This window comes from Oryza sativa, chromosome 11, assembly GCF_034140825.1.
Source record: "Oryza sativa Japonica Group chromosome 11, ASM3414082v1".
NCBI classification, from domain to species: Eukaryota; Viridiplantae; Streptophyta; class Magnoliopsida; order Poales; family Poaceae; genus Oryza; species Oryza sativa.
Genome location: NC_089045.1, coordinates 6,264,243 through 6,385,506, shown reverse-complemented (window position 1 = coordinate 6,385,506; position 121,264 = coordinate 6,264,243). Strand labels below are relative to the sequence as shown.

General features: G+C 44.0%; 7 protein-coding genes, 1 long non-coding RNA gene, 1 other non-coding gene and 1 pseudogene across 11 annotated transcripts; 3 read left to right on the top strand and 7 right to left on the bottom strand.

Annotated features, from left to right (window-relative positions):
* Positions 1-11,208: 11,208 nt before the first annotated feature.
* On the bottom strand, positions 11,209-13,885 carry LOC4350098 (60S ribosomal protein L10-1-like). Its single transcript, NM_001404458.1, has 4 exons — positions 13,806-13,885; positions 12,009-12,510; positions 11,836-11,917; positions 11,209-11,591 (listed from the first exon to the last, which is right to left on the bottom strand). The coding sequence occupies exons 1-4, from the start codon at positions 13,813-13,815 to the stop codon at positions 11,511-11,513; spliced, it is 675 nt and encodes a 224-aa protein (NP_001391387.1). The 5' UTR covers positions 13,816-13,885; the 3' UTR covers positions 11,209-11,510.
* A 10,541-nt stretch (positions 13,886-24,426) lies between these two features.
* Positions 24,427-26,637, bottom strand: LOC4350097 (uncharacterized). Its single transcript, XM_015761612.3, has 2 exons — positions 26,329-26,637; positions 24,427-24,971 (listed from the first exon to the last, which is right to left on the bottom strand). The coding sequence occupies exons 1-2, from the start codon at positions 26,581-26,583 to the stop codon at positions 24,627-24,629; spliced, it is 600 nt and encodes a 199-aa protein (XP_015617098.1). The 5' UTR covers positions 26,584-26,637; the 3' UTR covers positions 24,427-24,626.
* Positions 26,638-34,223: 7,586 nt separating this feature from the next.
* LOC107276019 (uncharacterized) lies at positions 34,224-38,816 on the top strand. Its single transcript, XM_015760679.3, has 2 exons — positions 34,224-35,351; positions 37,211-38,816. Exons 1-2 carry the CDS (start codon positions 34,264-34,266, stop codon positions 38,652-38,654), a joined length of 2,532 nt encoding a protein of 843 aa, XP_015616165.2. The 5' UTR covers positions 34,224-34,263; the 3' UTR covers positions 38,655-38,816.
* A 1,167-nt stretch (positions 38,817-39,983) lies between these two features.
* On the bottom strand, positions 39,984-46,297 carry LOC4350096 (calmodulin-interacting protein 111). Its single transcript, XM_015761610.3, has 10 exons — positions 45,917-46,297; positions 45,200-45,361; positions 44,282-45,093; positions 43,988-44,195; positions 43,019-43,226; positions 42,177-42,631; positions 41,372-41,798; positions 40,912-40,992; positions 40,622-40,812; positions 39,984-40,528 (listed from the first exon to the last, which is right to left on the bottom strand). Exons 1-10 carry the CDS (start codon positions 46,232-46,234, stop codon positions 40,385-40,387), a joined length of 3,006 nt encoding a protein of 1,001 aa, XP_015617096.1. The 5' UTR covers positions 46,235-46,297; the 3' UTR covers positions 39,984-40,384.
* An 881-nt stretch (positions 46,298-47,178) lies between these two features.
* Positions 47,179-48,200, top strand: LOC4350095 (uncharacterized). The gene is made up of 2 exons (XM_066305147.1): positions 47,179-47,451; positions 47,552-48,200. The coding sequence occupies exons 1-2, from the start codon at positions 47,256-47,258 to the stop codon at positions 48,088-48,090; spliced, it is 735 nt and encodes a 244-aa protein (XP_066161244.1). The 5' UTR covers positions 47,179-47,255; the 3' UTR covers positions 48,091-48,200.
* Positions 48,201-57,336: 9,136 nt separating this feature from the next.
* LOC112937243 (small nucleolar RNA Z247) lies at positions 57,337-57,475 on the bottom strand. Its single transcript, XR_003239758.1, has one exon. It is a non-coding gene; the product is annotated as a small nucleolar RNA Z247 (small nucleolar RNA).
* A 541-nt stretch (positions 57,476-58,016) lies between these two features.
* Positions 58,017-62,801, bottom strand: LOC4350093 (uncharacterized). Its single transcript, XR_001541287.3, has 7 exons — positions 61,996-62,801; positions 61,812-61,922; positions 61,443-61,667; positions 60,832-60,887; positions 60,222-60,315; positions 60,014-60,117; positions 58,017-59,900 (listed from the first exon to the last, which is right to left on the bottom strand). It is a non-coding gene; the product is annotated as an uncharacterized lncRNA (long non-coding RNA).
* Positions 62,802-96,740: 33,939 nt separating this feature from the next.
* LOC107279425 (uncharacterized) lies at positions 96,741-100,411 on the bottom strand. The gene is made up of 4 exons (XM_015760990.3): positions 100,221-100,411; positions 98,592-99,797; positions 97,178-97,675; positions 96,741-97,010 (listed from the first exon to the last, which is right to left on the bottom strand). The coding sequence occupies exons 2-4, from the start codon at positions 99,793-99,795 to the stop codon at positions 96,925-96,927; spliced, it is 1,788 nt and encodes a 595-aa protein (XP_015616476.1). The 5' UTR covers positions 99,796-99,797; positions 100,221-100,411; the 3' UTR covers positions 96,741-96,924.
* A 988-nt stretch (positions 100,412-101,399) lies between these two features.
* On the bottom strand, positions 101,400-109,569 carry LOC4350092 (uncharacterized). 3 transcript variants are annotated; one of them, XM_026021146.2, is made up of 8 exons: positions 109,202-109,569; positions 107,943-108,425; positions 107,230-107,610; positions 103,303-103,400; positions 103,141-103,187; positions 102,643-102,683; positions 101,735-102,071; positions 101,400-101,634 (listed from the first exon to the last, which is right to left on the bottom strand). In XM_026021146.2, exons 1-7 carry the CDS (start codon positions 109,355-109,357, stop codon positions 101,748-101,750), a joined length of 1,530 nt encoding a protein of 509 aa, XP_025876931.1. In that variant the 5' UTR covers positions 109,358-109,569; the 3' UTR covers positions 101,400-101,634; positions 101,735-101,747. The 3 variants fall into 3 exon arrangements, with proteins under 3 accessions (XP_025876931.1, XP_015616009.1, XP_025876932.1); XM_015760523.3 differs by having other exon boundaries at positions 101,752-102,071; XM_026021147.2 differs by lacking the exons at positions 101,400-101,634; positions 101,735-102,071; positions 102,643-102,683; positions 103,141-103,187; positions 103,303-103,400 and adding an exon at positions 103,406-103,833.
* A 1,613-nt stretch (positions 109,570-111,182) lies between these two features.
* On the top strand, positions 111,183-120,624 carry LOC107279349 (protein FAR1-RELATED SEQUENCE 5-like; annotated as a pseudogene).
* Positions 120,625-121,264: the final 640 nt, after the last annotated feature.

The following is a 121,264-nucleotide window of genomic DNA, read 5'->3' as shown; positions in this document are numbered from 1 at the left end:
TTGTCCATTCCCCTTTAATTATTGCTTGCAACCCCAACTTTGCACCGGGAATTTCCAAATGGGAGAGCTCCAATACATATGCACAGATATGATATGATCATACTACACATATACCTGCATATATATGTGCATGCATGCACTCACTACTAGCTATATATAGTCTACTGTAGATGTTCAATTCTCCAACAAGATTTCATATATCTTTTACAAAAAGAGATGATCTGGAAAATAGTATTTTAATGGTTTGGTTCTTGATTCCTGAACTTTGTTTATGGCCATATATATATATAATCGTGTGATGGACGTTGCATGCTAATCTGATCTTGTAATTCTATATGTATGGAAAATATATGTTGTTCTAGGTTCTTGAAGACCTTTGTTGTCCTTTGTGATCCTTTAGTTAGGATACGGTGTGGTGATTATTGCACGTGTTTGTAATGAGTGTGTGTAGCTACAAATTAATTAACATATATAAGCCGGCAATTGTTAATGATTAGTCCCCTAGATGAGAGATGAGAGTCTAGAGATGGGATGAGAATGGGATATATATGGCCGGCGCATATATATATATATATATATATATATATATATATATATATATATATATATATATATATATATATATATATATATATATATATATATATATATATATATATATATATATATATATATATATATATATATATATATATATATATATATATAATATATATATATATATATATATATATATATATATATATATATATATATATATATATATATATTAAATTTGTTTGGTGCTCCATGGTGCCCGGGCACCATTGTTGAAATTGAGTATATACCCAATTCAAATGAGTATGAAACTTTTTCAATTACTTAGGTATTAACATTAACTACTTTACTAACTAGTTTAAAGCAAGTTTGAACTGAATTTGAACTTGTTTTTGTTAGATTTTGATTCTAGGTATATAGCATCCATACATATAATTAGTTAGGTATGTAATCATGGATTGTGAAATAAAGTTAAATTTGAGTTGTTTTGTTGATAAGTATAGGTATGAATCAAATTATTATAACTAGGTATATACTCACAATTTGAAAATTTTGAAAAATTTGAGTAATTTTGTGCATTAGATACCATGGTGCCTGGGCACCATGGTGCCCTATATGAGTGTCATATATATATATATATATATCAATTAACCAATCTCATGGAGGAATAAGTTTTCTGTATATGTGGAAAAATGCACTTAATTAATTGCCGATGGTGATAGTTCTTTGCGCTGGCCTTTTCTTTTGATAATGGAAGCATATTCCCAGCCTACTCACCAACTTTTTTTAATGAGATATTGATGTTCTCACAGTACATCATGAGATCTACTACATTTGTTCCATAAAAAAACAAGCATACATAGAACGGGATGTGACACACTTTTCAAATTTGCAGTACTAGAAATATATGTCACGTCCCATACTAGATTTGGTTTTTATGGAATAGAGGGGATATGTATGTTGATCTACTATCTAGTTATATATTCGGTGTTCTACTCTTCTCTTGTAATTAAAGCAAGTGACAATGTTTCTCTCTAAAACCCAAATTTTGGATTTTTCCCCTGTCGATCGTCCCTTCTAATTCAGTTGTCTCTTACATCGTGAATAAATAATGTTGTAAGGTTTCATAAAATAAATGTTACAACTTACAAGTTTCCAAGATCTAGAAGGAACATATTTGAAATTGTACTGTTATAGATATTTATTATTACTAGCTAGCTAAATGCCCTTCTTTGCTACATATGAAATGAAAAGTATTACAATATTACCTAAACAACTTAAAGCATATTTTTAATGAAATATGTTGCCCACCTTTTGGCTATAGAGAATACTATAAACTCACCTTAATTTAATTTTATATGTGGCTACCATTTAGATTTAGTTGTTTTACAATATTAAGAATTTCAAGAGGTAATATTTAAAAATGACAATTAGAGTAAGTGAAGTGACATATTCACTACAACCACCATTGAGGTCTTTTTAAAGGAGTATAGATATCTACTATGAAAAATAATGGCATTTATGTTGTATAAAAATAGGAAAAATATAAATGGTCTAGACATACAAAAACAATGAAGCTGGTTACCATTATATAATATGGCATTATACACATATCCAATGGCAACAAGAAATCTTATATGATGTTGTTTGTCTGACTAGATAGATGTAGATAAATGCAGCGGCAGAGCCAACTCCGAGCATGTTCAATGGCAGGCCAGGCTACACAACTATATCTACACTATCAAGTGCTATGCCGAATGCTGCCAATATCAAGAAAAAAAATGGTTTCATGCCTCTTATAACACTAGTAGGAAAATGATTTTTATTGGCCCTAGCCTTAATTTCATAGGTGGACTAAAATGCAAACTATCTACTTTAAGTTTATCATTCTAGAGGGATCAAGAACCGTCTGTGTAAACAAAATAACACGTGAGGCTGGCTAAGACGGCTGCCTGCATAGATAGAAAAATTTTCACGGTCGGCTATCTTAAACGGACGCCCGTGTTAATGCAATTTTTGTTGGCAGTAGTCCTAAGACTCTGCCTACAAAATCGGTTTATTCACATGTGCGGCGCAGTTAAGATGCCCACCCATATCTATGAGAGTTTCTAGGCAGTGCTCTTAAAAGCCCGCTTATGCCTTATATTTTTGTCTTTCTCACGCCACTGCTTCAACTACATCCTCTACCATCGGTTATCACGTGAACTCCTCAAAAGATGAACTACCGGACCTCGGTCATGTCCTCCACTACCACGCTGCATCTCCTTACCTCCTACTCTGCTTCCATTTTCCAATAAATAGAGGGGAATAGGGGTTTTCTGGACTTGCTCTCACTCTCCACAATCTTCATGTTTCTCCATTCTCTCTAACAATAGCGGACTCGTCATGCTAGCCCTAGTATATCACCACCAGCAAGGAGGATGAGGAGGAGGAGAACAATGGCGGGACACCACCAATGATTTCTTGTCATCGTTATCGCTGCCAGCATTGCTAGGCGAAATGCGTAAAGATGAATGGAATAGTGACCTCTATCCCTAGTACAATAGGTCCTCACAAAAGGACTCCGACAAGGAACCATCGTCTGAGGAGGAGGATGATGACGAGACCCATGATGAGGACGAGAGCAGCGGAGGAGGTTGTGGAGGCAGAGGTAACCAAGGTGGGTGCAGAAGCGAAGGCCGAGGAGAGGGCCTCGATTGCCATGGTCATGGCGGCTATGGCGGCTAGCACGAGTGACACTGTTGAGGAGGAGGGTATGGCTGGAGCCAGAGCAGGTGCCAAAGGAGGCCCATGTGCAGTCGAGGTGCCGGAGAGGGCCCGATGCGCCGTGGTGTCAGAGTCAGCCACAAGCACGCAGCCGAGACACATGAGGGCGGCGCTAATGCAGCCGTCTTGCTGATGGACAAGGCGAAGGCCGAGCCTAGTGATAACAAACCATGTAACTATAAACCAAGTTAAACAGACCTAGTGATGACATACAGTCTAGCTAGAGTTAGCTCAATGTATATTGATGCGACGAAACAACTAAAGAGGAATATAGGGATCAAAGCATGCAATCACTTCAATCGATTCGAAACGATGATCCACTATGCTCGCCACTCGAGTGAGAGTCCATATTTGTGAATTTGGTCAGCTTAGATCGTGTGGAAATGATGCGGCGTTGCACACTTGGGTCATGATATGTCGGATCATCACCCAACGGAATGATCAAGAGAGGGCATCATATATAGAACAATTGCACTAGCTACTTAGCTAGGGCATCAACGTACATTTGCATGTGTATTACACCTGCTCTCTATGATGAGCCTTACATATTGAGTAGAACAATTAATATTCCTTTCAGAAGAACTTATGTGTACTAGCTTCTAAATTATGTAGAGTAGTAAATTTCGTAAAACTACAAATTTAATCATAAATGAAAACTTCTATATTTCTTTGCAACCAAAAAGGAATAAAAAGAACGAAGGAACAAAAATACTTTATGAGTAGAGTTTTTTTTTATATATAGATGTTCTTAGTGATTTAAAAGCCAATGCTAAAAACAAAACTATGATGAAAAACCTTAAAATCAACTTCAAAAGTAAGCTTCAAAATCTACATTTTTGTTACAGCTGATAAGCTAATTAGCTATGGGGCTATCATAACACACCAAACTACGTATGTTTGAGGTAATTCTGGCAAGCATAAAAAGAATCTCGAGGTACAACTGGATTTATGGTAAAATTATGCACAAGCTACAAAGTTTCAATCAACTGCATCGTTTTTGCCTTTTCTAACTCGTTTGATCATTTGTCTTTTCTAGAGATATTTGTGCAAATAGAAAACATACAAGGCACGCTGAAAGGAATTTTTATAATATATCTAGTGGTACTTTTTCACTCTACTTAACTAATTAAGTAATTGAATAAAAATTGTTGGTCCAAGTTTGAGAAAAAAATCAATGATGCCATATAGTATTTGAAACCAAAGGAAGAACTATTGAACAACTCACACATATTATGTACCCCTCCGTATTTTAATGTATGACGCCATTGACTTTTTAACCAACGTTTGACCATTCGTCTTATTCAAATTTTTTATGCAAATACAAAAATACTTATGTCATGCTTAAAGAACATTTGATGATAAATCAAGTCACAATAAAATAAATGATAATTACATAAATTTTTTGAATAAGACGAAAGGTCAAACGTTTGTTAAAAAGACAACGGCGTCATACATTAAAATACGAAGAGAGAAGAGATATGCAAATTCGAAGACAACGTTTCTCAAGAAGCTGAATTGGATTTTATCTGGACATGTCCACCTTACTTGTGAAGGTTGTCTCCGGATGTCTCTCTGTATCAACTTTATGATATATTCCTCCATGCGTATTTGATCATCAAACGTGAATAGAGTCTATTCAATAGACAGAACAATCCAAGCATTCTCTTTGTGTAGCATCATGAAAAAAAAATTAATTGAATTATTGTCATTCTCATATCATGTATGTTTATCCAATCCAGCCGTGCATGTGCTCCAAAACTTAAGGAGCTCTGATTATTTTATATATAGCATGCATGCTTGCACCCTTTGTACTTGTCAAAAATAAAATAAATGAATCGCCCACCAAAGATTTAGTGAAACATAAGTTGGATTAATTATATATATATTGACCACAAGTAATTTCATAATTCAGTCCCCAAATATCACTTCCCTATTTCACTGGGTTTTTTTAAAAAATTTGTGAAACCCCTAATTCTGATCAAGAAACTCAATATTTTATATATCTTGAGGCACATGGAAAGAGGTGCAGTCTATACTTACATACACATATAATTATTGTCATGAGCATGCACTAATTGCAACTGGGAACCCCTAATCAGCTGCTGATAACGATGATTATACGGTATCTTTTAGCTATCATGAAAGACATCACATAAGAACTCGTTAAAGCTTGTGAGACAAGCTCTACAATATAATGAGATACCCAGAACCAATTTCCAAGTGAAAAACAAATAATTCAGCTTAGCTAGAAAAGGGCCACACTAAAAATAAGATAGTACATATTAAGCATGTACCAGCTGGCTGTCTGGCCACTTTTAAGCTAAGCTGGAGGCAGTCAAGAGAGAGATTAATTAGTGAGAGGCTATATTCACGAGGCGACATGCGTACAAGAACAAGATGATGGCGATGATCCACTTTGTTTTCTTTTCTGGCCATCTTTTGCAAACTTTTTTTCCCCTACTTTTTCTTCCTTTTCTTTTATCCGGGCCGGCCCTCTTTCTTGCCTGCATTACCTTTCGTAATGTGTTACAGATCCTAAGGACAAAAGCTGAGCAATTGAGCCGTGCATTAGGGTAAGAAAAAAAGGCTTAAAGCAGGGAAATTATGCCAGCCGAGGTTAGCTTTTGTGTGTAAATCTGTGTGTTTATATGTAGTAATTGCACATGCATGCTAACTCTGCTCTGCATGTTTGGTTATACTCCACGTACATAGGAATATGGGACTGACTGGGTTAGGTCAATTCTATATGTGTGCTCCTATGTAACAAATTATTACTAGATCACATTGTTGACTTTTTGTCACAAGTATGATCATTCGTCTTATATATTCAAAAATTTTACGCAAGTTGTGAGTTGTTTTATCAATTAAAATACTTTAAATATGATTTATATCTTATACATTTGCACAATTTTTTTAATAAGACGATTAGTTAAACATGTATTTAAAGGTCAACGTCATCCTCTATTAAAAAACGGAGGGAGTATAAGCACTTCAGGGTTTTTTATTGGTATTAAGAAGAGGTGAAACTAAATAGAGGATAATTGTGTGATTGGTTGAAATGATAAAGTGGATGAAGGAATTAAATGAGAGATGGTTATAATTAGTTGAGATGAGACACAGATAGAAAAATTGTATATTTTTGGATAAATTTTGAACGTCGGTAACTATATTATAATATTGAGGGGTACCACTAAAGTACTCTAGTTGTACTTAAAACGCATTTTTTACACTATGAATAAAAAAATAAAGAAAAATGCTCAATTGAGAAAACACAAGATTGTCGTGCGGCTCACAAACACACCATGTTTGACAAACGCCAAGTTTATGTAACACATTTCTTTGCACCTTAAAATAAAGTGAATGACTCACTTAAACAATTTACTACAAAAACAAGCAACTAAATTATACTCATCTTACAAGTTACAGTACAATGGTACATTCACTATGGAGAAACCATCTTTACTGGATTGGCCAAAAACCACAATAGTCTTAGTTTGAATAGAAACCGAGACTAAAGATGGTTTTTGTCCCGGTTTAAAACTCTATCAGCACTGGATGATCTTTAGTCCCGATTCATTTACTATCAGAGGCTGTCAGGGGGGCGGTGATCTTTAGTCCCGGTTGGTGTTACCAATCGGGACTAAAGATTTTAGTCCCACCAACCAGTACTAAAAATCAATGTACCGTATATAATCCCTTGGACTTATCCTCCCAAACTCCTCATCTTCCTATTCCTGCTCTCTCTCTCTCTCTCTCTTATCCTTTTCTTTAATTTTTCTCTTCTCTCTCTTGTGCCGATCTTATCCTCTCCTTCTTCCTTTTGCTGCAGATCAAGGAGCAAGCGAGGCCGGTGGAGGGCCACGGCGGCCTGCGCACATCGGAGTCGGGAAGGCAGGCGGCCGGGCTAGGGAGGCAGTGGCCTCGCCCTCCCCTCCGCCAGATTCGGCGGGAGGGGCGGCGGCGGAGGAGCAACGGTGGCCAGACAGGAGGAAGATTTTTTTTTAAGGATTTGTGATGTATTTGATCTGTGTGTGATGTGAATATGTGATTTTTTTTTTAGAATTTGTGATGTAATTTTTTTAAGAATTTGTGATGTATTTAGATATGATCGATTTGGGGATTTGGAGATGATTCCTTTTGTTCTGTGATGATCAATTTGGGGATTTCATGATTTGGAGATAATTTGGGGATGTAGTGAAATCAATATTCAAAGTTAAAAACAATGAAAAAAAGAAAAAAAAACTACCAATCGGACCTACCCTGGCTTCATTTGTAGTCCCGATTTGTAACACCAACCGGGACTTAAAAATAGATTTTTAATCCCGGTTATTTCACTAGGGGTTATGAACCGGCATTAAAGATGGGTTGTGCAGTAGTGATTTTACTCTTACTTTAATTATTTGAACAATATATGGATCAATTGGTAGCTAATGATCCATTTCATCCCTGGTTGTACCATATATGCCGAGGACTATGCTCTGCCTCTTCTTTTGAATCGAGCACATGTTTGGCGTCCTAATTCACTAATTTAGGCACAAGACAGGTACTCATAAACATGCTCAATAAGAACTCAGAGTAATGAAAATACTCCTTGTGCAATTTCGTTGTGCATTGAACATTTGAACATATGCAGTGTACGTAGATCTCCATCAATCTTGAATCCTATTTATCATTGAGTGGTACTGGTGCATTTCTTCTTAATTAAGAGAAAAAAATACTTAATTTCTTGTGGCTATTACAAAATGAAGCTCAAAGTTTTATCAAGAACAATTGCTATATACAATATAGCCGAAAAGATGGCATCAAAAACTCAAATAGGAGCAACACACATGCAGCCAAGAAGTTATAAATCCAGCTACAAATTCTAAGGTTGATACACCCATACACAGGAGGACCTGCAAGGCTGCACCTCAGCAACAGTGCATATAATAAACTTCTGAATTTCTAACTGAACGATTCAATTCCATCAGAATCCACTGCAGCTTAGCAGCTAGCTCCGGCATGTGAGAGCTAAGCAGAATTGAACCTGTGATGTGTCTTGAGGCATCAAGGTATGGAACAGCCAAGGGGGACCCACCAGACATACAGGGGAAAAGAGAAAGATTAAAGGCAATGTTGGCATCATGAGGTTGTTTAAATCCAGTGTAGAGGGTAGCCCAGGGGCAGCCCCATGCAGACAGAAAAGGCATTCTAGGGCCAGCACCATCCTCACAAGGTTTTCTATTGCACAGTCAAATAGTTTCACCGAACATTGCGAGTATTTATTTTCATGGCTTGAGAAGGCTCGAGTTATTTAAATTCCATACTATCTCCGTTCCAAAGTATAATAACTTATGGATCTATAGTTGAATATAAATATGTTCAGACTTATAGCCAAAATATTATAGGAGGGAGGTAGTACAATGCAAGGTTAGCTTAGAAAAAAAATCATAAGCATGAAAAATCAGGCTAGTACTTATGAGCACGTATCAGTTATAAAATCATCGACGTTTTGTTCGTTAATCCATTCATAACAGAATTACATCATATTAAACCATAATCATATTTCACAACTTGGACGCACCATATATTCTATTCTAGACAACAACCTTACGGTGGCCAATATTGTAGCCATTACCAATTTACCACCACCACCACCACGATCACGACCGCCCGCGACCATCATCGCCTTCGCAACCCCACCCATGGCTGCCAAAGAACCCCGAGGGAGGGGGGGGGAGCTTTTGCCCCGTGCAAATCTACTGTCCCTCTTTCCCCAAAGGCGCACCTCTGCTCCCTCTCGTTTGCCCGGGGATGGAAGAAGAGAAAAATGAAGGTCACCTCACCTCACCAAGCTAACCGATCATGGCCGGCTTGACTCACTGACCCCATCCATGGCAATTCTTTCCCTGTTTCATGGCAGCCTTGCACTGCAGTCTGCACACTCTTGCCCCCACAAACCTATCCTCTCCCCTTTTCTTTCTCTAGATCAGATCAGATTTCAAGATCCGTGTTGGTGATGGCATTATGCCATTATGCATGGGCACAAATCAAGGCTGCAATGATAGCCGGGAAAACATGGGATGGGGAATTTAAAGCAGGCAGCAGCCAGCAGGGGATTGAATTCAGTAGAGCGAAAAATGCAGGCTTGCAGAGAGCATCAGTGCAGGAATTCGGAAGTGAAGTGAAGTGAAGTTCAGAGTTGAAGGAATGAATGAATGGATGGACAGACAGGCTGGATGTATGTATATTGTATGCATGCTTACTGCAAACCTGAATGATGATGATGATGGCATTGCAAGAACGCTTGGAGAACGGTCAGGTTTGCTTCGATTATCCCATCACATTGCTTCAAAAGAAAAATCAGGAGTGAAGCAAAACAGAGTAAGCTTCAGCCTCCAGAGAGAGCAAGAAAGCTGGGTCACCAGGAATTTTTCAGAGATGTGTAATGTGCTTCAGATTCAGAGATTGTTGTAACATCTCAAATTATTTATGCAATTCAGGGAAAATAGAAGAGGAAGTAGAGTAAATAAATACTGTAGTTCTTTCAAACAGATTTGAATAAGTATGTCTTGAAATGAGAGTGGCTGGCAACATTTCAGAAGGAACTTTGCCTGGACTTGTGAACCTGAGGAGGTGAAATGCAAGTCCTGGTTCCAATGAAAGCACTCATGGACCCCCTCACATATCGGGCCTGTTCACTTTAATGTCATTTTCAACCTTATCAAATTTTGGTAAAGTTGCCAAAAAAAGTGGCTACATTTAGTTTGCTGTCAAATTTTAGTAATTATATAAGAAATCCTGCCAAAATTTTGTCAAGTTGCCAAAATTTTGGCAACTATATGAGCAGGGTAAAATTGAATGAAAAAAAAAACGAATATTTCCATTTTCTCTACAGGGAAAGAGCTGATAATTTATCTTATATGGAGCTAAATTGAAGCAACCAACAAACTAATTTAAGAAGTATAATCATGAGCATAACTAAGGGCAGGCAGACAATTTGTTTCTGTAAGGAAGACATCAGGGGAAAAAACAAAGGTCACATTAACGACTGGTGAGTGGTGACAGTTCTTGGCTTCTTGCCATATGCAAATATAGCAGTAAAATGTTTTTTTTCTAAAGAGAACACCTCAATATATAGAGGATTGTTAAACTCAATTGAAGCTTTGGTCTGCACGCATGGCACATGCCTAACATATATAGAGGATTGTTAAACTCAATTGAAGTTTTGGTCTGCACACATGGCACATGCCTAACAGGACCTTGGTATGCAATACATGCCTACAATCGGAACTAGCATTACTAGTCATGAAAGTTTGTATAAAGAAACATCACGAAATATATTAGTCAAATCAAGGTGCCATTTCTCTGAGTTAAGAAAACATCTGGATAAAAATTTTAACTAAGGATAGACAATTTGTTTGTGTAAAGGAAACATCAACAATGCACATGCCTAATTTTACTTCCAAGCAGCAAATTAACGTATCCATAATGGCAAATTTTACTTCCAGGCAGCATATTAATGTATCCATAATGGCAGGCAGCAAATTAATGTATCCATAATATGGCTAATTTTACTGCAGCAAATTAATGTATCCATAATGGCATGCACACGACGGCAACTCGCGACTAAGTTTGCAATGGCATGCACGACGGCAACTCGCGCGACTAAGTTTGCAAACCTTTTAACAGGCAGGTTACAGGCAAGTTGCTCTTCTCGCCGTACAAATTGCAATACTCACTCAGACTCAGGTAGTAATTTTTTGTACTACTAATCGACTAGACAAAGGATGAATGGAATTAAGAATCAGTATTCAAGCAACGGTATATCCAATAAGTTCTACGAGTATGTACGTATGTGAAAATGCAAATCAACTTGAATGTAAGACATAAAATAATCAATAGAAAATGCACAATTAATAAACGAGACAAACGAACCAAAATGGGCATATCACTACATTATGAGATGTAAAGACGCAGGCGAGTTTATGAATTAATAAAGCTTCACAATCCAACTGAGATATAGCTTTGGGATAACGATATGTAGCAAAAATTCAAACAAGGTACTGATGATATGCAAAACCTCCATATCAAGCTGGCCTACAGAAGGAACTATTACAGAAAAATAGATCATCCTGAAGACAACCAATTCTTAAAACATGAGTTCTAGCATGCAAAATTAGACTAGCTAAAGCAAAATCTCTCAAGTTCCATTCAGCAAGAGGCATCTAGGCGGAAGCTTGAATGGTCTCAGCCAGAAACGCCTTCCCAGGGGCACGCTTCGCAAGACGACCATGAGAACCAAGCAGCTGGACAAAAGCCGAAAGAAACAATATTAGGACGTGATATCTATTGACATTATCAACTGACAATAAGATATAAAAAAACAATTGAATCATTGACCATCATAGGAAGGTAGTCCAAATTCTACTGTATATTGTGGCTGGCACAGAATGGTACAAAACTAATGAGGGAACTGATATAAACAGCAGTAACATGTAACTAAACCAACAACCAAAGTACAAATGAATCCACTCATAAATATTTTTTTACCTGAGCATTGACACCATCAGACATAATTCTGCCCTCAGCCTTCAACTTGACGTACTCCTCACGGGTGAACTTGGTGAAGCCCCTGCAAAGAGTCCAAAAAAAATGCCTCAACAAAAATCTTAATCCAGAATTTCAAAAAGGCAATTAACATCAGGTTCAACAGCTGCACATACCACTTCCTGCTGTGGATGATCTTTTGCCGGCCAGGGAACTTGAACTTGGCACGGCGGAGTGCCTCTTCAGCATGTTTAGCATTGCTCTCCTTGCAACGAACAGAAAGAAGAACCTGACCAATGTCCACGCGAGCACAGGTACCCTGAGGCTTCCCAAAAGCACCCCTCATTCCAGTTTGGAGCCTATCAGCCCCAGCACACGAGAGCATCTTGTTGATACGAAGGACATGGAACGGGTGGACCCTGACCCTTAGGTGGAAGGCATCCTTTCCTGCATTCTTGGTCATGTACTTGTTGCAAGCAATGCGGGCAGCCTCAAGAGCTTCACTGGAGACATTCTCCTTCTCCCAACTCACCAAGTGCACACAGTAGGGGAACTCATCCACGCCCTTCTTCTTCATGCCAACATCATAGATCCTGATCTTGGGGTCAGGGACACCACGGCAGTACCTTGACTTGGGGTACGGCTTGTTCTTGATCTGGCGGTAGCACCTAGCAGGCCCTGGTAAGAGAACAGCAGTGCACAAGTTAGAATAACACAACTCACATGTGGTTCATTCAAGTATACAAACTCTAATTAACAAGATAATAGGTCTAAACTAGTGACCAGCATCCAAAGATGAAAATGAAAGATATTAAGTATCTCAGTATAATCTGAACAAGGCAATGTTTCTAGCTGAGGAAATCATGAGTACAGAATCAAAAAGAAAAGTGAAATTCAACAAATTGGCCAAAAAAGCTCAAGTAAAATGTGTATCTGCATCATACATCATAACCAGGCATATATGCATACATGACAATGATTGCATTATAATTTGAAATACATACAAAGGTAGCAAAGACAACAAAACAATCTTGACAATAGCAAAAACAAGAAAGAAACATGTGATGTTCGAGACAGATTCTCAGCAGATTACATTAAGTATGGAGTCAATGATGCAAATTAAGCTTCAAAGATAGTACCAAAAAGATTAAACCCTAAATAGCACATATGTGTATCACTAATAGATAATAAAAATCCTAGTTAGTCCATATCTCATCATAATTTTGAGATTGAGGGTGATTCACAACATGAAACATTCTTAGGAATGGGAATACACCGTAAATGAAAAGTATACACATGATGTACCGTAATATAAGCCACAGAATGACAATCAAACTACATGAACGTATGCCATAAACAAAATTCAACAGAAACCATTTATATCTAGTTTGTCAGATGTAAATCTACAATACTAGGACATGTAGCACCACAACAGATTGCCAAAATTACAAGATACTGTGGCATCCCAACAACGACCAATACTAACCTAACAAGTTTATGCATTACATGGCGCAACAAATCACACGCCACCAAACATATCTTCTAAGAAAGCAATCCTATACATGTATATTGCTGATCCTGCAGCTCTTACACGCCCTACATAACCGATTATAGACCAAATTTAACATGCTAAACTGAACAAACCCGGAGATTTCCCGATTACTCGCCTTATAACATTCACGAAAACAAGAAAAGTCAAACCGCCCACCGAGTCAACACCACCACGAGAAACAAATCCTACAATCCGCTCGATTACCCCGACCGAATTTCGCAAATCTCGCACCGAGGAGGCGCGCGCGCCACGGGATCTAAGACACGGACCTAGTTCACCGGAGCGAAACCCTAGCGCAGAGCCGAGCCAAGACACCGCGCAGCCGATCGAAGAGAGAGCAACCGTACGAGCGAGCGAGCGAGAGAGGGAGAGGGAGAGATGATGAAGGGATGTGAGAGATCGAGCGAGCGAGCGAGCTTACTTCTCCCCATGGCGGCGGCGGCGGAGGCGGAGCCCGGAGGGCGATGGAGGCGTCGGCGAGGGGAAACCTGAGGAATGGGGGCGCTAGGGTTGGAGGGGGTGAAGCTTAAATACTGCGGAGGGGGAGCAATAGGTGTGGCTGCCTGCGAAATGGGCCTGGGCTTCGGGCCGTATGGCCGCGTGGATATTGGGCCCAGTTCATAAGGCCCATAACCATAACAACGGTTCCTCAAAAAGGGCAATTCCGTAAAAGAGTGAGCTGGTAGTCCTCTTTCGCGAATGTCTAAAACTTGTTTTTTCGATGGTTTCTATCATGACGCAAGAGACGGTGAAATAAATTTTCTTGTATTGTGTACCAGTTAGTCAAATTTTCGTTGAAATGATTTTTATTGTTTTAAAAAAAGGGGGGGCATTCCTACTTTCAATATTTTCAGGGTGTTGCGCATTTGCATCAGGAATTTTGCTATGCTTCTTGCCTCCTTTCCCACCACCGTTACCAGTTGGATCCAAGACACATAAGCGATAAGCAGTAATAATACATTTTTTTAAGAGAATGGTTTTTTTTTAACTTAGAGACATACGGTGAAAAAGATAAACATCAATAACACATTTTTACCTTGTTTTAGAGAAGGGGTTTTTTTTTAACCTAACACATACGGTGAAAAAGATAAGTAGCAAATCACTTTTTTTAAGAGAAGGGTTTTTTATTTATTTTACCCGGTCTCTATATCCAACCGAATTTTTTTAAAGAAGGGGTTTTTTGTTTTACCCAGAGACATACGGTGAAAAAGATAAGCAGCAATAATACTTTTTCTGGAGAAGGGTATTTTTTTACCCGGCCTCTACATCCAACCGGATTTTTTAGAGAAGGTTTTTTTTTTACTCAGAGACATACGGTGAAAATGATAAGCAGCGATAACACTTTTTTAAGAGAAGTTTTTTTTTTTACCCAGAGACATACGGTGAAAAAGATAAGCAGTAATAACTTTTTTTTTTACCCGGCCTCTACATCCAACCGGATATATGTTTGCTCTCTAGCCTCCACTTCAAAAAATACATTTTCTTAACAGAAATTTTACTGCTTGCTTAGGTCATTTGTTGTAAGCTATTTGTTAAGATTATCTCTTAAAATACTTAATATATCCCAATATTCAAGTAAATGGTCCATTCAATAATCTAAATCAAATGGGATCTCGACTAGAGGTGGGAGTGAGATGGACATATGGGTGCGTACCGATTAACCCAATAGTTTTTTTTAAAGAAGACTTCATGTTTCCATTAACCCATGGACGCGGCAGAATCACTGGCGACCAAACCCTCAACACCCGGAGGTGCACTGTCCCAAAGGAGATCGGTGTTTTGGGGACTGTTACATCCGATCGATGCTATAGCATCAGCTAGCTTATTACTGTTGGAATTAATATTGGAATTAATAGATGGGCTAAGGCCTATTCGAAAATTAATTCTTTGAAATATCACAAAAACCCACCTCATGGGATAGCATGCATGTGGAGTTTAGTACTACCTTACTTATTCTAGGAGAGGGGGACCTCCTTAAAAGAGAAGATGCTCTCCTAGCCACTTAAAGCATGTGTGGTGGAGAGAAGAGGGGAAACACGCGCGCGCTCGCTCGCCTCGCCTGGCAGGCGGCGCGCGTGCACGACATACGCGTCGAATGGTCCGCAAAATTGGCTCCTCACCCTTGCGCAGTTGCAGCCTCCTTTTGCAGTTTTGGTTTGCTGCAGGAAATTCGGATTTGTTTTGTTTTGGAAACACTCCGAAAAATCCGGTGCGTGCAAACGGCGTGAAGTCCGGATAGGTTACGCCCGACTTATCCGGTTCGGTTTACGCGGGCGCCCTAATCAGGCGACCTATCTCTATATAAACCGAGCCGCCACCTTCACGCAACACACGCGAAATCAATCTAGGGTTTGCCTCCTACTCTGTACTGCGCCGTCGCTCGTAGACTACTCCATCCCGCTCGCCGGCGTGCACCAGTGATCGGGAGAGCAGGTCTCTGGAACCTCTGCCTTCGACGTCCTGCACCGGGAGAAGGCGGCAATAAGGTTTTTAGGAAGCGCTTCGCGCGACTGCTCCCTATTCGTCCGCGACGGCTCGCCTTCCTCTCCGCTCGCGTGCTTCACGCCTTCGTCGACGCTCGCAACCGCAAGTAGTTCATGCTGAGCAACCGGTCTTTCTACCACCTCGGTACGTGTTCGACATGTTGCGCATATTTGATCTGTTCATGTTTTACTGCTTAGTTTACATGTGTAGATCTAATGGTGCGTTTAATATAGTTTACATCTGCAATGTCATGATTTATTTATGGAATAAATTAAATCATTATGTGCTTATAATTTCAACAATCCAAAAACCTTATTATAGGCGCTGTGATTTTACTATGGCTGGTTTTGCCGATGCACTGAGGCTGGATAAATTCACCGGTGTGTAGTTTAAGAGATGGCAGATCAGGGTCACTCTGTGGCTGACGGCTATGAAATGCTTCTGGGTGAATACTGGCAAACCTGAAGGAATTCTTACTACTGATCAGCAGAAGCAATTCGAGTAAGCCACTACTCTCTTTGTGGAATGTATTCTTAGCGTTCTTGGCGATCGTCTGGTCGAGGTGTATATGCATATGACCGACGCTAAGGAGTTGTGGAATGCATTGAATACTAAATTCGGTTGTACTGATGCTAGCAATGATCTGTATATCATGGAGCAGTTTCATGACTACAAGATGGCTGACAACCGTTCTGTAGTCGAACAGGCTCATGAGATACAAACCATGGCTAAGGAACTCGAACTCCTTAAGTGTGTCTTACCCGATAAATTTGTAGCCGGGTGTATTATTGCGAAACTACCTCCATCATGGAGAAGTTTTAGTACTGCACTCAAACACAAGAGACAGGAATACTCCGTTGAGGGGTTGATAGCGTCTCTTGATGTTGAGGAGAAAGCTCGGGAAAAACACGCCGCGTCTAAGGGCGATGGTGGGCAGTCCAGTGCCAATATTTTGCACAGGCCCAGAACAAGAGCAAGGGGAAATACAAAGCTCAACAGACCACCAACTTCAAGAAGCAGAAGAAGAACAACAACAATCCTAACCAGGATGAGAGAACTTGCTTTGTGTGTAGGCAACCTGGTCATCTGGCTAGGAAGTGTCCACAGCGCAAGGGGATGAAGGCACCTGTAGGGCAGACTTCTAAGTCTGCTAATGTGACTATTGGCAACACTGGAGATAGAAGCGTGTATGGTAATTTACCTACTATTTTTTCAGTTAATCAGTCTACTAATTGGTGGGTTGATACTGGGGCCAATGTACATGTTTGTGCTGGCATCTCATTGTTTTCTTCTTATCAGGTCGCACGGGGTTCCACCGTCCTAATGGGGAATGGGTCACATGCTTCTTTTCATGGTGTTGGCACGGTAGATCTGAAGTTTACTTCGGAAAAGATCGTGCAGCTGAAGAACGTGCATCATGTCCCTTCAATCGACAGGAATCTTGTTAGTGGCTCTCGTCTGACTAGAGACGGATTTAAGTTGGTTTTTGAGTCTAATAAAGTAGTCGTGTCTAAACATGGATATTTTATTGGTAAAGGTTATGAGTGCGGAGGCATGTTCCGCTTTTCCCTTTCTGATTTATGCAATAAGTCTGTGAACCATATTTGTGGCAGTGTGGATGATGAGGCTAATGTTTGGCACTCATGTTTATGTCATATTAATTTTGGCTTGATGTCTCGGCTTTCCAGCATGTGTTTAATTCCTAAGTTTTCTATTGTCAAAGGTTCTAAGTGCCATAGTTGTGTGCAATCAAAGCAACCTCGCAAGCCTCACAAGGCTGTCGAGGAGAGAAACTTGGCACCACTAGAACTCCTACATTCAGATCTTTGTGAAATAAATGGGGTGTTGACGAAGGGTGGAAAACGATATTTCATGACGTTAATTGATGATGCTACTAGATTTTGCTATGTGTACTTGTTGAAAACGAAAGACGAGGCTCTAGATTATTTTAAAATTTAGATAGCAGAAGTTGAAAATCAACTTGACAGAAAGATAAAAAGGCTTAGGTCTGATCGTGGTGGAGAGTTTTTCTCAAACGAGTTTGACTTATTCTGTGAGGAACATGGCATCATACATGAGAGGACGCCTCCCTATTCTCCCGAGTCTAATGGGATTGCTGAAAGGAAGAACCGCACACTGACTGACTTGGTGAATGCCATATTGGACACCGCGGGACTACCTAAGGCATGGTGGGGGGAGTCATTGTTGACCTCGAATCATGTGTTAAACAGAGTTCCTAACAGAAATAAGGACAAAACACCATATGAGATATGGATTGGGAGAAAACCATCACTTTCTTATTTGCGCACATGGGGGTGCTTGGCGAAAGTCAATGTACCAATAACGAAGAAGCGCAAACTGGGACATAAGACTGTGGACTGTGTCTTTCTAGGGTATGCTCATTACATCACTGCCTATAGATTTTTAATACTTAAATCTGAGGTACCTGACATGCATGTTGGTACAATTATAGAGTCTCGTGATGCTACCTTCTTTAAGAGCTTTTTCCCAATGAAGGATACACATAGTAGTTCGAGCCAACCCTCTGAAGTAATTCCCAGTTCAATCACACCACCAGAACAAACTGAACATACACATGAACATGTCACTGAGGAGGATGTCAGTGAAGCTCCTCGAAGGAGTAAGAGACAAAGGACGGCTAAGTCCTTTGGTGATGATTTCACTGTGTACCTCGTGGATGACACTCCTAAGTCAATTTCAGAAGCATATGCATCTCCTGATGCAGACTACTGGAAGAAGGCTGTCCGTAATGAAATGGATTCCATTATCGCTAATGGTACTTGGGAGGTGACAGAGCGACCCTATGGGTGTAAACCTGTGGGGTGCAAATGGGTGTTCAAGAAGAAGCTTAGGCCTGACGATACTATTGAAAAGTACAAGGCTCGGCTTGTTGCTAAAGGCTATACTCAGAAAGAAGACGGAGATTTCTTTGACACTTACTCACCTGTTGCTAGATTGACCACAATTCATGTGCTACTTTCCCTAGCAGCCTCACATGGTCTTCTCGTTCATCAAATGGACATTAAGACAGCTTTTCTTAATGGAGAGCTGGATGAGGAGATCTATATGGATCAACCTGATGGGTTTGTAGTTGAAGGTCAAGAAGGCAAAGTGTGCAAATTGTTGAAGTCTTTGTATGGTCTGAAACAAGCTCCTAAGCAATGGCATGAGAAATTTGACAAAACATTGACATCTGCAGGCTTTGCAGTCAATGAGGCAGATAAATGTGTGTACTATCGCCATGGTGGGGGTGAGGGTGTTATTCTGTGCTTGTATGTTGATGACATACTGATATTTGGGACAAACCTTGAGGTGATAAATGAGGTTAAATCATTCTTGTCTCAAAATTTTGATATGAAGGATTTGGGAGTAGCTGATGTTATCTTAAACATTAAGCTAATTAGAGGTGAAAATGGGATTACACTCTTGCAGTCCCATTATGTGGAGAAGATGTTGAATCGCTTTGGCTACATTGATAGTAAGCCTTCTCCAACACCTTATGATCCTAGCTTGTTGCTTCGCAAGAACAAGAGAATTGCTAGGAATCAACTGGAATACTCCCAAATCATTGGCTCGCTGATGTACCTGGCTAGTGCAACTAGGCCTGATATCTCCTTTGCTGTGAGCAAGTTGAGCCGATTTACCTCTAATCCGGGAGATGATCATTGGCGTGCGCTTGAGCGAGTAATGCGCTATCTGAAAGGTACTATAGAATTGGGGCTTCACTATACTGGGTATCCTGCGGTATTGGAGGGTTATAGTGATTCTAACTGGATCTCTGATGTGGATGAGATCAAAGCCACTAGTGGATATGTCTTTACACTGGGTGGTGGTGCTGTTTCGTGGAGGTCTTGCAAACAGACCATTTTGACGAGGTCAACCATGGAAGCAGAACTGACGGCATTGGATACTGCTACTGATGAGGCAGAATGGCTGCGTGATCTATTAATGGATCTGCCTATTGTTGAAAAACCGGTGCTGGCTATCCTTATGAACTGTGACAATCAAACGGTAATTGTCAAAGTGAATAGTTCTAAGGATAATATAAAATCGTCTAGACATGTGAAAAGACGATTAAAGACTGTCAGGAAATTGAGAAAACTCCAGAGTTATAACGTTGGATTACATCCAAACAGCTAGAAACCTGGCAGATCCCTTCACGAAGGGACTATCACGAAATGTGATAGACAATGCATCGAAGGAGATGGGTTTAAGACCCATGTGAGTTATACTATGGTGGTAACCCAGTATATGTGATCGGAGATCCCGTGAATTAGAACCTGGGAAGAACAAACCATTAGTAAACTAGAGGAGAGTACCAATCTATACCCTCTCTAAGTGAAGATGCATGTACTCTCGTGAGCTGCAAGGCAGGTTAGCTATGCCTTAATGAGTTATATTGGCTTTAATTAGCGAAGATGCTGTCCTGCAGAGTATTCTTGAAAGAACTCACCTTTGTAAGCTTGATTGTTGGTCGCAGTCTATGGAGATTTTGGGTGAATCTTCTAGGAAGCTTACTAAAGACCTAGGAGTATGACTTATATGCTCCACCCGAGGGGTAGTCTACAGACGGTCTAGTACCAGATAAGACTCTGAGTGAAACTTGCTTGCACAAGACTTGCAATTCAAGGCGTAGTCCATTGTTCAAGTTGTGAGTAAGTGTAGCTTGGAGTTCTAGGTGGATGTTCAACCTTAATCGGTCTCCATCGAACCGCTGGTATATAAACAGTACATTGGAAAAGGCAAATCTCAGTGGGATTTTGAGATTTGGTGGGGGATTGTTGGAATTAATAGATGGGCTAAGGCCCATTCGAAGATTAATTCTTTGGGAAATCACAAAAGCCCACCTCATGGGATGGCATGCATGTGGAGTTTAGTACTACCTTGTTTATTCTAGGAGAGGGGGACCTCCTTAAAAGGGAGGATGCCCTCCTAGCCACTTGAAGCATGTGTGGTGGAGAGAAGAGGGGAAACACACGTGCGCGCTCGCTCGCCTGGCCTGACCTGGCAGGGCAGGCGGCGCGCGTGCATGACGTACGCGTCGAATGGTCCACAAAATTGGCTCATCACCCTTGCGCAGATGCAGCCTCCTTTTGCAGCTTTGTTTTGCTGCAGGAAATTCGGATTTGTTTTATTTTGGAAACACTCCGAAAAATCCGGTGCGTGCAAACGGCGTGGAGTCCGGATAGGTTACGCGCGACTTATCCGGTTCGGTTTACGCGGGCGCCCTGATCAGGCGACCTATCTCTATATAAACCGAGCAGCCACCTTCACGCAACACACGCGAAATCAATCTAGGGTTTGCCTCCTACTCTGTACTACACCGTCGCTCGTAGACTACTCCATCCCGCTCGCCGGCGTGCACCGGCGATCGGGAGAGCAGGTCTCCGGAACCTCTGCCTTCGACGTCCTGCACCGGGAGAAGGCGGCAATAAGGTTTTTGGGAAGCGCTTCGCGCGACTGCTCCCTGTTCGTCCGCGACGGCTCGCCTTCCTCTCCGCTCGTGTGCTTCGCGCCTTCGTCGACGCTCGCAACCGCGAGTAGTTCCTACCGAGCAACCGGTCTTTCCGCTATCTCGGTACTTGTTCGACATGTTGCGCATATTTGATATGTTCATGTTTTACTGCTTAGTTTACATGTGTAGATCTAATGGTGTGTTCAATTTAGTTTACATCTGTAATGTCATGATTTATTTATGAAATAAATTAAATCATTATGTGCCTATAATTTCAACAATTACAATCACGCGGGCAAAAAACTAAACTTGCAAGTACGAAAAGACGAGGCGATGATGTTCTTCACTTCAAACAGCAGAGTCCCCAACGGCGCCAACTGAAGATCTACTCCCTTCAGGGCCTGAATAAGCATCATAAATCAGACTCCAAATGAATGTGAGCCATGCCCAAACTAGCAGCAGCTTTTAGCCCCTTAACTCCCGCTAGCACTTCCGCGTGAAAGGCATCCTGGAGCCGTGACGAAAAACCTGCTCCTGCCTGTATTACTTGCGCTTCAGAATCCCTGATCACAAAACCCCAACCTCCCTTTTGTTCCTGTGGCTTGAAGGCTCCATCCACATTAATTTTCAGGACATTTCCTGTAGGTCTAGCCCATTTTCTATTTGATCTATCTGCTTGACCACTCCCCCATTGAGGCGCCAAATCCTTGAATTCATCTGCTTGTTTCTGTACGGAGAAAGCCAGGATACTAGCTCCCCTTCTTCCTTCACCCTCCCTGCGTCCGTTTCTCTCATTCCAACATGAGTACAGCAGAACAATGGCATGTATCCTTTGTTTTTCTTCCAGCTCCAGTATAGCCTGTAAAACTGCCAAAGCTGACTGCACCACTGCTAACTTGCATCTTACTTCTTCAAGGTTAAGGTCTCCCCATATGTGTTTGACCTCTTTGCATTTAAAAAAGAAATGGCTCCCGTCTTCATCCATCCGGTTACTGATCAAACATTTGGTATCAATATCCATTCCCCTTCTCTTGAGAGTCATCCGTAGGGCAATTGCGTCATGCCCCAATCGCCACATGAAGTGTTTCATCTTGTTCGGACAGTTAAGCTTCCAAAGTCTTTTCCATACTTGATCACTTTGTGCACCCCGCGACGAAGATGCAGGTGTCCTTCTACTGTTTCTTCTCTCCATTTCTTTCTGCACTTTGTAGGCAGATTTCACAGAAAAAAGAGGCCCCTTTTATCATAATGCCACCCCACTGCATCATCCCTGTCCACTTGAACCGGAATTGACAAAATGGCCTTGACATTTTCTTCACAGAAAGTTTGCCTAACCAGCATCTCATCCCAATCGCCCGTATAAGGATCTATCAATTCATTTACTCTTGTTAGCAGGTTCGTGCCCTTATTTGAAACAGTTTTCCTCGTCCAGTCTCTAGGGATCCAGGGATCATCCCAAATGCCGATGGAATTGCCATTGCCCACTCGCCAAATCATGACAGTCTTCAGAGTCTGCAGCCCTTTTAGTATGCTGCTCCATGTATATGACATGCCCGATCTTGGTTTAGCTTGCAGAATTGATCCAGATGGATAGTACTTGGCCTTCGGAATCTGAGCACACAGAGAATCAGGCTCCTGAAGCAGCCGCCAACATTGCTTTGCTAGCATAGCCATATTAAAAACATTTATATCTCTAAAACCAAGTCATCCCTCTCCTTTTGGTTTCGTTAGCTTCTCCCAACTTAGCCAGTGCATCTTGTTCTCCTTCTCCTGATTGTTCCACCGGAATTTTCCTATCATTGAACTAATTTGATCAGCAATACTTTTTGTGATATCAAAGCAGGCCATAGCAAAAGTTGGGATAGCCTGCGCAACGGCTTTAATCAGTATTTCCTTCCCTGCTCTTGATAACATCTTCTCCTTCCACCCTTGAATCCTTTTCCAGATTCTATCCTTCAGATATGCAAACACCTTCGTTTTATCTCTTCCCACAAACACCGGGAGACCAAGATATCTCTCATTCATTGTTTGCTTATTTATTTGTAAAGTCTGCATAACTTCCCTTCTCTTCTCACTTCCTGTGTTTGAACTAAACATGATCGCGAACTTCTCCTTGTTTAGCATTTGCCCCGAAAACTCCTCATACAAAGTTAAAATATTTTGCAGATTCTGTGCATCCCCTCTGTTTGCGCGACACGGGATGAGAGAGTCGTCGGCAAACAGCAGGTGAGAAACACTTGTAGCATTGTGGCAAACTTTTATACCTTGCAGCCTTCCTTCCTCCTCTGTTTTCCTCAACAGAGCAGAGAATCCTTCAGCACATAACAAGAACAGATAAGCAGAGAATCCTACCGGGAGAGAAAACCTCCGACAAATCACCATTCACCTTAATTTTATACGACACCGAAGTAACACAGTGCATGACTAGGTTTATCCATTCCGCATTGAAGCCCAGCCACAGCATCATATCCCGCAGAAAGCTCCACTCAACCCGGTCATATGCTTTACTCATATCTAATTTGATTGCTGCGTAGCCCATCTTTCCCCTCTTTTTACTTCTCATGTAGTGAGTCATCTCATATGCTACCAAAATATTGTCTGAAATAAGTCTCCCTGGAACAAATGCACTTTGGGTTGGAGAGATCACCTCTGGCAGGATCGTCTTTAGCCGGTTAGCCAGCACCTTCGATACAATTTTATACAACACATTGCATAGACTTATTGGTCTTAAGTCCTTGATATTCTCCGGCTTCGGAACTTTAGGGATCAACACTATGATTGTTTCATTCCACTCTGGTGGCATGGGTGCTCCCCTGAGAACAGCTAGAGTGATTTAATGGCCACACATTCCCATCCGTCGCAATCGATGAATTCTAAAATCCTTGATCTTATCGCAGGTTTTTCGATCTGATTCAGAATCTGCAATTGGTACAAATGAATATCTTCATATTGATGAAGATATCACTAGAATCTTAAAATGTTTGTAGAAGTTATTGAACTTTTCGGAAATGAATACATGCGATCCAATAATTATATAACGAATTATGATAGTGCTAGATTACTTGCAACTGAACAACAGAGGTTTTTCCAAAATGGTAGAAAGCATGCGTTAGAAGTAGAAAATTTGCACTCAGGCTTAGTTCATACATCACAAATATGTCCATGCATCACAGGAGTTCATGCAATAAATAGGTCATATAACAAATAGTTCACACAGCAAGTAGCTCATACGACAGATAGTTCATACGATAAGCAGGCCATCAACACAACAAGTAGTGCAGCTCAACCTGATCGTCGAGCCATGATCTCACCCTGCAACCTCAAGTAGTATTCTCTTAGTTGCCCAGTCATATCACTAAGGTCCATGTTCATAATTCTCTCATCCCGCTGGTTTCTCTTGAATTCCAATAAATTCCTCTCGTATTCTAACTTCTGTCTTTCTAGTGCCAATCTCTCTTTTTGTAATGACAATAACTTTTCATGGCGCTCATCTTTCCCGGCCTCCTTTATAGCATCAAGCTCTCTCTTCTTAGACCACATACTATCCAATACTGCAATGAAAGGATTACTTTCATTCGTAGAGGAAGTGTTTTCACTTGTAGTTTCACCTGTAAAAGCCTGAGTAATCTGCACAAAGAATAATGTTTTATTAAACTTGCACGTAACAAATAAAGCTACAAGAACACATTTTTTTTCTCTATCGTCCCGCTTTGCATTCTATAGTAAAATCCATTCATAAGTCGTAATAACTGCAAAATCTATTAAACTGTACTTGAATAGTTTTCCAACTGTTGGCTAGAAAATTTTGATTATGCACTGATGGAAAGTTCTTGTTATCATGGAAGTACCGATGAATCCTCGCCCGGTAAGAATCACTGGTTTGCTCGTTCCCTAATTGTATTCAGCCAAGCCAACACCAACAAATTGTCTTCTTTCTCAGAGAAATTCTTTGATCTTTTGTTGTTTGGCCTCATGGATATAGTAGCTTCTTCCAGTAGCTGTGGTTACTGGTTCCTCTCTCGGTGCCACCCCGGCCACCGCCTCCGCCACATCCACCTCTCCACCTCCTTGCCATTGATGCGCATGGCTGCTCGGCCTAGTCCACCTCCCCATGCCCGTCCCCGCTGTTGAGCTGGAAGAGGAACAAGAACGGAAGGACAGCGCCACAACTTCCCCTCCACTGCGACTAGAGTTCTGAGATGGATACGCTCCTGGAGCGAACAGAATTCACGCATGGAGACAGCCATTACTGGCTACGGTGCACTAGCTTGCAGTTAACAGCTCATTGGAGCTTACTCGCAGTAGCAACAGGCGTCTCTGCAACTGCAAGAGCTTCTATAACTACAGAACAGCTGAACCACCTAAACTGTGCAAATGGCATCAATTGGTAATCCTATGAATTTGGCCGCAATTGATTATGCGTGTCTCATAAATCTACTTGGCGCATATCAAACGATTCAACATTCTGCAACCGCAAGAGCTTCTATAACTACAGTACAGCTGAACCACCTAAACTGTGCAATTGGCATCAATAAAATTAAGGAAATGGGACCATGTATAATCATATGGATTTGGCTGCAATTGACTCTGCGGATCTCATAAATCTACTTGGTGCACATCAAAGGATAACATTCTGCAACTGCAAGAGCTTGCATAACCACAGAACAGCTAAAACCACCCATACCGTGCAAATGGCATCAATAAAACTAAAGCAAGTGTGTGTGTGTGTGTGTGTGTGGGGGGGGGGGGCATGTATAGCCCTATGAAATTTAGCCGCAATCGATTCTTTTTGCACATCTCATCAATCAATAGGTTGGCGCATCTCTAACGATTCATTTAACATTGTAAGAAACCACAAGCTGAGATCCAGCCCAACCAAATTTCTAGGGCTTGAACGAACGAACATACCACTTCTCGATCTATATCTGGAAGCGGAAACCGCAGACCCAAACGTGGAGAAAGCAAAGCGAGGCGAAGCACGCACCTCGTCGTCGGAGGCGATGCGGCGGCGGCGGGTGGGCCTCGACGCGGAGCCGTCAGCGTCGAAGAGCTGCCGCTTCGCCGTGGGTGTACCGGACCCGGACCCGGGCCCTTCCCCGTCGCCCTCCTCCACGGAGTTTTCGCCGCCGCCGCCGCCGCTCCCAGTCCCATCCGACGATGAGGCCGGCGGCGAGGGCTCCTCGGGGTCGGCGGGGCTGAGGCGGCGCTCGCCGGGAAGGGGCCCGCCTGCGTCGCCCATGGGGGAGGAGCGATTTGCGATGCGTGAGGTTTTTTTTTTTTCTTTTTGGGATTCCTTTGCGATTCGTGAGTTGCGCGAGTTTGTTGCGAGTGGTAGAGAGCGGAAGCGAGACTTTCCGCGGGATTCTCGCCTAATTTTGGTCTCCAAATTTTGGTTTCGAGGCGGGAAGAAAAAAATGATTCCGAATGAAATTTCAAACGGTTTTCAAGAATATAAATTTAAAACAGTAAGATTTGATTGTAATTTGGACAAATTCGGCGAATAATATAATACTGCCGGGGTCATAATGTAACACTAAAAAAAAAAGTGAACCCTGCCTGCCCTGAGTCATGATTTACTTTGTACCAGATAGGATACACTCTATGTTGTTTTGCACCCCATTTTTTCACTGTGATACATTGTCAAGCCTATATAAATTTCCATGTAAGTTCATAATCTAAATGAAACTTGGTGAAACGTAGCGTAAGTTCATGAAGTCTTATAAGTTCCATTCATATTTTATTATGTATCCTTTCAGTTATACGACTGCAACATAGTGTAAGTAAAACTTATATAGATATTATATTATTAAAGGAATAGAAAAAGGAGCCTCCACGTTCGTTCTCACGGCTTAGAAATTCTCATATTAATCAGAAAAAAAGAAAAATAGAGTCAATATAGAAATACAATTTACAAATAGTTGAAATTCGGAATTAAAAAAATAAGGAATATTAGAAAAGGAGACTAGAGTCCATATAGAAATATAATTAAGAAATAATAGAAATTCGGAATTAAAAATAAGGAATATTAGAAGTAGAGTATAGAGTCCATATAGAAATACAATTAAGAAATAATAGATAAGTACCCTAGCCGCTACAGGGCATTCTTCTACTGCAATGCAGCAAGCTTCATGGCATCCGTGGCTCTGATCGTCCTTCTTATGAACAAGAATTTGTATCGGCCAGGCATCCGGAGCTATGCCCTCATTATCTGCATGGTAGCAGGCATGTTCGGGGTCATGGGTGCCTACGCTACTGGAAGCTCCATGTATTTACGTACCTTCATCATTGTATTGGTATTGGTTCTTGTGGCTTTTGTAGGTGTAGTCTTTCTAGCCATCAACCATTTCAACAAACTTCATAAGAAGAAGATGGAGAAGAACAAACGACAACCAGCACAACAACAACAACCACCGAGCCCCAAAAAGTCCTCCTTAACAACGTTTGCGATGCAAAAAGACATGCTCAAGTACTTGATGCTGGTAGGGATATTAGCAGCAACCGCCACCTACCTGACGGGCCTGAAACCCCCTGGCGGCCTGTGGAAGGACAACGATGATGGACACTCCGCCGGCAATCCGGTCCTCTATGATATCGACAAGAAGCGGTACAACATTTTCTTCTATAGCAGCTCCACTTACTTCATGGCTTCCATCACCGTCATTGTGTTGCTGCTCCAAAGGATGGTGTTGCCTGAGAGGAGCGGCGGAAAGGTTTTTTGGTCGATGCACACGGTCATGCTGCTAGACATGCTCGCTCTTATGGTAGCCTATGCGGCAGGCAGCGTTCTGGACTGGGAGACGTCGAAGAATGTCTTCCTACTGCTCCTCCCCGTACATATCTTTGTTGGGGGTTTGCTCTTCATATGCAAGCAAATACAACCTTCACCACAAGATGAGGCCGGCCCAAATGCTGGGGCTAACACCCAGGAGATTTCAAATCCTACCCCTTCAAGTTAGAAGATATTTGATAGAAGTTGTGTTATGGTCATTTGTTTGTTTAAGTTTTTTTTCCAAGTTGGAGTCGACGATGTGTGTGCGTCGACATATCAAGTTGTTTGTTCTACGATGTATTCTTTAGTGCCCGCGCATTTGCATGGTTGGTATCAATAATGTAACTTTGCATGTACCATTGTATATTTCAACTTTATTATTAATAATTTGTAATTTATCTTACCACCACTCTACTTTTGTAATAGACCCAAAATTTTTAAAACTTAAAGTTCGAATTATGGGCAATAAAATGGGTGTCTGTAGCGCCCGCTCCGTCGTGGCGCCTAGCGGGAAAATTATCTCTTAAAAACCCTAATTGCGAAATTTGTTTCTTTGCTTGTTGTCTAGTGTCCGTGCCATCTCAGATCTCAATCCCCGATCTATCGTCGAGTCCAATTCCGAATCCAAATCCTTCCAAATCAAATCCCTCCGCAAAAGTCTATTTTGCCTCCCCCGGGGTCGATGGGCCGAATCCCTCTCGGCCCATCTCCCCCTCCCTCCCGGCGTTCTCTCTCTCTCTCTCTCCTCCCTCCCCCTCCGCTCTGCCCGCGCGCGTGCGCGTGAGCCGCCCGCGCCGAGCCGAGTCCTCCCTCTCCGCTCCCTCGCTGCCGCTTCCCGCGCGCCGTGTTCGCGTGCGCACGCCCGCATGGTCGCCGCCCTTGCCGCGCCTGCGCCGTCTGTGCCGCCTGGCTCCGCTGCCCTGCCGCGCAGCCACCCGGCCCCGCTAGCCAGCGCGCGTGCCCGAGCCGCGCCGCTCAAACCGCCGCGCCGCCCGTTGCTTCCCGCGCGCGCGTGCCGCGGTGGCCGACCGCCTGGTCGCCGCCGTCGTCAGCGCCTGTCGCTCGTGTCGCTGCTCCGCTCCACACCGCCCCGCCGTCATCGCCGTCGTCATCGCCCGGCCCCCGCCACTCCGCGCGCTAGCCTCCAAGGGGCGGAGGCAGAGCGCCCTCCTCCCTCTGCCGCGACGCCCCCGCCCCCCTCTTCCTTTTCCCAAAGAGGCAAGGGGCAAGCCCCCCTTTTCTCTCCCTCTTTTCCCCTTTTTCCTCCCGCCGGCGTCATCCTCCTCCCTCCTCCCTGTCGCCGCTTTGGCCGCGACCGCCGAGCGCTAGCCCTCTCCTTTGACCGCCTTAGGTCGGTTCCCAAACCGATATTGCCGCCCTTAAAACCCAGCTTCCCCCCTTTCCCTTCCTCTCCCATTCGCCTCCACGCCATTGCCGCCGCCTCCCGTGCTCTGTTCGCCGTCGCCGTTCGTCGTTGCGCGTGTCGGAGGAGCCGGCACGAGCAAGGACGCGGAAGGGGACTCCGGGCGCGCCCTCTTCTTCCTCTTCCCCGGCCCGAGGCCGGAGAGATTACTCCCGCGCCGTCGGCCTCTCGTCACAGCGCCCCTCCTCATCTCGGTAGTGCTCCCTCCGTTCTTCCTCCTCGCTCCACCTCTCCCCCTTAGTTTTCCGTAGTAGCACGAGTAGCCTCCCCGTAGCTAGCCGGTGCCGCCCCGGCCGTTGCCGCCGCTCGCCGGGTGCTCGCCGCCGTCGCCGCCCGAGCTCGGAAGCGCCGCTCGTCGCCGGCCTCGCTCGGCGTAGCTCCGCCCAATCCGACGCTAGCATCGGATTCCCGTGGCCGCGTAGATGCTCTCGCCGCCGGGTATTGGCCCCTCGTGACCTCGTCGCCGTTTTCCCCTTTTCTCTCCGCCGGTTGCCGCCACCGCAATCCGCCGCCGACGGACTCCCTCCGGTGAATCCAAGCCGTTGGCTCGTCTCCCCTTGTCCTGAGCAACCACCCGGTGTACTCGCTTTCGCCTGTATCGCCGTGGTTCGCTCCGCTGCTCGCCGCTGTCGTCCGCCGTCCGTTCCGGCCGGCGTCATCGTCTACCTCCCACCGGCCCGCGTGGCAGCCACGTAGGCGCCACGTCGGCGCCAGCTCGGCCGAGATCGGATCGGGCCGATCCCGGTCAGCCCCTCCCCGTGCGCGCGGTCCACAGCGAGCCGAGAGGCTGCGCGTGGGCCCGCCGCATCCGCGTCCACCGCGAACCGCGCGCATGCACCGCGTCCCTCCCAGACCCTAGCGCCGCACCGCGTGCTCCCTCCGCACGGTGCGCCGAGCCGCTGACAAGCGGGTCCCACCCGGGACCACGCGTGGTGAGCCCGGTCCATCGGCCCTCTCTCTCCTCCCCTCCCGCGCGCGCGCTTGGGCCGCCTTGGGCCGGCCGGCCCATTTAGCTCGGCCGGACCGCCCCATCTCTCTCGGGCCGCGCCCTAGCCGCCCGAGGAAAAGTCTATTTTCCCTCCCTCTTTTCTTTTCTTTTCTTTTTCAAAAAGGATTTAATTTAATCCTTTTCCTTTAGACCAAAAATCCAATAATCTTAGAAATTCAATATCTTCCCAACCGTAAATCCGTTTGACTCCGTTCAACTTCCAAAATTCCTCAAAATCTCGAGATCTATCTAATGGCACGCTTAGAGGTCATTAATAGGGCTTTATTTTCGCTGTTTGTTGAGTTGTCCCGTTTCGCGTATAGTTTCGGAGTCCGAAGATCCGCAGCGCGAGGATTTCGAGGATCAAGCTCCAGATCTCGAGCAAGGCAAGCCACCTTTGAACATCTTGAGCCTATATTTGAAATTTAATTATGTTGCTTGAAAAATATTATGCATTGATAGGATCACACTTAATCTGTTGTCCCGTCTGCAAGGCAGATTGGCGGACCTACCTAACTTGCTGCATTTGATCCTTCCATTGTTAATCGCTATACCATGTCCCCTTGTAACCATCTAGTTGCGTCTCGATATTCGTGCACCCTGCGCGAGTATCGACGGACGCCTTCAAACTTAAAATCTGAGTAACAACTTGGGTAAAACTGAAGTTTTACAAAAGACTTGGAAAACCCGACACCTGGGTCGGTGCTTGCAAACTAAATGAATTTCCAAAACCGCGGACCGGGGAACGTACCGGGGGTACGGTTCTCCGCTCTTGCACTTAAGGACCGTTTCCTTGAAATTTCATCCGAACATAAGACAAGTACAACCACATGGGTGGAATGGGACACCCCTGGCTGAGTAACTAGCTTATCAGGGGAGCCTTGATGCCGAGAGACATGTGGATTCGCCGGGGTGGTGTCGGGGAGGACCCCTGGGCTTCCTGGCACAGTATGGTCTGGGACCTAACCTGTTATTGGTCTAGGACCCCTCTCGTCGGCATATGGTAAACCTGTGTTGGCTTTGGAAATGCCTTGTCATGAATGCTTGGAGGTCTCCCGACGTGGCTGATCCCCACGGGCTGGGTGATCCGGGTTAGTAATGTCGTGTGGGTAAAGTGTACCCCCTCTGCAGAGGTTAACAAACTGTTCGAACAGCCGTGCCCACGGTCATGGGCGGATGTGAGGTGATTCCTAGCGTAGTTTTGTTTGACTACTGCTTGTGAAATTGCTGTTGTGGAAAGGGGTTCGCTGTTTGAAAAATCTGCAGCTGATGGGATCAGCTAGGCCCGGGTGGCCGTTTGAAAGTTGTTGGCCCGGGTGGCCGTTTGAAAAGCCGTTGGCCGGGTGCCAACCTTGTTTTCAATTTTAAAGACTGATACATTGCACATACTCCGACCGGACGAGACGCACTGTCTCAACCGTGTCGTTTGAGAAGCACTCACTTAGTTGTTTTTAGAAAAGAGTTCAAATAAAAATCAACTGCAAAAACAACAGCCTTTCCTTGAAGCCTGCAATAAACACTTATTTCCCTTGGCTTGCTGAGTACTCCCGTACTCACCCTTGCTCTATATAAATAATTCCCCCCCAGTTGCTGAAGAAGATGAAGCGGATCCTGCTGATGAGGAGTTCTTTCAGGAGCAAGCCGGCTACGATGAGTTTTAGGGTTTCGGCCTAGTTCCCAAGTCGCGCTTGTGTTGTTTGGTCCAAGTCCTGCTTCCGTTTCCCTTTTGTAATGCAGTTGTGAGCTCGGGATCTGTCCGCAGCCCAACATGACTGTATCTCTACTCTATAATAAAGAGACCGCTGTTGCTGTGATATTCTGTCTCCCTATGATACCAGCACTGTTTCCTGGGACTGGTATCGATCAACAGGTTAATTTGGAGCGTCACGGGCTAGTTCCGGTCGGGATTAGTTCGGGGCGTGACAGTGTCCCTCTGTCTTTTGATTTATTTGGCTTGTTTTTGGTTTTCCATACATAAATATGAATTAACATGGCATAGTTGAATTTTCATAATTAATATGTGTGTCAAAATTCTAGGAAAAATATAAAAAAAATATCATCGTTAATCATTATAAATAGCTCTCTAAAAAACTGGCATAATTTTATTAATTCATCTGATGCCTCAATTAAACTGGCATACCTAGCTCCCTTGTGAATTTCACCACGTTAAAACCCTACCTCCCATGATTGCAGAACTTGGGCAAAGTGTTTATCATAATCCGTTCCACTCAAAGTAAAAAGATCAAAATTGTTAGCAGCCAAGCTAGGTGACATTGAGTTGTCAACCACGCCAAGTAAGGAGGGGCTTCTGGAGAGTGCGAGAGGAGACCACAAGCAATGCAGTAAAATCCCCTTCTCTAACCACCCCCCCCCCCCCCCCCTTTTTCTCCTCTGCTACGGGCAGTATAGCTGAGTCGAGTCTCTAGTTTTTACTCGGATTTTCCTGTGTGTAGGGCTAGTCCTGTTTTGAGGGAAGTTTTGTCAATGTCATCAGAAGTTTTGTTGGTGTCATCAGCATGGAGTGCGCTGGAGGCACGGTAGCGCTAGTGGAGCCGGAGACGGTGGGTGGAGGAGTGCGTTATTGTCTGAGTTACTATATATGGAGCCATGGAGGGCTAGAGCAGCCGTCTTGGCATGGTTGGCAATGGTGGCACGATCGAAGAAAAATAGTATAGGGATGCAAAATAGACTTAAATAACAATATAAGGCAAGGCCCAAAGAGAAGGGGAATACAAAATAGACTTATTTTCCAGCCATATGAACACAGCCCATAGAGTTGAGGATGAAAAATAGTTATTCTGTGAAGAAGCACGATGGGCTATCGTGCCTTCGGGCTGGCTCGTCACGGCCCGAGTCGTATTGGGCCATGCCTGGGCCGTGTATGCAACCCGTGAGGTGGCACGACACGGCTCGGCGTGTCGGTCAGGCCACGCCGGCCTAACTAACCTCGGCCCAGGCACAACCGGGCTTGGGCCATGCCGTACCGGGCGGCCCATTTGGCCAACTATAGTGCTAGATAGTGGCGAAGCCAGGATTTATAATTGAGGGGGCCAACTTAAGCTAAGTAGTAAATGACAATAATCTATTAAAAAATGAAATCACAATACATGTAAATTTCAAGCATTTTTTTACATGGATAGGAAATCATATAAGCATATTTAGACCATACAAAAGAATATTTATTTGCATACGGTATATAATTAGCTACATGCATCAGTATTAAAGATTTTAGTATTTTAAATTAAAGTGACATAAGACAGACATATCAGTAGGACGACATAAGACAGGCACATAACCTACATACCACAATTTCTCCTAATTGGCTGTAACTTCTTCGAAGCAAAGGCTGAAATCAATTTAATTATCTAGAAATTTGAGCTTTGCTCATATATGAAAAAGGAAAAGAAAACATCTTGCAGAATGAGCAAGTGTAGTACCTGCATAATCAGCTCAAAACAAGTATATGCATGACACATGGGGTATAGGAACCTGGCGTGCAGACAACGGTCACTTGTGTGAGACGTACAAAGTGCAGAGAACAAAATTAAAGACCATCGATCGATCTGGCCCGGAATAAAGCGCCAAAAAAATATGACTGCTTGATCAAGTAATGCACTAATGCCAAGATTATTGCGACACACGCTATCATCATCATCAACTCTATAAATACACGGAGCTCGATCCTGCCTCTGCTCATCAGTCACCCAATTAATCAAGTTTAATTTAATTTAGCTACGTAATGGCGAGCGGCGGCGGCGGCGACGGCGAAGGGAAGCCGCCGGCGAAGGAGGAGTCGACGGAGTACCGGCTGAGGAAGTACCTGCTGCTGCTGGCGACGCTGGTGGCGACGGTGACGTACGCGGCGGGGCTGAACCTGCCGGGCGGGTCCTGGGAGGAGGACGCGCCGGCGCCGGCCGGGCTGCGGGTGGTCGCCGGCGACCCCATCCTCCGGGAGACGCGGTACACGCGGTACGTCGTGTTCTACGCCTGCAACGCGGTGGCGTTCGCGGCGTCGCTGGTGGTGAGCCTCATCGTGCTCGTCCTCCCCAAGGAAGGCGGCGGCCGGCTGCTCGGCGCCATGCGCGCGGTGATGGTGGTCGACCTGCTCGGCCTCATGGGCGCCTACGCCGCCGGCAGCAGCCGAGACGGGTTCACCACCGCCGCCGCCTCCGCCCTCCTCCTCCTCGTCTTCGCCTACGTCGCCGGCGCCTTCCTCGCCTCCCTCAATCTCATCACCGTCAGATGGCAGCTGCCGTGTCAAGAACGAGCATCGCCGCCAGCGGCGGCGCCGCGGCCGCCGCCGCCAGGAGACCAAGATCCGGCAGCAACCAAGGCGATGAAGTCGGAGCACGAGATCCTGCTGCTGCTGGCCATCTTCGCGGCGACGATCGCGTACGTGGCGGGGATGAACCCGCCGGGGGGATTCTGGCGGGACGCCGCCGTGGGCGGGGAGCACGTCGCCGGCGACCCGGTGCTGCAGGGGCGGGAGCACCCGAACCGGTACAGGGCGTTCTACGTCTGCAACACCGCCGCCTTCGCGGCGTCGCTGCTCGCCGTGATGTTCATCGTCGTCGAGGACAAGAGGCTCCGCCATTGGAGGAGGGCGGTGCCGTACGGGCTCGTCGTGGCGGCGCTGCTGGGGCTCGGCGGCGCGTACGCCGCCGGGAGTTGCCGGGACGGGAAGCACACGGCGTACGTGGCGTGCCTGGTTGCCCCGGTCGTTGCCTACATTGCCATCCTCTATATAGCTTGTCCCAGCCGCAGCCCATCGTCGACGTCGAAATCGCCATCGAATACAAATACTACAACCACAACCATCAGCATCAGGTATATTATATTATATCTTGGAAATTAATATATCCTCACTCACTGCACTGTCATGGCATGCAAAAATAGTTGAGTTCTAGCTAGGTTGAAGTTTTCATTTCTCCACCTACTCGCACATAGGAGCAAATTTTAGATTGAGTTGTTTGCGGGGCTAAGTTCTCTATTTTAATGGTCGAATTTTAGATTGGGTTATTTGTGGGGCTAAGTTCTCTATTTCAATGTTCGTATATATCCAATTGGATGTAGATGCCCGGTAAAAAATACCATTCCCTAAAAAAACATACTCGCATGCAACGTACATTAGCAGTTATATATATATATATATATATATATATATATATATATATATATATATATATATATATATATATATATATATATATATATATATATATATATATTTGTTATTTCTGTAAACAACTTATTTTTGTTATGTCTATTACAACTCACAGAAGTTGAATTTTCACATGTTTGTTTGTAAAGCGATATATTTCATATTAATCTATCTTATCAATATTTTTCTTATTTTTTTTAACTATTATTGGCATGAAAGAAACAAGAGGTTATTCCCTCTAGAGATGAAAACATTTTCCCTATTCGTCAGGCATATTATTCAAGTCTTGCATATATTTTCCCAAATCTACCCAAAGAAAATAAAAGTTGACACTAATTATATGACATCCATGAAACTAAACCTAACAAACAAGTTGATCCATTGACCATGTTGACATTAATCACCAAAATCACAATGACCTAAAGTAAATAGGGTGAACTTCATTAGTGGCAAACACACAGTGGCGGATCCACCATGGGGTCTCTGGGGTCACGAGACCCCACTACCCGTATTGTAACCATGGGAGACCCCACTAAAATTTTCTGTCATTCATGTATAGTTTGTTCAAACCCTCCTGTTAATCTTTCCTGGATCCGCCCCTACGAACACATAACTAAAGTTTATGGGGTGCTTGTTAATTCAAAGTAGCGCAAGATTATCACCGAAATAAAAGGTCTACATATATGTTTTTGCCATAATATTGTTGAGATTTAAAAACATCAAAGACTTTATTGGATAACATATAGCAATATCTATAATACCAATTAGTTTAATTAAATCTGACATTGAATATATGTTTTGCATCAAAAAAGTTTACTTTTTTTGGTTAAAATTAAAGAAGTTTGACTTTTAAAAATAAAAAATTGTATTAAAATATGAAACGGAGGGAGTAGTACATATATAAGCTAGATGTGTTGACCAAAGTACGGTGAAGGCTACCTATTTGCCTAAGCCGGTGCTTGCTTGCCGGCCCCATGGTGAGTCAGTATGGTTGGGCACAGCGACCTATATAGGTAGCGTCGCGATTCCTCCATCGCAAACACCGTGCCATCATGTGGGCTAATTGACTAGATTAGTTGGCTTGATTATCAGAATTAAACCAATCTAGAAATAGTATTAGAGATAACATGTATAATAGATTAGCTATAAGGTTGTCTCTAATTTTTTTCTCCCCTCTTTTGCAAGCTTATAGGTGGTTTGTAGCTTACTACTAAACTTATTCTAATATGCTATTTACGTGGAAGCCCATGAAGCAAGCCCCTAGGATCGATGGAGGCGCATTGGGGTTCCCGTGGCATGCTCTCCTAGGGAGTAGGGGTACGCGAGCCCCCTTTGCCTACCTATTGTGTCCGTCATTAAGTTTTCTTATAGTAGATTATTCTTGTGCTGTAAGAAAAAAACATTTTCATGCCAACTGAGAATTTAAGACCCTAGTTTAATTTGAGCAAATATGCAAGTGCCTTTTTTTATGGTCAAAACAATTACCCTTGGCTGCAATATAATTATCTATTGGTGCAATTACCAGTGACAGCAAACAAGACAAAGAGGTGGATAAGATTTGTGAGTACATTCAGTTGCTTGCTACTCTAGCAGCGACCATTGCTTACCAAGCAGGAATAGATCCACCTGGTGGTGTCTGGGGAGAGAGCGGGAAGGGTCATAGGGTTGGAGATCCAATACTCCTCACAACGCATCCCAGGCGGTTCAAGGTCTTCTTCTATTTTAACTCTGCAGCTTTTGTGGCGTCCCTGGTCATCATGGCACTGTCGCAGAATAAAAGATTGGTGAGGAGATACCATGCTGTACTGGAGGCGACCATGATACTGGACCTGTTCGGCCTCATAGGAGCGTACGCTGTCGGGTGTTGCAGGGACACGAGCACCTCCATTTACATCATCGCCATGGCTGGTGCTGTCCTTGTCTATGTAGTGATTCACATTGTCTTCTTCACATTGGAGACTAAAAATGGCGGTGATGATCAGTTGGAGGAGCATCGTGAGGTGCTGCTTCTTCTTACGGTCTTGGCTGCGACACTCACCTACCAAGCTGGCCTAACCCCGCCAGGTGGTTTCTGGGAGAACGATGAGAAGTTTGGCTACCATGCGGGCTTCCCCGTGCTCCTAAACAAGGACCCTTGCCGCTACAAGGCATTCTTCTACTGCAACGCGGCAAGCTTCATGGCGTCTGTGGCTCTAATTGTTCTTCTTATGAACAAAAATCTATATCGGCCAGGCATTCGGAGCTATGCCCTCATTATCTGCATGGTAGCAGGCATGTTTGGGGTTCTGGGTGCCTACGCTGCTGGAAGCTCCATATATCTACGGACCTTCATCATTGTACTGGTATTGGTTCTTGTGGTTTTTGTAGGTGTAATCTGTCTGGCAATCAACCATTTCAGAGAATTAAAGAAGAATACACAACAACAACAACAACAACAACCACCACCACCACCAACGGGAACCAATGGGTTCTCCTCGCCAAAGCTTTCGATGCAAGAAGAAGATGTGATCAAGTACCTGATGCTGGTAGGGATACTAGCCGCGTCTATCACCTACCTGACAGGCCTAAAACCACCCGGCGGCCTATGGAGGGACGAAGGCGATGGACACTCTGCGGGCAATCCGGTCCTCTATGACATTAACATGCGACGATACAATACTTTCTTCTACAGCAACTCCACTTCCTCCATGGCTTCTATCACTGTCATCGTGCTGCTACTCCAAAGGATGTTGTCGCCCAAAACGGGTGGCGAAAAGGTCTTTTGGCCGATGCACACGGTCATAGTGTTGGACATGCTTGCCCTCCTGGTAGCCTACGCAGCAGGCAGCGTTCGGGATTGGGAAACATCCAAGAATGTCTTCCTCCTGCTCATCCCCATACAACTCTTCGTTGGGGGTTTGTTCTTCATATGCAAGAAAAAACAAACTTCACCACAAGATGATGGTTCAGCTGCTGGGACTAACATGTAGCCGAAGTCAAATTCTGCCTAAGATATTTGATAAAAGTTGAGTTTTTTTTTTCAGGTTGGAGCCCGAAGTGTGTGTCAAGATATCAAATTGTTTGCTCTACTATGTATTCTTTAGTGCCTGCACATTTGCACGTCTGGTATCAATAATTTAACTTTGCATGTACCATTGTTTATTTTTAACTTTTATTATTAATTTTTAATTTATCTTACCATCGATCTTCTTTGGTAATAGACCCAAAATTTGTAAAACTCAAAGTTTGAATTATGGGCAATGAAATGTGTGTCCCTCTGTCTTTTGAATTTATGTGGCTTGTTTTTGGTTCTTAAATACATTCATATGCATTAACATGGATTAGATGAATTTTCATTCCGCTCCGCCCGCCGGCCTTCCTGACTGAAGAAGAGGAGAGAAGAGAGAAAAGAGAAAAGGAGGAGAAGAAAAGAGAAGAAAAAAAGATGTGCAGCTGACATGTGGATCTCATGTACTTCTTTTAATTCTTTTTTTTGCTAAGTAGAATGCCACGTCAGTGAAACCGCCCATATATATTACCATAGGACCTTGAGTGCACAGTTTGTGTGAGTTTAGGGGTACATATTTTTGGTTTTGTGGTTAAGCGACCTCAAAAAATCTCGCTGTTAAGTTGAGTGACCTCCGGTGAACTTATTCCTCGTATGATTGGTGATGCACATTGAATTGTGAGTGATATATTCTTTTTGGGGCTATTGCCTTCCTGAATATATGAATATATATTATGTTGCATGTAGTGTATATGAAAGGTCATGCAAATTTTTATTAGGTTACTTACAATTTTTCATAGACTACACCTCACCTCACTATTTTTTTTCAAGGTTTCTCTACTAGTATTTTGTAATTTTCAGCAAACAAAAAGTATCACCGGGTTTCACGCTCACATAGGTCAGTTTCCCAGTAAACATTCATTTCGCACGTCTTTCCCCGTTGAAATTCTGGTGATTTCGATCGAAAAATCCAAAAAGCTGATCAGTTTCCACTACTAAACTCAAGTACTTGAAATTTTGGTTTTCCATTGAATTGTCAATTTTTGCAACCCCCCCCTCCCCCAACCCCCCACCAGGTACTACGGTTTGTAGGGCTATCGGAAATGTAAACCCAACAACAAATCACTCGGATTGCAGCTCAACATCATAGAAAACAAATTCGGTACAAAATGTAAATGATTCTGTACTGTACTTGATAAGCGTGCAACTTCTGAAATTCCTATAGCAATTTCCAATACCGTTCATCGAAAGTTCTGGCACTAGCAACTTTCCTACTGCTCTAAAAACAAATCTAGACTTGTTGGATTATCACTGTCAGTTCAATTGAAACCGGCAGTGACCGAGTCATCACTGCCGGTTCAGAGTCCCATTGGACAACTGGACATGAATTTCATGGACTTACAGAAGTAGCCTCCTCTGAGAAAATTTTCCAGCTACACAAAATGCTGGACAAGAATGCAGTTGGGAAAGGGAAAGAAAAAGAAAAAAAAAAGAAAACAACTCAATTGCTAGCACTGGCCAAGTTTCTCAAGAGTAAAAATGCTACAAACAGTATAGGTGCTCTGAAGCAATGGGGAAATGTGATGTTGCCTAATTCTTTTTTCTGCGTAACTGGTAACTAACAAAAGCTTAGCTTCTCTATTTACACACAAATATCTAATGGGCTACAAAGTGGCAGGTTCAAATATGTGCCTTACCGTCCACTGCCAAGTATCATTGTTTACTCTGCGACATAGGATCAACGAATCTGCTGTACTGTGCCGCCAGTTCTTGGTAAAATTTAACATCAGATGGCTTTATTCTGCTAATTGCAGACTTGAAATGTCTAATTTCTACTTCTGGAATATCAATGTTCTCCTGGAGAAAATAATTGTTTATCAGTGAATCACAAACATCTAAGTACAATCCAATAGTCATGTGCAACAATGGGGGAAAGAACAAATAGCTTACATCTAAGGCGGCAATAGCAGCTTCCCTGCAGACAAGCTTTATGTCAGCGCCAGTGTAACCTTCTGTAAGTCTAGCAAGCTCATTTAGATTGACGTCATGACTACATGGCATGTTGCGTGTATGGATCCGGAAAATATCCACACGATCAGCCTCATCTGGTGGTTGCACATCAAGCAGCCTATCGAAACGACCTAGCGCATACATTGTTCATAAAGTCAGACCAAGTACTATATAAGTAACCCAACCAATGTATGTAAGCCAGACAAAATGTGAATAACCGGACAAATAACCTGGTCTCAGAAGTGCACAATCAATTTTGTCAGGGCGATTTGTGGCTGCAATAACAGTAACACCAATTCTTTGCTCCAAACCTGTAGCAACCATAATAAGTTATGCATGCTCTAACCAAAACATCAATAGGATCTTTTAGAGGTTGTACATGACAAAAACATGAATACGAAGAGAAGCTAATGACATTGACAGGAATAGCCAAAGAGAGGATTTTTGGCATGCAATTGTTAGCCAATGTTCATATTCAGAAGCAGTCCTTTTTTTTTTTTTGCAGGGAACAACCATGATATTCTTCAAATGAATACAGTTACCAATTAAAATTATTCATAATCCACAATCACAAGCTTAAAACACCAAATTGTATTGTACTCTTAACAACGAAATAATCCAATTAAAATAACTGCTGAGCTAATTGCAGGACTAAAATAATGGATAACACAATGAGGTATTAAAACTCACCATCCATTTCCACTAGCAATTGACTGAGAACCCTATCACCAACTGATACGCTATCATTTTCACGGCCTCGAGTTACTGCAAGCCCATCTATTTCATCGAAAAATAATATTGCTGGTGCATTATCTCTGGCTTTTGCAAATAGTGATCTCACTGCCTTCTCGGAGTCCCCAACCCATTTGCTGAAAAGTTCAGGACCCTTAACTGCAAGGAAGTTTAGTTTTGCCTCGGAAGCTACAGCCCGGGCCATCAATGTCTTACTGCAACCAGGTGGTCCAATCATTAGCAATCCTCTAGGGGGGCTGACCCCCATGTTTTCGAATGCTTTCGGGTTTTTCTGTGGCAACTCGATGGCTTCTATTAACTGCTCCTTGATTCTCACTTGGCCGCCAACATCTTCCCATCGTATCTTTGGAAGTTCAAGTGATACCTGTAAAGGAAATCATAGATATCAAAATATGACGATCAGCTACAGATTAAAAAAAAAAACACTAGTTTTTTATTTCCCATAGGATAATAATGCATTTATGAAGCACATTGAGTAATGAAACACAAAAGGAACATACAATCAACTGAACTATTTGACAAAGCTTTGTATCAATTTTCAACGAATATGCAACTTCTAGACTAAATTGGAGTTCATGAATGAAAAGATTGACACAAACAAAAAAAAAGAGAAGAAAAGATGAGAGAGAACAACAACATTGCTTAAGCAGCAAACTGTTATGAGAAAGGAAAAATAGCAAATTATTATAGAAGAGATTGTCATCAGACTAAATTGGGTAGATCGGGAGGGTGAATATGATACCTCACGCATTGCACTCGGCCTCACTTTAATTTTAGCCTTCTCAAAGTCCTCAGTGGTCACTAACAAGAGCAAGTCATCTTTCTTGCCACTAGATCCATTGTTTTCTGTGTCATTGCTCCTACTGGTGCACAGGACATCATCCACTGACATTGTTAACTTTGAGAGAGAGGATGCTATTGAGTTTACTTGATACCCCAAAGGATCATTAATCTCTCTAATATCAGGCTTTTCTGCATTATTGTCATAATACCCTAGTTGTTGAGAACTCTTCTTTAGGCTGATATAACGGCGAAGAGCACTTAACGCAGCCTCATTGCAGAGGGCAGCAAGATCAGCACCCACAAAACCATGAGTAGCGGAAGCAAGGGACTCAAGTTGCTCACAACTGAGAGAATGCTGAACTCCAACTAGAAGGTGTTGAAGTATGTCCAGCCTTTGTACTGGAGATGGTACTCCTGCAAGCAAGCCATTTCAGGGGAAAAAAAATCAACAGATGACTTAAGGTAAGCAATTTATCAACTGGACAACCATGCTATTGCACCATTAGAATTGATTGTTCTCATATCACATTTGATATCACCTATAAGCACGTGGAGAAAATGATAAAATAATCTATAGGGTAGGGATGATACCATGTTTCTTCAAAGATAATCCATTGTTTAGAAATTTTTTTTGGTTTAAACGTTATGATTATTCAACATATAATGATCCATCCATGTACTCAACAAATCTCAGAATTTAAATAGTTCTTGGTGTCAATAACTGAACAGACAACAAGCAAGTAAAGTAGATTACACCCATAACATTAACTTGAGTACAAGAATAGCATCAGATATTTGTACCTATCTCAATTTTTCGGTCCAACCTTTCCGGGCGTTTCAATGCCGGATCAATACTATCGGGTCGATTTGTTGCAGCAATCACGAGAACACGGTCTCTAGGGCTCATAGCATCAATCAGTTTTAACAGAGTGACAACAATTCTAATGGATAATTCCTCACTCCCATCCTTCCTTTCTGGAGCAATTGCATCCAATTCATCAATAAATATCTAAAAGAAAAAAATATTATAGGTAATCAATCCTTGATTCTTTTACAATGGTAACATGTAGTTTGAAGAAAACTAATCAGGGCACTCAATACTTGTTATCCATAGTATATGTCTAGTAAACCACTGCCATAATCATATCTAGATGATACCTAGCACATTGATGTGGACATTGATGGGTGCACTGTAAAATATGTTGGACTGGAAGTCATCATTCTCATCGAGAAGTGCCGAATCCAACATAAAGAAAATTATTTGTTTGTATTAGAAAAAATAGGTGATGATCTAAAGTATCAAAGAGCCATCGAACAGTGTGAAAAAATGGTGACAATGTGGCTTTATGTGGTGGCTTGGAGTTTTTACATTATAAACAGAGGAAATATGAAACATAGATTTCAATATATCAATGTAAACTGGCCAGTTTGGCGGCATAAATTTTTAAGAGAACAAAATGTAACTTAAAACATATGAGCTGCAAAGAACATCTTACAACTCAGGAACCTAGAATTCAAAATTTAAATGTATTCAGCAAATTATCAGAAGGTAGTAAAGATGCTTTATATTCAATACCTTGCTAACTATCCGAGTATAGGAGATACCATTGTAAAGATAGATTCCAAAAGTTACCACAAAGAATTATTATATTTTTTCAGTTTCACAACATATAAGTGAAAAACCAAAACTATGAAAGAGGCAAATTTTCTTAATTTTAAAGCATAGTTGACATGATGAAAAAAATGTAGGAAAGCATTAGAGAGTCTAACCACAGCAGGGGCAGCTTGCTTAGCTGAACTGAAAACATCATAAAGTGCCTGCTCACTTTCACCATAATACTGACTAATGATCTCTGGTCCGTTGATTGTAAAAAGATTGACTCCTTCATCATAGGCACAAGAAGTAGCAAGAGAGGTTTTCCCTGTTCCAGGTGGACCAGAAAGAAGGATACCTCTGTACCAGAGGTTATCTTTGACCCTGAAACCAGTCAACATATTAGTGATGGAAATAACTTTCTTTTTTATGGTTAGACGTGAGCGATGAATCAATATTTCACAGTATACCTTTGCAAGCCAATTTGGTCTTTGATTGAAAATGAAATGATTTCTTTTATTTCTTTTGATTCTTTGGATAGCCCACCAAGTCTTGGACCGTGATTGAAATCTCCGTTTCTTGCATCAGTACGAAAGGAATTGTGTGCTGATGGGCCTGGCTTAACAAAGGCAATCTCCTCTGAGCAGACTGGACCAGAAAGATGCACTTTCGTGGTTCTGTCAACAAGGAATGAAACAGGCGCTTCCCCAAATTTACCAGAAATCTCTTCATTAGACGGTAACTTATCTTTATCATGCACCACATCAGGAGCAGAACCATCTACTTCTGCTCCCATAACAATAAACATAGACAATTTCCCACACATCAGGAGGGGAACATAGTTTGCTTTCAGTAGGTGCCTACCACTGAGCCAGCGTGATGCACAAGTCTGCAGCAACTCATTAATTTTCTCATCTGCTAATGATGATCTTGCAGTAGCTGGATCCAAACACAATGAAGGGCCACTGTGGGATGCAATATCATAGGACTCATTCCTGCCTGACAGAACTGAAGAATTTCTCTTAGGTGATTCTATAACCATTCCATTTCTTATAGGATGGTGTACAGACTCAGATTCAATCTCGCTGGAAGATCCAACTTTAGCTGGGACAAAACTAAGGTAAAGATTGCTGCATTTTATCACCCGTAAAATGTCAACACTATCAGTTTCCTTTGGGGCCTGAGATGTATATAGGGGGCTAAAAAACAAGGAACAACCTACTGAAGGATTTCCCAGGGAGCAAGCAAGGTCCCAAGACAGCTTGATACCATTCTTTTGGACCTAAGAAAACAACAAGATTAAAAACTTTTTCGCTGGGACAAGATTAAAAACTTTATCAGTTATTAAGCATTCTAACCATTGCTTTATAAGTACAAGGCACACATACCTCACGTGAGGGGAAAACTTTGGCAATCACAAAGTTTCGACCAGCTTCATTAGGCATGAGATCATTATCCACATCAAGATCAAAGAACTCGTTGCACTCCTCAAATAAACTATCAAGTGGTGAACCATCTGATCGACCCCTATTTGAAGAAATGAGAGATACCTAGAAATAAGGAGATCAGTTTCAGCTTATGTACCAAAAAGGACATTTAGACTAGCATACTAAACGGTTTTTGCATCATTGCATGAAGTATAAACACGGAAGTTTTGTTCTACGATGAGAGTAACATAACTCGACACGATAACACATATCTGGACATGGCTGTTTAGTGACAATGCTCAAGCTGATGGGAAACGAACTGGGATCACTAGTGATTCATTAAAAAGATTTGCTGAAGCTAGTAAACAAAACGATGATTTTCAGCACCAAGAGATAAATTCAACTTCTCAACTGCGACAAGCTATACAGCATCAAAGCAAACATTGCAGCAATAAGCAACAGTGAAATGGACTCACACAAATCAAAGGTAAGCTCAGCAGCTCACCATCGACTAACCTATGCCAAATCGAGCCACATTCCTAAAATCGCAGCATCTTTAGCTACAGAAGGATCACATTTACAGAACAATCATAGCTTCCTTAGCTTAAAAAGCAAGTTGGGCACACGAAGCATTCCAAAAATCTCAAGGAGGAGGAGGAGCATCAAGCATGAGCTTACGGAGACGAGGCACCCAGGCCGCAGCGCGGCGCCGACCATGGCGGGCTCGGAGAGCCAGAGCCTCGCCTCCCCGCCGCGGCTCCTGCCCCTGGGGGCCACTTCCGCGACGGTCCCGGAGAAGCACCCCTCGCCGCCACGGGGCACGAGCGCCGGGTGCCGCGCCGCCGCCGCCGCGGCGACGGACGGGAGGTCGAGAGTTCCTCCTCCGTCGCCGCCGCCCGCGGCGACGCTTCCACCTTCGCGGCCGCGGGATGCAGGGGTGCGAGGGGACGGCTGCGGCGACGCCGCGGACTGCTTCTTCTTGGCCTTCGGTGGCATGGCGGCGGCTGGGGCGGCGCGGCTTCCGGCGAGGTCACGAGGTTTGGTGCTTTGGTAGGGTTTAAGTTTTTTTTAAAAAAAAATAATGTTTTTTTCTAGATGTTGCAGTTGGGCCAAGTATGAAAATGGGCCTGAAAATGGGTTCATTGGGCTCATTTGGTGTTCTGGGCTGGCGTCTGATATGGAATTATGGCCCAATAGGCCTGTGAAGGAGTATTTCATCACTGAACAAAGTTCAGGAGAGAATAAATTGCACCTGACACTGGCTAAAGAGTGACTTATATAATCATATCTCTAAAAAAATCATAATAAATTAATGGAACCTCGTAAAACATGATCTAAATTCAAAAGGTTTCATAAGTTGTGCTCATATTTTATGAGTTTTGTTTTTAATTATGTGATGCAACCTAGTGCAAAGTGGAAATTATAGTATACCCTGGGGTAAAGCGAAAGTATGTACTCCTACTAAACTAAGGTGAGCAAAACAATGTACAATCTACTCTGTCTTCGGTCTTCCTTGAAAAAAAATATAATTCATGTGTACCAATTTTAGATGAATCATTTTTTTGAGAAAAAAAATGTGAATTCTTTTTTAGGGGAAAATTATGTGAATTCACTCGTTCTAGAATGTTATGGCTAACACACTCGTTTTAGATGAATCACCCAAATGTATATACTAGTTGACACCGAAAAAAAAATTATTTGCAAGAATTGTTATGGCTAACACACTTTTGCCTTGTACAAAATGCTGTGTAATTCATATTTTTGTTGCCAGTCCTCATCACTCCGATACCGCAAAAATTACATATATGCATAAAAATTTACACGTATGAACACCCATTTTTTGCAGCTCTTGGGCAATTGGGCCCCAGAGAGCAGAGCCCGCGATAAACAGAGCGAATCAAGCTGCGACACGTGTCATCAAACCCCCTCCATGTCAGCCGCCACCGAAGCAGATAAGGTTCGCGTGCGCGCGACAGCGTAGCCATGAGCCCATGACACCGAGCAGAGAGCGATCACCATGGCGGCGTTCATGGCGAGCGGCAGGTCGACGGTGGCTCCTTCGACCACCCGCAGCTGCCGGCCGGCGGCGGGATTCGTCACCCCGCGCAGCCTCTTCAGCTGGGGCGGCAGAAGCGCGCCGCCGCCGGAGTTCCAGTACCACGACGTCGCGCCGCCGTTCCCCATGTCCCTCGTCGCCAACACCCACCTCAGAGGCAAAACCCAAATCATCTTGTTCTTGATGATGATTTAGTTCTTGCTCGATTACTGATCAGTAACTAATTCCTGGTTAATTAATTCCCGTGTGCAGTGCAGGTCGCGAGCTGAAATGCTGCTACAAGGCCACCGTGGACGGCTTCAGCGCGACGGACTTCCATCGCCGGTGCGACTTCAAGGGCCCCTGCGTAGTCGTCGGCCGCACCGGCGGCGGGGTCAGGTTCGGCGGGTTCAGCCCGGAGGGGTACCGGAGCACAGACGACTACTACGACACGCTCGACGCCTTCCTCTTCTATTGGCCGGAGACGGACACGGACGCAGCGGCGAAGGAGGCGGCGGTGGTGGTGCTGCCGAAGGTGGGCGGGAGCGGGGCGGCGCTGTTCGACTACGCGCGGGGCGGGCCGCAGTTCGGCGCCGACGGGCTGCTCATCGGGCCGCCGCTGACCGCCGTGATGGGGGTGTTCACGGGGCCCGACTCCAGCGCCGGCGCCGGCGACCTCCGCGGCGCGCGGTCGCGGCTCGGGCTGTCGTACGCGAGGCGGCCGGACGGGAAGGAGAGCCTGTTCGGCGACGAGAGCAGGGCGGAGCTCGACGAGGTGCTCGTCTTCTGTAGCTCGCAGATCGCGAGCCTGTACTGATCACCATTTTCTCTATAGTGGAGTAGCTCAGAGCTAGAGTAATTAGCTAACTAGCAATTAATTACTCCCTCTGTTTTTCAAATATAATCATCTGTTCTATAGGACATCAACACAGTATTACTTCTTCATTTTTCATACTTCATACTCCCTCCGTTTCAGGTTATAACACGTTTTGACTTTGGTTAAAATTAAATTACTTTAAATTTAACTAAGTTTATATACAAATATAATAATATTCATAATACCAAATTAGTTTCATTAAATCAATAATTGAATATATTTTCATAATAAATTTGTGTTGAGTTAAAAATGTTATTATTTTTTCTATAAACTTAGTCAAACTTAAAACAGTTTGACTTTGACTAAAGTCAAAATGTCTTATAATCTGAAACGGAGGGAGTACATTATAGAACGGTTAGAATCGTCTCTCTCAAATTCAACGTCCCATATCACTCCCACCTCTCCTGTCTCCAAGCACACACCCGCGCACCTCCCCCAACCCTCCCTAACTCTCTCACGCCACTCCCAACCCTAACCCTAATCATGCCTCCAATCATGCTCCATGCTTCTCCGCTATATCATTTTTTGAACGCCATCGCCCATCGATCCCCTCTCCGGCGACCCCACTCCGTCCTGATGAGGAACTAGGTCCCGATCTTCCGATAGATATCGATAACTCTTGATTTAGCGAAAACTTGACACACATGATCCGGTTTCCGATCAACACGATCCGAACCCTGCAATCGCAATACCACGTCTCCTCTGGTAATCAACAGTACACTGTCCGGTTGACATCACTGAGAAGGCTAATTTCTGCATGCGAATCGAAGAACATAAGCAAGAAGCCAAGAACAAGGTAAACTGCAACTCAATTGCATATGAAAATTTAAGCACTTGAATGGGGTTCCACCAACCAAACTAGCGGCAAACCTGTAGTAGCAGAAATAATCTAAGCAAAATCCAACTCTAAATTATGATGGCTACTGAATAAATATGTTTAGGGACATCTTAGGGTTATCCTAAGGGTGCCACCCTATGTCCACGACACAATTAAAAGGTCCAATGTCTAAATCAGACTTGGATTGGATGAGGTATATGGCTTGTTTTGCAGATTCATGATAGATTGATAGAAATTTTGATGTGGGACCAAAACCATATGGAAGTAAACTCCATAAGCTTTCCAACAAGTACTCATGGACCTTGAGATTCCTTCTCAATCAGAGGCTAGGTCCGTTTGAAGTTTATGCTGTCAGGAGGCCCGAATCCGTATCCAAAACATGTAGAACTTTATTTCTTGCCTTCTATTAACCAAAAGTGACATGGTGAGGTAAGAGTAGACTTGGGTAAGATCTTTGTTTGGTCCCCGATCAATTTCTTTGATTACCCAAACACTTTGTGAGCCCACGATCCTTTCCTTCACCCATGCTAGTATTTTTGCAAACGAGAAGATACAAACTCATCGTGCAGTAATGTTTGTTCAAATATGTAGCACATAAATCTCACATAGAAAGCATGCACCTTTAGTTGATAAATACATAAGGTATGCATGATCATATCTGAGCTAGTGATATCCTCGTCATCCTCCCCTTCTAAATTCGAAACCGTGCTCGGTTTCACCATATCATTGAGCATGTTAAACTTATCTTTATTTATCACAAGTTGTGGTAGACTTGATGACCATATGGTTGAATTCTGAAATTTTGACACTCGAAAAACCACAACACTACCCTTCTTACAAACCAACCTATAACTCATTTAAACAACTAGAGAAACTAGACAGAGAATTATTTATGTGCATGCGGTCCTCTAGACAATACATCGCATCATGAAAATGTGGTATATTCAAATTTGAACAAATATATACCCTATGCACATTATACTCTCCTTTATTATCATGAGTGCCAATAACATGAAAAACTACTTGAGGAGGACATGGCAGTTCAAATCTTGCAAATAATTTCTTCTCTAAACAATTGAGTGGACAAAGATCATCAAATTGAATATAGCCCTCTAGTATTTAAAGAAGATAGCAATCTAAGCTCTTCATTCTCGCTAGCAATGTGAATAACATGTTTAAACTCAATACATAGTCGATCAATTACAGAATTAACATGTTTGTTTACCAGTTGTGGCATAGATATAAGTGAAGCATCACACAACTCTCTCCCTTACAACTCGTCCATTGGTCAAAGGGGATTTCTCTCTCACCTGCCATGAGTGGTGAACCACAGTCGAGTTAGCTCAGATACCACTTTGTCACGCCCAGAAATTTAGCCCAAATTTCCAGACTATTTTGTGTATTAAATCCCTGTCTAGGAATCAGCCAGGGTACACAAAACGACAAGTAATAAACAGTTCCAAACGTAAATAAAGCGTAAAATACTTACAGAAGAGGCGCTTAGTCATCACACCGAAAGAGAATGATAGCAGTGGAAAAGGCGATCCTAGTGGGGTTTCAGCTCCACTCCATAGGCAAAACTCAACAGGGGTCTGAGCCTTGGTCCTCTATCTTCGTCTTCAGATCAGAAGCACTACACTTCTGAAAAGGGGGGAACAATAGCAAGGCTGAGTACAACCACCATACTCAGCAAGCCACACCAATGATGCAGACGTGCAAGGGGATACAAGGATGGCTTGTGGCTATTTGCATAAAGACGGTTACAAATCATTTTATTGAGCAAAACAATAAAACAGTTGCGTAATTAAAGTAACATTAAATCTCCACTGATCAACGCTACACCATGTTGAACAGGCCCAACCATTCCCACCTGAACTAATCAGTGCATTGAGTCGATTCATTAAGTGTGAGACAAATCACGGTGATTCTGGTTGATCACCCATAATCGCAGGCACGACTATTCGAAAAGTTTTACTCTGGCCAGAGGTGCACAACTGTACAGACAAGACACAATCCACCGGCATGTCACCGCGCCTGGCCAGACACGTCACCATGTCGAGTGATTGTGACAAGACCCTTCATATAACCCCCTCTGACCAAGCACACAACACCTCAGGTTTCACCCCCACTCCTCAACAGGCAGCGGGCAGTCCCCTCTCGTTCCTAGGTGAATCCGGAAGTGACAAAGGCTGTCACAGGGCCCATCCCGCTCCATCATGCCCACCCTTGCCTAGATGAGTCAGCCAGAGGAAAGCTATACTTCAAGTCAGGTAGTTACCCATTCCCGCTTGTGGCAAGCGCTGTAAGTCTTCCAGTGCATCCCGCGAACCAGTCCTTAATTGCCATGGGTGCGACTAGCAAAACCATGCACCCATAGCCTACCATTCTGTCGCATTTTAGTTGAATAGTTACGACTAATGAAACATGGCCGGATGTCTCGAGCGCGTAGCTCGTCATGATACTAAGGGGTGTAATAATGTAATTATCCCATCATCAGATGCTTAAGCATGGCTAAGCATATAGTTCCAGCTAGGTCATCATAGAAATACAAGCTAGTCGATTTATCACCCAAGGTTGACAAAGGACAGATATCAAATAATATGGCACTAGCAATCAGATAGGTAAACCCTAATCCCATGTAATCAGCAAAACATGCATATTTATTTGTAAATGGTAAAACATTTGTAAAGTAGGCTCAAAATTCTCAAGGGTAATGTGTGACTTTCCTTGCTTCTTCAAAATAATCTTCCGAACACTGATCCTCGCGAACGCGATCTTCCGAAATAGTGAGATCTACACGCTGGCATGCAAAACGAGAAAAAACACTAATAAAAACCAAGTAAACAGTACATGAAAAGTAAACAAACATGTAGATCTCAATTTTGGATGAATTTTGCAAGTTGAATGGCCCAATTTGGATTTCGTATGAATTAGTTATGTTTTAGAAGTTTTGAGCCATTTAAATGAATTTCTATAATTATTACTCGAATTATTGCACAATTTTAAATGAATTGTGATGTCATCCGAGGGATAGGTGGCGTCGGCAAGCGGGCGCCACCTGTCGGTGACTCAAGGGAGACGGGTGCATGGTGGACCGAGTCCACAAGCACGCTGCTCGCGAGCACGCGGCAGCCACGTGGCGGCCACGGCAGACAACGGGCGGAGGTGGCGCCCACGTGGCGCCGCGCGGGCACCGACGCAAGGCCAAGATGGGATGCCACGCGGATGGCCCGGATGGAGGCTGAGGCCGATCCGACGGCCCAGATCGGCCATGGCCGAGACCAAGGGGAAGCAGCCAGCCGGTGGCGGCGAGGGAGCTATGCGCGGCGGGAGCGATAACGACGGCCCGGCCGGACAACCACCAGCGATGGCGGCGCGATACTGGGCAGCCAGCGAAGGGGAGATAGAGGGAGAGGATGGGGTGGTCAACGAGGGGCGGCAGCCAAGAGGGCACGACGGCGAGCGGTCGGGGGGCGGCGGCGTCCGCGGGACCACGGGACGGCGCGGCGGAGCTCCGGCGATGACCGGCGAACGCGGAGGGGTGGCCGGGCTCGCTCGAGACTTGCCAAAAGTGGAGGAGGGGTTAGGAGGGGGAGATATGGCTTGAGGCGGCGGGAATCGCTAGCCGGGGAGGGGAGAGGCGATGGAACTCACCGGCGCGTGAGGGGAATGGAGCTCCGGCGGGTTTCCAATGGCTTGGAGCGGCAACCGGGGTACAACAGGACGCGGCGACACTGTGAGAGGCGGTTGTGTGGCGAGAGGTGATCGGGAGTAGCGCCAAACCGCGGCCGGAGGCGGCAAAAAGGGCGGCGACCTCGGGTTTGCGGTGGGGAGGTGGTTCCGGTGACGAATGGGAGAAATGAGGCGGCGGCCTGGCTTTCCCTTGCAGCGGGGAAGCCGGTGGAGGTTGTCGCGTGGCGTGCCGACGGCTAGGACGGTGACGAGGTGCGGCTGGAGGCGGTGAAGGTGAGGCGGCTCAGGTGTGGTGGTGGTAGTGGTGCTCCGACAATGGACGGGGGAAAGGAGCGGAGCCCGGGGTGCGGCGAGGCACGGCCAAGCCGGTGGTGGCGACGACGCAGTGTGGCGAGGACAGGGGCGGCGGCGGCACGTGGTTGGAGGACGCCGACGGGCGGCGGAGCTCAGGCTCGCGGCAAGGGAGCGGCTAGAGGGCGCAACAGCTTGGGGAAATTGGGGAAAAAGAGAGAGGGAGGTGTGGGGAATGTTTTTATAGCTCCAGGGGGCGAGAGGGAGCCGAGCCAGGGCGAATTTGGACGACAACGGCTAGCGACGTGGGTGGCATCGTGGGGAGGTTGGCGGTGGCGGTTTTCACGGAGCGGGGTAGGCGACGTGGGCGGTGAGGTGGAGGGGAGGGGCGGCATTGTCCGGGCCACACGGGAGAGGGCGCGTGATGCCGGAGGCGGCGGCGACGTGGGCTGCTCGGGCGGCCATGGCGGTTGCTAGCTCGGGCTGGAGGTTGAAGGAGAGCCCGACAGGTGGGGCCCACCTATCGGCGGCTCGGGGAGAGGAGGGGCAAAGCAGACTTCGCTAGCGGGCTAAGGGAGAGAGAGAAGGGAGGCCGGCCCGATGGGAGGGAAAACTGGGCCGAGCCCAAAAAGGGAGGGGAGGGAGAGTTTTTATTTGGTTTTCTTTTTATTTTAATTGAGTTAATGAACTTTGTGACTTTAAAAATATTACTTGAGCTCCGAAAATTCACGGAAAAATTCAGAGAGGTCATTAGGGCACAAAGAATATTACAAAATATCCTGGCCATGATTTTTAAAATAAATTTTTAATTCCCTTTATAATTTCACTTGGTGAAATTGCTTTAAATTTTAATATAATTTCTAGAAATGATTTGTTGATTGATTTTTATTCCCGAACGAAAATCGGGGAGTTACAGATGGGGAAAGCTCTGATTAAGTTTTCTTATGGGGTATTGAGGATGGAAAATGGAAGGGGATGGAAGGCACTTGTGTGTGATGAGATTTGGAAGCGATTTGGTGGCTGAACAAGTGTGGAGGGCGAACCCTAGCTTCGGTGGCGGCGACTGATGAACAGGTGCACGAAAAGGAATTTTCGAGGAAGATGAAGCGGCGGAGAAGACGATACACTATCTCACGTTATTTTTTTAAAAGGTATCAGTGAGTTTTGAACCGATGCTCATTAGCGTTCACAGCCCGAAGTCCATTAGCGTTCGCAGCCTATATTCGGGTGCGACATGCCATGTGTCTTTAGGGACTTAAGCATATTTGCTTTCACAATATGCTCATGGACAGGGCCCAATACCTTTAAAATCCTCCTTTTCTGTTGTTACACAACCTTTTATTTACGAGAGTTGGTACAATGCGATTTTAAGTTAAGCATTGTTTAGCGCAAATTTTACAATGCAGTCGGCCAAGTGCTATGACATTGTTTTTTATAAATTCGTCGGCAGGTGATACCCATAGACCGTATCTTGATGATTTTGGGGTATGTTGGTACAACATCACCATACCATCACCTGTTGTACTGACCTCTATACCCAGAAAATAATGAAGATCTCCCAAGTCCTTGAGTGCAAATTCTTGCCTCAAGTCTGCCAGCAATGCAGTCACTGCTACAATTATATCATCAACATAGATAAGAACAAATATTGTAACACTTCCTTTGTTATAAAAGAACAGTGGCATATCAGCTTTAGATGCTTGACAACCAAGATTAACTAACTTAGTACTCAGTCTTGAGTACCAAGCTCGAGGAGCTTGCTTTAACCCATAAAGAGCTTTGTCTAGTTTGCAAATATAACGAGGCTTACTCTTATTTTCATAACCAGGGGGTTGTTTCATATACACCTCCTCTTCAAGATATCCATGAAGAAGGCATTTTGCACATCAAGCTGACGAAGACACCATCCCCTAGAAAACAACAATAGACAAAACAGATCTGATAGTAGTTGCTTTAACTACTAGGCTAAAAGTGTCCTCATAGTCAATCACATACCTCTGTTTAAACCCCTTTGCTACTAGACGAGCTTTATATCTGTCCAAACTACCATTTGATTTTCTTTTAATTTTGTATACCCACTTGCAATCTATAACATTCTTGCCATGACTAGGTGGGACTAAATGCCAAGTTTTATTTTCCAACAATGCAGTAAACTCAGCATCCATAGCATTTTTCCAACTTTTGTTAGACAAAGCTTCATCTAGATTTTGGGGTTCTCCTGTAGTTGTCAACAGACCATACCTTAAAAGTTTCCTCAGAGTATACCTTTTGTTTTCTTATACCTCAATGGAGATGAGTAGTTGGCCATGTAGGCTGAGCCACAGTCGGATCCGAAGTAGGCACAAAGGATCCTTCACTGCCATCGCCATGATTGCTAGGAATTGGGGACGTGATAGCCGACGATTGATCCCCCTGCTGTTGAGTAAGCGAACCATTGACATCCTCGTCATTGTTGAATGAGAGCGCAGGCGAGTGCGCAAGTGAGGCAGGGGTATCACCCTCGGGATTTGAGCCATCAGAGATGTTGTCTCCGGGATCTTCTGTGAAATCTGGATCTGCTGCATCTTCTTCAAGATTTTCTGCAGTAACTTGGTTATTCTATCCAGTATTTTCAGCACCTTCTTTGGATTGTTCCTGTTGATCTGTCATATGCTCAGAAGACCCATTAGAATGATCAGGAGCATTAAGCCAGTGATCGTTATATTCAACCCCATTAATTGCAACATTTGGATATAAGGAAGGAGGAAGCAAAAGGATTTCAGATCTCAACCTTGCTCCAACATTTTCATGCAACTTTGCAAAGGTCATCAAAGACAACATCTCTAGAAATATAGACCTTGCCAGTTGATATATCAAGACATTTGAAACCTTTGTGAATATTGCTATACCCGAGGAAAGCACATTGCTTTGAGCAAAATTGAAGCTTATGCTTATTATAGGGACGGAGATTGGGCCGGCAAGCACAACCAAAGGTTCTTAAAGCTGAATAATTAGGCTTTTGATCAAGGAGACGTTCTAGAGGAGTAGTATACTGAATGACGTTGTTGGGTATGCGGTTTATGAGATAAGCGGCAGCTAAGAAAGCCTCATCCCAAAATTTAAGAGGCATAGAGGCATGAGCAAGGAGAGCTAATTAACCCAACCTCTATAATGTGTCTATGTTTGTGTTCTGGAAAACCATTCTGTTGATGTGCATAGGAACATGAAACATGATGAGAGATGCCAATCTTTGTGAAGAAGGAATGCAATTTTTCATACTCTCCTCCCTTGTCAGTTTGCATAGAAATAATCTTACGATTAAAAAGGCACTCAACCCATTGTTGGAACATCTCTTGGAACTTAAGAAAGACTTCAGACTTATTCTTAAGTAAATAAACCCAAGTAAATTTGCTGAAATCATCTATGAAACTGACATAATATTTTCTGCCCCCAACAGACTTAGGAGCAAGTCCCCACACATCTGAAAACACAAAGCTCTAAAGGATAGATGACTTTGGATAGGGTCGGATGACTCTTGGCCTGTTGACAGACATTACATACTCCTGACTCATTAACATCTCCTAAACATGGGAGATTATTATTACTAACAACCTTTTGAACAATAGCTAAAGATGGGTGACCCAAGCGATTATGCCACCTTGAAATTGTGGGCTTGATGGCTCCAAGAACTTGCTTGGATGTAGAGAATGAAGATGTTGGCAACAGGTACAGTCCATTGCGGCATGGCCCTCTAAGAAGAAGATTCTTCGTGACCTGATCCTTAATAGCAATAGAATGAGAGTGAACTTCAACAAAGGCATGGTTATCAACGGCTAAGCAATGAGCAGAGACATGGTTCATTTTAGCTTTAGGAACATGGAGGATATTTCTCAATTGAATATTACACATAGGGGTATGAATAATAGAGTGACCAACATGCTTAATGTCCATACCTGCATAGCTTGCCGTATGAATTTGTTCTTTGCCGTTGTACTTCTCATGCGTCGTCAGCTTGTCCAACTCTCCCGTGATGTGATCGGTAGCTCCGGTGTCCATATACCAATTTGCATCGACACCATAGGAAGCCGCAGCTGCTGTTTTTGAATTTGGAATGAAATTTTCATCATACCTATACCAACAGTCTGCTACAACGTGTCCAATCTTGCTGCGCAGCTAACAAGTCGGGCATGGTTTGTTGGAGAAGTGCGCGCCTCCGTTTCCTCTCCCCCGGCCACCGCGATCACCATAGCCTCCGCTGTTGCCACGAGCGCGGAAGGAGTTGGTGTTGCCGAAGGGGCTGTTGTCGGTGAAGCCGTCTCCCTTACCTCCATGCCTTGCGCTGTTGACGGAGGATCCGTTCGCCTGTTGTCGTAGCTTGGCTCGGCTCTCAAAACTGGGAAGCTGAGTATAGATCTCAACAACTGGAATTGCCTCCGCCTTGCCGACAAGGGAAGAGACGACGGGCTCGTAATCATTGTCCAGCCCAGTGAGGATGTAAGACATCATCTCCTCATCGTCGAGAGGTTTGTCGGCAGATGACATCTTGTCAGCCAGCGTCTTCATCTTGCCAATGTACTCCGTTACACTTAGATTGTCCTTGTGGGTCATGGACAGCGCAAGACGTGTGTTCAACGCACGCGCACGGGATTGTGAGGAGAGCATTGTCATGATTGCACTCCATGTCTCCGCCACCGTCTCCAGATTGACGACCTGAGTGAGGATATCCTTCGATACAGATGCAAGGAGGAACCCAAGCATCTGTTGATTGGCAACAACCCACTCCTCGTAGGCAGGGTTGATCTTTGTGACGACTTTGTCGCCCTCCTTGACGTCGACTTCCGTTGACGGTGCGCGTTTCGCACCGGTGAGGTACCCCTCCATGCATGCGGGCACCACGGATCATAGGAAGGATCTGTGTTTTCCATAGCATGAAATTATTCCTTGTGAGCTTCTCCAGAACAGCTTGGCCAGAGAGCGGATTGGTGGTGGAATTGGAGGAACTCGCCATTGTGGTAGATGTGATCTTATGCGTGGGTGTTTGGCTGTGATACCATATATATGTGAATTGGCAGAAGTGTTCTCACCTCGTTAGAGGTCGCTGTACGTGTTAATATATGTTTGGGAAAAGCTCCCAAAGTGGCGCATACAAAGGAGGAGATAAGACTCAAAAACAGAAATCTATCTCTAATTCTATCTTATTATCTCATGCGCATTATCACATGTAACAAACTCTTTCTAACACTGTGCGCCTATCTCCTGCGATGCACTGGTTGCCTGCCACCTGCTGTTGCTCTGAGCAGCCCGCTCAGAACCTCCTTGAGCCCTTCCCTCTTCCTTGGTCATAGTGAAAAAAGAGAGAAAAGAAAGCTGGAAAGCTGGAACAACAAAAACAAACTACGATGATTAGATTAGTGAATCAAGCAAGATGAATGTGGCCAGATCGGCGCACGCACAGCATAGCAACAATTATGCTGTACTGCCTGAGTGCTTAAAAACAAGAGTAAATTTCAGAAAACTGCAACTTTAGTAACAAAACTATTAGTTTGCTACAACATTAGCGATATGTTTTAGTTTACTGCAACAATAGCGTGAAAAATTATCACAAAACTGCAACTTTTACGTTATACTAGTTGGGTGCCCGTGCGTTGAAAATGGAAAAAAAATTAATACGTTAACATCAAATCGCACCGGCTTATTTCTATTGTATATCGTTGGTTTACAAATACAAATAGCTAAGCCACAGGTATAAGAAGGGATCATATAAAATATATTATCCAGATTGTATGAATTTAGGTAAAAAGAAAGAAAGAAAATACAATTTTCATTTACCATGGGGTGTATGCCATTAAAAAAAAGAAAAAAAGGATTTGAGTACAGAGGACCATGGGTGATGATCCATAAAATCCAGTTCAGTATAGAAAAGCCTGTATCTTTATTTAGTTGTACATGCATTATCTCATAATCTTGCAAGATTATGCTCGATCAATCTTATTGGATAGTTGTACATCCGCATTTGCTGAATCTGATTCTGCTTTAGCTTCAGACTAACAGGTCATGAATATTGATGTAATACAGTTTCTTTGGTTGATCAAGTTCAATGAAAAAACACTTAAGAAATGTCAAAAAATCCCCAACTACATGTTGTGCACCAAAATGCCAGATCTGAACATCAGTTTAAAGCCAAAAGATGGATTCAATTCGGGTTTTAGTTGAGCACCTGCTATCAAAACATCCTACCTCTGCTGCTCGCTGCTCTACAGAGTTCTTCAAGTCAGCGAAAATTTATTGATTAAAAGCGTGCACGTACAAGGCACGCTAACATAAATTGATTGAGGTAAACTGAAGAAAAGTACATCCATTGCTTGAGTCAATTGAGTTAAAGTTTCTAAGTAAAGAATACAATTAAGCAAGAGGGGATTAAAAAACTTAATCAAGCCATTTGTAGCCGCTAACCTTTCAGACCATCGAAGAACACAAGCTTCCTACTCATCTAAAATATGTTCTTTTGAGCCAGGTTTGCACAAAGAAAGAATAAGAATGTAGCATCAATGTGTCAAATCATAATACTCTTATCACTAAATATGATCATCGTGTTGTTTTCAGAAAATGAGAAAAGTACCCGTTGACCTAGAAGAATTACCCTCCACCACCATATAGTAGAATAAATACCTACTTAATTTGATCCTGATATCCAGCAGTGGCAAAGAACACATATTGGTAACCTGTTAAACCTTGGAACCATAGTACCATACACCATGGTCCATGGAAGAGAAAGATAATATGTTTTTAATGCATATATGCTTGATTATGTTTTTAATGCATGTATGCTTGATAATAAGTCAATAGTTAACCTCAATTAATTTTGCAACAGTAACTCCCTAGTATGCACATGACATTCTTACAATTCCTACCTGTTCTGTAACTCCCTAGTACATCTTGTATCAGGTATCTGCAATCGAATGAAGGTTAATAATAAGATTATTTCTGGTTTCCTTCATTTCCTATATATCATTTCTCCAAAAAATTGAAAATACCCATGGAGTAAGAGTAACTATGACTAACCAAAGCAGGCACTTCCAGAGATGTTTTTCCTCATAAAATTAGATTATTCATCCTTATGTTCAGCATTTCAGCAGGGGTTGGAAACAGCATGGTTGCATGAAACTCTGCAAAAATATCATATTAGAATGAATTAATTTTTAGGTAAATAACAAATTAAATGTTAATCAAGCTGAATCATATAATTTTTTTTAAAGGAGCACATGCTTACAAAGTGGATAAGAAAAGCATGGCACATGGACTGTGTGGCTCAGCTCTCATTCTGCAGCATTGCAATTTGCACATCATTGACCATTGCACACAACCTATCATATTAAAAAGGTTAACTCATACTGAACAACAAACATTTTCTTTGTATACAATTCAATTACACAAAAATGCAATGGAAATATATATATATGCATGCTGAAAAAAACTATTGATATATTCAAGCTGCATTTGAATGGATAAAGTATTTACTTGTATTGTAAATTGAAAGTAAGGCACAATATCATATCCCACATCACATGTTGTCAGTTGGAGATGCATACATGAAAGCCTCAAGCAAATAAATATTATATTCTCTGAACCTTCGATTCCCACAGTTCATAAATCAGTTAAATGGTCAAAACTACATTGTACTTGATTGAAATAGCTCTTAAAATACAGATGGACAAAAGTTATAGCAATTGTAAATATAACACCATGCAACAGTTCTGTTATAGAATTGATAAATATATCACCATGTCACTACCGTCCCCTATGGTAGTGGCACCACATACAGTCAAACACACAATAAATTTGTATAGTCTCATATGCAAGGAAATCAAATGATCAATTACCTGAAAGACTGTAGAACTTGCCTAAATGTGACCTTCTCCTGGAGCTTGAACTCTAGCTGCTTGCCAGGAAAGGAAAAAAAATAATTAGCTGTAGCTAAATGTAAAAGAAAATTTTTAAATAGCAGCTGCAAGAGAAAAGCTACAGTTTGGATGCCTATAACTGAGCTTTGATGCAATAAGTATTACTAAAATCTTAGTTAAGACAGTGGCATCCATTTCATGATAGACCATACATATCAGACTTGACTGTTTGCTTTTGTAGCATGGCCAGACATTACCCTGGTACCTTGCCTGCCTAAAATTATTTCAGGGTACCTGTGCATTTCAACACGATAATTTATTATTGTTTTTTAGTGCAATCACAATGCAAATCCTGTTGTAATCAGGATAGTAAACTTATTGCCCACAATTTCCTTGTTGCCCATAATCAGGAGACCTAGGATGCCAATGTGATCCATAGCTACATTTGGTTCATATCACAATTCACAAATGAGAATATAATTCCATGATAGATTTCATTAAAATCGTTTTCATCCAAAAGGGAATATAGACATATATACTGAAAACCATATTATATAAACTAACATAACCAAAAACAAGAATCATCCTACCATGTTTAGTAACAATATTGGTCGAAGCGAAGCGCTTTCAGTTAGAAAAAAATGCCTCTTTCCTGATCACCATCCTTTTTTCAACGCATATGTTGCTAGGCAGAAGATCTCCGAGAGCCGAGAGAGTAGCCACATTACTTCTTCCTAAAAGGAAAGAAATAGCTTGCAGGTAGATTGATCTCATATGGCAGGGATGGGAGGCGGCGTTGGCATCATGAACAGAAACTGTATATGGTCAAGCATTTCATCAAACACATGAAGGTCATAGATAATTTGTGCACAGAGAACACATCAATGAACCGAATTAAACCCTAGTCCTTCAATCTCTCAGAAATAAGCATCAAGAATTTCGTGATAAGACACACAAACCGTGGACTCCTTTTGGGGTTCAGATGTTGAATCTTCTGCCCTGCTTGTCAAGGGCACGCAAGAAGGATGACAGGACGTTGGCACAGAATACTCTAGCCTCTAACAGGGTAGCTGCAACAGGATGATCAGAAATTATTGCCTAAAGAAAAGGATCGTCCAGGAGCATGGGCACAAAGCAATGTACCTGATGGTGCCGTCTACCTTCGGTGCTGCCCCCTGCTCCTGGCCTTGGGAACGGAGGTTGTATTGCAGGTCGGGCGTCGGCGGGGCTCGTGCAGGCGGCGGCAGTGAAGTCGCGCTGTAAGCAGCGGCTTAGGGCATGCGCAGGCAGGGATGGCGAAGTCGCACTGTAGGCGACAGCCTTGGGTGCCCGCCGGCGGAGGCTTGATCGCAGGTTCACAGTAGGGGTGACAGGAGGCGGGGTGGCATGCATAAGCGGCGGCGATGGCCTGGTCACGCCACTCTTGTCAGATCAAGTAGCGTTCCGTCTACCGTGGCTGTCGCCGGGCACCAACGCCGCCAGCCTTGCCACTACGGCACTACCTGCTCCCAATCCATCGCCGCAGAGGGCTCGTGTTTTTGTTCTGTGCCATTCAATTCCGGGGAGGGGCAGCGGGCGGCGGCTAGGATCTGTCGAGGGCGAGCCGGCGTGATGGAGACCGTGAGGCGCGATGGGAGGGCTTCCGGCGGCGGGAATCGGTTGAGGGCGCCGCGGGGATCGGTCGATTGCGTGCCGAGGCAGGGATTCCGGCGGCGGGGATCAGTCGAGGGCGCGCCGACGTGATGGAGAGTTGGAGACCGGGAGTCGGGGAGGAGACGACGACGATGGGGGCGCCGGTGGTGGAGACATGTCGCGGCGAGGAGGGTGTGACGGGAAGGAGACAACGGCGATGGAAGCGCCGGCGGTGGAGGCGTGTCATGACGATAAGGATGGGGCGCGGCGCGAGGTGATGGCGGCGATGGGGGCACCGGTGGTGGAGGCGTGGAGCAGCGGCGGGTGTGGGGTGGAGGGGGGCGAGGTTTTGGATTGGGGTGGCGCTTATTGCGGAATGCGATCCGTAGGAATTGCGCGACGGTGGTGCGGAGGAGGAGCGTGCGCCGTTTTTTTTTTGCTCTGAACGTGTCGAAGTACGTTTGTATATTGGATCGCGTGTCTACGTTGGCTTCACCATCACCACTATGAATTTTTTAAGTAGTAGAGAGTAGAGATGCTGCAACAATACATATAGGTGACAATTGTAGCAGTATATAACGTAAACGTTATAGTTTTGTGATAATTTCCCACGCTTTTGTTGCAGTAAACTGAAACATGCCACTAATGTTGCAGCAAACTGATAGTTTTGTCACTAAAGTTATAGTTTTCTGATATTTACTCTAAAAACAAATATGCATGCTTGTGATGAGTTAATGAGATTGGATTGATGAGGAGAGAGAGTACGACCTGAAGAACTTGCTTGCATGTGGCAGCTGGTGAGAGGACCATATATATCCCACAGTCCAATGATCCGTGAGAGCGAGAATATAGACACCCTAATGATGAGTTTGTTTTCTTAAGGGGTGTTTGAGAGAGAGGGATAAACGACGGTGCAAGTGTTTGCGGAATTGCGGCGCACGGCGGCACCGGAAAAGCTAATACGCGAACAGTTTTTGTTTTTTTCCGGTTTTTTCGTTTTTTCTTTTTTTTTCTTTTTTTCCTGGTTTTTATTTTCGGTTCTTCTATTAGGCATGTATACAAACTATGTATACATATATATATAAACTTTATATACATATGTATACAAACTTTGTATTCATACGTATACAAAGTTCTCTCTCCTCTCTTCCAACTTACTACATGTGCACTCTCAAATTATCAAAAAAGGTAATTCAGCATATTGATCGAACTAGAAGGCATTATCTTTGGAAGAAATCAAATGACCCTAATGCTAAGGTGCATTCATTAGCAGCTTGGGATCTAGTTTGTCAACCAAAGAAAAAAAAGGGGACTAGAAGTCATAAATCTGGAACTACAAAATATTTCAACAAAATGGAGTTGCCCAGGGTAGACCTAATCTGGAACAAATATTATTCACACTCCAACATGCCACCCCATGCACACATAGGAAAGGGTTTTTTCTGGTGGAAGGATGTGTTTAGGCTAATATACCAATTTTCAGAGCCATTACATCTGTTGCTATTGGCCATTGGAGACAGCTCTATTCTGAAAAGACAACTGGAATGGCAGAATCTTGCAAGAAGAATTGATCATTCTGTTCTCACTTGCAAAGAATGAAGATATTTCTTTCGAGGGTTTCAAAGAACTGGTTAATCTGGAGTAAGCTTTTCAACCCCCCCCCCCCCAAAAAAAAAAAAAAAAACTACTCAAGCAGTTCAACAATGGCAGCACCTGAGCAATACTTTACATGAATTGAATTTCGGTAATCTCTTGGATCAGTGGACATATCATTGGAATTCAAATCAATATCAATCAAAAAGAGTTTATGATCTGTTCTTCGCTCATATTCAACCAGAAGTTCCCATCACCCTTATCTGGAAAAGCAGATGCACACTCAAATTGAAAGTTTTGTTTGGTTATTATTAATGGATAGGTTAAACACAAAGGATCTGCTACCAAGAGAACACTTCAACACCCAAGGGGGAATCAGATGTGTTACATGCAACACATTAACCACAGATGATTCTTTGCATCCCTTTTTCACTTGCCCCTGTGCTCAACAGTGCTGGCACTTCGTTGTCATAAACTGGAACATAAGTTTGAACTTCATGAATATGATATCTACAGCAAAAAGTAGCTTCTCCCACCCTTTCTTTATAGAGCATAAGAAATGATCTCATCTTTAACGATGTGTAAGTGCATTTTGGTAAATGGAAATCACACTTCAAGTATGAATTTACTTTGCATTTGCATAGAGTAAAAGAAGCAGATAAACCAATTTGGCAATCATGGATACACAGTTTATTTTAACCCCCTTGTAAATTCCCCTTTGTTGTATTTTTTTCTCCCCTCCCCTTTGTAAATTTGTTCTCTGTTTTGCCTTATTAAAGCACAGTAGTCTCTCTCTCTCTCTCTATATATATGTGTGTGTGTGTGGGGGGGGGGGGGTAAGACTATTCTACACCCGGGGTATAGAATAGTTATTCTATACCCCTCTCCCTCCCTCCCGATCCCCTCCCTTCTCTCTCTCGCTCCCGATCCCCCCCTCTCTCGCTCCCCCTCCCTTCTGTCTCTCTCTCGCTCCCGATCCCCCCCTCTCGCGCTCCCCCTCCTTCCCTCCCGATCCCCTCCCTTCTGTCTCTTTCCCAATCTCTCTTTTTTTATTTCATTTTTTTCTTTTTTTTTCTCCTTGAAACATTTTTTTCTCTTTTCTGGAAAAATAAAAAATAAATTGCCAAATTCAAGACTAACCCATGACCTCATAGTTCAAAGCACATTCTTCTAACCAATTCATCTAATGATACTATTTGTTTTAAAAATTTTATGAGAAAGAAATATGATTATCAATTCTAATATCTTTCACTATCGAAACTCATAACATATTACTATGCTCTAGTAGTAACATTGTTGTAAAAGTACAGTAACATATGACGTTACTGTATAATACATAGGACATTACTGCAATAATGCAGTAACGTCATAGTAAAATTGTAATAGACCAAGAACTAAAACAAAAATATATGGGTTAAAGCTTCACATGCTAACAATATACTTGTTACTGTATGAAAGTAGAAGTGTTACTACATAATAGACGCATATTACCACTTCCAAGTAGCTATGTTACTGCACGATAATTATAGTTTTACTATGTCATTTTTACAAGATGAATATTGAATAGGTGGGCTATAGGTAAAGTCTGTACGTGGCTTTGAGTGAGGTCTGATTGATGTAGGAGTTGTTTGAACAATTTTATACATTTTGTAAAACCATGTTAATGCATGTATATGCCCTTGTTACTACAAGTTACACATTCTGTTACTGCATGTGGAGGGTTAAAGTTCAAAATGCCAATATTTGAAAAGCAATATCTCACAAGATATGTATTATTTTTTAAAATCATTCCCACCATGAAGCTATAGTGTTACTGCATGTGGAGGGTTAAACTTCAAAATGCATCTACGTACTCCCCTCTTCAAGAAACCGTTCTTCCTCCCTCTTCTCAAGAAAATCGGTCTCCTCCCTCGAATATAGTGTTACTGCATGTATATGACGTTACTGCACTTTTGACAGTAATATTGTGGTGAATTACAGTAAATCAGGAATTGAAACAAAAATATATAGGTTAAAAGTCTCAGATGCTAATCATATACTTGTTACTGCACAAAAGTAGAAGTGTTACTGCACGGAAGGTATACGTTACCACGTGTTTATGCAGTAACACTACCCAAAAAATACAGTAAAACGCAGTGTAGTAACATCGTGATGCGATTGTAGTAACGTACAACAGACAAGTAGTAACAAGCAATAGTATAGTATTACTACTTGTGGAGAGACAAATTGCAAAACTGTCAAACTTTGAAGAACAATATCTCCCAAGTGATGTAAGGTTTTTAAAACCGTTTGCACCATGATGCTAGAAAAAAAGAGCTTATCAAAAGTAGATCCGTCATGACTATGTTTCAACTATATTTTAACGCTGTTACTGCACGTAAGACACAGTGTTACTGCATAGTGGTCGTCGAGTTACTGCACCGTCCTGGGACGAGAGCTGAGAAGAGGTGGGTGGTGGGGGGAGTTAGTAGGCGGGTTTGACCGGTGGGAGGGGCCTTTGACCGAGGTGGGAGGTGGGTTTTGGGCCTTTGGTAAGGAGGGTGAGGTGGGTGTGACCCTTGGAAGGAAGGGGGTATAGAATAGCTATTCTATACTCGAGTGTAGAATAGTTATATATATATATATATATATATATATATATATATATATATATATATATATATATATATATATAACAGCTCTACTCTACACCTCCCCCTTAGAATAACTATTCTACACTCCCCTCCCACCTAACCCATCTCCTCCCATAGTCCCAGCTCCCAGCCCCTCCCCCCTCCCTGTCACGTCGTCACGTGTGGCCCGTCCCTCCTCTCCGCTCTCCCACCTAACCCATCTCCTCCCATAGTCCCAGCTCCCAGCCCATCCCCCCTCCCTGTCACGTCGTCACGTGTGGCCCGTCCCTCCTCTCCGCTTTTTTCTGCTCCTCCTCCCCCTCCCGATATCCTCCTCCCAATCTCTCTCTCCCTCCTTGTTTTTTTTTGTTTTTTTACGCCTTCCCCTCCCGATCTCTCTACTCCCGGCGCCCACCTCCTCTACATTTTTTTTTCTTTTTCTTCATTTGTTCTATCCCTCTCATCTCTCTCTCTCCTATCATTTTATTTTTTTATAAAAATTAAAAATAAATTGGTGAAATCAAGAGTTGAACCCATGATCTCATAGTTCATGGCAAGCTCTCCTAACCAATTCATCATGTGACATTATGTGAATAGAAAATATTGTTTGCATGCTTTGTATGTTCAAATTGTGTGAGAACAAATCAGTTATGTTACTACAAGAACCATACCTCGTTATTATGATTCGGCAGTAACATTATCATAAAAGGGGAGTAACATGATTACTGCAAAATTTATAGGTTGTTACTGCACTTTTGGCAGTAACAACATTGCGGAATTTGCAGTAACAGAGAACATGCATAGTAACAGTGGTACTACAGTAGTAATGTTTCTTTAGAGAGCATGGTGGAATTTGCAGTAACAGAGAACATGCATAGTAACAGTGGTACTACAGTAGTAATGTTTTTTTAGAGAGCATGGTGGAATTTGCAGTAACAGAGAACATGCATAGTAACAGTGGTACTATAGTAGTAATGCATAGTAAATCTCAATCTTTAGAGAGCAATATCTCTCACGTTATATATTATTTTTCTAATCCATCTACACCATAATATTCGTAAAAAGTGCTTAACAAAACTAGATCCATCATGACTATTTTTTGATGTCGTTACTGCGAGAAAGTTGTCCTGTTACTGCACGATGACTGTTCTGTTACTGCGGAATTCCTGTGAGACGAGGACAATAAAGTGGTGGGCGAGGGAGGGAGTCAATGGGCGGGTTTGACCAGCGGGAGGGGCTTTGACCAGCCTTTGACTGAGGTGGGAGGGGGGATTTGGGCCCTAGGAAGAGTGTGGGAGGTGGGATTGGCCCATGGGAGGGGGGTATAGAATAGTTATTCTAAGGGAGGGACGTAGAATAGATTTGGTGTATGTGTGTGTGTATATATATATATATATATATATATATATATATATATATATATATATATATATATATATATATATATATATATATATATATATATATAGACACACATATACATACATACATATATACATACTTACTAGAAAAAAAAAATGCCCGTGCGTTGCAACGGGAAGAAAACATGAGAAATTTCCCAAATAAAATATGGCTGGATTTAATTTTTATTAAATTCTCCATGATTAATTACACTATGTGAAATTGTTTTGGAATTATTAGAGCTCCATTGCTAATCTATTATCTATTATATACTAAAAGCCCATAAAACTTTCTACAAATGCTCTCGAACTGCCACGTGGTTTCCTCAAAACGCTCTCAACATGCCACATGGCACAATGAGAACCTACGCATAGGAGTCGAGGACCCACACGTGTAGTACATGTATTTGCCGTGATCATAACATGGAGCGTATTTGTCTCAAGATTAGTTTCCTACTTTGAATCAATAAAGCGGGCAAGATTAGTTACCCTACATCAACGTAATCTCAGATTTTCTCTACATATACATATATACACCGGTCAGCAGATTAGCAAATTTTAAATCGATGAGGCAGGCAAGATTAGTTACTCCTAAGTACAAGAGAATCTCAGATTATTTATCTCCTTCAGGAACACCATGACCAGATGGTATTTTAATCTCCACGATGCACGGCTCGGCGACTCATCTTGGCATAAGAGGTGTGCGACACCTTTGTGACATTAGTCAATTCAGGCTGGTCATCGTCTTTGGCAAAAGAAGGTAATCGTGCACCTACAGAACAACACAATAATGCTATCCTTCATTAATTAATTAGGGCTACACTATATTGCATCTATTAAATAACATAAATGTATACATTATATTGCATATACGCATTTGCAGATAACATGGCGCCTTGCAATTTAATTACTGCGTTAACAAGAAAAATGATAGGTGGACAATTAAAGTAAGAGTGATTAGGCAATGGGATGCGGTTAATCGGCTGATGAGTTCTATGGTATACGCGGATGATTCTACTAATGCAGAGGTATGATTGTTGCGAACATATCATTTAATATATTGTTCTACTATGTAAATACTATTTTCTTCATGATAACTCAATACATGCCTTAATCCTAAAGCAATTGGCAAACCACTTTAGGCCAAAAATTAACATAAACTCATTATACATTTTTAAAAATTTCGAAGTTATGGAACATGATAAGTACTGTGTACTGAAAAATAGTCTCAATCTTTTTTTTATCACGATACAATAATGAAATAGGTCAAAGCAAAAAAAAATGTTTCTCGGACTACTACTTTGAGTTTACAGATAGGAAAACATTATGAGGTAGAAAGAACGAAGATCAGCAATTATCAGGTAAGTGTTTAATATTGCTTCTTTTAATCATTCTTATTATAACTAAACGTACTTTTTACAATTTAGATGTAATTAGCACCAATGTTTAATTCATCAGTTCTGAAAAAAATACAAAACTGACAGGTTACTCCATCTCACTGATAGCTGCTGAATTTTAACGTACAAATATTACAATCCAAAAAAAATTAATCCACCGTAAAAAATTCTCAATTCTTGGATTCCTGTGCCGCATCTCGAACTGCACCAATCATATAAGATTATATAAACCAATGCATTTAGTGGATTACACAATTCATCCATTAATAGAAAACAATAACCTATATCCAATTAAAAAGTCCTAATTTTACTTTAACACTTAATTTAGTAGACATGTTTTATTAAAGAAAATAAGCCTACCATTCTTTATAGTTGATGAATACAAGTATAAATAATAGCTTCTATGTATTACTTAGCTACGATATAGTATAAAGCTAACTACTAGGTTACAAAGTTATAAAAGCAAAGCTGACGAAAAGAATTTAGGGAGAAAACGTGGTTAATATTATCCTTATATAAGTGTCTCAAACAAATCATACGACATATGCCAATTAAACTTCCTCAAAACTCTCTCAAAGTTGCCAAATCCTATAAAATTTCAACAAAATAAACTATAATCTTATCTTTCAACAAAATAAATGCCCGCGCGACGCGCCACCTTCCTAGTTTTAATAATACAAACATCATTTCAACATTTATTTAAATGAAAATCTAAATAAAACCCTACTTTCTCCATGGGCCATTTTAAGCCCATTTTTTTCTTTAGACCACAGCCGAGCTGGCCCATTAAGCTCCCTTCCACCTTGGCCTGCAAGCGCACATCCGGTTGGTGCAACCACAGTCTAATCAGTGTCCCCCTGCTCCTCATCTCACTGTCGCGTGGGTCCAAGTGTTACACTGTCATTCCCTACCTCCATCGAGTCCCACAACTTCCCAACACCATGGGAAACCGCCTCCTCCATAAAATCTGTCCGCATCTATGGAGATAATCTAAAATTAATTGAGGGGTTTTTATCCTTATCTCTTTCTATTTCCGTTTTCCCAAGAATTAGAGAAAAACCACATTCTATCGACCTCAGAATTAAGCCCTATAGCAAGCTTTAGAGTTCCAGTCTTAGAGTCTGTTTCTTGTAAATAAAAATCACCTATACATGCGGATGATGATGATGACGGATGAAAATATTCCCGGCATCCTTACGTATTTTTTAGTTAGGTATATAGGTATAGATATAGATATAAAGATATAAATATAGACGTACCTATCGGCTAAATTTAAATAAGTATTCGCTCATGGTGCATCCACGTCGCCCGGACGGATTGTCCGTATTTTAGCAGAAAAGTATTGATACTTTACAATAATCAGGGTAAGGTAAGCTCATTTAGATCAAGCTTGTTGTTTTTTTTTATTTTGGTCCCTTCAGTTCTTTGGATATACTATACAGAGGAGAAGAAATCACAAAAATTAGACTGTGCTCTAAAATTTTAAAGATGACTGGTGCTTTTGCAAAATTTATGGCCTCACCGGTTGTTTGACTTATTCGATTTTCATGTTTTTCTTTAAAAAAGACCTGTCGGTTTTTTCATAGTAAAAAACCCAGTCCGGATAAGGTCAACCAAATGGATTAGATCGTTCTTTCTTTCTTTCCTATTCTTGTTTCCTCCGTCGTTCTCTCTCTTTCTCACATCTCCCTCCCCCTTCTCGATCCGGCTCTTCCCTCCCAACGACATTCGACGGTCGATCCCTCCCCCTCCCCGCTACGTCCATCCTCCTCCACCTCTCTGTCCGTGCATGTCAGGGTTACGGGTCAGGCATACCCTCTACCCTTCGATATACGTTACGTATCGACATGGCATACCCACGCGTACGCGGATATTTCCTGTATGTTCTAAGGAAACTTTTCACGAAATCTACAGATGGGAAGAGTCCTTCTCGGACAGAACTAGGTCATCTACGTATTGTATTGGGTCTGATATATTCGAGTTCTACTCGGAGAGCTCCAGACTTGCGATATAAAAGGGACCCCCCGGGGAGGGCATAGAACATCGAATCTCAGAGCCAAAACAACCCGCACAGCCTATGAAGCCGGAGTCTGCGAGGAGCCAAGTCATCGAGAGCTAGTCGAATCCACTCGACTACGATCTCGCCGGATCCGACAAGTTCCATCGTTCCTTTTGTAACCTGTGTTTTTCACCATATAATCCCACATCAACTGGATTAGGGCTATTACCTATCAAGGGGCCTAAACCAGTATAATTCTTGTCTTTTGATTGCTCGATGTCGTACTACGTAGATCCTTGTACCAACGTACCCCAATACCCTCTATATCCGGTCTATGGGTATCACCCGTCGACAGTGGCGCGCCAGGTAGGGGAACTTGGTACTCAAGGTTCTACTACTATGTCATCCAGCTTCATCGACAACAACGTCAACACCAGCTTCAGCCAAGCACTCCCTGCTTCAACAATGCTGGTATGGACTCAAGTCGGCGAAATCATCTTCCCGGTTTACACCACGATGCCGATCTCAACCGGTCCTCCAATGACTGGAAACGAGAACGCAGTGGCTACGAACCAAGGCGACTCCATGTCGAAAAATCCACCCGTCGAAACGGAGAACGGATTACCGACTACATCCAAGCTCGGGAAGGATTCTGATACGGCCAAACCTTGTCCTTCCGACATAAATCACGGGCCGACAAAGATGACTTCCGAAGCCACCAGGTCTTGGTGTCCTATCCACAAAACCAAGAAACACACCCTTCAAGATTGCTGGGTTTTTCTCAACGTCCACGTTGAAATTCGCGCCTGCAAAGAACGTGGAATTCAGCGTACTTCTCTAACTCGAGATGTCTATTGTCCTATTCACAAGACAAAGAATCACGACCTCTTGAGTTGCAAAGTCCTCCTCGGCGCCATGAAAACTTCGTCTCCTAAGTCATACGTCCTTGTCAGGGATAACGGCAAGGAACAAGGAGCGGCTCCAGCCTCAGATCGATTTGTTGGGGTAATCGATATCGATCCTCACGAACCATCGGTCTTGCATCTCCTCGAAGACTATGGGTCATCGACAACAAGTGCGCCACGGGAGGTATTGGCTATCGATGATGTTGGCACGTCAGCGCAAGCCAACGCAGAAGCGGCGAATCAATCGACTACTCTAGCCCAGCACATCAGGGCTGTTCAAGTTATACTAAGGGAAACTCCTTACAATCCCGTTCTGAACGACGACCTCGAGCGTTGGACAGAACGACTACGGGAATCGGTGACCAACCTCAGCAACGCGTTTGAAGAAGCCGCTACCGCAGCACACCAAGATTAGCCACCAATTGACGACGCCAATGGTGAAGATCCGGAGCGGAGGGAATTACCTCGATAGGCTACCCCTCCACCTCGTGGCACTGGCGATCTTCGAGACCAAATCAACGGTCGCCGAGAAGCACGACGCACACGAGACGACGCAAATCGTTCTCGGCGTCATGTCTCTTCACGGCGCCATGATCGAGGAAACCGCCCAAACGAGGACCGAGACTACAACGATCGCGAACGACGGGGGCCAGACAATACTGGTCATGGCCGTCGCCGCAACAACGACGACGACGGAGATCGGCGCCGAGACAACAGCGGGAGACAACGACAGGATTCCCGAGATCCAGGTCGTCATCCTCGTAATCGTACGCCGGAACCAAGCGACCCATCGTCATCGTCATGATCCGCATCCTCTTCATCGTCAGACAGACATCCACGAAGGTCACACGACCGCCGACAACCCACCGCCCCCAACGCTGGGTGTAGGGCTTTCGGTCGTTCCCTACGTGATGTCCGATGGCCTGAGAGATTCCGACCCAGAGCTATTGAAAAGTATGATGGGAGCACCGACCCAGAAGAATTCCTTCAAGTCTACTCGACAGTGCTCTATGCTGCCGGAGCAGACGACAATGCGTTAGCTAACTATTTACCAACCGCGTTAAAGGGTTCTGCACGTTCATGGCTGATGCATCTTCCTCCCTACTCAATCTCTTCGTGGGCAGACCTGTGGCAACAATTCGTCACCAATTTCCAAGGAACATACAAGCGCCACGCGATCGAAGATGACTTACACGCGTTAACACAGAACTCGGGGGAATCATTGAGGGAATACGTTCGGCGCTTCAACGAGTGTAGAAACACAATTCCCGAAATCACCGACGCTTCTGTAATTCACGCCTTCAAATCCGGTGTCAGAGATCGCTACACTACCCAGGAGTTGGCGACAAGACGCATCACAACTACTTGGAGGTTATTCGAGATCGTTGAGCGATGCGCCCATGTGGATGATGCGCTAAGACGCAAGAACGACAAGCCGAAGACCGGGGGAGAGAAGAAACCAGCCGCAGATGCATCTGAGTCAAGCAAGAAGAAAAATCGCAAAAATGGGAAAAGGAAAGCTCAAGCGGAAGTCCTCGCAGTAGAATACGCGAACCCTCCCAAGCGCCCAGACCCACAAGGCAGCGACACAAAGAAATTATGGTGCCCCATACACAAAATGGACATACATTCTCTGGAGGATTGCCTTGTTTTCAAAAAGTCACTCGAGAAGCACATGGCGTTTGAAAAAGGCAAGCGAGTACGTGTTGTCGAGAAGAACGAAGAGACGCCTCCTCACGAATCGGATTCTGCGTATCCAGACTCCGACCTCCACGTCTCACACATCTTTGGCGGCTCCACAACGTATTCCTCCAAGCGAGAATACAAGAAAGTGGAACGTGAAGTCTGTTCAACGTGGCAGGGGGCTGCACCCAAGATGAAGTGGTCTGAGCAGAAAATAGAGTTCTCAGAGGAAGACCACCCCAAAACCTCCGTTATCCCAAGACGATATCCGATCGTGGTCGAACCCACTATTCGGAACATCAAGGTAGCGCGAGTTCTCATCGACGGTGGCAGCTCGATCAATCTTCTCTTCGCCAGCACTCTGGACGCAATGGGAATTCCGCAAAGTGAGTTGACACCAACCGATCAACCCGTCCATGGAATTACTCCCCAATCATTGTCCAGACCTTTGGGCAAGATTACGTTGCCTATGACTTTCGGCCAAGCCAACAACTTCCGAACAGAGCAGATCACCTTCGATGTTGCTGAATTCGATACAGCTTACAACGCCATCATCGGGAGAACTGCACTTGCGAAGTTCATGGCCGCATCTCACTACGCGTATCAAGTGCTCAAGATGCCGGGACCGAAGGGAACAATCACTATTCAGGGGAATACAAAGCTGGCGGTGCAGTGCGACAAGCGGAGCCTCGACATGGTCGAGCAAATGCCCAGCCCACCCGCCATGACTGAGCCACCCAAGAAAGTGAGCAAGCCAAATAAGACGCCAAAGCCGGACGGCGCCATCAAGATCATTCCACTCTCTAGTGCTAACCCCAACAAGACTGTCAAAATCGGGGCGACACTAAACGAGAAATAGGAACTCGCGCTCATCACCTTCCTCCGCGATAATGCCGACGTGTTCGCTTGGCAGCCGTCCGACATGCCGGGGGTCCCTAGGGAGGTGATTGAGCACAAACTCATGGTGCGACCCGATGCCAAGCCAGTAAAGCAAAGACCGCGGAGATTTGCACCAGACCGGAAACAAGCCATACGAGAAGAGCTCGACAAACTTCTCAAAGCTGGCTTCATCAGAGAAGTACTTCATCCAGAGTGGCTAGCCAATCCAGTTATGGTGCGGAAGGCCAACGGAAAATGGAGAATGTGTGTCGACTTCACCGACCTCAACAATGTCGAGGGCACACTTAGCAACCAGCTTGGCAACAATGTCGAGGCTTACGTTGACGACATCGTTGTCAAAACCAAGACAAACGACTCATTGATTGACGATCTGCGGGAAACGTTCGACAACCTCCGACGATATCGCCTCATGCTCAATCCTGAGAAGTGCACGTTTGGTGTACCGTCGGGCAAGCTACTCGGATTCCTTGTCTCTGGCAGAGGAATAGAGGCAAATCCCGAGAAGATCAAAGCAATCGAGAACATGAAGTCGCCCACAAGACTCAAGGAGGTACAAAAGCTAACCGGATGCATGGCAGCATTAAGCAGATTCGTCACTAGGATGGGAGAACGAGGACAACCTTTCTTCGCTTTGTTGAAGAAACAAGACAAATTTGTATGGACACAGGAAGCCGAAGAGGCATTTATTGCACTCAAGCGCTACCTATCAAACCCTCCTGTACTTGTTGCTCCCCAACCTAATGAAGAATTATTCCTCTATATTGCCGCCACGCCATATTCCGTTAGCACCGTCATTGTCGTCGAGAGAGAAAGTACAGCGACCAGTTTATTACGTCAGCGAAGCTCTCCATGACGCAAAGACAAGATACCCACAGATCCAAAAACTGCTTTACACAGTCATCATGACATCAAGGAAACTACGCCACTACTTTCAAGCCCACAGAGTCACAGTTGTCTCCTCCTTCCCCCTTGGTGAAGTCGTGAGAAACAAAGACGTTGTCGGCCGCATTGCGAAATGGGTAGTCGAGCTAAGCCAATTTGATGTCCACTTTGTGCCGCGAACAGCCATCAAATCCCAGGTACTCGCCGACTTCGTTGCCGATTGGACTATGCCAGATAACAAATCAGACAACCAAGGCGACAATGAGACATGGACAATGGCGTTCGATGGCGCACTCAACAGCCAAGGAGCAGGGGCAGGATTTATCTTGACATCTCCCTTCGGCGATCAATTCAAGCACGCAATCCACCTCAACTTCAGGGCAACCAATAACACTGCAGAATACGAAGGACTACTCGCCGGGATACGAGCTACAGCCGCACTTGGGGCCAAGCGACTAATCGTCAAAGGGGACTTCGAGCTAGTCGCAAACCAGGTGCACAAAGACTACAAATGCTCTAACCCCGAGTTATCCAAATATCTCGCAGAAGTCAGGAAGCTAGAGAAGAGGTTCGATGGGATCGAGGTCCGACACGTCTATCGCAAGGACAACGTCGAGCCAGACGACCTAGCACGACGCGCGTCCAGACGAGAACCGCTCGAGCCCGGCACCTTTCTCGACATCCTGACAAAACCATCGGTAAAAGAAGTTAGCGGCGAAGTTGGCCCGAACACCCCCGACATCAGCTCGGAGGTCACCGAGGCAGAACGCGCTATTGCTGACATCGAAACCACAAACGACTGGCGCATCCCATTTATCAAATTCATCAGCAGCGAGGAGTTGCCCGAGGACGATACAGAGGCCGAGAAAATAACCTGTAAAGCAAAGATCTACTGTATGGTCGGTAACGATTTATACAAAAAAGCGCCAAACGGGGTACTTCTCAAATGCGTCTCTACCGACGACGGCAGACAACTCCTCCTCGACATACATGAAGGCATATGTGGGTCACACGCCGCCGGTCGGACATTGGTCGGCAAAGCTTTTCGACAAGGCTTTTTCTGGCCAACCGCCCTTAATGATGCATGCGACATGGTCCAGCGATGTGAAGCCTGTCAATTCCACAGTAAACACACAAAGCTACCCGCGCAAGCGCTCTAGACTATCCCTCTGACTTGGCCGTTCTCGTGCTGGGGGCTAGATATACTTGGGCCATTCCCACGAGGACAGGGCGGCTACAGATTCCTACTTGTGGCGATCGACAAATTCACCAAATGGATCGAAGCAGTACCCACTGGGGAAATCAAGGCCAACAACGCCATCAAATTCATCAGAGGGATATTCTGCAGATACGGACTACCGCACCGCATCATAACCGACAACGGCTCTCAATTCATCAGCGCTGACTTCCAAGATTACTGCATCGGTTTGGGAGTCAAAATATGTTTCGCCTCGGTCTCTCACCCTCAAAGCAACGGACAAGTCGAAAGGGCAAACGGCATAGTACTACAAGGGATGAAAACCCGCGTCTACGACAGACTCATGTCACACGACAAAAAGTGGGTTGAAGAACTCCCATCAGTACTATGGGCCGTACGCACCACACCGACAACATCCAATAAGGAAACACCCTTCTTCCTCCTGTACGGCTCTAAGGCCATGCTCCCCGGCGAGCTACGACATCAAAGTACACGAGTACAGAAGTATTCCGACGAGAACCAGGAGGAACAGCGAGACATCGATGTAAACCTTCTCGAGGAGCATCGTGAGCGAGTTGCCGTTCAAGCAGCTAGCTATCAACAAGCCCTTCGCTGTTACCATGAGACGCGCATCCAAGCACGCATACTTTCGATCGGCGACTATGTCCTCCGACGAGTTCAAACCCAAGCAGGGCGAAACAAACTCTCACCAAAATGGGAAGGACCTTACACGATCACACAAGTCTTGCGGCCAAGCGCATTCAAAATCGCAGACGGCGACGGTCGCGAACTAGCAAACTCTTGGAACATTGACCAACTACGTAAATTCTATGTATGAGTCAATACCGCTGTACCTGTAAGCACCCTTACAGTATCAATAAAGCCTATTTCTAGGCCCCATATCACAATCAAGGTGTTTTCGCCCGATGATCCCTCACTCTGATGACACCTAGCGTTGAAACCTGTCCTTATGTCCCTTTACGCCGTCTCAACAAGGCCTCCGAGGAACCTAAGGGATCTTCGGCTGGGGACGCCCAGAGCCGATAAGGCCTTGTCAGATCCTGTAGAGACAAAAGACCATGTAAGATCTGGTTGTGTAAGAGTTCTCGCCGTGCGTATTAACCAAGCCGTGAAATCGGAAATCAACTTTCCAACCTCACGGCTGGTGGCTAGGATCAGAGCTTATTCAACCAAGGCAGGTCAAGGGTCCAAGAGCCTTATCACCCGAGAAAATTCCTCCGATGACAAGGCTGGAGGCTAGGGAGAGTGTACGACTCAAATGGCCAAAGTCGTTAACTGAGAACACACTCTTACACACAACATCCAGAGTAAGATACATTTGTTTAAGGAATATTTCTTTATTCACAAAATAATTCTTACAGTTTTTACATAGATCTCCCACTACATTACATTTTTCCTAAGATACCTATGACAGGGCACGAGTACTACCAAGAGGGCCAATGCCAGTCCATAGACTGGAAGACCTTCTCAGCCAACGGCGACATCGACCTCGCAAGATGGTCTATCTCCGCCGGAGTCCTCCGGGAACGAGCAAAACCTTCGTGGAGGAATTCGAGGTCCAGGCGCGGGCGGTGATCTCGTAGGCAAGCCAGCACATGTCCTCCGGTGTATCGGCTCACTCGATGACACTCTTGCTTCAAGGCCTCGTCGATACACTTGCCGATGCCATCGAGTTGGGCACAAGCCCCGTTGAGCCACCAGATATACCCGGCCGCCGATTCCCCAGGATCGGCGCGGACTACTCGAAGTTCCCTGCATACTCTGGCCATTGAGGTGCAGCAACTTTTTAAGTACGACGCAAACCACACCTCGCGGCCTCGGAGCGTTTCCACGGCCTGCTCCTTCTTCACGACTAGCATGGTTCTCTCGAGTTCCGCCACTTCAAATTTCGTCTTCCAGTATTGGATACGACGATCTTGGGTTGCAAGGGCATCCTCGAGATCTACTAAACGTGACGACCACTAAGACAAGCTGGATACCCCTAAGACAACACAGAGGTAAAAAGGCTACTCACTTGAGGTAGTCGTTGCCATCTCGAGCTCCGCATCAAGAGTTTGATCCTCGACATCAGGTGAGACATGTGGTTCAAACTCGAGTACTGGAATTATCGCCAGTGACTTAGGCTGCCCCCGCTGCTGGACATCCTCGTCATTAGCATCTCTACAATCGACAAAAAAACTCCCGAGATCAACATTGAACAAGGATGGTAATTGTACACACGAAGGTAGCCAGAGTTCAAGATTTACAAATCATGCAACAAATACAAGAAATCCTACTCTTCAAAGAGGGGGAGGACAGACTCCCCCAGGTCACCGACTTCTTCCATCACCTCCTTACGTGTGTCGCTTGCCGCCCCCTGATCCAAGATCTCGTGCAGATCGAGTTCAGGACGCGACAACCTTACACACGCGAGGACGTGACACGCCCCGGTGTAGATGCCGTTCGACGTCTCCTCCGCGATCCTGGCCGCATGCTTGGAGGGGATTTCCCCCATCGCCGTCGCCAGTTCCGCAAGAGAGGAAGTCAACTAGAACTCGTTGGGGTTCGCCGAGATTGTGGACTTGATGCCGCACTCCTCAGCGAGCTGGTGGAGGCCAGTATAGGTGACGCGCAGCGAGCCACGGATCTCGAAGAGATTGTTCCCGAGTTCCGACATTCGGTCCTCGAGCCCCTTGCGTTGACGCTCGTTGCCGGCCACCAGCTCCCTCATCTTCGTGAGGTCCTCGCGGGCCTCAGCCAGTTCGCGAACCAATCTCTCGGCACGCGCGTTCGCCGCCGCCGTTTCCGACCTCGCCTCCGAGATCTCGCGGCCGATGCCACGAGCACCAGCTTCGAGAAGGCGCCCCATCTCGACTTGGAGCTCCTCCCAGGTGAGGACGGCCTCTGGCAGACTACGACCCCCAGCGGGATCGCTGACGGGGCCGCTAGGCATCGCCTCCCGGCTCCCGCCCATGGGCACGACATCTGTCGATGCCGTGGCAGGAGATACGCTGGAAGTTCCCCCCGAACTTGGCCCGAGCAGCCTACGCCCGCGCCTCCTTACGAACGACCACGAATCAAACACCATTTGAACAGGAAACACGAGAATCCGAAAACTTATTTACTTACTTCTCGCTGTTCGTCACAATACGCTGTCGTCGTGGAGGTGGAGGAGACGCGTCTGAAGCCTGCAAGACAATCAATGTGGAGTGAGAAGAAACCTTCCTTGCTACATAGTCTAACGACAAGATGAAATTACCGAGGGAGTCAATGCCTTGCGACGATGTCCGAGCACAGACGAGAATTTCCTCGCCTTGGTCGGAACTTTGCCACCACTAGTGGTGGTCGCAGCGACAGACGCCTCCTTGACGACCTTCTCCTTTAGAGATGTCGCCACCTGATGATCTGCGAGCGGTCCGACGACATCAGTCAAAGGAAGGGCCTACGCTAAATCAAGTCATAAGCTGATTTCGAACAGAGAATGCAGGACGCTTATCGAGCAAACTCACATTGATCGCTTCATCACGTTCCGTCGCCCCCCTTTCACAAAGGGGCGCAGGGATGTCGCTCGCCGTGGTCGGACCGCTGATCATCACTTGATCGACGCGCCGCTCCACGGCTTCGCTGCTCAGACCTGTCAAGAGGGAACCAACTTTTCGTAAGTCGAGAGGAACATGAGTACAAGCACGTCAAAATGAATGCGAGAAAGATACCCCGAGGAGAAACTCGGGTCGCGTCTTTAGGCCCGGAATAATTATATGCTAGATGGGCCCGAGCCTGGAGCGGCTGGATTCGCCTACCGACGAAGTCTGCAACGACTTCATACCCCGATAAGCTCCGTTCTCGGAGATCATCGATGATGTCGATAAACGATTGAAGAGAGGGGGTCAAGGGGGGCTTGGCGGTCCAGACCGGAATCTTGTCCGGTTGATCCTCGGGAACAACGAGGACCGGATTTGAGTCCTTGATTTCAAGATAAAACCACATGTTCCGCCATTTGCTGCGGGAAGAGGGACACTAGAAGCGGACATAACGCGACTTCAAGCCATCACGAAGTCGGAACCCGACGCAACCAGACACCCTATTGGGTTCCATCCAGCGCAACTCATAATAGAAACGGAAGAGATCAAGAAAGGGCTCTACCCCAATGTAGGCCTCGCAAAGATGAACAAAGACACTAAGGAAAGTGATGGAATTGGGGTTCAAATGCAAAAGAGAAAGACCATAGGAATTCAAAACCAGCAGAAGGAATTCGGAAGGTGGAGGGAGAAAACCGCAGAGAACATAATCTTCAATCGTAACCATGCGACCTAAGATGGGCTGAGGATTAGTACCTCCTGCTCCCCTCTCCGCGTTTTCACGGCCAGGAAGGGCGCCATCCTCCTGAAGCTTCTTCAAGGTCGCGCTGGTGGAAGCTGACTTGCCAAGATCCATTGCTGCTTGAAGATCGCCGGAAAACGGACCTAAGTTGGCGAAGCTAGGGTTCTTTGCGGTAGCGGAGAAGGCGAGGAGCGCTAACAGGCGGTGTGTGTTTGACGGAGTTTGCGGACTTCAAAATGCGCACCCAAAATCCCTTTAAATAGACGCACTACCGACGGTGCGAATTCCAAGGAACAGAGAGAGATCCCCGCCGGAAATTTCTGGGTCCGTTACGCGCGGCAGTTTTTTGGACTTCAGTTCAAAATTCACTCGTGACCGTTGGGCTTCAAACGGTGTGCTCGACTATACTTCATCTCCACGGTCCTCGCACCTGGAATGACAACGTTCTTGACACCCGAAGTCGTGAATGGTCGTACGAGTTCATTTTGAGCAGAAGTCGGGGGCTACTGTCAGGGTTACGAGTCAGGCATACCCTCTACCCTTCGATATACGTTACGTATCGACATGGCATACCCACGCGTACGCGGATATTTCCTGCATGTTCTAAGGAAACTTTTCACGAAATCTACAGATAGGAAGAGTCCTTCTAGGACAGAACTGGGTCATCTACGTATCGTATTGGGTCTGATATATTCGAGTTCTGCTCGGAGAGCTCCAGACTTGCGATATAAAAGGGACCCCCCGGGGAGGGCATAGGACATCGAATCTCAGAGCCAACACAACCCGCATAGCCTACGAAGCCGGAGTCTGCGAGGAGCCAAGTCATCGAGAGCTAGTCGAATCCACTCGACTACGATCTCGCTGGATCCGAAAAGTTCCATCATTCCTTTTGTAACCTGTGTTTTCCACCATATAATCCCATATCAACTGGATTAGGGCTATTACCTATCAAGGGGCCTGAACCAGTATAATTCTTGTCTTTTGATTGCTCGATGTCGTACTACGTAGATCCTTGTACCAACGTACCCCAATACCCTCTATATCTAGTCTACGGGTATCACCTGTCGACAGTGCGCACCTCCTCCTCCTCTTGAGAGACTCGCCAATGACAGCAGCCACCATGGCCGGGAAAGGCGAGGATGTGCTCCACCGTGGCCACTCCTCCGCGGTCACTTTGCTGCCAGCGCTAACCAGGAGGGCTTTCTCCGTGGTGGGGTGCAGAGGCGGCTGCGGCCACAGCTAGAGGTAGTGTGGGAGAGGGGTCTTGAGGTGGCAGGGGAGCTGCCGTGAGCTGGTGGATGAGGGCACGGTTGCTTCGGCACGGATGAGTTCCAGGTGCGCGCACAGAGCTCGTCGAGGTGCCGCTGCTTGCGCCAAGGCCACGGAGAGTTGCTCCCCCACCAGCATCTCGCTGCTCCCTCTCCCTCACTGACGCTCTCCCTCCTCGCACCGTCGGCCCCATTCCTCCTCGTCAGGTCAAGGTGCCGCCGCCGCCCCGCTCCTCACCATATCCGGCGAGTCAACGGCTCCCTGGCGACGCGGCGGGTCACTACTCCCTGACGCAGCGGCAGCGCGGTGGCTCAGGATCTGTCCTGAGGTCGGGACCTCAATGACAGCGAGGCGGCGAGGTAGAGCTCCAGCGAGGAGCAGCAATGGCCTCCCGCTCGCTCCTGCCTCTCCTCTCATCATCCCTTGAGTTGATATTTTGTTATGATTCTAATTTGAATTTTGTTTTTGGGTTGGATTGTGATGATTTGGGATTTGGAGAGGAGGTGCACGCTGGGCGACGGACGAAAATCCTCTACGGAAGCCTTACGAATATATTTGCCCGATTAGGATTTTGAATCGATCTATGATATTTTTGTGCATTGGCCATATTACGGATACAGACACAATCAGGAACGACGTACGATAAAAACATTTAATAGATAAAGATATATATACTATATACAGATGAAGAGGAGAGGAGAGATACTAGAGTTGGCAGTTGGGTGAACTGACCGCGTGGTCGTAGCCCCGCGCGGCTAATCGCGCATCAGCCACGCCCAGCACGACGCGAGTGCGAAGGCTTCTAATAATATTAATGAGGCGACCAAGTCGATTTCGTTGATCATTTCGTGCTTGGAACTTCATTTGGTGTGGGCCATTTGTTTAATTTGATGGTATTTTATCATTTTACACCAAGCAAGCAAGATTACTACTTAGCTAAGAAGCTAGTTTGTTGATTTGCATAAGATGCATGGGCCATGCAAAATATGCACGTACTAGTGTATATGTATCTATCTGGCTAAGGCCATGTTTAATTAGTTCCAGGGATGAAAATTTTTGACGTGTCACATCGAATATGTGGACACACATTTAAAGTATTAAACGTAGACTCAAAACAAAACAAATTATAAATTCCGCGCGCCTGTAAACTGCGAAACGAATTTATTAAGCCTAATTAATCCGTCATTAGCAAATGTTTACTGTAGCACCACATTGCCAAATCATGGAGCAATCAGGCTTAAAAGATTCGTCTCGCAATTTACACGCAATCTGTATAATTAGTTTTTTTTTCTATATTTAATATTCCATGCATGTGTCCAAACATTCGATGTGACAGGGTGAAAAGTTTTTGCGTGGGAACTAAATAGGGCCTAACCATACGTGGCTCATATGCATTCGGCTATATATGTGTGATCAATATATATATATGCACGAACCACACTACTACACAAAGGCTATTTGATCCCTGGCAAAATTTTACACCCTGTTACATTAAATGTTTGGACACATATATGGAGTATTAAATATAGAAAAAAAACTAATTACACAGTTTGCGGGTAATTTGCGAGATGAACCTTTTAAGCCTAATTGCGTCATGATTTGACAAGAGTAAAGTTTATCACCGGTCCCTAAACTTGTATCGCTGTGTCATCCTGGTCCCTAAACTCGCAAATCGACCGTTCAGATCCTCAAACTTGTTCGACTATGTCATCCTAGTACCTAAACTTGCAGATCACTTGTTTAGGTCCTCCAACTTGTTCAGTTGTATCACCCCGGTCCCTAAACTTGGATTTGAATATCATTTGGGTCAAATAGAACGGTCTAAAGACTTTATATTTAAAAAATAATTCATAACTTTTCATGTGAACTCTAATGAAGACAAACTTTATATCAAACTTGTAGCCCTCGACACGATCTACAACTTTGTAGTTGAATTTCTTTTATTTTAAGTCATTTTTTGTCCCAAAATGTAATTTTAAAATTAAAATTTCAAAATCTATAAACATGCAACAATATTTTGGGACCCTAAACAGTTTTAATTCAAAAACTTTTCAACTACAAAGTTGTAGATCGCATCGAGGGCTACAATTTTGATATAAAGTTTATCTTCATTAGAGTTCACATGAACATGTTATGAATTATTTTTTGATATAAAGTTTTTAGACCGTCCTGTTTAGGGACCGGGGTGACACAACTGAACAAGTTGGAGGAACTAAACGAATGATCTGCAAGTTTAGGGAATGAGATGACACAATCGAACAAGTTTGAGGACCTGAACGATCGATTTGCGAGTTTAGGGACCGGAATGACACAGCGGTACTAGTTCAGGGACCGGTGATGGACTTTACTCATTTGACAATGTGGTGCTGCAGTAAACGTTTGCTGATGACGGATTAATTAGGCTTAATAAATTCGTCTTGCGGTTTACAAGCGGATTCTATAATTTGTTCTTATTATTAGATTACTATATGTTTAATACTTTAAATGTGTATCCGTATTAAATGTGTATCCGTATATTCGATGTAACACCCTTGATCTAAACACAAACACGTACCCTTGATCTAAACACAGCCTCAGTCTATCCGGAGGATTCAGATAAAACTGAACATGGCGCGCAGAGGCTTCGGAGCGATCCAATGCGTGACGCGTGCAGGCGGCGCCGGGGAATGCGCTGTGTAGGTTAGGGCTTCTCCTGTACCTATAAAAAGGAGGCCATCCCACTGATCTCAACATATATATACACTGCTCCTCTCTTCACACACGTTCCTAACACACATATATATACAGATTAGATCGAAAACCACCAGCAGTTATCCCATCTTTACACACATCGACCTCTAATTCATTTACACGAGCCTCGCTGACTCGGCCTCGCCGGATGCGCACACCACCGGCGTGACTTCGTCGGAGCAGCGTCGGAGCATGAGCTGCGCACGCCGACGACGCCATCGACTTCGCCGAAACAGTGCACACGCGTACGCCCACCGGCCCTTGCATTGGCGTCGCGGTGTCCGGCAGGACGACGCGCACCTGATCGACCATCATCATCAGCCACCACAGAAAGGAGGACGATGGCTGCTCAAGGTAATTAATTAGATCGTTTCTTCTTCTACTCCCTCCGTAAGATACAATACTGGTTAAAGTCAAACTACTTTATAAATTTGACCATACTTGTAGAAACAATTAGTAACATTTTTAATCCAAGACAAATTTATTATAAAAATATATTCAATTATTGATTTGCTGGAACATTACAATATTACTATATTTGTTTATAAAATTAGTTAAACTTAAAACAATTTAACTTAGTCAAACTAGAACGGAGAGAGTATTTAATTTGCAGCACATACATGCAACGTCTGCACGCGCGCGCTGTTGTCATCATATCGTAGCGATCGAGTAGCGACGTAGCAGTTGCGTCGGCCGAACCATCTGCCGCCCGTCCGAGTTGACACAAGATACTGCTTTAATTGTCCTTGGGGACGCTGGTCGTTGGTGACGGCATCTGCCGTATGCTGCGACGTGGCTCGGGTGCTGGACGTTCTCGCCTCGCCGGCCGCAACCTCTACCTCACGACGTCTACATGGCGATGTGATGTCGCTCTTGCCGGTCGCAGTACCCTCCTCTACGTGACACCGCCGATCGACGTCCGCTCGCCCTCATCGGCTTTGCTATTTTCTTCACGCTCATCGTCGAACCACTCGAGGAGAACATCGGCCGGAGCACCACCACTCACGCCCGCACGTACGGCGTCATCGACTCCATCCGTACGTGCCAGCAACCATTTCGTTGAGTCGCCAAAGCGCTGCCAACCAGTGCTTGTCTGTTGGGAATCTCTCCTCTCACTCTCTAGGTGTTTATCACAAATACTCAAGATTTTTCTCTTGTGGACACACACACACAAACACAATGAGCAAGAACACACGAATTTAGATTTTAGCTACGCAGCTATCACAGCTAGCTCACGTCCTTTTTCTCCTCTTTTCTTATTAACTTAAGCCAAGATGTAGGTACGTACTATACAACGGCAACGCACTCACACGATCCCAAGCTGATCATGCATGCACACGATCCTACGAGCTAGCAAAGCTGACCATGTAAAATGCTAAATAAACTTTCATGCAAGCAAGCTAACAAACTCTTCCTACTCTAATGCCACTAGCTCTGCATACACGGGAGCACACCTTAATACTAGGTCTACTACTAGCCATGCATCACACACGACTAACCACTACTCAAAGCAACCACACTAATCACTAGTTGTTACATGCAACTTCCACGTCTAAGATAATGTCGCTACTCTCCGGCCGCTTCGTACAATCCGGCTGCACTCCGGCCAAGCCTATGTACTTGTACGTATCACACATATTGCTGTGTACTTCTTCTTCTGGTGCCACTATGTACTTCTTCTTCTGGTGCCACTACTAGAAAAAAAGTTTTTCCAGGTTGTCAGAACACATTTTCGCACGCGGCAAAGCCATCCGCCTGTATCCAAACGACGGTAAAATTTCCCAATTTTTACAGGCAGACCAAAGCACCCGAGCGATGTCGAATCTTCCCATGCGCCTTAAGTGCTACAGTAGCCTCGCTTGGAAAAATACCCTCGACGCCAAGAAAATTTCCCGCCAGCCCCACCCCTCCCTAGGGTTTCAAATCACAAATCATAAATATTCACAAATCTCATCCAAGAAAATAAATCCAATCACAAACATTGTAAACTTGCAACACAAAAGCATTGGATTCAAATTCAGATCAAGTTAACATCAATGTACATGTAAACTTAAAAAAACACGTCGTCGTCTCCGGGTCGTCGTCGCCAGCGAACTCCTCCGTTGCATGGGGTGGCCGTCGCCGCCTCCCTCCCCCCTCCGGCCGGATCTGGGAGAGAAGGGCTGGCGACGTGGCTGGCGCTAGTCATCGTCATCGTCGCGCGGTAGGGCCGTCGTCGTCCTGCGGTAGTCTTCGTCGTCGCGGCCGACGGCCGACGCCCTCCGCCCGCGCCGCCACCGACCCATCCACCTTGTGCAGCTGCTGTCGACGTTTGAGATCGCGACTACGGTATTTGGATGGTATGGGGATCATTGGTACCAGGGTATATGCGAGATTGAGGTAAAAGAGATGGAGACAAGGATTTTTATGCAGGTTCGGGCCTCTTATCTGACAGATAATAACCCTACATCTTGTTGGCCTAAACCGGTGTTTCTCTTTATTTATCTAGATCACACATACAATATTTGGGATAACCTATCTAGCTGTCGTTGACTTGGCGGCTAGATAACCAGCTCGTAGTCGATGACGGGGTAGTTTTCCTCCTTGAATATGAACCCGTCGAGATCAGAGATAGCGCTAGATCCCTCTTACCGGCTACCATAGGCACCGGATTGGGTTTGTCTAGGCTAATCTCTGATGTTGATATCTGGCGGTGTATTGGTTTGTGTTGGCTCGTGACTTTGTGGCGTGTGCCCTCTCCTCCTAGGGGGGCTTGCATTTATACCCACAGATGCCCCCTTGTCCAAGTAGAACTAGGGAGACCAATATAGATACAATCCGATTAGTCCTTGTCGTTTTCATATAGAACTCTACTCATCCTTCCTTATCCGGAACTCCTATATACGAGGTTTGTTTCCGTATAAGACATGGTATGTGGTGGGTCCCGCCGAATTTAGTCGATTACTATTGGGTATGTAGTATCCATCTATTGGGCATGCAACTCGACACCCATCCCCTATGCCGGATCTGGGAGGGGAGGGGTAGCGACGCGGCCGGCGGTAGTTGTCGTTGTCGCTCGGTAGTCGTCGTCGTTGTGCGGTAGTCGTCGTTGTCGCTCGTAGGCGCCGTCGCCGACACCCTCCGCGCTCGCGCCTTCGCCGGCCCCCTCCGCACGCGCCGCTGCCTACGCCCTCCGCCCGCGCCTCCGCCAGCCCCCTCCGCCCGCGACGGCACCGACTCCCTCCGCTGGTAGGAAGGAAGGAAGGGGAGGGGAGGGAGCAGAGAGAGGAAGGAATGAGTGGTGGGGGAGAGGATAAGATGGAAGAGAAGATGATAAGAGGGGACTAGTTTTTTTTTTATATAGGCATGATTTTTGCAGGTGTACCACATAAGGTTCTGCCTGTAAAAATCATATTTTTGCAGGCGGATCTTAAGTGGTCCGCCTGTGAAAATAATTTATTTTCGCATGCGGACCTCTTAAGTGGTCCACCTGCAAAAATTGATTTTCGCAGGTGGATGATGAAAATCCACCTCGGTATATATTTTCGTAGGCGGATATTGGGTTCCGAGGGTCATACCCGCCTGTGAAAAAAAGACCCAACATCGACGAAAATGCTTTTTTAGTGTGCCAAACACTGCTACAATGCAAAACCACTTTCTATACGTGAAAATGAACAAAATAAACATGCATAGTACTAATGACAAGATTATTTCTAACATTGTCTCCGATGAGTCGTTGACTAAATCACCATCTGCTGCCCACCGGAGAAGGCCCTCGTGACACCACTCCGCCGGAGTGCGCCGAAGATCGCCAGAGCCACCGCGGACGCCGCCAAGCCATGCTGATCTAGAAGTCGGAGAATGACACGCGGACGCTGCCAATTAAGTCACCATGCATGGTGCTGCCACTAGAACAGAAATTATCATAGGTGTCGGTTGGGAACCGGCTATAGGTGCCAGTTTCCCAAATGGCACCTATTGGTCGACACCAATACTAACAACCGGCACCGTTAACTTTGCTCGAGCATAAAAAAAAAAAGAGAACCGACTCAAATCGAGCCGAACTCACCAACCACACACCCGTCGTCTCCTTCGAGCCCAGCCCTACTCCCCCTTCATCACCGCCTCCTGGATCACATCATCCCCTAGAACACCACGGCTGCTCGGCCAAATCAACAACAAACCTATGGCCGGCCGAAAAGAATTCAATAGATCAATCAACAAGTTCACATTATATTTGGGGCATGGATCAAGGAGGAGAAAAGACAGAAAGAACTCAAGAACTCAAAAAGAGAAAAACTCATACACTCAAGAACTCAAGCCGCCGGCCACCACCTCGCCCGCACCACCGGCGTCCTTCTCCACCCCTGCCGTCGACGGCCGCCGCCGCTACCGTCACCGAGGTGCGCCGCCTCCCCTCCCGCCAGATCTGGCGGAGGGGAGGGCATGGCCACCGCCACTCCACTGAGGTGCGCCGCCTCCCCTCCTGCCGGATCTGGTGGAGGGAAGGGCGCGGCCACCGCCGCTGCCGCTGTCGCCCGGCCAGATCTGAGACAGAGAAAGAGAGGGGAGCTCGCTGCCTCCGCCAGGCAGCCACCGGCTGCGGGAGCCCGCCGCCTCCGCCGGGCAGCCACCGAGAGAGAGAGGGGAGCTGGGGAGGGAGAGAGACGTGAGAAAGAGAGGGGAGGGAGAGAGATGCGAGAGATTGAGGGGACCGAGGAAGTAGACAAGGACCGAGGGAGAGATGCGTGTGCGGGTAGGCTCGACTGGACGGCTCGGCTCAAAGCTATAGGGGCCGGTTTTTAAAAACAACCGGTACATATAATATATTATAGGTGCCGGTTCTTTAATTAACCGGTACCTATAATATATTATAGGTGCCGGTTCTAGCGTGTTTAAAGGTGCCGGTTCTACAATTTTTCATCATAGGGAGGTGGGGAAAGCTTTATAGGTGCTGGTTTTAAATGAACCGGCACCTATGAGCTGGTCCCTGTAGGATTTGTGAGGATTTTTCTAGTAGTGTGCCCATCCAAGATGGCTTCCATTCCAATTAAGCCGTCGCTTCACTGACCGCAAACTTCGGGGATGTTGCCATGATGATCGCTGTTGCACCGTTCACAAGCCATGATGACACATCTTCGGATCCTGTTGCCGGCGCCGTCGTTGTGCAGCCTTGCTAAGCGAGGATGCTCTCACCAAGACTCCACCGGGCAATGCATGCGATGCCTTCACGCTCGTCGCGGTCTCTTCGCCAGCGCTGCCCCCTTCCTCACGTGTTCATCATTGTCGTCGCTGCCACGCCATTGTGTGTCACCTGATATGCTAGTGTTTTACGTGTGCATGCATGCTACTGTACAGTACTACAGTGAAAAGAAAACCAACCAAATGGCTTATTAATTACTCCCTCTGTCAATTTTGAGTTTTTCTTGTACTGTTTGACCACTCATCTTATTTAAAAAATTTGTGCAAATATAAAAAACAAAAGGTTGTGCTTAAATTACTTTGAATAATAAAGAAGTTACAAAAAAATTAAATAATAATTCCAAAATTTTTTGAATAAGACGAATAGTCAAAAAGTGAAAGCAAAAACTCAAAATTCCTTATTATGGGACGGAGGGAGTACTAATTAAGCTATACAGCCTATACTCACTTGGCTATGAGGATGTGTACTAAGTCCTCAACTGCGAGTGAAGTCCGATATCTCTACACTGACCATCTCCAACAACCACTACTACAGAAGAGGATATTGGTGCCGGTTGGGAACCTGGCATAGGTGTCGGATTTCCCAACCGGCACCACGGAGGCGACACTGATGTCAAACAAAATAGGTGCCAGCGGTTTAAAACCGGCAACTATAAGGATGAACGAGCCCCAAAAAAATGCCGGCTCGGCTCGAATCAAGCCGACCCAAGCACGAATCAAACCGAGCACATCAAGAACTTCAAGAACATGTCAAGAACACAGCACAGAAAACAGAAGACATCTAAGAACACATTAACAACATAGAACACTTCCCCGCTGCCTTAACCACCACCGCCGCCGTCGCCCGAGGATGTGTTGCCGCCTCACGGCCGTTGCCTCCCTCTAGATCTAGCCGAGGAAGGGCGCAGCCGCCGAGTCGCTGAGCTGTCGCCGCCTTCCCTCCCACTGGATCTGGAGGAGGGGAGGGCACGTCAACGGCCGCCGCCGCCACCACCGGGCCGCCACCACCTCCGCCAGGCCACTAAGAGAGAGAGAATGGTGGGGAGGGCGTCGCCGCCGGGCCGCCGCCACCGCCGCTCCACCAGGCCGCCGCCTAGACCAGCGAGCGAGATAGAGGGGCGAGAGAGAGCGGAGAGAACGAGAGAGATCAAGAGGAGAAGAGAGAGTTCGAACGAGCGAGCAGACCTTATCTCCTCGACGCGTCGTGGTGGGGCCAATCGGCTCGGCTCAATTCGTAGGTGCCTTTTTTAGAAAAAAAAACAGCACCTATAATTTATTATTGGTGCCAGTTTTTATAGTAAAGGTTCCGATTTTTTTAAAAAACCGACTCATATAGAATAGGTGTAGGTTTTTATTTAGAACCGACACCTATAATTGGTTAAAGGTGCCCTTTTTTGCGATTTCAACCCACAGAGGTGGGAAAAGGCCTATTGGTGCCGGTTTTAGCACTCCGGCACCTATAGTGCCAACACCTATTTGATGTTTTGTAGTAGTGAACTTCTATGACGTCAAGCCATCCAAGCTACGCGAATCCATGTATGTCTTATTCAAGCAATCTACACCAACACATCGCTCAAGACCGGCGAGACTAGACGAGGGCGAGTGAAGCCGATGCGAAGGCTATGTCACCAACACCGGTGCACGGACCGACGAGGTTGTGGATCGTTGCCGGCGCCCACATCTACACCACCAAAATCATGCATGGAGATTGTGAAACGAAGACGACAAGATGACCACAAGCAGCTTAATCCGAGGTCCTGCTGTAGGCCTTCGCCTGCGGAGGTAATTAAATGGGAGCTTATCGAGGCCCTAGGAACCAGGAAGACCACATCGCACAATTCGGATATGTCCAATGACGGACTATGTAGCGTGTATCATTACATGAGATTTTGTATTTATGATCCTCGAGATTAATAAAGTGCATGTTCCCTATGTGTTGTTTATGGTGTATTTAGGTACATTGGCACACCCACACACACATATCTCTCTAAATAGAGAGAGATCTCGGACGTTATTTTTCATCCTAAACAAGCACCAAAGAAAACCCCAGGGTAATTCATCAGAAGGAGTAAAGCTGACTTGAGTCGATGACCGTTTCATTCTTCAATCAAGATGACATGGTAGACACATCAAGGTTCAAATACACAGGTATGTCTTGGAATATTTTGTGTATCATATCATTGGACAGAAAGCCATAACTGTAGTAGATCCATGAGCTTTACTCAGGGACGAGTAAAAGATAAGTGTGGAGGTGTTGTTGACGGTCGTTAAGTACAAACTTTAACCATCAACTCCTACATAAGAAATATAAAATATAGTATCAAATCTTAGTGACTGGGATTTACAACTAACCATTTTCACTAGTTTTAGTAAATCTATGTATGCATGTCAATTAAGGAGACAATGCATCCGTCATGCAACGAAAATACACCTACAAAAAATTGGGACGCATTTACATGGATTGAAGGGCCCAGATGTTAATCAAAATCATAGGATTGAGCCCAACAAAGGTACAAGATGTTGGTGCAGCCTCCCAACCGAAGGAGAGGCTAGGAGGTTGTTGACGGTCGTTATAGACCAATTTCGATCGTCAATATAACTAAAATAAAGAAGAACTAGTTATGCTTATAATGCATATTTGTTTTAGAATAGTATATTTCCACTTGTACTTGTAGTATTATTTGTTGCTAGAATTGAGCAAATAAAATAAACGAAAAAATGAGGAAAACTCACTCCTAATCAAGCTAAAGGATAATATGGGTCCACATGTCAGGTGTAACCGTCCTGGAAACCACAAAAACTACCATAACCGTCATAAGGACCCACCTGTCAGTGACCCTACCGAAGCTGGAGGCCTGTTGGGCCAGCCTAGGTTCGGCGAACCCTGACTAGCTCCTCTTATCTTGGCGTCCCACGTGGACGATCCTGATTGCTTCCCAATGACAGTTGCGAGGTAGTTTGGACAATTTGTATAGAAGTAACCGTAATTACCTGCCTATAAAAGGAGGAGGCCTCATTCACTCCCTCACACACTCAAGCAAGCTCAAGATCTCTCCATACTTTAGTTTAGTGCTCTAGTGCTAAGTGGAGTAGAATAGAATAGCTCTCGGAATCCTCGAAGTCTTCGGAGGAGTTCAGGTATGGCTTTAGTAGTTCTACTTTCCTCTTTTGTAAGATTTTCGGAATTAATAGAATATTCTTCTTTATATACTCTCGGTACTTTACTTTATCTAAGTATCGGCTTTATGTTATATTTGTGTCGTATTAGTTGTGTAGCTAGCTTACCAGAGAGGTGCAATGGTATGGGTTTAATGTCCGATTATTCGGTTGCTCCATGTCATTCCAGAGGATATAGAGTAATATTTAATAATGTAGACGTGGTGTCTAGATTATTAAGTATCATTATCTGGGCATATATGCTACGGGACAGTAGAGGTGGGCCATTGATAGTGACAGCATGTATCTATGTCGAACTCCTTTCGGAGAGTTTGAACCTCTTCGACCGCCATCACTGCCTTTCCGCGTTCGGTTCTGAACTTTTTCCAAGTCATGGGATCTTGGCTGGGTCTTGGGAGCGGCGCTTGATTCACCAGCTGCAACTAGCGATTTGCTATAGGCACGGCTCTGGCTGCTTGCGCCGTCGCTTGCGCAGCCGTGGCAGTGGCGGCCTTGTCATAGTCAGCTTGAATTTCAAGCCTTTGCTTTGTGTCTTATTCGCCCCACGCATAGCCATCAACGATGCGAAACAGGTGCTCGACAGTTTGTGGCTCCTTTCTTGCTATTTTTCTTGTCAATTCGCTTGGGAGGAGGCCTGCCGAAGCAGCATTGATGACGGATGCCTCCGAGATGTCTTGCACCTGGCATCGTGCTTGCGAAAAACGTCGCACGTACTCCCTTGTTGATTCGCCTGGCTTTTGGCGAATGCCAAAGAGGTCTTGTTGGGTCTTCGGCTCCTCATAGATACCTCGGAAGTTAAGAATGAAAATATCACGAAGTTGCTTCCATGAGTAAATGATATTAGAGGTCAAATTGAAATACCAAGAGCGGACGATTCCATCAAGCGCAAGATGTATTACCTTCGCCTTGGTGTTTTCGTCGCCATGAGCTGCTTCGATTGCAGACTTGTAGATCAACAAGAACTCGCTTGGATCTGTTTCGCCTGAGTATCTTGCAACGGGTGGGTACTTGAACTGGGGGAATGGGATGATTCTTGAGCCCCCAGCTTAGTGGCAGCTTCTTTTCGTCCCCAGCCCTTGTCATCATGCCTTGCTGGAAAGGTGAGTTCAAGCTTTGATACGGAGCCACGAATGGCGAAGCCATCGCTGTTGCATGTGATGATGTGCCATTGAGTTCGGCTGGGGCCCGGTTCTGGACAGCGTTCCACGCAGATCTGATGAAACCGCTTGGACCGCCATGCTTGGGTCGAACTGTGGTACGTGGGCCCAAGTCATGGCGCCCTGATTTGGCTGGTTCGCTTGTTGCGTGGTGTTGATACCGGCGATCATCCCTTGAAGGTCAGTCGAAGGTGCTTGGACCGCGGCATTCTGTTCGAAGTGCGGCGCCTGCTGCCAGGTCAATGCCCCTTGTCCTTGTTGGTTCGCCTGGTGCACGGCGCCGAACTGACTTGATGGTTGCCAGACTTGAGCTCCCGATGGCGTGCGCCAAAGGGGCTGGTCTTGGAATGGTGTGGGGTTGGTTGAGTTGTTGAAGAAAAGCTTGAAGTTGCGCTTGTAGGGCCGAAGTTGTTTCCATCGTGGTATGCGGCATTTGGACTAGTTTCGCTGGCTGTACTTGCATCGCCGCTGGCCGTACTGGCGCCATGGTGGTGTGAGGGGTTGGCCGTGCAGTGACGGTCGGAGCGGTCTTGGCAACGTACGTCGGAGCTTGGTTGGCCTGCCTAATCATGCTCAATGCCTGCGCCACATGAGGAGGGACAGCTTGGCCGAAAGCTTGGTGGGTAGCTGGAGCTTGGGCGACGATCATCGCTATCGAAGATGGATGGGGGGGCTGCCGAAACTTACTTGACTTGCCTAGCTGCCTCGTGCGCTTGATGCTGCTCTTGCATTTGGCGAAGCATGTCTTGCAGCTTATTCATGTTTTGGCGCATCGCACCCACCTCTGCTTCGGCTTGTGCTTCGAGGTCAACGCCTTCTTGAGTAGAGTTGAGCGTGGTCGAAGCCGCTGCTTGCTGAGTCGAGGTAGCGACTTGGCCGGATGGTGACCTTGGTGGCGAATCCTTCGGTCTTCGCCCCAGGTGCACCCCTTGGACTCAGCCGACGTCTTATGGTGTCGGTGGTTTCGTCAGGTCCGATTGAAGGCCCTCGTGATATGCCTCTAACAAATATATTTTTGAGAAGGTGGGAGGAAAATAAATGGAGGATAATAAATAGAATTTCAGCCTAAAATTTGTGGAGAATTTAACTATTTGTCAATTTTACGTTTGCCAATTATCCAAATACCCATATTAAGTTTGCACTTACTAATATGTTACAGGAGAGAGAAGGATTATTAATTCGATGCCACTTTTGCATATGTGGCGAGACAAATCAGATTGCCAGCGTAGACCTCACCTGTGAGTGTCAGCACCATCCCTCCAACCTTATTTTCTCCAGCGTACGGGCGGCGGACGAAGCGCGGGGGAGCGGTGGCGTCCTGCACTCCTGCTGGGGCAGGCGGCGCTATGGCACAGCCTGGCGCAGCAGCGCATGCGCCGATGCGGCACGACGGACGGCCGCTCCATCCCTGGCAGATCGCTCCGTAATATCCTTTCCTCCGGTAAAACACATCCATCCATCGATCTTCTTCTATCCATGTACAAATCCATTGCGTGCGTGCTCTCTGATTTGAGATGTTCTTGCATATATCGCTTCTTTTCTGAACGATATGCTCGTTTGTATCATGGTTTCATCGGCTGTTCCCTTCGATATTACGTACTATTGTTGTCTCTTTGCGATTGATTTCATTCGGACTATTTCTTGGCTGCAAGTATGTTTGAATCCTGGGCTACAAGTATGGAGCGGCCATCGCGTCAGGATGTGCCACAACGACCTACCGCCCCACCATGGATCGGTCGTGGGCTCGTGGTCCGTACACCGGACCGGAGAGAAGAGAGATAGATAAATGACGGGTGAGGTCTAGACATTTCACACCATACATCCAAGCTGCCAATCTAATTTGTCCCGCCACATAAGCAAAAGTAGCATAAAATTAAGAATTCTTCTCTCTCCAATGACAGATTAAAGTACAAACCTAAAAGGGGTATTTGAATAATTAGCAAACAGAAAAGTGGCAAATAGTTAAAATTCCCCCCAAAAAGAAGCAAGCATATTGAAGAGCATGTAAAGGGCATCGAATTGAAGACAACAGAGTCATCAGCCTTTTCTATCTTCCCACGTTGACCAAATTTCTCCAAAGGATTTATTTGATGTCTTTTCCTTCCTGTGTGCTTTTGTTTTAGCTGCATGGTTTTACATGTATTAATTTCTTGCAAGTGGAATACACAAATATAACATTTAGTAAAGACAACCGAAATGCAGATTCAAGTGAATAACTTGCAAGTGGGATACACAAATATAACATTTAGTAAAGAACCAAAATGCAGATTCAAGCGAAGAAAATATGTACCTGAGTTAAAGAACCCCAAAACGAAAGGATTGACCTCAGTCGAGGTATCTGGAAGAGAATCTTCCTCGTGAGGAGCGACGATTCTGACTGTGATAACTCCTGTGGTATCTTGATCTTTACTGAACTGTAGTTCACTTGATGGCGTGTCATAAACTACTAGAAGGACCTTTTGTGCAGAAAATGGTGGGATATTAGTTTCACTATTCAGAACAAGAGCTGTACCCTCTGGAATAGGACTGCAGTCACCATTTGCATTGCTTATGGAACCACTAACTTGACCAGATCCCCTCAACAGAACGGAACGAAACCTCCAGTTCAGCTCAAGTGAGACTTTACTTGCAGCCTCTTCTGATCCTACTAATACAATTAACAGTGGAGGGTCCAGACTGTCAAGTAATCCCTCCAATGCATCAATTTTAAGCATTTGTTCTCGAACGTTCACATGATACCCTTTTGATTGAACCAACTTCATATTAACCTCCCCAGCCCAGCCTTTTTCTACATATATAAAAAAAACAAAGTGTTAGTGCAAAGTAGGGGCAGACCTAGGTGGTGCCGGGTACCCAAAAGTTACGAAAAAATTTTAGGATCTAACTATGCTTTAGTTGGCCTAAAAAATGGATGTGTAACTTGTTTCATCGAGAAGTAGACAGATCAAGGCCCAATGCCATGATTCTCGCATAGCTCACCAAAAGATTGTATGGTGGCGTGTGCATGCGTTCCCGCTGGTGGATCGCACGGTAATCAGCAAGGCAACGAGGACTAGGAGGCTGCCCGTGGCGACCAAGGTCCAGCCGTGCATGTATGCTCTTTCTCCTTTGGCAGTGGAAGAGATTAATTGAAAAACTGAAAAAAATATATATCTGAAGTTTCAAAATTTCTCGTCCTGCTTCTCTAGACGGCTATATTTTCAATTGAAAACTGAAATGCCAAATCAGTGAAGGCATGTTCCGTGATTTGTAGGATTAGGTCAAATTGAATCAGTCAACTATGAAGAGGAGCATAGGCATTAACTCTTTCTATACTGTACTCGTTCTACATCACCAATGCTATGTCCAGGGTTTCCCTTCTGTGAAGGTGATGAGGAAATTCAGAACAGGGAAGAATAATATCGGAAGAAAATAGGAATAAATTGTAATTTGTGTTGTTCCAGTTTTGTTTAGTTCCATCTAAGGATGCACTGTTGGTTCAACACCAAAATAACAACTATTTGTGCTAAACTTTTTGATAAACTAAAACCTTATTTATGTGTGAAGGCTTTGATTTTGCTCGTGACATGGGCACACCCAGGATAAAAATCCTGGGTCCACCACTGGTGCAAAGTGCAACAGGAAAAAATACAGTACATATGGTGCAGTACATAAATTGCAAACTGCAACAAACAACATAAATTGCATATAGTACATTGACATACCTAGTTTTAGTGCAATCTTCTTTGTTGATTGGTTTATACGAATGACCGGTAAACTCCACAGACAATATGCTACTTTGCCCTCCCAAATTCTTCTCAAGCTCAATGTTTTTGCCCGGTAATCTTCTCTTGTTGCATTTGCCATTTCATTCACAAGGCACAGCAATTCTCGAGGTTCCCACCTAAACCTACAAACATCGAATTCTTTAGCTACTTCAATAGCCATCAACAAAACATCACGATGCTTGTGCTGAAACACATCCTTTCTGCCAATCAGAACCTCATAGATTTCCATATTATCAGTTACAACATCTATCTTTTTTATCTTCAATTTTCTTGCTAGTTGAAGTCCGCTTAAAATCCCAATTGCTTCTGCGTGCTCAGAATCCTCACAACGAAGCCCACATGTAATTCGGCCTTCTAAAATCGCTCTATTGTTCCAAATAATCGAGGCAATTGTTGCCATTCCCACTTCTGCTGATGCTGATCCTTCAGTAGTTGTTATGGCTGCTTCTTGTCCTCCTGCTACGTCTGGATTTGTTGCTTCACTGTCTGGGACCTTGTAGTATGACGCATCAGATTCTAGTTCGCAAGTAATTAAGTCAAGGGATGTTTCAGACTTGGATGGCAACTGTAGTCCATGATCGAAGAACGAAACCTCGATAGGAGTTAATTCTTGTTTCCAGTCAGGTAATACCATCACCTTCTCTGCTGCAAGTGATTGAAGGATTGCAATCCAGTATTCTTCACGATGTTTGATCAAACACTTCATCAAAGAGAGAGAGGTCACATAGACAGGAAAGTGGCCAATGATACTCTTGTTCATAAAATGCAGTTTCTTGATGTCAGGACCATTTATAGATTCGCAAGCCAGAATACACCTTGAAACAAGAAAGGAGCGAACTTTCTTCTCAAACAACATTTCTAACTTGCTAGTCTCATAAGCTTTCATTACTGTTGAAGGATTAGAACTAATCAACTTCTTAATATCATTATCCTTATTTATGGGCGGCAAGTTGATCCACGGGGGCACATAAAACCAACACTTAGAGTAAGGCTTCAAAGGATTCATACAGATAGCTTCAGCATCAAGATCAATATTAGCCGTTGAATTGGCCGAACTATCAGAAGAGAAGTGAAGGCACACTGGACGGCTATGTTGCTTCAGAAGATTCCATGATTTTTGATTCACTTGTCGAAGTAACATGGCTGCAAATTAACAGCATTTACAATTAAATTAGCCCGATTCTCTATCTATATATACGAGGCAAAGCCCTCTTTTCAAAAAAAAAATAATAATAAAGAAATAAATTAGCAAGACTGACAAATAAGCAATGCATTTAATAAACTACTTAGTGCATCCATAATGGTGTCATACATAGATCCACAATGTGTCATAAGAAAAGAGACATAAGACCTGTGTTATAACTAGTCATATATTATTCCCCACCGGCCCAGAAATTGTGAAGTTCCCCGCGCACAGACAGAACCGTACCCATCAAAAAGCCAAAAGATTTCGTCACCAAGAAACTCTCGGCCAGTAACCGCGCAGGCAAGGCAACATGGCAAAATAAAACCCTCGAGAATGGGAGAGGAGAGGGGGAGAGGCCTCAAGGTCGAGAAGATGCGTACCGGCGGAGGCGAAGATGGGCGCCGGGCGGGCCGGGGGGAGAGCTAGAGACGCCGCGCGCGAAGATGCGCAGCGGGGGCCGGGAGAGAGCGCCGCCGCCGCGTCCCCCCACCTCCCCGGCTCCCCGGCTTTCCTCCTCCGCAGCGGTGCTCTCGAGACGGCGGAGAGGGTTTTTGCCTCTGGACTCTGGAGTGAGGGAAGTAGTAGTAGTAGTAGGTTTTTGCGCTTCTTTTTTCTTTTTGATTTTATTTTTTTTCCCCGGTCATTCGCCGCAAGATTAGTGCGTCGGTCGGACTCGCGGTCGCACCAATGCAACTTGGGCTCCGACTCCGACAGACGTGACGACCACACCGGTGCGGTTGCGGTTGAGGTGGTAGGGATCCAGCTTCTTTTCCTATAATAATAGCTAGATAGAGATTAAGGATGATTAGAGAACATTAATACATATTTACCTGTCAAGAAGTAACTTGAGAGGGATTAATTCCGCGTCTCTTGAGGTTGAGGGACTAATTAAGCTAACCAAACAAACAAAAGAAGACGGCCGGTGGGTTGGAGGAAAGGAAATCGGTGGAGTTAGGAGGCGGCCGGAGCGGATCGTCGGATGCGCGACCATGCATCGCATCGGCGGGCATACACATACATCACATATAGCTGAATCATTAACATCCTAGTAGTAACTAATTAAGTTCGGCTATATGCATGCATACATATAACTAATTACTAATTAGCTAGGATGATGCATGCATTAACTAACTAATTAATTAGGATGCATGCATGCATGCATGGGTACGTGTACGTGCGTCATGTGTGCACGCAAATCAATAGAGCCAATTAGTAGATGGGATCAAAGCTAATGTGCCACATTTCAATACATGGGAGCTAGTGCGGATCGTCCACGAGACCTGCTAATACTGCCTGCCAAGTAGACTGCGAAATACCGTACTTAGTAGCGTATGCTGTAATAATACATTTTCTGACGTCACATAGCATATACTCCACGTCCCCAGTACGAGAGTATGTGCTTTCTTCCCAAAGGCCAAATAGCCAAGCAGCCATACCCATTCTATAGCTATGTTACAGGAGACTAGCGACTACACTAAATACAACAATTCGCAGCGCCACTATATAAATACTTCAGTAAAACCTAAATCGATCTTCACATTGCACAAGGCACCACAGCATTTAATCATAAAATTAAGGCACTCCCAAAGATAGCACAATGTGTTCAGCTAGAAATCTTACCAAGTTACCAGGTTGCATCAAGCCTGAAATACATTACATCTGGTATATATATATCTTATTTTCATGACAAGTACATACATGTTAATATAACACGGCCACGAAGGTCAAAAGAACACGAACACAGATTCTAGCACAGCTACTCTCATGCCGCCGATACTTTCGTCTTTACCAAGCCTGCACAAAGATTATAGCAACATTGAGCATAAAAGATTCTATAACAAAAGAAACGATCATGCAGTAGCCTAAAAAAGGAGTATTTTAACAGGTATATTACCATATAGATTCACTCACGTGCGCCTCAACACCTTAAGAGACATCGCAGCAAGAGCACAAAGCTGCCTCCTGCATTCATAATTGCTTGCCAATCGGGGCTTTGACGTCGAAACAAGATTCGCGATTGATTTGTTTGGGGGTTGCAAGTCCTTCCTGCTTGCTTCAGTACTTAGGATGTCCTTCCTTGGTTCAGTCCTTTGTATGTCATTGCTGCTTGGTTCACAGGGTGGAACTATCTTCACCGGCAAACGGGCAGACAGCACCGATTTCCAGTATGGAAAGAACTTATCTCTCGCTTCTTTTAGGACCAGTAGTTTAGATGGTCGCTTTGAAGGGATCTGTTTACATGAGACGTAGCATCTGAATGTATAAACAACAAACACCTGGGAAGCAATGAGTATACATGGTAACTTGTTAAACAGCATGGCGGCAACTAGAGGTTACGTGTTATGTTTATTTAATTTATATCAAATACCACCTTAAATATTTAATCGACCAAGTTGATAGGATATGTTACTTCAGAAGAATAATGCCACTATAAATATCTATAAGTACAAATTAGACTCAACAGATTACAAATGCAAGTCATATTGATGTTAATAAATTCATTAACATCAATATGAATGTGGGAAATGCTAGAATGACTTGCATTGTGAAACGAAGGGAGTAGACTACAACACTACTGTACTTGAACAACTAAGATAAGAATTGACGGTGCCATTTGGAGGATCACAAGAAGTTACAGTGATCAGACTAAAACTTTTTTTTTCAACAAAACTGAAAGGCTTTTGCTGTCAAGTACTTGCAAAAAAACGGCATAGCAATTATATGTTTGTTGAAGTAAACATATTTTTGACATGGGAAAAGAAAGATAATCCACAATTCCAATTTAGTAAAGTATCACCTTACCCTTTTACAACCTTCAGCATTAAGGGTATATGACTTGTCAGCTTCATTAGTTCCCCCAGTGTCCATTATATTCAATAAAGGAATTGGTTAGGGGTCAACTATATTCAATAAAGGCACAGTGTAAAGGAACAGAAAGTTAATCATAGCCAGAAATCTAATCAATAGGCAATGGCTAAGATTGTTATGGGTGTTAGCGATATGGAGGAAAATCGTTGTCCTTGCATCTTGGCAGCAGCAATACATACATGAATAAAAAAAAGAATCTGCAGACAATATTACGAGCACCACAGCTGATACTTGTCGGTCAGCAGCAGAGTGGTGGTCCAGTCAGTTTTGATTCACTTTACATTACGTTGCACCCCCTTTTTTTACTGGATAAGATCAGGTTTTTTATACTGCAATATTGGAAAGTAGTGCATCACCACAAACAACAGGTGGAAGTATAAATTTTTCTCATTTCTAGTATTAAGAAATAAAATCAACCAAGAAGTAACAAACCTCGTGAATGTGACATATTAATTGATGTTTGCCCAGGATATCGGTAGCTTCAAAACAAGAAGGAATATTTTAGGAAAAGAACGCCTCATCAACTATATGTCGGATGTGCTTTAGAAGATACGGAATGAATATAAGTGAAGGTGAAGCTAATAGATGACATACCATTTAAGGTCTGCAGTGTCTATCCCTTTCCCAGAAGGAACAATGCCCTTGCTGTTTAGAATTGATGAAACGTGTTCAAGGACCTCCTCATGGTTTACCTACGTTTCATCAAAATATTTGTAAGTCACTAAAAAAATGTTCAAGACATTATTCCAACAATTATACAGATACATTTCAAGGGTGGTGGTGGCTGCATGGCACATAATAACCCTTGAACAGAACATCTCTCAAGACAAACAGTACAGCACAGTAAAAACACAAAGATCGTCTTCTAAGTACTAAATTCTTACCACAAATATAAGTCCATCTAGGTTTGTCCTAAGTCCAACTCTTTTAACATTTGACCATCAGTTTTATATAGATTGATAACACAAGATTGACCTTTCTGAATCTCCTGCAGCTCTACATCGCGCTGGGAGTGCATTGTTGCCTAGGCGCCGCCACCTTAAGAACATTGTTTGCCATGGTACTGAGTTCATAACTTCAAATAACACTAGCCACGTAGGTCGCGCGTGGCACGACCATGATGACCTGTAAAATTAGTATGTGATGGTCTATTTAAGATATATGTATACGCTGGTGCAAAGTGTATATAATATCGTAAAGGTTAAACAGGGTACGGATATCTATAATCGTAAAGAGTAAGAAGAAATATGCTGTTGAGGGTAGGAATATCTAGAATCTTAAAGAGTAAGAAGATATAACTTCTTCTATCAAAGAAGCTCTATCAGAATGAGTGAAGAAAGTCATCATAAATTTCAGGCTTGACAACCATTTGTGGTCAGCATATTGCAAGCCAAAAATGCAGAAGTACCTAGTATGTAGTAATTACAGATGCAGTCATTTACATTTTGTTTCTCAAATTCACGCTAAAATCCTATATTGACATGTGCATAAACAGTTTGCAATATATGATTGACATTTACATAGGCTAAATGCAGAGTCAGAAACTCCAGTATTCAGGTGATTGGTGTACAATTAAACAGGTGCTATCGATGTTGGCTTTAAAGATATATCAAGTAGAACCTAAATTTTTTTGTACTTAAACAGGTTAAGGTTAACGTGCCCTCAGGCTTCAAGGACACACCAGAGGGCCTATTGTCACATGGTGACCATGAACTGTTGCGCTTGGCTTTCAGCTTCAGAACTCAGAAGGCAAAAAAAATTAAAAAGACCCTATTGTCCATGAAAAAAAAATCATTTGAGTTGGCTATCAGCTTATCACATTAATATTCCCTTGCTGAACAAAACACAGGAACAATCCTTTTTTTTTTACGAAACACAGTTGGACATGTGCTTTCTAATATATTATTATAACATTGCTCTTCATCAATCCATCCCATCACTGTTCTTTATTGACCCCAACTGGTTCCTGGCTACAGCTTGGGAAGGCAAAGATAGGAGGCGATGGGATTTACTAAGTTTGTGACTCACCAAATACCAAGGGTTATTGACGTGTTGATCCCGTTGACGAGGGGTGACTGGAAGCTGCGATCCGATTTATCGTTGCCCGCCTTGATCTACCGTTGTGAACCTCGATATTTTCTGGAGCTGTGATTGGGATGGGGATGAGAAAGCGCGTAGCTCAAGGCTTTAGCGTCAATGGGGGAGGAGGCGGTGGACTGTGCGAGGAAGAGATGCCGGGTGCAGAGAGGGGAAAAGACGCCGGGGGTAGAGAGGAGAAGGCGACGGCATGGGGCTGGGGACTAGGAGGCTGTCACGGGCACTAGGAGGATGAGGAACTTTACCGGAGGGGATGGGGAGGATCTGAGGTGGTGGGCTTGCTGCGGCGACGGGGATATGGAGAGGGCGAGTGCGCACGGCGGAGGAGGCAACAGCAATGGGGGAAGAGGTGAGGAGGAGGCGAGGAGGTGGGCAGGCAGTGGTGGAATGGATGCGTTTAGGGAGATGGGTTTTGCGTTCTTTTTTTCTTTTTGTACCTTTTTCACCTACTCCAATGGATGTGTTGTTTTTTTTTCTTTTGTTCACTGGGTTTTGCGTTCTTTTTTGGTGGAGCACTCAGTGATTCTTATATATACATGGTGGTGTGGCTTCTATTATTGGTTGGCCAGACTCTGGAGTATTCTACCATTCACCAGGATTTTGCACTCCTCTTCACTTCAGATCTGATGGCAGCGGTTGAATTCGTGGCTGCATCCGACGGTCCTAAATATCCGATGACCTGGCGCTTTGTGGTGGTGAAAAACTTTAGTATTTTCACTACTTTAGATTTCTCAACATGGTATACACTACTACTTCGCGCTAGTAGGCAAGGGCAGTTCTAGGACTGGTTCCTGGCTGCACCACTGCTAGTAGCCTACTGGCTGTATTTGCTGTAAATATTCGTGGAAATAGCCAAAGAAGATATATCTTTTTTTTCGAAAACACAGGAGGACCCTTGGAAACACCAAAAAACAAAAAACAAAAACATCACAAAACACGAATCACAACCGATTTTACACAACAAGACGGCAAAGAAGATATTCATACCTAGTTACCACTACAAAGGCCACATTGTACACAACTGAGACTGAGAGACAATAAATTAGAAAACATTTTTTTATAAAAAAAAGGTGATGGAAAGTTGGGGCTGCCTAAACCAACCAGGCTACTACTCTCCGTCATCCCATTACTTCCATCACAACCACCACCATGAATGGCAACAGCAGTGCCAACCATGACAGTGATAGAATGATTAATGATTAAGTGGTCACAGGCACTTCATGATGTGATAGGCAGTAGTGATCCTATGTGTGAGGAAGCTCTAGAATCATCGCATGTTCTTGGCGCTCTTACTATCTTGGTTTTCTTTGTTGTTCTTGCATTCCAAAGGAATTTTACAGGAAAGATAGTATGAGATTCCTATCTACCACTCTTTATGTATCTTCCCTTCCAAATGGATCCCAAAATTCTCCATTTTTTTAATGAAACTTCTTTTTGTTTAGCTATTGGCCATATGAACAACTATCAGGTGTTTCACTCGCCCAAAATAAAACATGTGATCCAAATAGATCTTCAAATGTTAGGCCTATTCCTAGGCATTTACCCCTTTTTACATTTCCTGCAGTACACATTTCAAACACAGCCCATGAAAGTGATCTTAAATTGTAGGGATAATTTCGTTCTTGCCCCTATTTTGCAGAACAGAATCACTTCTGTCTAGGATCCATTGTGATTTCTGCCTGTACATATTGGTGCATACGGTGGGCTACAAATTGTTCATTCATTCATATGTATTAGTAAAAGTTTGTCAAAATCATTTGAGTTTCGAAATTATGTTCCGAACCAAAATCATGTTCCAAACCAGGGTAAAAACAGAATTAATGAATAAATATTGGGGCAAATGTGCAACCACAACTGAGGGTATAAATGTCATTTTGTTAACTTGACCATCCAGAGTAGGGGTAAAATAAAACTTCGTTTCAAAAAAACAGGGGTAAAAATGAAAACCCTAAAAAATGAGGATAAAATCGATATTGAACATCAAAACAAGGGTATGAACGAAATTACCCCTAAATTGTATTAGTTAATTTTTAGATGACTGACAAAAGAACTACATTGTGACAAAAAGAATTATCCTATATCAATAAAAATAGTTACTAAGTTACAAATTGAACACATTTTTTTTAAAAAAAAATATTCTACTGTCAAACAGGAATACATAAACTTTTAAAGCAGCACTGACAATCTCTTGGGTTTATGTAAAGATATGTTTAGTTCTTTTTTATGGGATGATGACTAGATGGTAAACTGCATAGGAATCTCTCCTACTGTTGACAAGTCACAAAAGAAAGCATTTTACTAATTGGAGCATCCCTAGCAGAACGAAGTCATGCATGCACAACATCACAGAAATTTGAAGCATACATAAAAATAGAAAATGAAAACTCATTAGTATCACAAAGGGGGGTATCATTTAGGAACTACCTCTGAGTTAGTCTGAATATAATCCTCAAGATCTTGACCAGCTTTGTCTATAATACCAACTAGTGCGTCTGCTGTAAGAAGGGCTTCCTTCTTCTCTTTCAGCTTCTTAAGCGCACTGCCATTTTTCCCCTCATTCACCATAGCTATCATCTGGAGATGTAGGCCACTGATAGCTTCATAAGTGCGCCGTCTAATAGATTCAAACCCATTCAGATTAGCCTTGCCACGGCTCCTATTTATGGGGCCATGGAGCTGCTTCTGAGAAGCCAGCAGCAAAATTGCTAACTGGACAAACTTCTTCTTATCGATGTAATCCCACAACTCATCGACAATGTTATGCGTATGTTGGGCAATTAATCTAGTTGTGTCCAAATACATCTTCTGCAAATGGGAGGCAACATGAAAAATCTGTAAACAAGTTTCGATGGATGCATGCAACAAATAAGGAGAAATGATTGGGCTTAGTTATGCACAAGATTTTAAAAAAATCTTGAAATCAGATAAAGTTCACTTAACAAATGAGGCATGGCGGTAGCTACCCTACCACTAGTAAATAATTTTTGCCTTACATGTAAGCATTCATGGACATAGTTAACTGAACAAAACGGCGAGAGTAATGGCATATGAAGTAAATGTAAGCAGACTAAAAGAAACAAAATAGTGGTAGCTTGATGGATGTTCGCGATAAATTATTATAGTAGATGCACACTAACCATCTCTGGCAGACAGAGGAGAGATATGAGGTTGTTAGGAGAGTGGCCATCAGCCCAATTGTCCTCCAGGTATTTGTGCATGCTGGCATTCTCAACAGCGACGTGAAGAGGCAGGAGGCCCTCAATGACGTAGTCGCCCTCAGTGCGGTGGTTTGCTGACGCACCGTGGCGGAGGAGGAGCTTGACCATTTCGACGCTGAACGTCTCAGCGGCCAGGTGGAGAGCCGTGTAGCCATAAGGATGGAGGCCGTTGGGATCGGCACGACGTCCGCGCAACGGAGAGCTGCCTTGCAGGGCCACTCTGGCACAGCGCAAAGCGTTGTTGGCGACAATGGAGCTGAGAATCTCCGGGTAAATGAAACCACGAAGGCCCATCAAGCGCGACCACCCTTGGCAAAGTCGATTGAAGCGCGTGAGGCTATCCTTCTCCAGTATAGGCCATAGCAGAGGGAATACCTGACGCGAGTACTGAGCCAACAAATTCTACAAAGGAAGCCAAGAAAACAGTGCATAATCAGTACAGACCCAAAAATTCTACAAAGGAAGCCCAAAAAGAAACATTGCGTAATCAATATACTGACCCAACAAATTCTACAAAGGAAGCCAAAAATCATTGGAGTTGCTATAGTTGTGTCAACAGATTTTTTGCTTAATCACAGTAAGTTGTTTGACCGTTTGATCTGTGTTATGATTCATGCTTCTATCCAACTAAAGAAGACAACACTAGTTTTCTACACTCCATAAGGGCCCTGCATGTAGCAGTGTGAAACAGGTAGCTAAATCAACATTTTACACCGGGAACAGACAGCTAGCACTAGCTTGCTTTTTGTTTGGTTAAAATTACAGCACAATGACACCATAATTATATATAATTACAACAAAGTTACATTGTAATTGCACTGTAACTCTGATGTAACTTTTATATAGATAGATAATAAAAATTTGAAATTTGATTGGAGCTTGTTCATATGAATTCTTACCACCGATCTAGTCTAGGTTATATTCTTGCTAAATATTATATGTTGCAGGAAATTTAATCTAACTGTTTTGCCAACCAAATATGTCTCTTTGCTGTGTTGCCGACCTGTTATCAGCAACAGACTAGTATTTTTTCCCCAAAAAACATGTCGCCATATTTATAGTTAGTCGCAAAATGATTGCATAACCAGTGAGCCAAATGAATGTCTGAAGGGAAGATATTGCAATTCGGTCGATCGATCGATCGATCCATACGGAGAAGGGATAATCTGGGTACCTACCCGCTCCTTTGCCTCGAAGTAGGAAGCAGCGTCAGGGAACCCGAGCATTTGATAATAACTCTGATCGCAGCTGCGAAGCATATCCTCAAACGTCACCCGAGATGATGCGGGAGCCGAGTTTCCATCCCCGGGAGCGGGAGCGGAGGGGGTCTCCATCGGGAAGGAGGGGGCGGGTGGCGGAGCTCAAAAAACCCTAGATCGATCGATCGATCGATCCCCTTTCGCTGTGTCCTCGGCCTCTCCCTGTCCTGCTCCTGCCGCGATGCTCGACGTGGATCTGCCGGCGATGCTGGGCTCCGCCGGCGAGACCGGCGCCTCGTCGTGGAAGAGGAGGAGAGGTGCGGCGGCGGTCGCCTCCTCGTGGTCGTGCATGAGGACAAGAGAGGGAGGGAATTATAGATGGCCATCTGGGCCGCCTGGCACGGCACGGCCCAAGCCCGGCCGTGCCTGGGCCGAGGCTTGTCGGGCCGGCACGGCTCGACCGACGCACCGGGCCGTGCCGTGCCAGCCCACGGGTGGCATACACGGCCCAGGCACGGCCCAATACTACTCGGGGTTTGCCGGGCCGGCCCGAAGGTATGATGGGCTATTGTGCTGCCTCACAGAAAAAGTCTATATTTGGTCCGTCAACTCAGTGGCTGTGTTTAAATGGCTGGAAATAAGTCTATTTTTGGTCCCTCAACTCTGTGGGCTGTGTTTAAATGGCTGGATAATAAGTCTATTTTGTATACCTATTGTCTTGGGCCATGCCTTATACGATTATATAAGTCTATTTTTCATCCCTGTATTTTTTTATTTGATTGGGCCGTACCGGGCCGGCCCACCGTGCCGAGGGTGCAGCCCAGGCACGGCCCGGCTGTCGGGCCGGGCCGGCACGGGCACGACCCTAGTCGGGCCGGGCTGTGCTTGGGCCGGGCCAAAATTGCGGGCTTCGTGCCGGGCCGTGGGCCTCGGGCCATATGGCCATCTATAGAGGGAATGAGGGGCAGTAGTGTGGGTGGGTATGGTGTATGGATGGAAACGCCTGAAGAGGGAGAGGTGCGGCGTGCAGGCCGGCGTTCCTCACGTGGGCCACCGACATAACAGGCCTCATGAGCCCAATAGGAATGGAACTGTATTATTATCTGGGTTATTAATTGGAGAATTAAATTTGCAAATATACTTTTAATTTGTTTTTTTCTCGTAAATATTCGGGCCGTAAATTTTTGGTAGAAATATACTATCGGTCTCGCACAACAGTCACGTGAGAATGACGTGGGCATGATGATATGGACGATCTCGCACGAAGAAAACGCGAGACCGCGAGGAAATAGCGAGAAGGAGCGAGACCGAATGGCTTAATTATCGATTAATTAATCGCTAATCAACCTCATTAATTACTAATTATTATTAATTAATCACTAATAATGCGGCTACTTTCTAAGCAAGCCGTTCGCTCACGCGCTTGTGATGTGGCTTCTCCGTGCGCCCGAGGACGCGTGGTTTCGTTTTCCGTTGCGCGACACCGCACGGTCTCGTGACGTCGTTACGCGATACTGCAAAGTCTCGCGTTTTCCTCGTGTGAGAACGTCTGTATCATCATGCTCACGTCATTTTCGCGTAACGGTTGTGCGAGACTGATAGTATATTTCTGCCAAAAAAAAATTTACATCCCAAATATTTCTGAGAAAAAAAACTAATCAACAGTATATTTTCAAATTTAATTCGTTAATTGGATTCCTGCAATTGTAATTTTTTCCTATATATTTAGAAAAATATCATTATAATTTGTCTATTCATAATCGTGATATTGAAATTTTATAAAATTAAAACCGTGCCACTGCCGTGATGTTTTTTATCCATCCCCTACATTTTTTTTTGTCTTCTTCCTTCGTTCCGTCCTCACCGCCGCACGTGGTGCCGTCGCCTTCAATCCTCACCGGCGTAGGAGGCAGGCAAGAGCGTGGTGGCGGAGTCGAGGTGGCGGAAGACGGCGGCAGCGATGGCGCCGCCCATGGAGAAGAGGACGAAGCCATCACCTCCGAGAAGGCCGGGAGCGCGGGAGGCAGGCCAGAGCGCAGAGTGCGGTGGCAGCGTCGATGCGGTGGAGGACAGCGGCGGCTATGGTGCCGCCCATGGAGAAGAGGACGAAGCCATCACCGTCGAGGAAGCCGGGGGTGCGGGAGGCAGGCCAGAGCACGGTGGCGGTGTCGAGGTGGCGGAGGAGGATGGTCGTTGCTGTGGAGGAGGTTGCCCCCACCACCAGATCGGCAAGCCAACAGCTGGATCCATGTGGTGGCGGAGAAGGAGGAGACAGGGGATTTGGGGATTTCACCCGCTTGGGTTTTGCCGCCAAATCCGGAAGAGGAGGGAGAGGAGAAAGCGGAGCTGCCATGCGCCGCCGCCGCCTGCCATGGTTGGGTCGCCGGCAAGCTCTCTCTCCTCCGATCTCGCCTCACTGCGGGAGATGGCTCGCTTCACGCGCCGTCAGCGCCGTCTCTCTTGCTACTGCCACCGCTCCACACGTCCGCTACTCCGTCAGCGTGGCGGGATGGCGCCGAGCACGCCGATGGCTGTGCGGTTCTCGTCCTCCACGATGAGGCGCGACAGAGGCATGACAGCAGAGAGATGGAGAGAGAAGACGGAAGCGAGAAGGAAGAAGACGGAGAAAGATGGAGAAGGATGGGAAAAGTAACGGCAGTGGCACGGTTCTAATTTTGTAAAATTTTAGTGACATGGCTACAAATAGACAAATTGTAATGATATTTTTCTTAATATGTAAATTTGGCCACCCTCCCCAAGTAGGAACCGCCCGAGGAACCCGTCGCGAATCCCGTCCCCACCTCCTTCCGACATGTACATGCTATGCACGCCGGCCACGCCGAGCGGGTCGCCGCCGTCGGTCGCTGTGTACTACACCCACTGCCCGCCGATGCCGACGTGCTGCTCGAGCACATCATGTCGAGACCCTCTCGCCACTTCGCTCCTCTCCTCGCAGACCACCGACCACCGCCCTGAAGAAAAAGGGGAGAAAATGAGAAAAGAAAGAGGGGAGAAGAAAATATGACACTGACATATGGGTCCCACATGTTGAGTCCGCCGATTGGACCGGGTCACAGGGCCACGTCAGCAAAACTGTTTTCCGTAACCACTAAGAGAGTCAAATTACACCAGTTTTAATAATTGAAGGAGTCGTCCTATCCAATTTTCTGGTCAAAGAGTACGAATTAGATTTGTCCTACGTTAAGGGAGTCAAAATGCACTTTTTCTTAAATCGGATGCCCAACTCACGCCTAACTCCTCCTCTCTCTTCTTTTCTTATTTTCTGATAGTAGATGACACCCCGCGAGGTGCAGCTGCAATACAGTTATAAATTTTCAAAATATAGTTATGAGTATATATAGGCTGAGATGAAAAAGTGTTATGCAATGGTGCCAAAGATGGTGATAGTGTAACTTATTTATGGCAATAACATTTTATTCTGACTTATATACTAATTAATGAGGAATAATAGGTACAAAATGAATGGTTGTGATTAAAACATGGAAATGATCCAATGGCTAGCTCTTATTTCTAAATGATGTGGCTGAATGCATGTTAGGCTATTGATCAAACTATATCCAGTGCATGTAGGGATGAAAACGAATCGAATACGGTCGGAAACTAGCTCTATCATATTCGTTTTCATATTTTTTCTCGGAATCGAAATCAGAATCGGAAACCCGGATACGAAAACGGAATCGAATATTATCGAATACAGATACGGAGCGAATACGAATCGAAACGAATACGATAACGAATAATTATCAAAATATGAAGACCCCTCAAAATAAGCTTCTTAAAACGAGAAAGAGATGTAGCCATCAAAACATCATTATTTTCAAATTTTATCTCTATTTATAAGGGCAAGGGGGAGATAGAAAATGTTATGTTTACTTTCCATATAAATTTATGTTATCATGAAACAAATAAATTAATGTGTATCACCGAAATTTTCGTAGGCACATTGAAATTTTTGAAAATTGGTTGAATATTTTAAATTTTGGGTTGAACATTTCAATTGAAAGTTTTTAAAAATTTGAGTGGTTATTTTTCAGAATTGAATTTTTTTCATTTGTTTGTATGTGGACCATTTAAGGGACTTAAGAAGCCGTATGCAAAAATAAAATTTGGAAATTTGAAACTAATTTATCTCACTCATATGAACTCTAAATTAGATGATTCTTTTTCCTAAATGTTTCTAAAATCATGCTTTATCATGTTATTGTGTTCTTACCGCTATTATTTTGGCCATTTTTTTCTTGTGACTTTGTTTTATCAATTAAAAATTTGAATTTCAAAACTTCAAATAATATTTTGAAGCTGTAATTATTTTCAGCTGAAAAAGTCATGAACATAAAAGTTGTAGAGCTCATCAACACATACAACTTTTATTTTGGTCATTTCTTTATCTAATAAAGTGATAGTAATATTGTTCACAAAGTTTACATATCTCTCTTATAGTTTATAGAACCAAATAAGATAGATGTAGATTTTGTTAACAATATTACTATCACTTTGTTGGATGAAGAAATGACCAAAATAAAAGTTATAGATCTTGATGAGTTATACAACTTTGTTGTCGATGACTTTTTCAGTTGAAATCATTTAGTATTTCAAAATATTATTTGAAGTTGTCATATTTTGAAATTCAAATTCAAACGGTTCAAACAAAGTCATATAGATTTGAAATTCAAATTCAAACGGTTCAAACAAAGTCATATAGAAAAATGACCAAAACAAAAGTTGTACATGTTGATGCGTTATAGAACTTTGTTGTTGACAATTTTTTCATTTGAAATCATTTACTACCCGAAAAATTATTTGAATTTCTTATATTTTTAAATTCAAATTTTTATATAATTTAATCAAACTCGGACGGAGAAATGACCAAAATAAAAATGATAGATCTCAATAAGTTATACAACTTTGTTTTTAACAACTTTTTTCAAATGAGTTGATTTAGTGCCTTTAAATTCATTTTAAAGAGCCACATATAAAATAAAAATTGATTTTTACATTGAAAAAAAATCCACCAATTTTTTTTCACCCCAACCTTATCCTCTTGACTCTTCCTCTCCTCTCTCTCACACACACTTTCTACTCTCTCTCTCTCTCTCACTTCCTCTCATCCACACACCACAGGGCACAAGGCGGGCGGCGGCCGGATGAGCCAACGCGGGGCGGGGCAGGCGGCGATCGGCCGAGAGCGGTGCGCCGCGCGGCAGGCGGGCTCGAGCGGCGCACCGCGCGGCGGTGGGCGGCAGAGCCTGCTGGTGGGCTCACACGGCGGGCGGCGCCGGGCGGCGGCAGCGGGCAGCTGGCCCGGCCGGCTAGCCGGCTAGGGTTTCTGGGTTTCTTTTTATTTTTTTTGCTGAAAAATATCTCCGGATATCCGATGAAAAATCCCGGATAGTTTCCGACCGTTTTCCGATTCCGTTGGATATCACCTTACTGTATTCGTTTTCGTATGCGAGAAAAAAATCCGAATACGTTTCCGAATCCGAGAAATTCCGGATAGTTCCGACCGAATTTTTCCGAATCCGAAAATTGGTCCAGACGGACGGAAACTATCCGAACCAGTTTCATCCCTAAGTGCATGTCAATGTGCCCATGCATGTCTGCAGCAAGGTCTTTGCAGGTACATTTACACATTTTCCTTTCTTTTGATTTTTTTCTTAAAATATTTATTTGGTCTATTATCCGATTACAGTGTTATATTACTTATAATTCAATCTTTATAACATGATATCACATGATTATATTTTGATAAAAAAAAATCGAACATTGTTTCACCACTTGTAAAATATTGTTTTTAATTCACTTTCAGAGATATGCAACATTTAAAAATAGTCAACCAATATATGAAGCATTGAGTCCCAACGAGTAAAACATAAAAAGAATCATGGGGGACATATGATATATTTGAAAAACTTTATATTGAACATGTTTTATCATGTAGGAACATTAAGTTGTAACTATAGAGACATTACACAATATTTGCCGAAATATTCAAAGAGCACCGTACAACATTTGTAAATTAACTAGTCAAACATTCTAAAATACTTATTGAAACATTTAAATTAATCCACGTGCAACATTTAAAAGAATTAACAAAGCTAAATACCTTTTTTTCATCGAAACATGTGGTCTTGTTGTAAAAAATTAATAGCAACAAATTTAATAGTGTAATTGGATCATAGTTTGGAGAAGTAATTTAGGAGAAAAAATAGTATGAAGTTGCCAAAAAAATTAAACCAACCATGTTTAGCATGCATGCATACTTTCTAATTGCATGCAGAGCTCTACAATGAAGCACATCTGCACATGCTAAGGCCATTCCCAACCCAAGATACTAGACATAGTTTCCATAAACTCCACATCATCAAGAAACTAGTACTAGACACTACTCTTCCAATGCAAACACCACTATTCTATACTTAAATTTAATGCTACTTATCTCACATGATGTTTTGGATATCGTGTAGAAACCAAGTCTCATGCAAGACATGGTTTTATTCTCTTTCCTCATTTATTCACTTGCCACATCATTTTTCATTTTAGGTGGCAGCTTATTTAATGCTATAGACTCCATGACTCCATCCTAGTCATTGGGTTGGGAATGGCCTAACATAGGCTGAGGTGGGGCGGAGAGGCATACGAAAGAAAAGGAAAGTGATGCTTAAATATACTGTATATAGGCTCTCTTTGTTTAGGCTTATAAGTCAATTTATAAGATGAAAAGTCTAAGCCTAAATAAACAAACAGCTTTCTCGTTTGGCTTTTTTGAAGCCATAAGCCACTCTAACACTATTAAGCCAAAAGTTAGGTTGGATAAGATTTTTTGGTTTATGTGAGGTAGATGCATGACTCCACCATTAAATTTAGGACATTAAATACATCTTATAAGCCAATAAGCTGACTTAAAAGTCTAAGCCAATAAATTTAAGCCTAAACAAAGAGGGCCATAATCTGGTCCCAACGGCTAAGATAGGCTTAAATAAGTATTTTAATTAGAATATGAAGTCACTCATTTCTCACGACTATTTTAGAATGCGTACGTGCTGTTGACTAATTAGCCCGTGCACACAAAATGAAGTGACTCATTAGCTGATGACTAATTAATGATGACTAATTAAGTATTAGCTAAAAGATTGAAAATGGATTAGCAAAGCAACTTTCCTATCGATTTTTCTTTTGAAAAAAAAACTCACCATTTAGCAGAAAACTTTCTGTGCCGAACACAACTTAAGACCCCTTCAACTCTTCTAGCCAGTACCAGTTGATTAATGTCTTTGCTGGGTAGTTGATGAAGGCCTCTTTGGCTCTTCGCCTAAATACCAGTCCAATCATCTACGAAGGCTATGTTTAGTTCCTAAAAAAAATTAGAAGTTTAGGGAAAGTTGGAAGTTTGAAAAAAAAGTTGAAAGTTTATATGTGTAAAAAAATTTTAGATATGATGTGATGTGATGGAAAGTTAGAAGTTTGGGATAGTTGGGGTGAACTAGACAGGGCTGAAATAAGAAAATGTCAGGCTATTCATCTGCTTATCTAGCAGTCCCGTCATCCATAAAATAAGAAAAAGCCAGGCCCATATGTCATCCAACATCTCATCTTCCTCCACTCTTCTCGGCTGCGGCTTCACTGTTCCGTTGTTGTGTTTCTATCCGTGTTCCGTACCATGTGGAGGGCATCCGTTTGTCGATTCTTTTTGTGTGGCCCCACCATAAACGGAGATTACATGATTATTCTCTCCGTCAATTACCAGATTACGCAGTTAGCGATTAATCCTAATTAGCGTGGCCCTCCAGGGAAACAAAGGCGCCAAATAAAAATTAAGGCGCCAAACCATTAGACAGTTTTTCAGAAAATAGATTAAGCTTTACATATGGCACATTATTATCGGATCACAATCATCTTCTTCGCAACAACAATGGCCTCTCTATCTAATCTTCCAAGGTCAATCAAGGTCACCGATTCACTGCATGAACAAGTGACAACCATGCCGACGGAACCAGCTGCCTCTGCTGGAACGTTTGTACTGCATCATCCAGGGACAAGCTTTCATGGTAACCTGGAAGGGGAATTAGAGACAGTAAGACTTCATAATGTTTTCACTTTCTTTTATTAGTAATCATTGAGACTTGATCACTACAAGCACATCATATCTCCGTTCAGTAAATCTCATAGAAGTTTTGCTTCTTTTCTATTAGCCCTTTTTTTCTGTAAGTTTCATGAAAGTTTTTCTTCTTTTCTAATTTGTCTCAAATAAAAAACGGGTATATTAATCAGGATCCTAGTAAAATTGAAGCTACTCCACAAGCAGATCCCTCCAAAGGGAAGGCACCAATCATTGGTATGAAATTCAACAGTGAACAAGAGGCATATGATTTCTATAATGCCTATGCTCGAGACATGGGTTTTAGCATTCGAAGAAGCAGTTACCATTATGTGAAAGATTCCACCATAATAAAGAATCGGACATTTTGTTGTTCTCGTGCAGGTACTAGTTCCAACTTATATTTACAAAGTTCAGTGTTCATATAGAATTCATATACTAAGTTAGTTTTATTTAACAATAGGTACTCGTGGTCATGATAAAAGAGAAGACCAAATTTCAAATTACGGTCAGTGTTTTAGTAGGCCAGAAACACGATGTATGTGCCGAGCATGCATGAAGATAAGTCTTAGGGATGATGGATTGTATTGCATATATGAATTCTTGCACGAGCATAACCACATTCTTGCTACTGGAAGTCAGGCCCTCTACTTAAGATCTCAAAGAAAAATAACTGAAGCACAGATGGCAAGTGCTGAAAATGCAAAATCAGTAGGCATTTCTAATAAGGCTACTATTGATTTAATGGCAAAAGAAGCGGGTGGATATGAGAATCTTGGATTTACTCGTGAAGACATGAAGAATATATTATATTCAAAGAGGTCATTGAAGGTAAACGAAGGTGACACAGGGGGAGTCTTGGAATATATGGAGAAAAAATCATCGGAAGATGTTAATTTTTTCTATTCCATTCAGGTTGATGAGGATGACTTGATAACAAATATTTTCTGGACTGATTCTAAAATGATTGCTGATTATGAAGTTTTTGGTGATGTTCTTTGTTTTGACACAACATAGAGAAAACTAAATGATGGTCGTCCATTTGGTTTGCTTGTTGGTGTGGATAATCATAAGAAAAGCGTTGTTTTTGGTGCTGCACTTTTGTATGATGAAACTGCTGATAGTTTTGTTTGGCTTTTCAAGACATTTTTAAAAGCCATGTCTGGAAAGAAGCCACAGACTATATTGACTGATGAAGACGCAGCAATGGCCAAAGCAATCAAGTTAGTCATGCCAGAAAGTCATCATAGAATTTGTGTTTGGCATATGAACCAAAATGCCTGCAAACACCTTGCTGGAGTTGTGAAGGAGTACAAGAAATTCAATGCAGATTTTCAGAATTGTATTTATGACAAAGAGGAGGAAGATGAATTTATAAATGCATGGAATAGAATGCTTAAAAAGTATGATCTGCAGGAGAACAAATGGCTTGAGAGGCTATTTCAGAAAAAAGAGCAATGGGCATTAGTGTATGGGAGAAACACATTTTCTGCTGATATGAGTGGAACACAGAGAAGTGAGAGCATGAACAATGAATTGAAGGGCTATATCAGTGTGAAATATGACATACTTACCTTCTTGGAACACTTTGACAGGTTGTTGTCAGACAAAAGATATGAGGAAGTCAAAAATGACTTTAAGACAACACAAAGTACACCATGGCCAAAAGTAGATTTGACAATATTAAGGCAAGCAACAAGAATTTATACTCCAGCAATATTTAAAGTGTTTCAGGAACAAGTGTTGCAAACATTGAACTGTGACCTATACTACTGTGGTGATATTGATGCTGAAATGTACAAATTAAAAGTTCACGGTAAGCACCATGAGCATGTTATAAAATTTTCTCCAACAGAAGGTAAAGTCAGGTGCAGCTGCAAGAAGTTTGAATTTCTCGGAATCCTATGTTGCCATGCATTGAAGATACTTGATGTTAACAATATAAAAGAAATTCCTAAGCAATACATACTACAAAGATGGACCATTGATGCAAAATCTCTACATATAAAGAGCAACTGCAGTACTCATGAAGATCCTAAAATAAAGTTATCAACGCGCAGGAGAGACTTGTGCAGAATGTTTGTTAAAATAGCATCTCGAGCTGCAGAATCTGATGAAACATACTTAATGGCTGCCAACAATGCACAAAAGTTAGCAGAAGATGTGGAGAAATACTTGAGTATAAGGCCTGATCCAGATTTGGATAAATCAGGTTTGTATCCTACTCTGAGTTGAATAGTACTTATGCTAGTGACTACTATGTTATAATCTAAATCAGCTATCTCAAAAATATTTTATCATAGGCACAGAGGAAAATGTTGGCCCGAGTAAAGCAAGAGGCATAAAGGTTAAGGAGAAAGCCATTCGTGGGTCGAGGAGACCAATTGGTGGTTTTGACAAGGCAACACAATGGAGTAAAAAGAAAAAGAGTGATTCAAGCACATCAAAGTGTCCAGTACAAGCAGAGGTGGTAACACCATCACTGCCATACACCATGATGCAGGTTAGTAGATTCAAGATATATATATACACACACACACACACTTGGCAGAGACTCTCTTATCAGTGCTACTGATTATTATTTGCCTTATACAGATTCAGGGTCGTTCAGAGATTCCCACTAACTACAATCACATGCAAATGCCAGACTACTATCATGTTGAAGGTGCTTCATTACTTCAGTCATCTGGTTATTTCGAACTTCTAAACAAAGTCAAGGGATGCAGCATGAAGAGACTGCACAGACATTTGATACATATCCCTATAGCATGTTTGCCCATTTAAATTAAAATCCCCACCTTTTTTTCATATTAATTAGCACCTTTACCAATTTCCAATCACATTACAACTTGTAAGATTGGATCTTAATCTGAATTCCCATGTCGATTCAAGCTGTCAAATCATACTAGTACTTTCTCTTGTATTAGCATCAAATATATGGTTCCCACCAAACATGTTGTTTGGCTCATGTGAAAAAAATCATAATAATTTAGAAGCATCAAAACACAAGAGGTGTTTGCAAAAATGAACTTATCAAATAAAACTACCTTAATGCAGCTGTATGGTGAAAAAAGTTTCGATCTTCAATTCTTCACTTCTTCACCATAGCAAATAGTAGTTGCCAGCAACAAGGGAGTTCCACATTTGGTACTGACCATTGAACTACACCAAGCCGACGAGTATGCGGAGTGCAGACCACGCCAAGCCGGCGAGCCTGGCCGCCGACAACGCGAGAGCAACCATGGTTGCGTGCGGCCAAGAGGAAGATGAGGAGAGCAGCAGATGAGCAGAACTTCAGATGAACTCTCTGATTTGGGGACAAGAGATAAGGATGCAGTGGTTTTCCAAGTTGTGCAGCGCGGAGTGAAAAGTACTAGTACCCGGTTTGTTTTGACGGAGTAGTGACGGCGTCATATTCTGCACGGTAGATAGAAGCCGACCCCACCACCAAAAAGAATCGACAAACCGATGCCCTCCACATGGTACGGAACACGGATGGAAACACAACAACGGAACAGTGAAGCCGCAGCCACTCTTCTCCCCTAATCTCTGCTTTCTCCTATACATATGAGGGCAGAAAAAAATGTGATTGAGCCATAGACCATAGCACGTGAAACCCCATCCTAGATGGGTGCGGGTTCTGTTGAAATTAATAGATAGGCCTTACCCCACTTAAAGATTAATTCTTTGAAAAATCACAAAAGTTCACCTCATGGGATAGCATGCATAGGGAGTTTAGTACCACCTTGCTTATTCTAGGAGAGAGGGACTTCCTTAAATGGGAGGATGCCCTCCTAGCCACTTAAAGCATGTGAGGTGGAGAGAAGAGGGGGAACACATGCGCTCGCTCGCCTCGCTTGGCGCGTGCACGATGTTACGCGTCGAATGGTCTGCAAAATTGGTTACTCATGTGTGACAATGGCATA

Excerpts from the sequence above, each read along its gene's own strand:
- LOC4350098 (NM_001404458.1), bottom strand. Across the intron at positions 11,918-12,008 it reads ATCATCCACAGCAGGAAGTG|GGGCTTCACCAAGTTCACCC; the intron begins GTATGTGCAGCT and ends GACTCTTTGCAG. Across the intron at positions 11,592-11,835 it reads CTGATGGTGTCAATGCTCAG|CTGCTTGGTTCTCATGGTCG; the intron begins GTAAAAAAATAT and ends GCTTTTGTCCAG.
- LOC4350097 (XM_015761612.3), bottom strand. The coding sequence starts at position 26,583 with ATGGGCGACGCAGGCGGGCCCCTTCCCGGCGAGCGCCGCCTCAGCCCC. Across the intron at positions 24,972-26,328 it reads GCATCGCCTCCGACGACGAG|ATTACTCAGGCTTTTACAGG; the intron begins GTGCGTGCTTCG and ends TTCTTTGTGCAG.
- LOC107276019 (XM_015760679.3), top strand. The coding sequence starts at position 34,264 with ATGGCGAGCGGCGGCGGCGGCGACGGCGAAGGGAAGCCGCCGGCGAAG. Across the intron at positions 35,352-37,210 it reads ACCACAACCATCAGCATCAG|TGACAGCAAACAAGACAAAG; the intron begins GTATATTATATT and ends TGCAATTACCAG.
- LOC4350096 (XM_015761610.3), bottom strand. The coding sequence starts at position 46,234 with ATGCCACCGAAGGCCAAGAAGAAGCAGTCCGCGGCGTCGCCGCAGCCG. Across the intron at positions 45,094-45,199 it reads AAGTTTTCCCCTCACGTGAG|GTCCAAAAGAATGGTATCAA; the intron begins GTATGTGTGCCT and ends TTGTTTTCTTAG. Across the intron at positions 40,993-41,371 it reads ATTGCTAGTGGAAATGGATG|GTTTGGAGCAAAGAATTGGT; the intron begins GTGAGTTTTAAT and ends TGGTTGCTACAG.
- LOC4350095 (XM_066305147.1), top strand. The coding sequence starts at position 47,256 with ATGGCGGCGTTCATGGCGAGCGGCAGGTCGACGGTGGCTCCTTCGACC. Across the intron at positions 47,452-47,551 it reads CGCCAACACCCACCTCAGAG|GTCGCGAGCTGAAATGCTGC; the intron begins GCAAAACCCAAA and ends TGTGCAGTGCAG.
- LOC107279425 (XM_015760990.3), bottom strand. The coding sequence starts at position 99,795 with ATGTTACTTCGACAAGTGAATCAAAAATCATGGAATCTTCTGAAGCAA. Across the intron at positions 97,676-98,591 it reads GAAGATTGCACTAAAACTAG|AAAAAGGCTGGGCTGGGGAG; the intron begins GTATGTCAATGT and ends TTATATATGTAG. Across the intron at positions 97,011-97,177 it reads TTTGGGGTTCTTTAACTCAG|CTAAAACAAAAGCACACAGG; the intron begins GTACATATTTTC and ends AAAACCATGCAG.
- LOC4350092 (XM_015760523.3), bottom strand. The coding sequence starts at position 109,357 with ATGGAGACCCCCTCCGCTCCCGCTCCCGGGGATGGAAACTCGGCTCCC. Across the intron at positions 103,401-107,229 it reads ATATTCAGACTAACTCAGAG|GTAAACCATGAGGAGGTCCT; the intron begins GTAGTTCCTAAA and ends GATGAAACGTAG. Across the intron at positions 103,188-103,302 it reads GACACTGCAGACCTTAAATG|CTACCGATATCCTGGGCAAA; the intron begins GTATGTCATCTA and ends CTTGTTTTGAAG.